Here is a 121,896-nt window from a genome sequence, read left to right as displayed (position 1 = left end):
GGAAACTCCTGTGGGTTGTATTAGAGGGTAGGAATAAATTACCTGTTGGGTCGTATGAGTTTTAAACATACCTCATGTAATGGTCTAAATCACTAAGGGTCACTTAAAAGAATCTTTTTCTTGATGTCACTTCTACACAAACAGTGTAGCAGTTTTTCACATCTCGTTCTTTGTCCAGGATAATTACTTAAAATTATATAAACCAAACCCATTCAATAATGTTTTAAGAACAAAAGGTTATTCTTAGTCTTACTGCAGAACAGGGGTCTTCAACGTTTTTTTAAGGCAAGGACCCCTTAGCTGAGAGAGAGAGAGAGAGAGACGCATCAGAATCCTTAGGATGAACTGTATCTGTGGATGGCTATTTTTGTGACTACCTTACATACAGTATAGGCCAATAAGCCTAATATTCAGCTGGGCTTTTTCACAAATACGCAGATTTTTTATTTGCTAATAATATGTTGGATTCATGTTAAAGGTCCCATGGCATGAAAATTTCACTTTATGAGGTTTTTTTTAACATTTTTTTGCATTCTGCCAGCCTGCCTATGGTCCCCCAGTGGCTAGAAATGGCGATAGGTGTAAACCGAGCCCTGGGTATCCTGCTCTGCCTTTGAGAAAATGAAAGCTCAGATGGGCCAATCTGGAATCTTCCCCTTATGAGGTCATAAGGGGAAAGGTTACCTCCCCTTTCTCTGCTTTGCCCGCCCAGAGAATTTGGTCCACCCATGAGAAAGAGAGACATCATGTTTTTCAAACGAGCAAAGTGGAAGTTGGTCAAGGCCACACCCCCACCCTCCCCCTTGCCCCCCCCCCCCCTCTCTCCTCCTCAATAGCTACAGACACAGAAATGGCACATCCTAAGGAAAGCTCATTGTGGGACTGGCTCTAGTGGCTGTAATTCTGCACCAATGCTGAATTTCGGGAAAGAGACTTCAGATACAGCATTAGGGGACCACTAAGGTCCATATAAAAGCATCCAAAGAGCACCATGTCATGGGACCTTTAAGACATTTTTAATTTTTGAAAAAAACTTTAAGGAAATGAACAATAATTTGGCAACAGTTGAAGATCTCCGCTGTAGAAGTCTTACTATAGTTTTGTAAAAGTTACCACTTCACCTTTGTAGACATGAGTGAAATGTCGGATAGGATGAACTATCATCCGCATGTTTGCCATATTTCCTTGGCAATATGTCTGATGACCTCTTTTTTTGCCATTTCTTAGGTTAGTTGAGGTTGAAAATCTGTGTTTCGTTTGAAATACAATGTAGAATTAGGTTGAAAGAATGAGCTAAAAGTGTTTGTTGTTGCTTAAGGAACAGCCATATTTATTCAAACAGAGTAGTTAGAGTGACATATTTGTTCCATATATAACTTTCAGAACAGGGCTGGACAACATCACCAAACTCTAGAGCACAATGCAAATGTAACTTTATAACTATAAATAAACAATACACATTATACATCTGTGCCTGATAATATTCATTTTCTTGTACTGGCTTTCTGATATTTTCCAGTTTAAGGTTTGTTTGTTTTTAGTTACTGAAAATTGCTATACAAGTGAATTTAGTTGGGTAGGAGATTGATGATCAGTAATTCAATAAATGAAGCATATTGTACAGCCCTGCTCTAGAGGTTATGGCCAAGGACAAGGGAACACAGAACTAAATGAAATGGCCTCAATGGAGAAAACAATAAATGGAACCAGTCCATGACCAAGTTTTTCATCATCCCAATGGGTGAACAAAGCAGTCAAGATGTTTAAGTAAAAGCTCCTACAGGTGATTCTGCATGCAATTCTCTCAGTACACACAACAGATAGTTCAAATCTGAATGAAAGCAGCTCAAATGTACGCAACTGAATGCACAATCACAATCAACAATCATTTTCTCAGCCTGAAGTGAACTGATGAAATGATTAACACGACTCCAAAGACTGAGTTCCTTCAGACTGAAATTCATATAATAAAGACTTAGAATAAAATTAAGTGATTGTGCTTTTATAACCAAAGTAGGACAAATAATACAAATACAAGATGTACATCACTTATAAAACATTAACACTGTTATATAAAATTTGGATTTGAAGCACTTCTGTGGCAGTAAACAATTTCAAGAATTTACAAGATGGCTGGTAATTACTGAATATCAATTACAGTAAAATAACAAGACGAATGACAAGCAAAGATCATGTATGGACCGCATCAAGCAGTCGTCATGGACAATATTTGTGTAGACACTCACAACCGCCATCAAATGTGCATTCATCTTACTTTACTGAGCAACCAGTGGTTCAGGCTCCTGGAAGCTGGTCACCCAAAAAGAAAACAATAAACAGTGCATCAAAATTGAAGTCCACAGACCTAAACATGAGGGCACTTTTTTTTTCTTTTTTCCAACACCTAATGAGAAATTTAAAATAGAAAACAAGAGCGTATTGTGCAGTATTTGTAGTCTTTTTCCCACATTGTAAAGGTCATAGTCCTTCGTCTGAAGCAACTGTAGGATATTCCTTTTGTGCTCGCATTGCTTCTTAGCTTTTCAGGAACTGTGAAAACAAAATAGTGTCATGTTTACCCCCTTGCACTTACTTAAGTTGTTGGTTAACTTGTGTCACAGATAATAAAAGACACGTGTATTTGGGCAAACAAACCCTAAATAGCTAACAGAGAATTGTATTTGTGGAGTTTTGCTCCTGATTTTGATTTACCTCTTCCACCTGTCCTGTAGGTGCCAGCTGTCCTCCCTGTTTGGTCCTTGAGTCTCCACATGACATAAAGCTGGATGAATTAGTATCATCAGGCTCCCTCTGAGCTTGACCTGATGGGAAAGAGGGACGACTGTACAGAAGGACATCCCCAATTTCTGAAAGAGATACAAGAAAGAAAACCATTAAGTTGGGTAGTAACTCAATCACTTATTAAAAAGTGTGCTGTATAATCCATCCAGTGCCTGAGTGCTGTCGGCTTTTGCTGCTTCCTTTCCCTCCTATCGGAGTCTTGTGCTTGTCCTGGCTCTCTCTCTGCTCAAATGAAGCCTCCCTGACCCTGTGAGTCCCGGCGCTACCTCGTCGACCCCGGGCCTCCCCGGAGCCCATCCGAGGCAGTGTTGCCCCCCTCACTTTATAGTCGCTGTGGGACATCTGGCTTGGAAAATTCAGAGGCATGCAAGAGTCTGGGGACACAGTAGAGCACAAATGTCCAAATGTTACAGTTTTTAGGAGATACGCAGGAGTGAATATTCTCACTCTTGGTTCAGTCTTTACCGTCATTGAAGCTATCTTTGGGTTGGTAGCCCTGTTGACCGGACTGGTTCTGTTTATGCCTTCTGGGTCTTTTATGTGTTATTGCAGGACTCATGTTGCTGTCTGTGGACATGGGGCTGCTGGGCCGCTGGTGCCGCCGGCCTGCAATCATCACACAAATTTAGCATAAAAAGTAAATGTTTAGATCACATAATGGTACATGTAACATCATTACTGTGAGCAATGTGGTCCTACATGAACACACCATTGTCTGTTGACAGTTGACTGTGTACTGACTTGTCTGTGCTTTTGTTTCTGGTTTGAAGTGGGCTGGACTTAGAATGAAAAAGGTAATGGCATGTACTGAGCACCAATCAGGTTTTAGCAACAGTCACAAAATGTGATGACTATTGAGTGATTTGCTACCAGGTCTCTGTCAATCAAATCTGATAAAACCACACCCAAACAGTCCTGATGATGCAGATTAGCTGAGTTTTAAGAGTTTAAGGATTTATTTTTGTCTTCACACTAACCAACTAAACCAACTATCCATATTGGATTGCTGCTAAATAGCTCGTATTGCTGCTATTTAGTCATAAACATTTAAGGGATATGTACGTTTATAGGGCTGGGGATCATTGATACAAGTACCCTTAAAGTACCCTTAAATTGATACCAATACTGAAAGAGTACTTCTTTTAATACCTTTTTTCTACTTCATTCGATACCAATCATGTGAATGTAAGCATCTCTTCACTTTGAACTGTGTCATATCAATCAACCAAATACACCATGCTCGACTTCACCACGCCACTAGTCTATATTGACGACGTTTCATTTACGGGATTGTTCCGGTGCTGCCAGAGGTTCTGCCGGATGTCCCTCATTTTTGGCTGGATTTCCCTCCCCTTCCACTTTCTTTGTGTTGGTTTTCTAAACTCCTGTTGATTTATGAGGACTATGGTTAACTGCTCCTCAGATCTCTGCAGGGTAAATCCAGACAGCTAGCTAGACTATCTGTCCAATCTGAGTTTGGGTTATTTTGCAGAGGCGCTGTTGCTCTGTCGGGCGCATAGCGCCGCCCAAGCCGATTGCGAGTGGTTTAAAGAAATGACAATAAACCAGAGCACGTTTTTCTCCGATACCGGAATGTTGTGTGGACTAGCCAGACCCTCCTTCGCAGCGCTGTGGAGAAAGGTCTGGCAATGCGAGACTACAACGCCACAGACTATATGGGTTGAAATGCTGCACTTCTCATGCATGCTTGTTTCTGTTCTGTTCATTAAACATTTTATGAAGTAATTTCTATTATGTAAAACCTGCTGTCATAGTAAACTGGCTGACAGTGACAATAATCTAAATTGTGTAATTAGTTTGGTTAAAAGTGTTTGTTCATGTTTTGACAGAAGGTGTTTACAGCATACCTCCAATTATGCTTGTGTGAGTGTGATAACTATCATAGTATTGGCTTTTTTCATTCAATTTATCCTGGTGGGCTATCTGAATGTTGCTTATTTAGTCGTGAACATTTAAGGGACATTTACGCTTAGTAGGGCTGGGTATCATTGAAACGATGACGATTATGGCCAGTACCATTACCAAAACACATACCCTTAAAGTGACACCGATACCAATGAAGTACTTCATTTGATAATTATTTTTTTTCTACTTCATTCGTTACCAATCATGTGAATGGAAGCATCTTGGCACTCTGCCAGCACTGTCAAATACACCACGCTTGACATAATAAATAGATAAATATTTAAGATCGATACCAAGTTGCCAAGGATTGTGGTGCTTTGAGCAAAATGCTAACATCAATGTGCTAACATGGTCACAGTGGCAATGACATCTTTACCTGTTGATGGTGCTAGTGTAAAGTCAGGGAATTACCAAAGTTAATACAATTAATCCTTTGGAAACATAAATGTGTAATGTGTCTACTACGTTTGAACACAAAATAAAACCTTTCCTCCACAGACGCTTTCTCACCTGACTCCTCTGGGTATCTACACATGCGCAGGCCTACAATATCCCGCGAAGAGGCCACTGCCTGGTTGAAATCGCCATCTGTAAAGAAGGATCCTTCCGAGGTGCTGACAACACTGGACCTGCCAGATGAGATGTTGTCCTCAGATGCTGAGCCCCAGCTGTTGACCATGGACCCTGTGACTGATCTGTCCAGATCCCCAGTGCTGGAGGCTGGGGTCTGCTCCAGCCCATGGAGAAGCAGATTGTGTGGAGAGGGGTGGTGCAGCTGGTGTTTGTGCTTCTGCCGTTTGTGGTGTTGGCTGTAGTAACTGTCAGCGAGCTCTGCGTCTGTCTCCTCTTCTGCCTCCTCCTCCTCTTCCTCCTCATCCTCCTCCTGTACATCGGTGTCCATGCAGAAGGGTATGGAGCTGTAGGTGTGTGTTGGGGAAAGAGGGCAAGGGTGGCCGCTGATGTGTTGGCTGGAAAGTGAATTTAAAAAATCTGTGCAGTCTTGTCACAAAAAGAAAATGTGTAGCATCAGTTAGAAATGCTTGAAAGCAGTGTCAGGAAGGTTTTATCTGGTTACCTGAGGTGCTCGGTTCCATCGTGCAGGCCATTGCTCAGGTCTCCCTGTGGTGTTGCGTTAGGTGGGTGACTATAAAACACTTCAGGAGGGGATGAGGCAGCCCCTCTAAGTGGTGGAGTAGGGCAGCCTTCCATTCTCTCCTCTGGATCAAAACTGATAAGAAAAGGACAACTGACATGAGGTAATGGCTAAAGGAATGAGGGGTGTTGGCAGTCCTGACACATTAGTCACAGACCATTAGACATCAGTGCAAATCCCTAGGTCGGCCATAAGAACACAAATTTCCATCATAGCAAAACGTACAAAGATGAACAATAAGCTTTCTGCACCATCTGGTTTTATTGCTCGTCTCTTGAATGCATTCTTGTTTCCCTTCTGTTCATTGAACATTTTATGAAGTAATTTTAATTATATAAAACCTGCTGTCATAGCAAACTGTCTGACAGTGACACAAATCTAAATTGTGTAATTAGTTTGGTTAAAAGTGTTGGTTGTGACAATAAGGCCATGTTTTAACAGAAGGTGTTCACAGCATACCTCCAATTATGCTTGTGTGAGTCTGATAAGTTTATCCTGTTTTTGTTTTATCCTGGAGGGCTACAGTTTGCTAAGGAGTAGCTATAATTTAACATGAAACAGTCAACCTAATCTTTTTTTTTTCAATTTAAATGTGTATCTAACTATATTCACTGCATAGTCACTCGAGAACAAATAAATTAATACATTCGGTGCAGACTTGTGCATATTGAATGTACACTTTGAAGTGCACTACTGCAGCTATCTCTTTTTGAGACCCCACCTTAACACAACCAACTGAGGAGCTATGCATGTCTGTGTATTAGTGTGTGCTGCATAGAAGGAAATGTATCTGTGTGTCTCTTTTTCCCCGTACCTCCTTTCCATGGGTAGGCTATACTCATCACAGTCCCATGCATTAGCATGAGGAGGAGACAGGGCTTCTCCCCAGCTTACTGCATTATGTTTTGGGACCTTTGGGGCCCGTGTTCCTTTCTTTTGATTTTGACTCCCTGAGAAATGAGAAGAAAACATCAAGGTAAACACAGACGTATGGCTTGCCTCATTACAATTCAGCACTGTACCGAGTAGTTATTGGCCTTACCTGAGGTGCTGTTGCTGCCTCTGTCTGAGCTGTGGTGTGAGCCTCCTGTGCTGTGATCACGGGTCTGGTTGTAGGGGATAGTTTTAGGATGGATCATTCCTTCACTTCCTTGCAGATGATCTGAAGACAAAGCAGCAAGACCATTTGCAGCAGCTTTTTTTCATATAAATGGTGTAAAGCAAATCAAATGTAACCCTACTTTACCTTTATTTAGCATGTTTTGTTCAATTATGTTGTATTGCATCTGTGCTGCCATCTCCTTTGGTATTGGAGGCAGGTTGGGGGGCTGTTTCCAGCAGGGCATGTCCAGAGGCTCTGCCATAGCGACACCAGTGGCTGCCTTATTTTTAATGCTGGCTTGAATGAGCTGTGTGGTGGCGTACGGGATGGGTTCATATGTGGCTGCTGAATCTCCTCCTGGACTCGCGTAGCACAAGTTGGAGTTGTTGAATGTTTTAATCTCATTAAGCTTGTTGGAGAGGTTCACATCGCTGTAAATGGCCGTCTCAGAACCAAGCTGTCCCCCCTGTTTGTTTTCTGTATGGTTTCCATAGTTAGCTATGCAGTCAGCTGAGGAGAACATAAAACAAAGCAGCACTCGAACACAGCTAAAACACAAGTCACAAAGCTTCAGCATTGCTGGAAGCACTGGTTTTTATAAGACACACAATACAGTGTATATCTCTGACAGTACCTGAACTTTGACATGGGCTCAGACTTGCACTAACCTGGTCGGCTGTATGTTGTCATGTTGCTGTCACTGGTGCCATTGCCATTATTGCAGCAGTTGATGCTACAGTCCTTGTGATTGGCACATGCATTTGGCCAATTGTCTGGCAGCCACAGCTGGTTTAGAGGTTCACCCATGCTGAGAAGGCCAGGTCTGCAACAAAGAGGACCGTGCTGTCAATCAAAACCCACTGTTCTCATGTATCGCTGATTAATTCTGAGTATGGGGTGGATGCATGAGGTTCATCGTTTGGAGCAGGAAGACACCTCCCCCTAGTGTTTTCACAAAGTAAGTGCATTTCTCCTGTTAGTCTTTTATATAACACAAAGGGACAAAAATATCACTCACCTGGCAGCACTGCACACCGATTCTCCTCTTTGATATGCCACTGGAAAGAGAAACAGAAAAACATTAAACCTTGATGAGCTGTCAAAAAGAGAAAGTGCCAAAGGCAGAGAAAGTGAAGCCATGCAAGGCGGATAGAGCTTATAAGCAAAAATCTAAAGTGAAAAGACTACACTTACTTTTTTTACACAAGTCTGACTCTATGGTTTGATGTGCATGAAACACAACACAAATAATTGCCTGTGCCTTTACCGACCTCCTGATAACTGATTCTGAGACATTTTCTCCTCCACCACCAGTAAAACATCAAACAAATAAAGATACTCTAGTAGAATACATAACACATTGTCCTTATTTAATCAAATAAACCTAACTTAGTGAGCTTGGCACACTACTATATACATATGCAGCTTCAACACACATATCTTTACATTCTAGTACTGCAATCATGTACTGTATAGGTAGCAACAGCAGATACTTTAGAGCAAGAACTATTTAATCACTTCATTGTGTTTTTGCTCGTTGTATTCTATGATGAGATTTTTGTAAAATCCTTACAGAATTTTGCAATTTTTCAGTTGTGCTTCCATACCTTTCTATTTCTATATGTAAATGACCATGAAAACTGACTTGCAAGAGACAGGAGGCAAATTCATCTTGGGATGTTTAAATAAAATACAATAACTCTAATAATTGACTTGCTAAATACATAAAATACCACAAGCATTAGCAGAATAATCATACTGTACATACCTGTTGGTGTAAAGGTGAATGAGGGGACTGTAGGGACAGACAAAGACAGGATAAGGGGAGTAAGATGAGCAAGCATTGCTTAAACATTTTTTATGTAAAAACTTGACTATTATAGTAGCTATGTGCTTAGTTACTCCCAGTATGAGGTTTGGACATGTCTATGCATATGCTATCTGCTGCTTTGATGGACATCTCTTCATGAGAAAAAGTGATGTGTACAAACATTTAAATAACCACATGCCATCTGCCTTGCTGCTGCCTCTGTCTTGACAAGTGTCCAGGTGAAGGTTAATGGTGGTGACAGGTGGTCCGAGAGAGAGTGGGAAAATAACAGTGATACTGCAGCAGACATGGCAATGGCAGGTTGACAGGCCTGTGCCTCTAAGAACTGTGCTGTGTTCAGGGAAAATGACATGCTACAAATGAGCATCTAAAGGACAGCCTTTAATTATCTACATAGTCGCAAATGCAAATTTGTACCTGGAGTCTCAAAGGAAGATTAGACAAGAGTATTTTTCACCCTTTAATGTGATCTGCTTATCAGCCTCTGAAATGATTTCTTAATATCACTGAGATGAAGACAGCTGTTTAATGGTGGCAATGTGTCATGGTTTGATCTTTTCTGCAAGCATAACGTCCTTCAAATATACCCACAAAAGTAAACACCTGTTTCGCAGACGCACACTTGGCCTATATGTTTAGCATCTTGATCTTGATTTAGCATCATACATTGATCTACCTTTCTGAAACATACACACAACAGAGAAACACACACCCTTGCGGATGCCGGTGTATGTGCTGCTGAGGCCACTTCTCTTCTTGCGGTGACGGTAGAGCCACACGCTGAAGATCATGAGGACCAACCAGCAGGTGGCGCCAATGCCAGCAATAAATGCTGGTTGCCTCACCACATCTGAGATCTGAGACAAGGTGTCTCTTTCCTCACTGATATCCATCATCTGGCCTGCAGAGTCTAACCAGTAAAAGAAGAACGAGAGAAGAGAGGCATAATGTGTGAAAACAAAAACAACTGTGATGATTTGCAGAAAGCATATCTGAAGAATACAGTGTGTACAAACATGCTGATGAAGCATGATGAAGAGCATCGTTAAAAAAGTATCTGAAGCTAAGTAACAGCAGGGTAAGCACAATATGGTGCTTTCTATTTTTTTGATGAACACTGTATAATATAAAGAAGGCTAAAACACTTTTCTTAATTATAGAAGTTTTCACCCTGGGATACTCTGACTGCTTTTAGGCCTAGTTTGAAGACACCTCAATAAACAAACACTTTTTTTGGTAGGACTCTCACCTAATTGAAAAAAAGTGACATCACTCCTGACCCCAGGTCCAGCACCATTGCTGGCAGCAACCTCTACGCTGTAGCGAATTCCCGGTGCCAGATTGGAGATGACCACAGAGAAGGTGGAGCCGTCGACCGTCTGGTTTACATGATAGCGACTCTCATTACCCAGGCACCAGATCTGTCAAGAGAAGGTACATTTTAACTGTAAAACACAGGATTCAGAGTACAGGAGATGGCTGGGGGCCTTCTTTTCTTACCTTGTACTCCTGAATGACTCCAGTTTCTTCCCGTTGCGGAGGCGGTTTCCAAGCAACAAGAATGGCGGTCCCATTGGTATCACTCTTTGTCACTGTAACACCCTGGGGTGCTCTGCTAGGGGCTAAGACAATTAAGGATATAGTTAACAATTCAGACATAAACACAGTCTCATTTGATGCTGTATGTATCCCAGGCGTGGTCTGCATCTCTTACAGCTTTGCATGTGAAAAAATATCTGTCAATACCTGGCTTTTGTATCATCATCCAAATATATAAGGGAATTAAAGAGTTGCACCAATGTTATTCTTTTCCTCTCAGCTATTTATAGATATATTTAATACTGCAGAACAAAAGTTCTCAGTCACCTTCTTCCAACGTCCTGACCACCTTCACATCACTGTCAGCTCCCTGGAACTCATCAAAGAAAGGGCGCACTTTGAACTCGTAGATGGAACCTCTCTTCAGCTGACCGATCACCACCCCGTCCTCCCGTGGGGTGTGTACTTCCAGGACACTCCACTGCCCCTCTGGCTGGCCGTGCTCAGCGGATGCCCTGTAAAGCACCTTGTAACCCTGGATGTATGTGGACTGCTGCTCAACCTAGTGGAGATGCAGAGATAAAACATGCAAAAAACATGCACGTAAAGTCTAAGGTTCACAATTATATCTGCGTGTGAGTTACAACAACATACATCTAAGTGGTTAACGCCTAATCCTGGAGTGAAACTCCCACAGGAAGGATCTGTTAAAACTCAGTTAATACCCTTTGCCTTTAGGTTGATACAGATTTCCATTTCCTCATATCTGTGAATTCTCACTGTAAACCACAAAATGGCTCTGGTTAAAATCAAGCCAGGAGAGGACGAAGCACTTTCCATTTAAACCACACAATTATGACAAATAATTGCCTTAAAATATTTCTGTGGAGGCATACACATATCTAAGCACTCGCATCCACATGCTGCAAATAAATCCCCATGTCTTGGGAACAAGGCACAACGTATCACAATAGAGATACATTCACATTTCACTTGACAGAGAAAACCACATGTAATTTCAGCATAAAATTAATATTCACACTAGGCAATTTTAGCTGAGAAGATCCTCTTGAACTGTTCAGATCACTATGTTGAAAGTGTATTTGCTCATTCATCATTGACAGCTCACTTCTTTTATTTGTGTTGCTTGGGAGAATAAGAGAAAACATATCAGAGTGTTAGTCTGCTCTATAATAATCCCTGATAAAGCACAGGCAGCACAGGCTACGTTTTCATTTTAAATTGTTGATATACAGCATGTGTTTACATGTATTGGTAAAATTGCACATTTGACCTTTTCCCATATTTAACACTGACATCGTTTAGTTTATTTCGATCACATAGATACACATCACATAGATAACAGAAAACATGTAGCAAACAAATGTTGACGTTGTGCAGTACAGTCGTCATGGTACGGCCCCCTTACCATCCACTGCATCCTGACAGCAGAAGATGAAAGAACAGTTGGTGGGTGCAGGTGGATAACCACATCTCCCAGCTCCCTCTGGATGTGTCGGTGATCCACTCCCTGCATGGTGGAAGTGCTGTCTGTTGGTACAAAAGGAAAGAAAGGAGTAAAATAGCAACAATGACACATTCAATGCATTGAGCTGAAATTGGAATGTAAAAGAAAAAAGAAAAGCGCACACTGACCCTGTGTTCTGACAGAGTCAGAGATTGGACTGGGGTCACTGAGGCCATAAGCATTCACCGCTCTGACCATAAAGAGGTAGACAGTTGCTGGCCTCAGGTTCCTCAGTACAAAGGTCTGTGTCTTTATATGCTCAGCTAGGGTCACCCATCTGCTGCCTAATGTATAACTGCAGGAAGAGATGAAGAAATGATAACATACAGAAGCAAGGGAAGTTTCATCAAGCTTAATAGATTGCTGGATACCACATAAGTCTAACCTGAATGCCTCGATCACGTAAGATGTAGGTGTTGCACCAGCATTGGGGTTTGTTTTCCACGACAGAGTGACAGAGGTATGGCTGATGTCAGTCACCTCAGGTTTAGACGGAGCACTGGGAATCAGGTTAGGGTCTATCGGCTGACTGGACTGAACAACAACTCCAAACTCTGCCACAGAAATACCAAGAAAATCATTACAGTACACTACACAGGGCTCTTCAGCATGTATTACCAACCTTTATAACTATGTCTCAATTTGTGTGACCTACCCTCCACCTGTAAGTATGCTGTCCAGGAAGCTTCTCCATTGGGACTAGAAGCTAAACAAGTGTAGAAGCCTGTATCTCCCAGCTGAGGAGAAGAAGTTCAGTGGCAGATATTAGTGGGTTGTCTGAGTGCAGTCGCTGTAACTGCAAAATACTAACCACTGTGTTAGTCCTCCTACCTTAGTGTAGCGAATCTCCAGTGATCCTGTGTCTGCTATGGACATGCGAGAGTCCATGGGAGAAATCAGCACACCGTCCTTCTTCCAGTGGACCGTAGGAGATGCAAAGTCAGCTGTTTGGCAACCCAGGACCACTGTGCTGTCCACAGGAATGGTCTGATTGAGTGGGCCCTGCCTAATCACAGGGGGAGGGTGGTTTGATCCAGCTAATAAAAAAAAGAAGTAGGGAAGTGAAAGACTAATAATGTTAACACTTGCCCCATGGCCTTATTGCATACTGTATACTTCGTACTTAAACCATGTGTGTGGTTCATACTGAAAACGTAAAAAAAAATGAAGTATATTAAAAAATGCAACCATTTTTGAGCATGATGGACACCATCGTCCCACAATGCAACACACAGTGGAATGAAGGAGCTGCTCAAAACTGAAACAAAACTGAAATCATTATCGCCTTACAGCAAAGTAAAAAAAAACTGCTTTAGAAGTGTTTTGGTAGCTATTCGAGAAGTTTTCAAATTTAAGAATGTACGAATACGTTTTCGAGAAAACTCTCGCCCTGTATTTTATTTTCAGTGATGTTAGTTTTCTACAGTATATTTAATGTATACTGCAAACACAAATTATTCATATTAAACATGTGTTTTATGTTTTGCCACTGCAGTTAAAACAGGTTTAAGATTTTTGGGGTCATGTTGAGGCAACTCAAAGCATCAGGTTGGAGAAACGTGTTGTCATTATAAGGACAGTATCGGTAAGGTAAGCTTACAAAAAGATCTCAGGTGACATGCACATGTGCTCTGCATGCTGAATACATGGGAAACAAGTTTCTTAACTGAAGTCCAGCACATGATGCTATCATTTCCTGTTGGTACAAAAGGTATGGTACTTTCTTGTACTGGGGTTTATACTGTATTAAACAATAAATACAGTCTGGTGTCCAAGGGACTAAAGCGGTTAAACTGCAAGGTCCCCAGTTCGATTCCTGTTGTTGCATGTCATCCCTCTCTATTCCTGCATTAATAACAATAAAAATAATAACAATAAAATAATTATCTTGTCTGTATCTCTTCTATCACTGTCAAATAAAGGCAAAAAGCCCAAAAAAACTCTACACTGTCAACAGTATATTATGAAATTGGGAATTGTTGTTGACAAAAGATCAAAGTCATGAAGAGAGAGAGAAATAAAAGTAAGAAATATGATAGTAGAGAAAATGAAAAATGAAATGCTGCCAAGAAATGAAAGACGCATAAGATGTGAGAGATATTAAGAGGAAAATTGGTAAAGAGAGAACAATAGGTTGAGGTGGCTGTGCAGGCATTGGAACAAAAAATAAATCAACTTTTCCCCTCCAGCGGAGAGCAACTAATCGTTATTTCGGCATTAGGTACTGCTGGAGACGGCTCCAATCACAACGGCAAAGCCCAACTAATAGCAATCCCACTTAGATAACAGAGCTCTCGCTTCTCTCTCGCTTCTCTCTCGCTCTTACATTAAAAAAAAAGAAACCTGTGGATGAGGGCAGGGGCTTTAGATAAATAAATAAATAAAAATACCAAAAAAAAGGTGGAAACACGCCTTGAAAACTGCCGGAGGTAATGCGGACCAGTTATTTCCATACAAATGCACCACTCCAAATGCGGATGAGAGGAGAGTGGTGGGATGGAGAGAATTTTGGGTAGGGGAGAGTAGAGAGGAATAGGTACAGGCGAGAGTGCAGTACTATAGACCACTGAAAAAATTACATAAAACATGACCCCATCTTTTTTTTTCATTTCCATTACCTGTAACAGAGAGTGTATGCCTCTCATTTCCCTGCATCATGCATTACCAATATGAGCAGCAGATTATCCTTTATAAATAATAGGGCTGTACTGAACAACTGAAAGATGCAGTAACTGTCTTTTTGAGCCTGAAGCAATTATCTTCATTAATTTAATACAAAGTACATAGTGCACAGTTACCCAGACACATGTATTCATGATCATACAGGCCCTTTAATTGGGAGCTTGTAGACTTTGCTGGTGGTGTGTACGTAATTACTGGTGTTGGCCTCCAAGCACATTTAAATTGCTTTTTTCCCCCGACAATTAACAGTTATTTCATCACCTAGGATTTGGACGAGAGTCCCTCAGACCACTTTCCATATAGAAATACCTTTTAATAAGTAGGGATGCACCGAATCCTACACCCATCCTCAGTCCATTAACACAGTAAACACATTAATGAAGTAAACAACGACCACAGTAGTGTATTTTTCGTTTTATTTTATTTCAACTGTAAAAAAAAAAAAAAAAATGAATAGGCAACATTATGTGTCTGGATAACATCAACATCAACGTCCTTTAGAGCTTAGATCAGTCCCAAAAAATCAAGCCCGACCCTACCCGAGCCTGTGCACTTTGTGTCCGAGCCCAACACTTGTTCTGTTCACGAGTTCCATTTTCACTTTCTCACAGCCTACTGCATTGAACGGTCCACCTACGTAAACACCTTCCCGTAATCAAAGGCGGCGTCATTACGTCGACCAGGATGTAGTGCAAGCATAGGGTTGGGTTCGGTTAAAAAAAAATTCTAAGGTTCGGCAGAAACCGAACCCCGTCAAAAAGCCCAATATTCGGCTGAATCCAAAGCCGAATCCTGGATTCGGTGCATCCCTATTAATAATATCATATGTCAATCCTGCAGTCTGAATTCACAAATATTTATAGTTTAATACAACACAATCTATGTTGTTACAATGGATAATAATAAAGTATTTCTCCTAATCCTGTTAATTTAGATTACATACTGTACAGTTGTTAGATGAGAAACTATATTTTAGGAAGTAAGTAAGTAAGGCCAGACACTCTTTACACACAATCTCCATGGAAACAGATTTTAAGCCTACATTTCCTGAAATCCCTCCCCTAACAGTTAGTAACCAAGGCCAACTACCACACCTTTAAGGGAGGTAGCTCTCACCAGGCTGCAGCCAAGACCAGTTTGTAGCCTTATAGACCTGCTCAACAATGCAAAACTGCAGCAGCAGAGTAGTCTGTTTAGCCAAAAGACAAATGTATTGCAGCTAGAATGGTGCTGAAAAAAAGTCCCCCCATCTGCCCGCCATCACACCTTCCCTTTACTCACAGTCTGTGACCTCCAGCAGTGCTTTGGTAATAACACTGCCAGCGATGTTGAGAGCCTGGCAACTGTAAAAGCCGCCATCAGAGCGCTGAACGTCGGTAATAGTCAAACTGCCCATCTGGGAGACAGACAGACGGCTAAAGGGCTGTGGTGGCTGGTACGAGAACAGCAAACTCTGGAGGGGAGACAGAGATCACAGAGTTAGAAAGCCATTAATTCACTATTTACACTGAGTAGTCATTTAGTATGATGACAGACTGAGGGTCAATCTCACCTCACTGCCCTCCCTCTGCCAGAAGATAGCGGGCTGTGGATTGCCAGTGGCCTCGCACTGGAAGGTGACCGTCCTGCCCACTGCCACCACCTGGTTCCTGGGGCGTATGGCAAATGCTGGGGGCACTGCAGAGGAAATGAGGCCCTAATTACCTGGCAGCCTGATACATTTCCATCATTTCCAGTTTTAGAACATCTCACTATGCATGAAAAGCTCAAGGAATAAAGGCTAAGTGTGTATGTAGCAAGAAACAGTCATTATTTACCTTTTTTAATGAAAGAAAACAGGACATATATATTAATTTACCCACACATAGCATGAATTACATACTGTATTGATGGATGGAATTAAAGTGAAGATAGGACAATGACAGTGCCTCAAGGTTTCTTGTTGCTGTCTGATGGTGGATGAAGGACGGATGACAACTTACCAGTATTGACTACAAGGGAAGAGACACAAAAAAAGAGCAGTGTAATGAGCAATGAAGGCACATACAGGTATATGGAACTGCAATGATGCACTCAACAGTATTGACACACACTTAAAAAAAAAGTGGGCACAATGGAATTGGTATGAAAGAACACTAGTCAGTCAGTAATACAGTATGGGGGTGCAAGTAAAAATTGATCTACAAGAAGACAGTTTGTTTACCAAATATATATTACCAAATGTTCATTTTAATGCATTATTATTTTTCTACAAGCAGATATAAAGAGGCAGAGGTAAAAAAAGAAGAAAGAAAACTGATAATGTATTGATAATGATGATGATGATAATGATGATGATGTCTTTTATATGATTCATTTAATTTAACCACATAAATAATGCAGGATCATTTTGGGTAACCGACTTTACATATGATCATACATTTTTGAGCATAGTTTGAAAATGATCTTCATAAAAGGAAATTATTCTTTTGGAATGAAAAGTAAAACATTTCTTTAGATGGCCAAAATATCCACAAAAAAAAAACAAATGGGAAAGGACAAGACATGCTGTTTAACCCCTATTAGACCCAGCAGACTAGTTGACTGCGAGGTGTGAAAAGTGTATGAAATTTTTGGTTTGAGTTACAGAGCCAGCCAGCCTTGAGGCGTATTTGGACAAAGATACAATCCCCTAACAAGGACATAAAGATGCAAGGGAATAACGGTGGAGCATTGGGTCTGCATGGAAAGTGGAAGAGGGAACTGCTGGTGCTATGCAGGGATTTGCTCTGCTAAATGTAGTACACAAACAAAGACACATTTTGGGAACTACTGTACACCGTGACATCTGTAAACTAGATTTATAGTGAAATGAATGGCTAGCTAACCAGCTGGTTTTGGAACTACTGTGAGAGGATGACTGCGGTTATTGCTCAGCATTTTTTTGTGTTCAGAGAATGTCTTGAATGTCTAGAATGAAAAAGTAAAACACATGGTTTTGCAGAAAAGCAGGGTTTAAGCACCCTGTCTGAAAAGACGTGTATCATTTATAAGCAATGTTATTTTAATTTATCTTCATTACAGTTTCTCCTTCTTATTGTCTGAAAAAAATACAGATGATTTGGCTGTCATTTCATCTCATACTTGGGACATGTGCAAACCTTACAAAGCAGTTTAAAGCATCTGTTTCAAATGGCAACTGTTTAATGTCAACCAAATGTTCTAGGTCAGTAAAAATTATTGTGGTTATGACTATAGCTACGATTGCGCTACGATCGCGCCTGCCAGAGTTTTTTTGATTTAATTATGAAACACACATTCACTTAGAATGCTCTCTGTTTCCTCCCATAATACAACTTCTACTCATCTGCCAGTTATTCCTGCCCTTCTCCATCCACTGCCTAAATTAGCTATGGTCCTGATGCTTGTTTTCTCAGGTTTTTGGAGGGAGAGGAAGACCATGTCGTTTCCCAGCATGCAACCAGCCCTGCCTTATCTTTAATTAAGTCCTACTGCCCTCACGTCCATGTCACCCACTGTGTCACTGCTGCCTGTGTTTTTATATATAAATATATGTGTCTCTGTGTGAGCAACTATGAGAGGTGTTTTGCTGTTCATTTCCTGCCGCTGATTTATGAACTAAAGGGTGTCATTGTGGGAGGACCACTCAGACCAAATGAATCCATTTGCTGCAGTCACGTAAACATTTACTTGCATGCTCTTCTCAGTTTATACAGGACATTACCATGAAACATACTATAAACAAACTGCGGAAATATCCTATACTGCTTGTTTTTTAAGAACTGCTGTTGACAATAAATGACCTACAGCAAGGAAGCAAAACGGAAAAAAACTGAGAGCAAACAGCAGCCTAAGACACAATAATGGAAACAAAAAGTCACTGCCTGCTAATTTGTGACACTACAAGACAAGATTAGTTAGACTGTTAGGCTTAAAAGCAGCTGTTTTGCAAATACTTCATCCATGAAAAGGAAATCTGAGTCTCTGAAAAAAAAAATGTGTGAACTGTTTATAGAAGTGAAGGTGGTGCTACGTTTAGAGGACATCACATGCGAGGGTCGGGTTGTACTGACCGTGTACAGTGAGCGTGGCAGATGATTCAGACTTTCCAACCATGTTCTCTACCACACATGTATAGGAGCCCTCATCTAAAGAGGTCACTTGGCGAACAATCAAGGTATGGTCCTCTAGGATTTCAAATCTGTTGCAGAACCGACACACACAATCAAGAGATGAAAGAAAGAGTGGAAACATCGTGTTTGCATGGTAAATTAATGTGTATATAGAAGGTATTTGTGCATTACCGGCCCTTAGGCAGGTCAGAATCATCTTTCCTCCAGCGGACAGTGGGAACAGGGTCTCCTTGAACCACACAGTGGAACTCCACGCTCTCCTCAGCCAACACCACCACACTGCTGGGCCGCTTCACAAAGGTTGGCCGCTCTGCAGGGCAGCAAAACAGCAACAAGCACAAATGTCAATGTGATCAGCAAGGGTGCCATCTACAGTATATCCTAACACTTCTTGTATGTTATCCTTGTATAGCTTACATAATTTACTTGTCTATTCTTAAGAATAAATGTAACTAGTGCAATTTTCTCAACCTCTTTCAAGCTGTGTAGTTACTGAAGCTTATCTAAACTTTATTTTACCAAGTGTAATAATGGATCGTATACTCTCTTTTGATTTCAGGGTAGCTCTTACTAGCAATACTGTCGGCTCCCATGACTTTAACCAATTGCTTAAAGAATTCTTCCTACAAAAAGGGAGAAAAAAAAGAAGTAATAAATACAGAATATTCATCAAAATATGCAAGGTAATTTACATATTGCAATTATCATAGAGTTTGAAAACATTTAATATTCTAGAGATAATCATCCGTTAGTCTCCAAAGTAATTTATTATGCACAACCTGTGGAACAACCTATTTGGACCTATTTCTGCATTCAACAGGGTTATTCTCACAGCCTTGAAATGCTCTATGAGGCACTATAGTGTATACTCCCAACCTCAACCAAGGTCATCTAACCATGTGATATGGATAAGAGCTCTATTCTGATGGGAAATGCTAATAAATGGAGAGGGGTGGAGAATAGAGGTGTTTGGGATAGGGGGTGTTGGAGGTAGCATGGGGAGCTCTTGTACTGAAAGGTTTGAGAGGTTTCAGCGTTGGATGAAGCAGAGGTAGATGTTTAGCATGTGTTTGGTTGGACACCTCTCCAAAGCTGGCAGACTGGATTGTAGTGCTGCATAATCAATGTAATTAATGTGTTATTATACTCCGTTGACAAAGACCTGGCATTGCAGACTGGCAAACTAAACCACTGTGAACTGAGAGGGTACTTAGACTAAGTGAAGCACTGCAACACTGGGAAATGCAATTACAAAGCCGCAAACGTTACCAAGCACAGTGAGTTCGGCGATCTCGCTCTCTCTCTCTCCCACCATGTTAGTCCCAACGCAGATGTATTTCCCTGCATCACTCTTCCTGGTGTTGGTGATCATCAGCTTGCCGCTGCGAATCTAAAAGAAAGCACAACAAATATGTTAACAGCTGTCATACGAGATCTTACCACCCTTATGTGCACTGTGTTTGTGAGGTACAAAGTGGGCAACTTGGCACTTTCATAATGCACATAATATTATGGCCACAATTTGTACATTTTGTGATGAAATTAATAAAGTGTTCTCTTAGATGCGCTAACTTCAATGCATGTTTCCACCCACATACAACACTTTTTAACACATTTTAAAATACACTGTTTTTATGCACTTGATGGCATAACAAAAAGTTGTGCTCATGTGCATCTGTATGCATCTCTTTATCTAAGGAATAGCATTTGCACTGCCTTTCAAGCTGCACAGAAGGTCACCCATTATGAATTACATAATTCATATCTAGTGCCACATTAGCACAGAACCCTGGGAACAAAGACACTTTGTACAGACCTTCCTCAGATGTTCAGTCAGCCTTCTTTGCCTTTCCCAAACTTTTTACCTCCTCTATACTGATATATGCACACACGCATGCACACACACACGCACACACACACACACACACACACACACACACACACACACACACACACACACACACACACACACACACGCTCTCCATACTGTTTTCATTCTTTTCATATCCTAGATGTCCAGTAGTGAGCAGGCATGATACTATCGCCAAGGCCATTCCCTGCACCCAGACATCAGAAACCTTCACCCAGCCATTCATTTAAACTTTCAGCCTACTCACACTAAACAATGGACTGGATCTATTCATATATGCCTGCTAGAGACACACAGCCTGTGATGGCACGGCTCTGTTATTTCTTAACAGAGGTCAGAGGTTAAGGCTGCCCACAGTGCTGCATCTACGAAGCGGGCAGGGGATTCAGCGGCATGCCAGACAGCACCTGGCTTGGTGAGCACTCTCCATAGAACACATCATTAAATTGCTGCTGCAGGGATGACACCAACAGCCTTTCATTTATGAGCCAGCCTCTTCCAGGCTAACCTTCCACCACAAACAGCTCATACTCTACATCAAATAAATCACAACTAAGAGTGGCCTAACTATGGCTGACATTCTAAATGTGTTGCAAATAATATGGTTTGAAGAGGAAGATTCAACAGACGGTTGTATGCCTTGTGGTTCTATTCCACATTATTCCACTATTCTACTTTTCATACACAATGTCAACCACTAGTAATCACAAGGAGCAAGTGGGGGAATTTAGGAACTGGTATTGCAGATTCAGCCATTCCTGTCAGTGTCCAATAGATTGGTTTGGATACTTGGACTCAAATTAGAGTAAATGCAAAATTGTCTATAGTATATTTGAAAAAAACAAACAATTGCACCATTGCATTCACTGTTTATACTGCCATTAATGACAAATTATATAATTGTTGGAATCCTAGAAAGTAAGACAGGCTGCATGTATTGGCAGACAGTAACAGTATTTTACAGTATGTTATTGGACCAACACTAAATATATGAATTTAGCCCTTTATTTATTTCGTAATATCATTTTTGTGTGCCTTATTTGCACATGATAGATAATTGCATGAATTCATAACAGTGAATTTACATTAATCATGGCTGTATGGTACAGCGGGCAAATATAAAATAGGGGAACCTATGACATGTAGACAATTAATAAAGGATTACTTGAATGTCAGTGGATAAATGTATTGGCTCATAATCTTTCCCATACTGCAGTGTTCCATTTCATTAAGTAAGCACAATTTTTTTTTTAATTAAATGCATAACCATATTACAATCAGGTGACTAAGGTTACCCAGTTGAACCCTGGATAAAGTGTCTTAGATTCATCAGACATCTGTGGGCACATGGACTGCTGAGTCAGTGTAATAACTGTCTCCTGATGAACCAACTTCAAATTTTGTGGCAACGTTATGATGCCAGTAAAGTATTCCTAAAGGACTGCAAAGATGATCTAGCTCAAACCAATGCCATTGACTAATGTTATAGTTGTGTAGTGCAACTGTTTGCTCTAAATACTGCTGCACTAGTAACTTTAGCAGCTGATTAAAGAGCAGACCAAGAGCTTTTTTATTTCCTGGACTGACCGCTCCTCGTTTTTAGCAGCAATTCCATTGCTAAGAAATCCAAATGTGGTTTGTCGCTCCTCCATCTCGGACACTGAAACCTCAGCTTTCATTTCTGCTCTGTTTCAATGTGTTCTCTTTCTTCTTCACATAGCCTTACATGCCCTGAAGGCACACACATTCTGAAGCTGCTTATAGTGTGATTTACATTTTTTTTTTTCTGTATAAAGGCGCTCTGCTTTTTTAAAATTAAAATCAATTTATCAACCTTTTCCCTGTGTGAGTCTTTCTAAAAATTGTTATCAAAAATTAACTCACAACTTTATCTACATATCAGTATTAATAAATGATGGTCCAGGCTACAAGGTGAAGACTCAAAAGGATGGAAAGTAGCCATGACTTGTGTTGGACTCCTTTGGTCTCTGTACAGTAAGTGATGTCTTTGAGTGAACTCTCACTGCAAAGACATATTTCCATATAGAGAAGATGATTAGGGGGGACAAAGACAGGCACGCAGAAAGTACAAAGCAAAAAGCAGCCTTTGTATTTCCCTCAGAGGAGCCTCCCCTTGGCTCTGATCCATGCCTCTCCCTAAATCAGAGATAGCTGCTCTGTCCATCACAGTCCCCCAGAGAGACTCTACCTGTCACTCCACACTAACATGAGCTTTGAATTCGCTCTTGTGTGTCCCCAGGAGCATGCAAAGACATTCAAATAAACAAATCAACACACACATACACACAGCTGCTGAAACCTGGTTCTATTCTTGAGTTAAAGGAAGGGGAAGCCTGTTCTTGCTGGCCTGACCAATCACACGCTTCTGGGTCTGAAATCAGCTCAGTGGATACACGAAACATGAAGAGAACATCACTGCTGTGTACTGTACACCACATGACAACTTAATATAGAAGATTAATGACAGCTGTAGCTCATATAATGACACTTACTAGTGCCCCTTTTTGCAGCATAATCCAAGTGTTGTGATTATGATTAATAGTATCTCACAGTAATGTTTTGTATCATATAGATGTATCAATTGGTTATCAACTGACTGACTCTAACATGAGGGTAAGTAATGACAACATTTACATTTTGTGTGAACTACTCCTTAAAGGTCAGAATGATGTGTAATGGTTAAGGTTAAAGTGGTATCTCTTACTGTGATGCGTTCATCTCTGTCATCTAAGTTGGTACCATCTCTCCTCCAGGAGATGGTGGGTTCAGGGTGCCCACGAGGTGGTTGGCACTCCAGCACAGCCGGCTCCCCCACTGCGACCATAACATCCACTGGGTTCTGTCTGAAGTCATCGCGTAAAACTGGAAAACACACAGAAAAGCCCAACAGTCAATATGGGCTTGTACTTATTGTGTCAATGAGTAGAGTTTATTTAATACTAATAACTGACTGATTATTATCTGAATGAGTTCAGAAGTTGTGACATACTCTATTGTATGCTGATGTTTTTTTAAAATGTCAGAGCCCAGGGAAATTGCTTTTCATTTATAACTTTTTTCAGTTGTCTACCCTTTTCTTGTTCCTAGCATGAAATGCACAAAACACAAAATTATCCCCACTTTTATAAGAAGAACAAGGCCATATTTTCAGTCACTTATCAACGTTCTTAAGACTTCTTGAACCATGTCAAAAATATGACCTTTCAAGTTCCATTTGAAGGAAGCATAATAAAAGGTTGTTTGCTATATATGTGTCAATCACACATTTTAAGAGCAGCACACCAACTCTTGCCCAAAATACTTTCATTGTGATGAGTTGTTATTATATCTATATGAGTTATACGATCCATGTAAATCACCACTATATATATATATATATATATATATATATATATATATATATATATATATATATAGTGGTGATTTACATGGATCGATATATATATATATATATAATATAATATAATATATAATATATAACAGACACAATCTGAAAGGATTCCTCATGGGATTACTCCCTTACTCAAACTGGGGATAAGGTCTATTGAGACAAGCTGCTGAGAAAGCTGCAAAGCAAACTCGCATCCACTGCAAGAAGCCTAACAGTAGAGTGTGATTTCTGTCAGCCACAGGCCGCTCATTCCTGTCCACCATAGACTGTATAGAAATGTCTCCACTGTAAAGCCCCAAGCTCTGTGAGCAGCAAGCAGTGGTGGAAGAATTATTCAGATCCTTTATTTAAGTAAAAGTACAAATACCAAAGTCTTAAAAAACCTTTACAAGTAAAAATCCTGCATTCAAAATGTTACTTTAGTAAAAGTATTATCAGCTAAATGTACTTGAACTATCAAAAAGAAAAGTAGCCATTATGCAGAATGGTGTCTTTATTATGGAATATTCTATTATACATAATGTATCACTAATGAATACTTATTATTATTATTATTATTATTATTATTATTATTATTATTAAAATAATAACAATTTTACATACTTTGTATACTACTGGGTGGATTAGTAGTGTAGCACTGCATCATATATTTGTACATCATGTTTTTATATGTAAAAAGTAACTATATGTGTCACATGAACGTAATGCAGCACAAAGTATATATTGATCTGAGATGTAGTGGAGTAGAAGTATAAATTTGCAGAAAATTGAATACTCAAGTAAAGTACAAGTACATCAAAATTGTACTTAAGTACAGTGCTTGAGTAAATGTACTTAGTTACATTCCACCACTGGTGGCAAGGGATTCTAAAAAACTTAAATGTGTTGAAACAAAATCAACCAGAATAATGTCAGAGCTTTAACTGTAGTATGGGACTATCATTTGCAAGATTACAGCTAAAAAAAAAAGTGGAATTGGGGTGTGTAAAAGAGAAAGGGGTTCATCATAAATGAAAACAACCCTTTGTTCTACACAACTGAGAAAAGTTCTGCTCCTGATGAGGTGAACAACATGTGCTAATGTAGACGCCTGTGCATGAGTGACTGCTGTTAAGCATTCCCAGTCTTAAATTACAGAGGGGGGCTTAGAACCTGAACAAGCCAAGGAAGCTGAGCCAACACGGAGAGAGCAGAACTCAGTCGAGCTGGGTTGGGGTGAAAAGACAGGAAACAATGAGGAAAAGGCATAATGACTCCCAGATGGCGGCAACTCGTTCACCTCTGGCTATGGATTTGTACATAACACTGGACAAGCAGGCTAGAGACGCCTGATGGGTACCGTGGATATGGGAGAACAAATTGGGATGACCTTCTAATTGGAGGCATTTTTGGCCCCCGCACTTCTCTGAGCTCCACTCTGCTCCTTCTGCCCCTCTGAGCAGGGTTGCAACTGGATGACTGCAGTTGACTGAGTGCTGATGGGAAACAGCTGTCTGACGACCCCTCCCCACCACCACCACCAACACCAGCCTGTCACATGATAAAAGGCATTCCTCGTGGGACACAAAAACACGGTTGAGGTTACGACAGACAGGAAGAAAGTGAGACCATCACAATTGTGTGTACAGTGTGTGTGTGTGTGTGTGTGTGTGTGTGTGTGTATGTTTGTGTACAGTGTGTGTGTTTGTGTGTGTGCATGTTGATTAATTGACTGATACTATCTATAAGTCCTATAGCAATCCGGTTACACATCTGTTTTTACTATCGTGTGAGGTCCAAATGTCTCTGTAGGATCTGTAAGCCTGGACTATTTCCTCAAACCCCTTTGTTAAAGATTTATTTTTGATGATAACGCCAGAGTTAGTGTAAGACATAAGGTGAGGAGCGATAAGGGTTAAAAGCAGAGGAAGCTTATGAAGGTTAGTGAAGAATTTTCTCATAAGTGTGCATGTTTTTGTGTGTACAGTTTGTGGGCAAGGAAAAATTGGCCCGTTTGTGCACGTTATACTATTGTGCTGGGTAAGCACACAAATAATCTGCAACATGTGCTTGTACAACTGACTGTTTATATTCTCAGGTGGGAAAATGTATCTGCTTATTAAGATATAATAAGAAATGATGCATGCCCAAGTAAAAACCATGCAAGCATACACAAATTTAAGCCCTCTGATTCTCAAAACCTAAGACTGTTGTCTTAGCTACAGTTTCTTGACATTCTGGAATTCCCTGTCTTGTCATCTATTAGTTCCAAATAAGTTCTTCTTATCAGTAAACATATCATGACATGGCTAATCTCTAGGAGTGATGTTACTGCGCTTGAGTAAGTGGCCTTTGCAAAACCAGGCTCCGTTGACGGTGAGAACGAGGAAAAACATGTGCTGGATGGGTATGTTAAATGTTGCAGGCTGATTAAGAAAATGTGTACATCTTGCAATGACTGCTCTGATTTTAGGGAGGTTGAAGAATTATGCAGAGGACAATCACCACAAATTAAACCCCTCTTTCTTACCTCTGCGATAAAAAACACAGACATAATTTTCTTCTCAGCATACTTTGATTGCCAAATGATTAATATTTCTCCTGTATCTCCCTGTCTGCTTCAAAAAGTCTGTATTTTAAGGCTTTGTATGCTATCATGTCTGTTGTTATTCTCAAATCATGCTGTTTTTTTACTTCACAAGTTGCACCACATGAATTTCACAGGTTTTTGAAGCCGTTCATAGCATGTCTGGCTTCGAACAGTGAAACCCACCTCTGAAGCCTACCCAGCTTGCCTGTTTAGCTGGAGCTTTGCACCTCTCACTGTCTTCTTTTCACCCTTCATCTGATCCCTCCTGATGAGAATCTCATAGCCCACTTCAAAGCATCTGCCCTTGGCCTCACTACCCTGGATCTGACAGTGTCTGACTTGTTGTTAGTCCTCTGGAGCCTGAGCCATAGCTTGAAAGGCCTACTGCAGCCAAGCTCCAATAATCCTCTTTGCAGAGTCCAACTGAACCAAAGAGGAACCCAATCTAACCCCACAGACGGGGTGGCATGGGGCACACACAGTAACCATATCACACTGCATCACTGCATGAGACAGCCAGAGCCACCTTTTGTTACCACAGTCAGAACTAAACCTCCTTTGTTACTTAATTTTGTATTCAACATGCTTTTATATACTGCACATCCAGCTGTACAACTATTTTGGTACAGCACTCATTTGCATGTCCCAAAGTCAACATCAACATTACTGCAAGGCACAGACTGTTTTATATCAGTTATAGCTTTGCCAAAAGCAGGACAGCAGCTGTGCATGCTTCTGCTTCCAACTCGTATTATAGTGCAGGAATACAATTAGCAATCAGCTTTATACAAATTACTTTTGAGAGACTACTGCCAGATTTGAGGTTTTTATGAAGAAGAAAGTACAACACTTTGGCAATTCCACATCATTAGTTTGATGTGTTTTTTTATGTTCTATAATTTTTCAGAATCTTCATATAACAAAAAACGGACGCAGAACACAAATGAAAGAAAGGAAACATGCCATTGCATGTAAGTCACTGCTGACTCCAGGAATTTAGAATTTAGGAATTTAGTAAAAAGAGTTTTTACAATCAGCAGGGTCTGAGCTTGATAAGCAGAATTAGCTGCCAACTGTATAATAAATAGTTTTCTTTGTGAGAGAATTAAATGGATGGAACCTTTCAATATTATTTAAACAGAAATAAAATTCCAGTAAAATGGAATAAAATGTCAAAAGTACTGTGATGACTACCACATGTTACCGGAGGCTTACATTTTTTTAGTTAAATAAAAAACAAACCCCAAATTTGAAAAGCTAAGTATCTGACTGTTTTAACTTAATACAAGACATAAACAGTAAAAAGGGAATGTCACTGATTGAATGTCATTTAACGGACACTCTATTTCACTTTTAAATTCATCTAACCCCATGAATTATTAATCAGTGACTTAGTACACACTGGCCTCCTCTAAATGGTTCAATGGTGAGGGGAGAAAAATGAAGGTTTAATAAATTGCTACCTAGAACATATATTCATGTATTATAAATATATGGGACTGCCCATATATACTCGTTATTCCTTACATATTGTAGGCACAGTGTGACTATTTTTCTTAGACGTCATCAGACCATGTCAGTGATATGTAAATACTAAAATGGAAAAAGGCAGAGGCAGAGGCTGGAATTATGGTTCCTTCTCTGTTCCATGGCACTCTGGACTGAGACCGCACTAAAAAACATTATTCCAAGAGTAAGTAATAATGAGTAAAAATAAGTACTGGCATCTATTACACTGTCCTGAAGTCTTAATGTGTCCCAGTGCTTAAAAACATTCATTTCAACCTAAATACAAACCAGCCTTCTTTGACTAAAATACCCCAGAGCAGTGACTTGAAAATATATAAATATAATAAATACCCAAAGCTAGCCTTAAAAATACAGCTATCGTCCAACCCCAGCAGATATGAAATCCTTGACTTTTCTACCTAAAGCTAGCCTTAAAAATACAACTATCATCCAAACCCAGCAGATATAAAATCCTTGACTTTTCTCACAAGCTATCTCATGACCTCTCCCTACCCCCTACCTCTCTAATTCTATCTATCTCCCCCCTTCTCCTCCTCCACCACCTCCTACTCTTCTTCTCCTCCTTGCTCTTACAGAGATGTAGTCTGGAGAGACAGAAAGCTGCAGGAGAAACAGCTGCTCCACAGAAAAAAAACAATATGTGCGGCTCATGAACTGTAGCTGGTCAGATAGATCGAAAAAAGAGAGAGATAGACACACATACACTCACACAGGAGGCCCAGTGGGCCCTGTATCCTTTTGCAAGCACATACCAAAGCCAGTATCATAATATGAACTGCAACCAAGCAAATCCAATAAAAAAAGACAGTGCTGCACATACAAATTAGAATACATGCATTAGCTCAGTCTCATACCTACGCCACACGAGATTTGTGGAATACACTTGCATCCAGAAGACACCGCACACTGCTTATGAAGCAAACTAAAAACCCTTGTCTGTCCTCCCCAAGCTCCCCTATTTGAATTTCATTTTCTGCACAGAAATCATTACACACAAAAGTCCCAGGGCAAACATGTCTTTTTTTGCATGCAAGGCCATAAATCTATCTTATGTTTGGCAAACCAATTAACTCAACATAGGGGCTCACTTACCGAGATAAAGCTCCTGGTAATATTTGTTGGGCCAAATATTACACTTTTACTCTTTTCTCTTGCTCACTTTCTCTCTTAGACTCAAATAGACTAGCCCCGTGTATAGCTCTGTAAAGGCCATGGCATTAGCGTCATACCCATCTTCCTGTCAGACATGTTAGGTTAATGCTGACCCAAAGTTGATTTGTAACAGAACTTTATTTACTTTTATTTTGCACATATCATCATATTTATCTCACGACATTTTGTCACTACCCATTTCTCCTCCTCTTATAACCCTTATACCCATTAGTATATAGAGACATATATATATATATATATATATATATATATATATATATACATATATATATATTATATACATATATACATATATATTGTTAAAGTTTTAATTCCAACCCACAGTCATGTTTCTGTTTTTCTTTACTAAGTCTGTTACGTTCTGCTGTTTTGCACTATGAAAAAACACAATGACAAAAGATAAAGGCAGAGGAAAGTGGGAAGAAATTGATGGTACATGTGCAATGGGCATACACACAACCTACTAATAGGCACTGCATTCTGATAGGGGGTTTATGGGTACAATGATGCCGTGTGAGTGTGTGTGTAAGGATGGATGCACCGGTTCATCAGTTCTCTCGGATGTTCTGACACTCTAATCCTGTTGATGTACGTGCAGAACATATCACTCGTGAGGGGCACACATTAAAACCAGCTAAAAGGATTGTGTAACCTCCATATTAATCTCCTCCACTCATCCTATGCCTCTGTAAGAAGGGAGACAGGAGAAAAAGAAAGAGGAAAAAGCGGTGCTGAGAATGAAGGAGAGGGCAGATACAGAGAGACAGACGGACATGAAGCAGCTTACGATAATTAGTGGCAGAAGAGCTGGGTGAAACAGCTCTAATGAGGTTAGGTAAATTGTCAATCAAAGAAAAGTAGAAAAGGTTGACTCACAGTTCCTGTTGTTGCCTAAAACATCTTGATTTCTCTCACTTGCCTTATGGCAAAAACAAAACAAAACAATACATACGTTCCCAGGGTGATGATCAAATTTCTATTATGACTACATTTAACACAGGTGCTGGTACAGCATTAAAACAAAACCAATATCAAATACTGAATCCTTTGAGAATCAAATGAGAAAGATAAATACAGGGGTACAGACAATTCCATTGTTTGGTTTTAAGATGAAATAGAAATGTGCTGTAGACGTCTTTAAGAGCTGTGGAAAATGGTATCAACGTCAGGCTTTGGTTGAAAGAGAATTAAGGGCTAATGAAATACAGGGCGACAAGTTGTTACATATGCTCAGCGAAACAAACACACATACACGCTTGCGCCTTTGTTTATGGGATACATAGTGTTTTTATTGAAAACATTCCCACACATAACTTACTCCACTACTATGGAGCAGACAACTTAAAGCAAGTCCGCTCTGCCTGTGAAGCTCTGACATTCAGACCAAATAGTACATTACACTGGACAAACCTGCTATACAGTAAACTGTCATTTTTTAAAGGTGCCCTGCCACACGTTATTTCATTACTTTGTGGTAATGTCTGAAGTTCTACCATGAACTCTGTAACATTGTGGAAAAAATGCCTTGGTTACCTTGTTTCAAGCCATTCTAGCGTGGTATAGAAAGCCTGCAGGAAGACTCAGCTCGATTTGTACCAGTTCTCATTAATATTCAACGAGCTAAGCTGCTTGACTCTGATTGGCTAACAGCTAGCCAATGAGAGCCTGGCTATCAGCATCCTTTACCCAGCGCAACTGGGCGAGCTCATGAATAGTAATGAGCTCAGGCAACACCACGTCAGACTGACCAGCTTTTGTAATTGGCCTGATTTCTCCGCTTATTTCTTTTCAGTGGCTGGAGCTGACAGAGGAGGTAGCAGTTCAATTTTCACATTTACGACATAACACAAACACATATGGACCTAACATATTTCAAAATTATTTTTGTGTGGCAGAGCACCTTTAAAGTTAGAAAATAGCAAAGACCACACTGATCCCAAAGTGTAATGTTATTTAATTGCTATGATTCAACATTGTTGTTGCCTTCTGTACAAAGCCCAGTGTCATGCCACTGTGGATAATGATAAGTCTGACTATGACTACAAATCCATTAAAAAACTGTCTGGATATCAGAAATAATCATTTATTATCATAATATTTTTTTTATAAATAACAATTAACCAATTGATCACGTCAGGATTACCAATCGGCTCTGATTAACTGAATGAAAGTTAACCTTATCATTATGCAACTTACAACATTAAAATATAATTTTAATACAAGCTATCCTGACATCATACCTATGTGTTTTTTGCCACTGGGCTGCAGGCGCAACCTCACTGGTTTGTAAAAGCCCACTATACCTGTGGGGGTTTATACAAGTGGACTACTAGTTGTTCCTACACTAATTTGCTTACAATGTAATGAATTGGGTTATTGTATCTCAACTATCGATTACTTCACATTTCTGCAACAATGACAATGTCTCGCTTTGCCAGACCCTCCTCCAAAGCGCGCTGGAGGAGAGTCTGGCTACTCCACATAGCATTCGAGGATGGAAGGAAAACGTGCTCTGGTTTATTGGCATTTCTTTAAACCAATCACAATCGTCTTGGGCGGTGCTAAGCACTGGATAAAAGCAGCAGTGCCGCTGCAAAATAGGCTCGGAAGGAACTTGTTTTGGTGGAACGTGTACGTTTAAAAGTTGTTTTAGTCGTGCAACCGAAAACTCAGATTGCACAGATAGTCTAGCTAGCTGTCTGGATTTACCCTGCAGAGATCTGAGAAAAGGTAAATCATAGTCCTCATAAATTGACCGGACTTTAAATGCCAACACAAAGAAAGCCAAGGCAACGGATATCCGACCTAAATGACTGAAATCCGGCAGATTTTCTGGCGGCAACGGAGCAATCCCAGAAGTGGAAAATCAAGGATATAGACTATGTTTTAACTGACCTGTATGTCACTGGAGTGTGGGAGTAAACCCACAGGGCACTTGCTAAATTGGCCTCTCCTTAAATGTGATTACTTTACAATAAAAGGAAAAATAAATTAAAAATAGTTGCTCTAAATAGTATTTGTCTTAGATTATTTCCTCTAGCATCAACTAAGTATACACAATCATTAAAATCCTCCAACATGCTAATCACTTTTCAGTAAATTTGGCTAAGGCTTTATTATTTCATTAAACAAAAGCTTCAATTAAGCAAAATAAATGAACAGAAAGTATATCAGACTCAGCCTGGTCCGTTCAATCAGTGCAAATGCCTTCGGGCAAGCGTCTCCTTCCTCAGGGCACGCAATGCATGTGGAAGAACACGGTTCTCTAAAACGCGAAGATATCCAGTTGCCAACCTTTGAATCTTTCTGAAGTCTAAATCAAATGTGTATATGTGTGTGTGGAGTCTACTCCTACCACATTATTATTGTAACTAGACACTTTGTAAACCATGAACCAATGGCCATACATTCATATGACCACCTATTGTTCCAAACCAAACAGGAATTCCGTCTGGTGTAATAATGGGAGGCGAAAGAGCAAACAACCGAGAATGCTAGGTGGATGGCCCTAATGAGCGGCAGGCAAGGAGACATGGAGAGGTGTGTGACAGGGTGTTGACAGTAGCCAGCTGAAATGACAATAGAGCAGAAGCAAAACCTGGGGATTGTTGAACTCAAAGCACAATGACCTACATACTGAGATCTGTACTAACAATACCTCCCCATAGGGACCTGACCTCCTGCAAGGAGATGGCTTACCGTCTGGTCCTGTGACTCACACGCCTTGCTTTATTACATTTAAGGCCTGTTCCAGGTGTGAGGCAATTCACTAACTGGTTTGTGATTCAAATCAAATAAAACCTCACAAAAAAACAAAACAGTGACAACTATAAACGACACCTGAATCCTTTAGAAGGCAGGAAGTGTAATGAAAATGGGAAATGGTACAAAACCAAATCAAGTCCTCTTCTTCTGAATAATAGAGAGAGCTGGAGGCAGTAGAAACGTGGCCCTTTCTCTTCGGGGCAAGAGTCCCTCACATAAAAGCAGAGAAAAGCCACACACACACACACACATGCACCACCCTTTAACCCTGTCATTAGTGTAATCCTGCATGAGAAGAGTAAATTGTCATGAATAAATCCACTTAGAAGCCAGTGAATGAAAGACTTTCACTTTGAGATGGTTGCATTACCATTTCAATAAGTGTGCCACACTGCAAAACGTTGGCAGTGTTTGACAGAGTAATTGGGAACATTAACGAGTAGATAAAATATGGTTAGCGGAGGGAAGCGTGTATGTAAGTGTGTGCATGTGTGCCAATTACTTTTTTTGCACAGACAAAAAAAACACATTGCAAGATTTTTCCACTAATAAGGCCAATGAATCCCCCTGAAGGAGTGAGACTGGTGAGGAAGATGTTGCTGGCTTTGTTCGACAAAACAAAAGAAGTGGAAAGCAGACAGCAGTCAGACCTTGAGACAAATGTATTCCAGTATACTGGCCCAGGCAAACCTCTGTTTGAGCAGTATGACCTTAGCGATGGTGTTTGGAAAATCTCCTAGGGCTAGGTTGAGTTCTAAATAAGCAACTTCTATGAACTGTACACAAAAAGCAAAGAGGGGCAAACTTTGGGGCATGTGCAATTACACACTGCAGAAAAAAGCATAAATCTGAAGCTTAGTGGGCTTCTCTTTGTTTAATTTGAATCTACCCTAATTCCTACCTGGCCTTTGTTTGTGAAAGAAGACAAAGTGGGTAGAGGTAGAAATAATAAAGAGCAAAACCCAGGAGAGATGCTCCAAGGGAGGAGTGCACCCGGGTCACAAAGAGAGGCGATGTTGAGGAGGAAGAGCTGGTGGTGGGGAGGGCGATGTATTGTAACAAAGAGAAAAGTGAGCAAGACAAAGACATTCAAGCATGGGTAGGAGTAGAGATACAGACACAAAGAAACAAAGAGCTACAGGGAATGTAACACTGAACGAGACGACTCAACAGTCACTGCGATGTAATGTTTGTATCTTCATGGCGAGGCTGGAGCCAAAATAGGCAAAGTTAGGTCCAAACAAACAAACACACATGCACACAAATCACACACAATATACTCACAGTTACACCCATGTTCTGCATTCTAATGTACCCTAAGGTACCCTAGTGCTCCCCCTGCCATCAATCTGAGAGACAATTCTGGGCCCAGGAGAGAAAGAGGCTATGTTAGGTATGTAATGCTCTCCTGTGCGACAGAAGAAAAAAAAGTGCCGGCACAATAAAAATCAGACAGAGATACCAAGAATGATGGGCGGTTTTCACACAAATATCTGGGACTATGGCATTATATTCCAAGCCATATTATGTGTATCTCAGGCATACAGTCTGCCGTGAGATACACAACATAACACGACAATGCCTTTATTCAACCAGGAAAAAATTATCGTGACGGGGAAAGATGCTGACAGTGCAGGTGCAGATAGTAAAATCACTTGGTCCCAAGGTGTGTATAGATGCTGCATTTGACACTGTCCTACACATTATTTCCTGATGGATATAGAGATAGAGATGGAGTATAGAGGTATAAAAAATATAATGGATGATTGGCCAATTTAGAGCCAAATAGTGCATCATGTAAGGTGTTTAATACTGATAATGATGTGGGCAGGCGGAGGCAAATAGATGTGGTAAGAACAGCACCACATTATCACTACTCCGGTATGGATGGTATGAAACAACCATGGTTTTCAAGCATTCTGTTGTATTCTCACCCTCCAAGACAGCTTATATATATATATATATATATATATATATATATATATATATATATATATATAGATGCACCATATCACCATAAACTTCAGAATGGTTTCAGAAATGAAACAACTGATCACATCCATCTACAAATTCATCATATGTGCTCTATTACTACTACTCTTTGGTACTTACAACCCCTTTAAGCCATGAAGACGCTAAAAACGGGTGATTTAGAGTGGGACCGGGAAGAGAAATGGAGAATAACGACAAGCTTGTTTGGTTTGGACCGAGCCGCATCAGGGAGGAATGAATGGAGAGAGAAATGAATGAGGGGTGAAAGATGAAACGTTAATGATCCCTCTGGGGAAATTGGGTCATTGCAGCAGCACAGAGAAGGGCATGGATAAGAACAGAACAAATGCAGGCTGTTGAAGATAATACAAGTAATTAAAACAAGATAAACACTTACAGATTATTCCACAGATAACTACATGCAGTGGAAGTGTTCTTTTACAAATATAGATGTTAAATGTGTGTCAGAATGTCATATAAATGAAAATGTCAGATGGGAGAACTTAGAAAGTAAAAACACGTGCAAAAATGTGCATTGTGAGATGTTTAAATGATGAAAGACTGCAGATGGAGCAAACATTGCAGAGGAAGGGAAGCAGAGAGTGAAGACAGAGAAGGGAGTGAGACCGGGAGGATTGTTCTGAAGCTGTCCCCAGCGCCTTTAATTGGTAGGAACAAGAGGTCTCTGAATAAACACCCGCCACACAAGAGAGCCTGGCTCATTTTTCCCCTCCTCTCGCTATCCTTCTTTTCTCATGGGTAGTATAACTGAAGGTAACGCTCAGTCATGCTCCCCTTTAGAGCTCTTCTTCCTCCTCCTTCTCTCTGCACTTCCCCGTCACTCGTCACCAGCCCCAGCTGTCTACCCTCCATCCTCTCCTGTGTATCGGTCTGTTGCTGGGACGACAAACTAAACACCATCTCAAGATTTCCAAATATAACAACAAACTGCTCTCAGAGTGGCTACGATCCCCCATGTCTGCACCTACCACTATCCATCTCTTTTTTTTTTTACTATCAGTGCAGGCCTGTAGGCTTACTTCTGCTTTTCAGTCTTCTGCCTAATTATCTCACGGAGGACGAGGTAGCCCCTACCATCCCCCACACCTCTACAGCCCGGCTACTGAGAGACCCTGATGAATAATTTCACGTTTCTCGAGCCTTCTCTTTCTCTCATCCTCAAATTGATTATTGTACAGAAAGCACAGCTAAAAAAGCAGCCCACTGGGTAATTTGTCTTTCTGACGAGGAGAGTTCATGGCTAGGTATGGGGGAGGGAGAAGCAGAGGGCTCGAAATGATATGCAAAGCAAGAGGGAAAAACGTGATTATACGAAAAAATTGATATTGGATGCTACGCCCGGTTTCGTCTCTGATAGCTCATTCCGTTTGATGTTGTGGTCAGAGGCACAATTCGGGAGAGTGGATATTTGCATGTGAAAATGTTCCTCGAAAAGTGAACAAAGTGAGAGAGCTACGTTCCTGAGAAGCATCTGTAATTACATGAAGCACATTTGGAAAATAAAGTTAATACAGCCCTCTGTTATCCTCTTTCTCCACCAAACCATCTCTGTTATTCTGCAAATCCCTATCGCAAACACTGCAGCAGCCCCGTGGCTACAAACACTCATCTCTCAATGTTTGATTCCACGTAAATATGGCCGACTGATGTGCTGTTGGATGATGCCAGCCTCCAGGTGTTTTCAATCTCCTTGACAATGACACTCCCGTTTAGTTGGCGTGCAAGGCTCCAGTGATGACAGGGACGGAGGCTATCATTTGGGCATCACAGGAGAGATCACTAAGTGTGTGTACAGACACCCTGCCTTATCATTAGTAAGGGGTATGCCATGGATACGCTCTGTTGAAATAAATGCACCTATCCTGAGTCAGTCCTGAGGTGACTCACCTGACTGGATGGGAGCAAATTAGCAGGCTAAGATGAGGTCAATAGTGTGTGTCATTGGCAATTTGGTTGAGGCAAGTGCACACCTGAATATTTTTTAAGTGATAGTGCTGGATTTGGCTCCACCATGCAGCTTTGATTCTCCACCAGTGCAAAGTAAGCTGAATCAGCTCCCCACCAGCTCTCTTCTCATCTCTTTTCCTTTCCCTGCATGTACACTCCTGTTCACCCTCATCACTTTTCCATTCTCCCTTGTGTTTTCCTGTCTTCCAACTTCAATCTCTGCTTATTCCCATCTCCTTTGTTTCCTCTAAGCTATCTCACCATCTCTCAAGGCTTTGCTCCTCCCCATCTACTTTTTCTTCTCTCCTGCTTCAAACCTGCTAATGTTTTTCAGCTATGCTAGATTTTCCTCACTGATTTTTTCCTCACTTCCCTCTTTTTTTTTCTCTCTCTCTCTTGCTTAGTCCTGTTGTGCATTCTCCACCCCCTACCCCTCCAAAACCTCCTAATGGATCCCATGTCAGCAGAATGCCAGAGGAAACCACACAACTGCACTGTGGCTTCATGTCTGTCTCTGCCTCAACGTCTCTCTCTCTTCTGCATGAAAAAAAAAAAAAAAATGGAAGAGAAAAATGAATAGAAAAAACTGCTGGCTGAACATTACAGTAAAACGACTCCAATGAGATTTTACATACCTCATGAAGCTGTGTCTTATATTTCAAATACATACTACAGGTGCAAATTCCTTTTAAGTGAGATTCTGCTTTAGTTTGTTCCTTTATTTGATGACTTTAACTCATATATAATGCTTTGATTGTGCTGCATTGTTTTTACATTTTATTAGGTTTCATATTGCTGAAGTTTCAGTTTCCTTTGTCTGTGTAGCCATGGAAGCTATCGCACAAAATGATAATTACCCACTTCTTCTAGGTTCCGAAGAAACTGCTGTTGCTTCTGGTCAACTCAGCACTTATACTGTGCATGAGAAGATTTTTCCCCATTTTGTGCCACATTTTGTGCTGAGGAAATTACAAGGGAAATGTGCTTAATAAACAATCCCGTCTGCTAGAAAAGACGGTTATATACTGCTAATTTGCAACAGCAAGTGTGTTTTGTTAGAAACATAACGCCACCTGGATTCTACATAACGAGGAAACGTTAATTAACGTAATATGGTCATCTGCAAAATGTTGGTAGTGAATTTATTTGCAAAATGTTCTCTGACAAAATAAAATATCCGCTCCTGAAATACAATCCCAGCTTGTGATTAAAATGTGATTAAACGTAATGGTTATGTTTAGGAACCTCAAAGCACTTGATCAAGGTTAGGGAACAACCGTGGTCTGAAATATTTCAAAAAAGTCAACGACTTGAAGCACTCCACAGGACATGTTTACTTGATTCACTTTTAACTGAAGCCATGATCATTTTCTAACATTAACCAAAGTGTAACCACATGCAGGGCTGATTTTTAAATTCCATAACAATGTGAGTATCACTTTGTATTTTGTGGCTTTAATGTGACGCAATAATTCAAGACTTTCTGAGACATAAAAGGCTACTGCATTTTCAAAAGATAAAGGATCCGCTCAGATAAGTGTTAGTCTCCCTTTATGTTTTGATAATGCCTGTTAGTATATGATTTTTAATAAACTGTGTACCTGACACATCTTATCCTTTTAGAGACCGAAATACATGCTGTGAATGAAAAACATTACACTTTGCCAAAAAAAATTTATTTTATCAACAATGTGCTGCAGACAACTGAACTAAGGTTAAGTTAAAAAAATAATCACACTGTTGAGTACTTATCAGTAATTAAAGACTGCAAATTATAATTTGTACATCAAGGCAAAATATGGGCATTGATTCTCTGTTTCTGTTTTTAATGTTCTTCTCTTTCAGGATGTGGTTTCCAAGCTTCATGTAGCTCTTCATTACAGCAACAAACTCAACCAGTGATGTGTTTTTTCAACAGGTCTGAGAACAAACAGCAGGAAATCAAACTGAAGTATAGCTCTTTGCCTTTGTATCTCCTTTGGAGGAGTAAGCCAGTAGTAGTGTGTGCAGGTGGGGTGGATCACAGGGACACATGTGATAGACGACACGATAATGTACTTACAGGGAAAAACTGTCACATCTCTGCTGGGCTCTGCACTCCACAGGTACGCCGAGCCCAGGCAAGGCCAGGCAGTGACAAATGGACCCAATTTCCATTTATTTATCTACCTGTTGTGTGGAACACAGAACACATTCTGGTCTGCTCCCCCTATAAATCGTTATCCTGTTAACACAACACCAATAAACCGACACATTAGCACTCCCATGCAGCAGACTAATCAAGCACATACCCGTCACACAAACCGTAAAGAACATCAGCACGTTGGCTGTGAAATTACTGGGAAAAACACATCAAGCGGACAATTATAAAATCCCTGCAGACAGGTGACCTCACTCATGCACACTCAAATAATAAACAATAAAAAATAAACATTTCCAGCTAAACAATTCTGGAGAGAAAAATGGAAAGGATTCACTCAGGAGAATACATCTGGGGCTAAAGCTGCCTAATTTAAAACACAATAATAAGTTTCTGCTGTGGAGACGGAAGGGGCTTGTAGAAAGCCATAGGGAGTGATGGGGTCAGGGGTGAGGGAAGGCACACATTTATACTGTTTAGATTTGATAAGGTCTGGAAATTGCTGAGAGAGGAACCCACGTCTGGAGAGACAAGCAGCCTGCCAGCCAGTCTGTCTCAGTGACTCCAGCAGGGTTGGCTCAGTTAGGAGGTCTCACATGACATGATGTCCCCTCTCCTATTAACCCTGCTGACAAAAGCTTGCCTCTTACACAGACATCTACATCATCAGCAGCCAATCTAACTGTCCCATCTACACTAGAAATAATATTTCCGTCTCTGCAGGCCAGCTCACTCCCTCTCACTATTGCACACAAACAACCAGCCCCAATCACACCCCTTCTCTCTAACTGACATTAACACACACACCTGATAACCGCCCCCCGCTGGTTTTGTCATATTACCTGGCAAAACACCAACAGATTTTTTCACTCAGTGCCAAACAGCCAGTGGTGTGAATGGTTGAGCCGCTGGATTTAATTAGTGCTGCGCCCATATGGATTAGCAAAGAGACAGGCACACACACATCCAGAAAGTATGTCACGTCCCCACCTGATCTGCTCTTAACATTGCCCTTAGTGGCATGCATACTCAGATGCACACATGAATACACACACCAGAGGGAAAAGGTGGGGTGGAGGGGGTGCTCTGCAGCTTTGTAATCAGGTGATTTCTTTGCTGTAAATTTAATTGGTTTTAGCAGCAGTGCAAAGAAAACGTCAAGGTTGGCTTGCTGCACCATTTGAATGGAGACAGCTGCTCTGATGGGCAGGAGGTAGGAGGGGGCAAAGTGAACACACTGCTAAAAAGATTATTTTAAAAACCAGCGAGGTTAATAAACAACATACTGTCATCCTGGCAACAGAGAGATGCAGATGGATGGAAAGACATGCAAACACTTACACCATGCTCTGGGAATATTCTCTTCGTCTTTCATTCACTAAAACCTATGCAAGTGACACATTTCTGTGTCTGTCAGTCTCCTGCTAATTAACAGGTCAGGGATTGTGACATTTTGACCCATGAATCTACATGTTTAGCCAATATTCTTTTTGTGTATCACCTACTGCCTGTCCCCTTATCCCTGTGTGTCCTGTGTGACACTACAATGTTGGTGTACAAAAAAATTTACAAAATTGTTTTGTTGTTGGATGCATGTTTTATTCCACAATGAGTGGGACTGCCGGGGGACTTCATTTGACACGCTGAGCTCCTCTCTTCCCTCTCTCTCTCCATCTGTGTGCATCCATGTCTCAGAAATGCGTGTTACTAACTTGGCTCTGGGGATCTTATTCCCTGGAGTCCTTATGTTTTTTCGCCCCGCAGTTTTCCTTGAATTAGGGTGGCACCTAAATCATGGTTGCAGCTGTCACCATGGTCCTGCTCCACGCCCTGCTACACCCTGCAGTGCCCTGCTACGTCCTGCTATGCCCTGCTACACCCTGCTATGCTCTGCAGTGCCCTGCTACGCCCTGCTACGTCCTGCTATGCCCTGTAGTGCCCTGCTACGTCCTGCTGTTCCCTGCAGTGCCCTGCTATGTCATTAACTACTACAACTACTATTTCTAGTCATAGTTCCATTATCTTTATCGTGACTATTAATGCCACTGTTCATCACACCCCCAACCGGCACCGTCAGACACCGCCTACCAAGAGCCTGGGTCTGTCCAAGGTTTCTGCCTAAAAGGGAGTTTTTCCTCGCCACTGTCACACTAAATGCTTGCTCTTGGGGGAATTACTGGAATTCTTGGGTCTTTGTAAATTGTAGAGTGTGGTCTAGACCTACTCTATCTGTAAAGTGTCTCGAGATAACTATTGTTATGATTTGATACTATAAATAATGAATTCAAATCTGACTAAAAACCTAAGAGCTGCCCTAAACATATCTTGTGAGATTGACCGTGCACTGTTCTACTAAAACCTGACTAAAGTAATGTTTCAGTGCCAACAGTTAATGAAGAAGAGAAAGCACATTTCCAAGATTGTGTTTTAAAATAGTTTCCTTATAACCACATGTTCACTTCTCTTATCTTTAAAAGGCGTGAGTGGGTGGAGAATAGGAGGGGAACTTCTTCACCAGGGCAAGACTCTGGTATTTGCTCAAATGAGCAAGTGTCTGTTTGTCATCTTAAGGCCAGCCCAGACGTCAAATCATGCACTCCTCCTGGAATTAGTTTCACTGATTGATCTGCTACCTGAATGGGCCGTGCCATTTCTTCATTTCTGTTCAACAATACCCTCAATGCACAAGCCTAATGGAGTCATCAATGATGCGTCACAGACTGAGAAAAGAGCTGAAATTGGGTAATAGGGTTTGGTTATTCTTTGCCCTTACCAAGGCTCCTGAAACTGAAATGTGGTATTTAGTTTCAGCTGTATAAATAGTGAATAATACATAGTGTGATATGCTACGTAATGTGATGGCGGTTAAGGCATTTTGTGCAGTTAAGCTCTGTATGAATAATAGCGTAATCCGCTGCAATTATGGATAGACATGTTATAATTAGCTCACTGTAATCCCTCCAGCTGTCTTCCTCTTAGTAGACTCAGTATTGTCTGGATCCAAATAGGAGGAAATGAGAAAGAGAGCAGTTAGGGATAGGATAACCTTTTTTCTGGATAGACATTTCGGGCACTGTGGACTCAAATGAAATGTTTTCCTTCACAGTCTGTGGCGAAAGTTTCTTACTGTCTAAAAGGCTCCATGAAGAAAAAAGAATGTAGAGGACAGAATCAGTCAAGGTCAGTGTTAATCATTTTCGCTTCAGTTCTGCAACATCTCCACCTCCCACAAAACAAACCACTGAGATCCACATTATACCATTTTTTCTGTCTAGCCATGGTTGACTTCCATTTTCTTAATTTCAATTCACTGTCTCACATGGCAGCATGTGTCCAAATTAATTGTTTTTGTTCGGTGCACTGTTTTATTCCGCTCTGCTTGATATACATATGCAGCTGCTTTGGGGTTTAAATAAAAAGCAGGAGGTCAACATACATTTGCAGTAGACTTACAATAATTTACAAGAAACAGTGAGATTTACTGGGACTGAAACCCTTTATTAGACCCAGTAGGTGTCTGTGCTAAAGGTAGCCCATGTTTAATAGCGTCAATTGAAGCATACTGACTAACATGCATGGACTGTTAAAGTCCCGGTGTTTGTGAGCTTGTTGTTCTGTTCAGAAACCAAATGGGAGTGACGGGGAGGGCTATTAAACATGGCAGACTGTGTATACTGTAAACAATGTACAGCACATTCCCCGCTGTGTGTTCACAGGAGTGTGAAGCTTTCTGCACTTCTACCTCCCAGAAGCAATTTGGTACTGGAGCCATCTAGATGTGCTGCTGCTCCCCACTACACATCCATGCTCAGGGAGGAAGCATTAATATCTATTACTGTTATGTGTCTATTCCCAATACATATAGTACCATTAAAGAGTAGTAAAAAGCAAATATCTCTGAATTACAAAAACATGTTCTCACTTAGCTGTCGTGGTATTTAGGCAGGCAGATGGTCTTGGTTTTATATGCCCAGGTTCTGAGATAACAGACTCTAGGATTTCTGCTGCTACACCAACAAAATGGAGGTTAAATGAAATGTTGCGTATGGTGCTCACAACATTGAAAAATGGCACAAAGCAACATTTCTTTCCAGTGGTCCTATTACTCTGGATAACCCACCAACATGACCTTGACCAGTTTTCAGTGAAACTACTTTCTAATAAAATAATCATCCCCATGGAAACCATTGAGAGCATGTTTTTTTTTCTATTATCCAGAGTAACAGAACACTGTTTCTGGAAATAGATGTTGCCAGTGAAACTGTCTTTATACTGTTACCCTCTAAAACGGTGCAGTTAAAAGGCTGGTTCACCAAAGTAACACAATACACACAAGATTTTGGTAACTCCATGAACAAAATTCCATTCACCACCATTGAATTGGAAAAAAAGACAGAAATCTCAAAGCATAGATGCATAAAACCAAAGGCTATAGCTATACCACAGTAAGCGAGGAAATGTCTCCACCATGTAAACTCTGGTTAAAAATGATAAACAAATGGTTGCAACCCTTCCAATGTCCTGGTCCAGCACAAGAAAAGTACATTCCTCATATCACCTGAAACTGAGAGGATTTCATTTATATCTTAACGTATAATCTTAAGTTAACGATGGATACTATCATCTTTTGCCCTCTACCCTATTTCTTCCTCTCTACCCCTCCCCACTAGCCAATACTATACCTCCATCCCCCATGGCAATGTGAGGCGGGCAACACTATCCGCTCTATTACAGAACCTCTAGAGATATCTGCCTTCTCAGCATGCAGCGGAGCTAGAGACGGTGAAACAGATACACACACATTTCGCAAACACAAACACACACACACACACACCAAATGGATACCTCGGGTCTGAGATAATCAATGCCAACAGAGCCGCAGCAGATAGAGAGGCTGGAGAGTCAGACCCAAGGCCAGGTTCTACTCAAACAAGCAAAGCCCAGAAAGAAAATACACAAAGTAGAAAACGAGAAATATGAGTACCTTGACCCAAAATATTTACAATTCTCTCGCCTTTGTACACTATATTTCATATGAATTCTTCAGACTTTATAGTTTATTTATGGAATCAGTGTATTAAAAAGATAACACATGCAGGAAGAGGCACACTGTGCATTTGAGATAAACAAAAACCAAGAAGCAAAGGAGAAATAAGATGACAAAACTGCAAGTGAATATAAAATGTGCTTCAAAAATACATGCATGAAAAGAATGTATGAAAACCTCAAAGTAAATCTTATATGATGTCTCAAGTGTCTGTCCATGATATATTTGTTGCTACAAATGCTATAAGAAATGCATGCCAACAACACCAACACATGGCTTTGGCATACTCTATTTATAAATGACACTTTGTGTGAGTGAGAGAGAAGAGGTGACAGCAAGAATATAAGACATCAGACTGACAGCGTTCCTACATCGCACTCGCTGCCTCTGCACATACTGTCAACAAACCTCAAGGAAAAACTGATGAGACGTGCAGGTGTCCGATGGCTATTAGTGTAAAAACTTCCTCATCTGTCAGTGAGGGGAACCAGTTAGTGAAGAAGCTGTCAATTAAACAAGCACTCATCTTGAGAGGCTCCTCCCTGTCAAAATGAAGAGTGGACGAAAAAGATGTGTCTCTGTGGTGGGTGGGTGGGTGGATGTTTTATTGCCTGTCGACATTTTGGTGCAAGACTTTTAGCAACACATTTTTCATGGCATATACTGTATGAAGGCCATGAGGAAGGTGTTTGATCCAAAAATGAAAGCAGGTAATTAAACAGACAGCAGAGGTAAATGTTGTGTGCAGAAATCCTGAATAAGCCTTTGGAAGCAATTTATTTAAAGCTTTGAAAAACCATGACCAACAAGCAGTGACATAACTGACACAAGGACATACATGCAGACTGAAAAACACAAGGTTGTTGCACTATTTTAAAGGTCCATAGTAACAACATTAGGAGAGAAAGGTTTGCTGGAATCCTAGTACCCAAACAATCCAAATATCAGTCAAGCTATGAATCCCAGTTCACTTCACTAACTATAAATTCATTCAGTGAGCCTATAATTAGCCAGCTCAGCTTGAAGGCCACTTGGATAACATATAGTACTGGAAAGGAATATACTTCTTATGTACAGTGTCTATGAATATTTCATGAGAAGATACAAAACTTGCCAGGTTACAGTCAATAAACTAGTCAGATGAACTCTAGATTCAGATCCAATGGTACCAATACTAGGGGTGGGAATTACAGGGTACCTCACGATACGATACATGGCTCACGATACCAATAATTTCACGATCCAGCAATTCTGTGATATATCAATATCAATATATTGCTTGACAATAATAATACATCACGATATCGGTCTAATTAATAATAACAAATACAAAATGCCTGTGAATAGGCTAAGTGTATGTTTTCTCTCTTTATTCACTGCAACTCCAAACTGTTAGAAAACAGCACAATTCTGCAGCACAGTTTTTTCAGTCTGTAAATTAAAATTACAGAACTATAGAGCAACTATAGGTCCAGACATTGGACATAAATGTGGCTGGGGCATCTGTTAGTTTCCTCAGACTGTTGTCCGCCATCCCGTTGAACACCTCATCCTCTTCAGCTAGTTAACTTATGTTCAATCCCTCACTCATGCGCTGGGAGGGAGGAAATCTATTTAGAGCGCCTTTATTAATTAAAATAGCCTATTTGGCTCCAGCGTATAATTTTTCCTATTGCACAAATAAGAATAACGATATATTGCTATATCGATTTTATTGTATTTTGTCCCACGTACCCCTAACCAATGCATGGCGAGATCTGACAGATGGTACAACTCAAAACATTACTAAAACTGTCAAACATATCCGACACTCAGAGATGATGCAATCAATTGATCTATATGGGACTATCTGTCTTTCCTCACTCTTTCATCAACTGAGGTAACTCAGTTGATGATGATGATAGGCAACTGATAATCTACTATAAAGCTGGAAGGAAAGGCTGGATGCAATGACATTGAGGTACTACTACAATCAATAAATAAACCACAAAGGGGAAAAGCATTCTTCAAACGTTTAGTTTTCTGGGTACGAATTGTCTTCCTGTAATATCTAAATATACTTTTGTGGTAAAAGCAAACTACATTAGCACTCTGCCGCTGGGGCAATTTGTGCATTAGGGTAGGAGAGCACACCATTGATCTGCCACACATAATGTGGCACTTGGAAATGGAGGTACCATCAAGCATAGAGCCAACAGAGACACTATTTGCACAGATACTGATGTTTTATGTCATTACCTCATGTTATTACAAAGACATGACTTCCTTAAAAAATGTTCTTACTCAGTTTAGTTGTATTTCATTTCAGTCTCCTTGTGCATTTATTATATATATATATATGTATATATATATATATATATATATATATATATATATATATATATATAAGAACTGCATTTGATGGATTTGATTGCTACACTTTCCTTACCCACCATAACACACACATTTAGTTAACATGGGTAACCTGACTATATATTAGTTACATTCCAATTGAAATCAATAGAATCAAAAGTCGACATGCTGTATTTCTTTATAGTGACCAGGTCTGGGTATCATTTACAAAATAGCAACACCAGTGGTGCCGATATCAATAGAGTACTTCATTTGAAATAACCCTTCCACATTTTATGCACTTATATTCATTGGACGCCAGAGGTGTGTAGTATAGCCATATTTTCATATGTTATGGTGCCATCTCGGCACTGTAAGGTTTGTAGCTGCTGCGGTAGTGGACCAATCACACGTCACATTAAATCGAAGAACACTTGTGGTGATTAGCTGCAACCAAAACCATACAAATAGTCATTTTTATTCTCATCCATGGCGACAAAAAGGATCGCATGCACGTATTGTTTGACTGGAGAAGTTTTGATACTACTATTTAGGTTGATACCTTAAAGGTATCGAGTACCAATACGCAGCCCTAGTTGTGACCTAATTGATCAATGAGAGGAAAGCAATTATAGATAGATGATCTTTATTGTCATTGCATATATTTAAATTCAGTTGGAGCGGAACATTTTGCAGCATTAAAATACGAGAAAAAAATATAAAATATACGCACACTTACACACACCTCACTCATGCCCATGAATACAAACACATTGTTACCCATCATATAAATATTTTGAACATAAACAACAAAATGTAGGGAGCAATTAACACAAATTTTATTAGTCATTAGTGCACAGAGACCGTTATTGCATTTAGCCCGCGTGTGTGAACGTGTGTGATGTGTCTGTGCATGTGCAGGCGTGTGTGGGTGTGTGTGTGTGTGTGTGTGTGTGTGTGTGTGTGTGTGTGTGTGTGGGGGGGGGGGGGGGGGGGGGGGGATTTGCTATGATTTCTGCAGCCTGTCCATAGCTCTAGGAAAAAAAAATACTGGTTATACAGTATGAGCACTTTGATTCTGTATTGCCACAGACTGTAAACATGTTAAGATTTGGGGTTTAACATCAAAACCCTTGTCATTGAAATAATTTAATCCTGTTTTGATTCAGATAAATTGTGATTTTTGCAAGTGTTTGCCCCACTACTGTACCCTCAAGCAAGCAGTAGAATATGAGTGGCCAGACAGACAGTTCCATTCACATAGTAACAGGTGGTATTTATCTCATCTTCTTTCACTGACACACATATTATTCTGGTGGTCGACCAGTTGCTGACAGGTTGTCAAACAGTCAATTCAGCTGTTCATCCCTCCGACCTCAGAGACCTGTGACGACACTGCCATGATTACAAGCCCCAGAAACACCACTTCATCAGTGCAGGGTGGCAGTGACATTCATTGTCCTAAAGGAAGTGATTTACTTCACTAGAAAGAAGCTGATCGATCACTATGCAACAGTATACATAATATCAGCTAAGCCCGATGACATTACTAACTACGAATACTATACATATTATAATCACATTAGTCTGATAGATGAGCTGTAAACTCACAACTTGCAGTGGTTGTGTGTGTGCATGTGTGAGTCTCTATAGATAGTGAAAGTGAAACATAAAACATTTTTGTTTTATTAGTATCACGCACATATTCCAAGTTGATATTTGAACCTACAAATGTTATTGCATTTTTCTCCTAGAAATATATTAAACCAAAAAAAAATAAAAAAAAAAATAATTTCAGCAGCCTAATAGCATATTTTTCATGCATGATTGTGATAAATTGGCAGAAGATTGCTGTTATGAAAATGAGTTGAATCCGGACTTGCTTTACATAACTCATATTAAAGATATGGGTGGGGAGAAGACACAGATTTATGTCCTAAATTTAGCATGACAAATTAGATAAATATAAAAAACAACACATCCTTGGTTATACGTGCAATAGCTGGTTATAATGTATGTGTGTGGAGAGGCATTTTTATGTGGGTAAATGAATGAGAATTCCCAGTGCTAAGGGCTATATCGCTCTGAAGATCCTTTTAATTATCTTCAGTCCCTCTTCAGTGTCTCTTGGTTTTCCTTTACCTCTCAGCTTTATCCACTCCTTCAACTCCCTCTGCCTCATCTCATGCCGTCTGTATCTCTGCTTCTTTGTTATATCTCCGCAATAGCCTTGGGAAGTCTGGGAGGAACAGTTAAGGGACTTTTCCACAGAGATTGAGAGAGTTGTGCAAACAGAAAGGATAGTTTTATTGGCAGAGGGAGTTTTGCATAATGCAATATTCCATCTTTTCATATTTCATGGCATTTGAAGATAATATACTCAACATATATTTGAGAGAATTAATGCTACGGGAAGTCTACTTGTACACATATGCTGTAATGGTGCTTGTAGATACTCTTACTAGATTGTTAGGTAGAAGTAGATTGAAGAGATCTCTTAGTCATCTCACTGTCTCTGTCTCACATAATAAAACTGAAAAATATTGGCTATGATAACACAGACAAAAGGAATTTACTTTCTGGGTGTGGAAGGAAGCTGCCAGCTGAGGAAACAGACAGATTGTGAATATTAATTATTAGGGGTGGAACGGTACACTGAAATCATGGTTCAGTTCATACCTCGGTTCAGACATCACGGTTCGGTTCGGTACAATGGAAGGAAAAGCATAACAAAAATGCAGAAGGCAATTTTTTTTATTGTGCATGTCTCAGGCTGTACCACCTAGTGTCATCCAGTCTCTCCCCTGAGCTAGCTGCAACAGCCTGAAGCGTATAAAGTAAGACGTAAACAGTAAACAATAAGTAGGCTACCCCACATCATCTCCAGACTCCATCTGGAACTTAACTTACAAAATAAGACAATCAGCTAGTAGTGTGATATGGGAGACAAGCGCTGCTCTCATATGTAAATGCACAGAGAAGGGGTGTTAAAAGAGCAGCTTCGGTTACACAGAGCAGTTGGTGAATTGTGGCGTTAGCTTCACACGCTAACAGCGGAGCTAGCAGCAAACAGCGAAGCTAACGGCGGAGCTAACAGCGGAGCAAACAGCGAAGCAAATGGACCTGGAAGCCATTTGTGGTCGAGGCAAGAAGGGATACAGCTACAGTACATCCGTGTTTGGTTGTATATGGAAGGGACTAGTTTGCTTCGTGTGGACTCACTGGACCAACTCAACATGTAGGCGGAGCTTGGGAGCTTCAGAGCTAAGGCGGGGCTACAGATGAGGTGTCCCTAAGAAACGCGTATGTAACAGTAGTTCCACATTACATTAATTCATTTGCACGCAAGTTTTATTTATTTATACCGTGTATTCTCCGTGTAAATTCATGTACCGAACCGAGACGCCCGTACCGTTTCGGTTCAATACGAATACATGTACCTTTCCACCCCTATTAATTATTACTACATCCACACCACATAGCAACACAATTAATTGAAAAAATATTGAAATCGCCTATTTGAATTTTGTAATGCCAACATCACAAAGGCTGTTGATGTACAAAAGATAGGGTAGAAAAAGCACAACCCCTTAAAATGGAAGTGTGGTGATACAAGTCAAGTTCAGACACAATGTTTGGCACTATTTTATTATTTTTCAGGTGCAGAAGAATGAATCTAATTTAAATAATATTAGTTTTTTTTTACATGTGAAACAATAATAACATTGAATATAAAAAATAGCGCCAGCGTCAACATGAAAATGTACAGACACACCCTTGTTTTGGTGTAGTGACAATAATGGGGAACACATCACTGGTCATCAAAGCTTTCAGTAAGCAGCATCAACAACGGCAGCTCCATCAGAAACCTGTCTGCACATTCCAAAGTATTCCCACAGGAGAGAGATGAAGCGATGATCCAAAAGGAGAAGGAGAGGGGGAGGAGGAGGGAAATGGCAGAAAATAGGGGATGCAGAACTGACAGCCATGCAGGCACAGGGATGGTTGTAGTGCCTCGAAACCTCATTATTCAGCTTCCATTGAGGAACCACCTCTCTCTCTCTCTCTCTCTCTTTGTCCCCCACTTCACTGCATGTTATAAATCACCACATCTGCAGCCTATTAGAGAAGATACCAGAATATTTGGTTGTGGCGGGTAAGCAGTAGGAGCAATACTGCATAAACAGTCTAATACTCTGCTGCTGCACTGGCAACTGCTCACATCTCGGATTCCAAGTGTCTGTGACTGCTTTTTTGTGCTGTAATTTCTGTAAAGTACTGTATTGAGATTCAGTGAAGTGCAGTATATCTCAGATTGCCCTGCAATGTTTCTAAAAGCTGTCCGGTTATTTTTCATCAGCGACATTATTTATGTATGCCGTGCTTTAATGCTCAAGTTTATCATGTAATGTGTAATCAAAATTAGGTTCTCGCCATATCAATTTTCATAATACCTTCTTAGTTCATAACTATGCAGATGATATTCAGCTTTACCTCTCAGGTAAACCAAACTCTTTCAGCTGGTTGGCTACATACCTGTTTAGCAAATTGTTGTTTAATGAATTTAGTAAACCTCAAAAGAATACATAATTGTTCAGTCAAAATAATGTCTGTATAATGTTTAATTTGTTGTCAATAGTTTTTTATTTTATTAAAGGAAAAAAAAGCATGAGGAAATATCAGAAATATTTATTTCTGTATTTGACTGACAGCAGCTGGCAGGCAGAGCCCCAGCAGGAGAATGAGTAAAAAAGTAAACTGTGTAGCATACAAGCAATGGGCAGAATGTGTGTTGTTACCAGTGGTGGTGAGGAGTAAGGGCAACACCAGCATCTAAATGAACCAAATTGATATTTGCAGGTAAGTTTACACTGTGTTTAATATGCTGCAGCTGACCAGCTAATTAGCTATCTGACATTAGCTGTACATTTTTCCCCGTTGAATGCTTGTTAAAGCTAAGGTGCAGGACAAGACGTGTGCTCATGTTTGTTATTAGATAAGGAGGCGACATTAGCAGGAAAGCTGTTGAGGGCTGTTCAAAATAATAGCAAAACATAACCTTTCATCCCTGATCGGTAAACTCTGTGAGAACAACTATCTCCCGCCAGTCTTCGTTTCGTGCATTATGCTAGTTTGTTAAGGAAAGAATGAATGTTGATAAAAAAAAAAGACGTTTGTCTATATTGCTTCAAAACATTGTAAAAACAAACACTGTATTGAATTACAGTGCAATTTGGCTGTCTGGTATTCATTCAGAATATTTGATTATGGTTGGCAGTAACAGAGCAAAGTGTCCACCTTCTAGATCACAGAAGAATGTTGATTAGCTTAATGATAGCCTAAAAAGTTGGCATTTTAATCATAAACACTAACAAACAATCATCAAACCACAATTACACAGTGCACATCTGGGTGAGTGTTCATTTTTCATTTTCACGCCCTGAAGGGACTGTCAGAGTTGTACTGAGCTTGATTTTTTTTTAAATAGAATTAGTTAACTTTTACTGGCTGGTATGATACCACACCAAGCAGATATTCTGAGAGAGCAGGCAAATTGCTTTGGCAAATGAAAACTGAGGTTGAAATGAAAAAGTGACACAACCTTTGACAGTTAGCATTAACCCCGAGCACAGATATGGCTGGTGGGTGCTGTTGACTGTGGCGTTATGGAGTGACAGATAAAGGATGGATAAGGCTAATATCTCAGCAAATGCACAACCATCCCTCTTCTCTCAGTGACAGCAGGATTACTCAACCATGCTGTAAGCCTCTAATACTTGCACACTGGCAAATTCACAAGTATAGGGCGCACTAGACATATCATAGTTTATGTCATGACAGGGTTTGTTGCAAGTTGTGACTTGATGATGGTTATTTTACTGTTAATTAATTTCAGTTGTTGGAAACACTTCGGCAGCTAAGCACACGAGTGCTGGTTGCTTGGCCCTCTGGGAGGTTTCTCTTGCCATGTTACAAATCAGCATGAGTGAATAAAAAACATATGACATCAGAGTAACATGACACAGCACGCACTGAGTTTTATCGGAAATGGATCAAATCTGGCTGCATTAATGCTCCGAGGCTGCAGGGAAATGCGACCGGCACTGAGGTTCAGTGCTGAGCGGGAAAAGATTTACTGTCGGGGGAAATGGGCCGAGCCAAACAGTGTCTCCCCAGCAACAACCAGAGCTGAATACATCACCCACAACAAAATTATATCCAACAGGATTTGGACGGGTGTGAAGGCGCATGCAGAAGAAATTGAGAGACACCCAAAGTGTATGCTTAATGTCACCCACGTATGGACACACAGGGGCATACTGTAGACAATCAGTAATAGACAGGATTGTTGATTTGACTCACACAGGCCGCCTTCTCTCTCCTGTGGCACGTCTGTCTCTGCTCGTCAGCAACTTATTCTCCAAAGATGAGCACAGAAGATAAAAGTGGAAGAAAAAAATATGCACATACGCACAACATGGCCAATAAAGAAGGCTGTATATCTGTAATGTAGAGGAACCTTCAACAGTGCGGATAATTCACAATGCCTGGCAGCTTATTATCACACATAAAGCTAGACATTTCTTTTCTTTTCTTGACAAGGCTAAGACGCATCCCTAATGCAAAATACAAGCTCCTTTTTGCCAGAGAAAGTGTAAAACAAAAACAAAGGGAGTTATAATTAATGGTTTAATTCAATAATCTGTCAAAGAATGTAAAGATGTAAAGGTCAGTCCTTTCTTTCCAGTCAAAGTAGCAACTGTTGTTTCAGTTGACACACGTACTGGATGTAGGCAGCACAGTCCTGACACAATGTACACAAAGACACACACAATAGGAACACCTTTACATTCTGATAATACACACACCCAGGAGCCATATGGTCTTTGTCAGAAGCTCTTGAGTACTTCCCATCTCTTTTTCCTTCACCGTGCCGCTGCAAGCCAAACAGACTCATTCCCTACGTCCTGACACTCTGGCACAAATCTGGCTCTTGGAAACGCTGAGCCTAGGGGAATATAGTGACCAAAATTGTTTAGACAATACTTGCAGTGCACTCGCCCCAGTCTCCAGACTGTAAACACAAACCAGCTGTCCCAGGAGTGTGATACTTATTCACTGACTGATCTAACCATAGGCCAACTGGGAGAGAATAAGGGAGCGGAAAACAGGATGAGGAACAAGAGGCTAGCGCAGCGTTCACAGACTGTCACAGGCAATTGGAAGTAAACACCGATATCTGTACAATGTGTCAGTGTTTGTCTGTCAAACAATATCACTCCTAGTCCATACGGAGAGAAAATGACAACTTCCCTTAGACATCCCACTATACTGCCACTTAGGATCTTTTATTGCTGTTATCCAGAGTGACTGCAGACAGGATGCAGTCAGGGACAGTGACAGCCATTTGAAGTGGGGAGCCATTAGTTAATGGATAGGGGCAGGCAGAGGGGGAAATGTGACCTCTGAGAATCCGCCTCTCTTTTCGCTGCCACATACGTCTCCGGCACCCGCTCGTTTCCAACATAACATAGCAATCAAAGAGGAGCGGATAGGGAGACAGACCAGGGGTCCCACCTTAAGCTGCCAATCTCACAGTATGACTGAGCTGCTCACATCCCATAATCCACTTCAGAGAGCATGGTGTTACATTGAACATGTCCGTCATGTTAATGCATTCATGTTATTACCACACACCATCGTACGTCTCCCACTGGCTTACCCTTTAAAAGATATGAATAGCAAACAAATCCGCATACATTAAGGATGATGAAATATTCATACAGTATAGAGATGTATGTTTTATATGAATTGTCTAAGAAGCAGAAGTGGATTTGTCCACTATTACATCTCACTGATATCAATTTTGTTCCTTTTTGATGATTTTGTCTATTGTCCTTTTTTTACTGGGAACCACACAATATTTTGTTAATCCAGATGGATGATGCACAAACACTGAGTTGGCTATTTACATATTAAACATTTAATTTACTTGGAAGAACCCTGAGACGAGAAAAAAAAAAGCCTTACAAATCTGGCTTGTTGTAATTTGGTTTCTTATGCTCTGTGGTGCACAATTGAACCAAATAAAGTTTTCTACATAAACTTGGCAGGGCATGCACCAGAGGTTGTTAGAAGTCTAATCAAGACTGCTTCATTTTCCGTGTTAAATTACTGACATTTATAATCCTCTTACATGTATCTATAAGTTTAGCTGCCAAAAACATGATATCATATTTTAACCATGTACCTAAATAAATCAAATAATAAGTATATCAAATAATGATTGTATTTGTACCCACTTTCAAAAAAAGAAAAAAGTAAGTCCAAACTGTTGCTATAAAAACTATAAAGCATTCTGTTCATATCTGTTCGGAGCGCATTATCCGAATAATAGAGTTGATTACATCATAGACAGTACATGATAGACAGTACAGTATACACTACAGTATACAATGTTATGAATTGTGTTTTGTTTCTTTTGGCTTTGGCAGCTGTGTCTTTTAATATCATGTGTGATGAGCCAAATGTATTTGTGTGACATGTAAATAAAAAACTAAACTATCTGAATAATCAGCGGGGAAGTTTCTGCCTTTCTCTATATACGCTCACATGCGTGAGCTGTCATGTGGCTGTATCATTGTCTTTCCCTGTGGCTCATTACTTCATCACTGCAGTGCAGTGGCCTAACCTTCAGCCCCGCCACACGCCTCGCTTTTCTTTAGCAAATGGCAGTGTCTAATTAGTTTAAGAATATAATTTATTCCTCTGCCTTACTGAACCTAAAAACAGGTCTACTAGCCAATAACCTTTAGAGTACACAGGCTGACTTTGCCTTCACCTCAATAAAGCGCTCCATGATTGAATCAAGTGGCTAAGGTCAATAGGACATATGTTCATTTCCCAGGGTCCTCAAGGGTCCCTGCAGGCAGAAAAAAAATGCTGAGTGTCTTCTGTGACATTTATTGGATAGGAACTAAGTTATATGTCTTTTTTCCCTTTTTTTCTCATTTCATCTATTTCCCTTTCAGAAAGGGCTCCACTAGACCATGTGTGTGTGCTTGTATGTGCGTCTGCGAGCATGTTGTGTGTGCTTACACAGTATTTCAACCCTGTGGTCACGCTTCAGGCACCAGCGCATACTACATCTGTCACTGTCTCTACCACGTCACCTCAATTTTCTCCAAACTAGTTTTACTTCTGTGCCTTGAAGGACAGACACTTCTTCCTCTCTCTCTTCTGTTCCCGTCTGTCTCTGTCACTCCTGTCCTGCTCCCATCACTTTCAGCCTGTCAGCCTGTCTTTTGTCAGCCATCTCCCCATTTTTCATCATCTCTCCCTTACTTCACTTAAATCAAAGCGGCATCGGGAAAACTATTAATACTGTAAATTCATTTGGAATTGAGTCAATGCTTTTATAAGTAATTAATTTTCCACTGTAGCGTTCACATTTACTTTGTCGATAAAAGATCAACTGACTAATGCTCAGTGGGACTTTTGTCAACGTGCTTCACTGCCTAGGTAGCCGAGTCCATGAACTCATCATATTATATAAAGTGACAAGATATTCAAGAGAGCCAATCATGCATATTAATTATGACTATCCAATGTTTATTTTTAGGGACAGGTGCAGAGCGTACATTATTCATTGTATTGACTTAGGGCATTATATCTTCAGCGCACTGGATGTATTGTCTGCATGCAAACATTGAATTAGGATTTTTCTAATAAACACAATAGATTCCATACAATCTCCGAACATCCTCCAGCCTGTTACACTGACAACCAGAACAAGAGCCAACCAGATGTGCTCACCAAGAGCAGCAACACACTGGTTTATATTCAACATATGCAGATGGGATGCTGTCTCTTAAACAGTGTGTGTTTACCTGTGTAGCAGTGTGAGTGATCAACTGTGCGCAGAGGATACAGAAATGCCTCGAGAGAACTCGAGAGATGTGCACACCGCTGTTATGTTCACTGTTGCTGGATGTAAACTAACATGAAGCAGGATGAGTTCAGTGTTTCAGTGTATTTTGGAGTCGGTTTAAAAGTGAATATTGAGTGGAGAAAATAGTAGCTTTTGGAGGCATTTGTTGGTCATTACAAATATGGGGGGTGGGGTGGGCTATTTCCTTTTTTATTTATTGGGGGGAGGTGCAGAAATGATAACATTTGATGATGCAGTTAAAATATAATAATGTGCTTATGATACACCTATTGTGGCTACTCTTCATACTGGAAAATGATGCTGCTCTATTATTGTGAGTGTCATCACACAGTATTTTCACCTGAGGGATTTTAGAGTGACAAATGTAATAAGTGAAACATGATGATACTTTGTGTGTGTGCACAGGCTGTTTGACAAAGTAAATTATTCAAAAACATCAGCTTATTGTGCATCACACAAAAAGAGTAACCAGAATATGTCAGCTCGAAACCCAGTCATTATTTTGAATACAGTTCCCTTTAGTCAAAGCAACCTTTAAGCAATTAGAACACTGCACAAAATTAACAACTTTTACATTAACAAGACCAGACGAATGATCTGACACGTTGGTGTATTGACAGAGTAAGGTCAGTCCTTCTTTTAACACTCCCCAGCTTCATAATCCTCTTATAAACTCCCTAACTCAGCAGCACTGGCCAAAGGGGGTTCGGTTTTACTATCCAGCCCTAGGGTGACCCAAGAATCTGTATGTGACCTCTAAAGGATGGAGCAGGGAGACATAACTCATTCAGGCAGCTTCAACAAGTCCTCTCTGTGTTCCCCCTCCCTCAACCTTAAAACCTGACAGTAAATTTAGTGAACTCCCGAGTAATAAACTCTCCCCCTAGAGGGCTGAGCTTCTCAGGGTTGGAGTGCTGATCTAGCATTACCATGATACGTTTGACCATCTCCTTCATTATAATTCAAAAGGTGAAAAGTATACTAGAGAGGTATTATATATTCTAAAACCTTTGCAAAATATCTGCCCAGGAGACAGAGCCTGGGTAGAGCCCTGTAAGCTGACACAGCGGAGCAGAGCAGGGGATCGACAGAAAAGGATGGGGAGCTATGCAGTGTGTGAGGGCATGGCTGTGGTTGTTAACCCTTGTCACCAACACTTCCTTCTTTTAGTGCAGTCTTTACTCTTGTTGTTTACCGGATTCCAGTGCTTTTGGTCTTGCAGAACCTGTGTCCCATATGAATTCACAAACCATCTGCACTATTACTCCAGCCTATTCTGATGGTCGTAAGCCCTGACCCTTGTCCTCTGCCCCCTTCCCTCTGTCTGCTTTTACACAAGCTCCATTCCATCACTCTAACCAAAGTGTATATATACATACACACACACACACACACACACACACACACACATACGTTTAGCTGCTGCATGCAACCTGACAAATTCCTGTCTGAGACATACTGCAGTGAAAGGCTGGCAACTTAACTGGCAACACCACAGACTTGACACTTACAGCTCTGCGATTTCACGAGTTGACAATGTCACCTGTTGGGAACACACTCAGCACTTGTTTAAACCTGGGGACTAACGCAGACACACAGCTGCCGCATCTGACAGGTGGGTCGCATAGTTAACTTCCACCTGTTCCTCAACCATACATGAGCCATATTGGAGGGAAAGTAACAAAATGAAACAGAAATTTGCATGTTCCGTGTGTAATTAGATCAATGCAATCGGTTAAGTTGAAAGTGAGAAGACGCTAGGTAAGTATGAGAGTAAATATGAGACTGTGATGCATTTTAGTGAGGATGAAAGTATTTCCACCTATGAATTTTTTTTTCTTTTGTTATCCTTGCTTCAGGACTTGCAGGAGAGTATCTAAAGGTCACACTGAGGAAATATTTTTCAGACTTTCTTTGAAGATGGATATTAAAATCCCCACTATCATCATGCAGAATGAGAGATTGGGAAATCAATTAAAATGCTTAAAAGAGCTGAGACAATTCTTATCTGCAAATCTGCGTCTTATGCCTGGGTATTAGAGATAGCTGCACATGTGTGTTGCATCATTTTTAACAGAATTATCAAAGCTCTCAGCACTGTAACATGTAAACAGAACTTACTGGCTACTTCCAGTGATGCATTGTGACTGATCGCCTGGCCCAAATAGTTTCGGGCCACACACACGTAGCTGCCATCATCAGGCTTGCTCCGTCGTCCGTGGACAATGCGTAGAAAGAAGAGGGACCCGCTGGGCAGCAGCATGCGGTGGGAGCGGGGGTTGTCGCGGTCCGTCTCAACGCGCTCCCCATCTTTGTACCATTCCACCGTGGGGGTTGGACGGCCCTCTGCCTTACAGTTGAGAGTGGCTGGTTCCCCTTTGGACACAATGAGGTCAGAGGGGTGCTCCACAATGCGGGGAGGGAAGTCTTCCTGGCGGAGACGAGACCCTAGAGAGGAAGTGGTGCAAAGGTGACAAAAGCAGAGAAGAGTATTAGTTCCAGGTACACACTTTACTGCCATATTAGGTATATGAGACTTGCTGTAAATGTAATGTATGGATTACAAAAAGCACACTACAAAGAGCCATAGTAAAATTCATTAAATTATCCTTCCATGCAATAAAGAGTTGTACTAATCAAAACAGCGGCAGCTCTAAAGGAATTAGACACAGCCTGTTATTATTGCTGTGCAAGTGCCTCCTATTACCAATAATCCAGTTTGACAATATCATTACCACACAATTGCATGGCGCTCATAAAATGTTTTGCTTTTGTTTCAGCAGTTGGAACCCTATGAGGCATTGTAAATTAAAAAAACAATGCTGACATGTGAAATCCTCGGGAAGTAATATCTTTCAAAACATGTCTAGCCTTAAAACATGTATTCGCAAAGAAATATTTATATAAAGTTTTTTAACTTCAAGGCTGAATTATAATGGGATTATGGTGTTATCTGTGGCTCCACCGACACAATACTATAGACAATGTCTGTGTTCATTTCACTGATTTAAATATCCAGTTTTAAACGTGCCTGAAACTTCTGCTACTGCAGGTAACAATACAGGAAAGGCACAAGTTTCCAAATGTATTATTATTTCTTTGCATAGTACACTTCAATAGGGCCCGGGGAAATGAATATGGTGGGAAATTAGATAAGATAATGTGTCTTCATGTAGCTATGTATTTTCAATAGATGCCTGATATTCTGAGCAAAAGACACAGGATACCCATCCTCAACAGGAGCCATCACTCTCTATCCTCCACCTATACATTTAGTTATGCTTTGTGTTCACCATTTGGAGCCAATATTACCACAGCCTCTGAAATCATTAAACCAGCCATAGAAATATGAATCAATACCTCCAACTATGCTCTCACTTACAACCACAAAATCACCTCTCTTCCCTGATACACTGTTGAGATGTCAATCATTCTGGTCTTCTCAAAGAAACTGTGTAACAATGAGTCCCTGTGAGGCAGAGGACATAGCAAACCTCCTTAATGAGATCCAGGTACACAACTCCAGTGCCTCTGCACATCTTACATTCCTTCCATCTCTGCCCAATGCAGAGTCAAGCCAGCCCACCTCCATCCCTGGCCACACACACACACACACACACACACACACACACACACACACACACACACACACACACACACACACACACTCACTCATTCCCTCTCCCCTTTCCCTCCATGCTGGAGAATCTGGTGTGGTTTCTTCACCTACAAGACTCATTACTTTTTGCAGAATCTAGGTAAAATTTAAAATCACCTTTAATCCTACAATACAATGCACAACCAACTGTGCTAAAAAAACTGCTAACAACTAGGCCTGTAAGTAATAAATAAATATTTTTTAAATTGAAATGAATGAGACAATTATATTGCTGTTTACAATTATTTCTGAGACAATTAATTGTACAGCAACATTTTGAATTGTTACAGGTCTACTAACAACCCAAAGAGAGAGAGAGAGAGAGAGAGAGAGAGAGAGAGAGAGAGAAGGATATGATGATTCATGTCAGTGGGGGAACACTTTTCTGTTTTTTAATGCTGCTGCAAACACTTGCTTACACAACCTTCACGCTTTTATGTGCCAATGGCGCTGTAAAGCAGATAATCACCACAGTGTAAGAGAGTGATGAGCTCCTGATCTCCTGCTGCAACCAATAAATCCCAAGCAGACAAGTGTTTACCCAGATAGATAACACCTCAGACATTGTGAAATGGGTGAGAATTGAATGATCCACTGGGTAGTGTGGTGGACGTTTTGTGTGTTTGAACATACAGTACTGTCTGTTTCCCAAATCATATTGAGGAAATTGTGATAGTATTTAAGAGGCCCTCACTTACACAAAAAGTCAAGAAAAATAGGCATTTGATTAGTGTGCAAACTTATCATTACGTACTGTAATGTATGCTGAATTGTGCATGTTTTCACATCCAAAAGCTCCATATTACCTGTATAGTAGCAGTCTGACTAAAAGCCCTCTCACTGCCTGACTATTAGATTCAGGTTATTGTTTCTTTCCTTCCATTTGCTTCCTTTGTCTGCTTTTCCTTTAATGCTGTCAAGTGGTCGACCTAGCTGAAAGGCTCCATGCTAATCAGAGATGCACCGATTAAAACTTTCTAGGCCGATTCCGATTCCGATTTCATTTTTTCTAACCACTTTACAGCACACACAAATATTTATTTTCTATCTTTTCTTTAACAGAAAATGTTACATTTTGCATAGAACATTTTTTAAATAGATAATTGATTGCTATAAAATACAACTATATAAATTACTCCTGGTGTGGGAAATTCACACACATCTAAAGTGCAATGTTATAGAAGAACCATTTCCTTCTTTTCACTTCCAATATCCAACTAACGAAATTTGATATATTTAGCAAACTAAACTTCTGTATGTATGAAAACAGGGGAAACAGGTAATGGCAATAAAATAATATATAAATAACAAATAAAAATAAAATAAATATAGCCTTAATGCAGTATAAAGATATTTATCAAAACACACACCATATAGGCCTGTTTGAACGTCAACAGTAACATTACCTGAAAACAGCGTGTTTTTTAGCAAGTTTGCTTTATTTGTCATTGTGCATAAATGTGAACACTACCATTGCTGTCAACGGGCTTATCTGCTAACGTTAGCTACCGACGGTTACCTCGGAACAATCCAGCAAATAGACGGTACCCTAGAGTGCCGTTACCTGAAACAGATGATTTAACGTCACCGCTCATTTAACACACAGTTTAACAACAAAACTAAACTCTTTAAAGATTACTACGTTTTTAATGTTGGTTTTGAGCGGTATGCACCCCCACTAACCTGGAAAGCATTTTAAACAGCAACGTTAATACAGCGTGTCGGAGGAATACAGCGTTTTTTTACAGCGTCTCCATCAGCGGCCAGCGGGGCGACAGAGGCAGAGGGACCACAGCGTTTGCTAACGTTAGCTTCTTGTCTCATCTGGGGTCTGATAAACAGTAAATTCATCAAAGTTGTCATATTTCACGGGACCCGCATGGCACTTTTTGTGTGCTCCAGCGAGACCTTTCTTTGCACTGGCACATTGCAAACGTAGCTTGAAGGTCTGTCATGATAAGACATGATGGGTAGTGACCAAATTTGGTGAACCAATTCTTCACCAGCACAACCTGGGAAGGTAACAGCACAAAGCCAGGTTCTCACCTGCAAGAGTAAGACCTGTTGCCTGAATGAAGGGATTATGAAAATGAGGAAAAAAAGGCTAAACTGGACAGCAACAAGGGGCGTAAACATTGCATTTAAGTAGAATTTTACAAATGGTCCAGACATTTAAACCTATAACAGAACAATATAAACAAGGTTGCCAATATGTCTTTCAGTCACACATGCTGCCTACGTTTTTTAATTGTGTTGGGCTGTTGCCTAAGGGTCCATGTAGCTCCCTAAGCTCCCTGGCATTACAGAAAGGTAATATCAGCCAGCTACAAGTGGGCCCCCAAAAGAGCAGGCTTTATCTGCAAAGGGCCAGCAGCCAGCATACAATCAGTATGCAAAACATGCACACAGATGCACAATGGAGTACATACATACACACCAAAGGTCATTTGTAGCACCTGTGCCACTACAAATGTGTTTTTTTTCTGTCTATCCTGAGTCAATTGTGTTGTCTTTTGAAGATCTAGAGAGAGAAGGGGAATGCAGAGCAACACAAATAAAAGAGAAAGAAGCATGTCTGTGTAGTTTTCTCTCAGCCAGTGAGAAAAGAGGTGGGTAGATGTTTTCCCCACAACTGTGCGTCTCTCTAGAGAATCAACTAAAATGTACAGAAATAAACTGCAAAGAAGCTTTGGTATGTTGGAATAACAAGCTAGGTATTTTGTATTTTATTCAAGTAAGTTCTGGTGAAATTTTGAGTTAGAAAAGAAGGCATGAGGGGATAAATTATAGGAGGAAAATGAGGAGGAAGAGAGGAGGTGATAAAGGGGGAAGGTAGGGGATAACAAAAACAACAAATTGTCCACTCTAAGATTCTAATAACACATGTGACAAATATGAGCGTAATTTACTACAACGTTGGTGGTCTTGGATGGACCTACCCCAGTGTCATTTATAGTACAATGCTATATGTATTTAGAGTGCATGAAAGGAAGCTACTATGACTGTTTGGAACCAAACCAAAGAAATATACAGAGAAAATATCAAATATCACAATCAAATTAGCTTGCTGCACTGAGAACACACTAGCTGTCAGCTCAGTATGAAAAAGTATCCTTTCCAAAGGTATAGCACTTCAGACAGGCTGACAGTCACATGGATACACAGTGTCGTGCATGGACGTGGTAAAAAGAGCACGTTCATTGAAAGTGCACTGTGTTTTGCGGCACCCGAAGACTGTTTCCATCTGTTGATATCTGTTTCCCTCTACCTAAATCTTAACCAAACCCTAACCACGGACGGGGTCGTACGGCATTTTAACAGGAGGGAAACACTATTCGACCGGGCAACAGACTTTGACACAACACCAAAAACAAGGCCGAACCAAACGTCAGCCACATTGGCAACAAATCTGAAACGACACATCGAGTTGAAGCATCCGACCACTCTCGGAAAAGATTATTTATAAAAATAGAAAATGGAAGAAATTAACGTGAACTGTGAACTTAGTTAAAAACTCAAATTTATAAACTATGAACTTAACAAGTTCATTTTAATCTGTATGAACTGAGCTAGCTCTTGTCAAGTGTAAACTTGCACAACACTGCTGATACACGTTTCTGAAGCAATCATGGAGAGTGAGAGTGGAGACTGGTGGAGAGTGGTTTTCAAATCAGATTTACACTTCAAATTCACTTATATGAAGAATGTGCATAATCGTCTCTTTGTGGTTTTCCCAAATAAGCAAGTAGTAGATAAGCAGTAGGTGACATGTATTCATGTAGAATGCGGTGGACTGTACCCCTTGGGTGCTGCTGACAGCTTCGTGACACAATCAGCTTGTTCAGTGACTCTGACACCAAGCCTACCAGAGCCACAGTGGTGGAAATGGTAAATCTCCACCTGAGGTACTGTGGGATTACCTGTGCTCAAGTGCCGCTCTGGAGGAGTAGCAGTCAGGCACAGCTAGTAACAGCAGGCAGATTTTGTTGGAGGCTTAAGAGTGTGCAGTAAATGGAACCACTATGTCTTGTTAAGGAAATCCTTTGTTTTCAGTCTGTAAAAGTCGTTTCGTTTTCTTTTTTTGTGACCCGTGGGCTGGATCAGCCTGCACTTTTAATGGCGAGACAGAGATTTCCAGACGCGTTGAGTTCAAAGCCATACTCTTGCAAGTCAAATGACAGCACATGTTTGAACAGACAGTTATCCAAGACCAGATGAACAAGGCAGATATCAAGAGAACACAACTCAGATTTGGAGGCTTACAGAGCATTTGAGAGACAGACATAACAAGTTACACAGAGAAACAAGAGACCACCACAGCAGCAAAGAGAACTGCAGTGAAAATCCCAACTGAACTAAGTAAACCACTGAAGTTGTTTCATGTTTAGTTCGTAGTCAGAAATGAATAATGTCATTTTGAAATAGGCCGGGCCAGCAAGTGTTAGACAGATGTTGGCACTTCTCCACTTTTGGCCTGACATACAGTGCCAGTACACAATTACACGAAAATAGTCAATTAAGAATGACTTTATATTGCAGAATGAATCCTGTGTCTGAATAAGAACTGAATGCTGTCAGCATTTCCATCCTAAATACACTTCACAGACCCAGACTAGACAGCCGTCTTACTTTGTGACACTTAACTTGCAGCAGCAAAGTATTAATATGCAACCCAGTCTCACGGCAGTTCGTGAAATGGTCACGTTATTTAATCTATTGATTCATGTACACGGGCACGTTTTCTCGTTGTTTTCGTGGTGGCCAGCACGAAAATGTAAACTAATGTATTTCAATGGGAAGCATATTTCATGATCACAGCACGACTACGGTAGCGAGTAGTATGAAATGCCGAAAGTCCGCGTAAGGAGGTTGGTTGGGGTGGTGGATGGGTCAAACAACACAGGACTTTCACCCCAGAGACCGGGGATCGTGGCCCGCGTGTGGCGTTTTGTTTCCCCGTTGTTGTGTTCCTAAACACAACCGTCACGTTATTGTCACGGGTCCGCCGGCCTTCTCCCGGTGTGTTAGACGTCCTTTCCGCAATCATCTTTTCCTAAACCCAACCACCGCCATCCCGTTATTGTCACGCGTCCCCCGCGGCCGTCTCCCGATGTGTGACGCGTCCTTTCCCCGTTGTTCTTTTCCTAAACCCAACCTCCGTATAGATGGTTCCCATTTTGTGCTGGCCACCACGAAAAAAACGTGTTCTTGTACACGAATCAATAGATTACAAATAACGTGACAATTTCACAAACTGCCGTGAGACCGTGCTGCAATATGACAAGAGGGTGATATTATGCTAGTGTGTGCTGTGCATCACTGCACCACTTCTGGTATTTTAAGCACATCTGATTATACATAAATGTCAGAAAAAGCATCCAACAAATCCTCTCTTCTAAGGCCAAGTTCTGACTAATGTGGACTCAGCACTACATCAAAGGGGCTATATAAGGGAGACCAGGGACCTGTTGTATAACACTGTGCATACTCTATAATAAAAGGTTACATGCACAAAGCACAAAAGACGAAAAGAAATACTTATTTTGAAAACATCTACATGCTAACCTTCAACTAACTTCTTCCTCATATTGAAGCATAATTAACGAGAAAAATGAGCATATAAACCTCATTTCTGCCCCGGCTAACTTTAACAGAAGAAGCATAGCGTTTGTTCAGGCAGAGCACTGACGGTGTGCTTGTATTGACTGATTGGGATCAGCTGTTTGCAATATGCTTCACTAGATAGGCTCATTCACAGCTCATATTCATGCAGGTGTACAGCACAGACATTATAACCTTATACTTATTACTGGTACTTCGATGATTACGCTCAAGTCAATGCATGTTTGCTGCAGAAGCTCCCTCCACCACCCCAACCTCCCCCTTATGTGGTAATTTGTGTTGTTGACTTAACTAAGATTTAATGTTCATGCATGTGTTTATTAAGAGGGATTAGCTGTCTCAGCAGATTCCTCGTCGCTGCTCGGATAAATGATCAGTATAAATGTTGATTGTACATATTCATACATTAAGCTTGCTATTCAATAGCTTGACAGGGAAACGGAATAATGCCAGTCCACAGATTAATAAAAACAAACAAACAAAGGCTTTTTTTTGGGGGGGGGGGGTCATAGTTATGACCATTAAAACAGTGGTTTTAATGATGGCGCTGACACACATATCGTTACTCAAAGGTTGAGTGAAAATCCTCATAACAGATTACCTTTTATATTCCTATTTCCCAAGGAAATGTTCAACAATTTGGGAAATGCACTTATTTTCTTTCTTGTGGCACATAGTCTATATCGACAACCGTTCATTTACGGGATAGTTCCGCCGGATGTCCCTCACTTTCCAGTTTCTTTGAGTTAACGTTAAACTCCAGTCGGTTCAAGCAACATTAACCAAAACCTCTGAGCAACATTACACAATTAAAAAGGCAAGTTTTAAGGAAAATTTGGATTGTGCAACAAGGCAGGCCTGCTTGGTTCGTTAGGGGAATGATTGTAAAGATTTACAAAGAATATGTTTACAGCATTTACTCTAACTGGGACTTTTGGGACCTATTGGCGGGGATTTGCTATGGACAAATACATACGGCGATACACTGGTAAGTGCAAAATATGTTAAACCATGTATCCAGCTACTTTATATAGCTCACGTTACTGTATTTTGGGAACAGTGAACTTTATTTAATATTGTATGCAGCATTTTCTTTTGCATGGTGCAAATGTTCCACCAAAGCAAGTTCCTTCCCGAGACCATTTTGAAGAGCCACTATCTCTGCGTCCGGAGCTTAGCGCCGCCCAAGACAATTGTGAATGGTTTAAAGAAATGCAAACAACCCCTGACCGATTTTTCTAATATCCAGGAGTGTATGCTCCTGTTGCCAGACCCTCCTCCACAGCTCTGTGTGAGATGTGTGACTATGTTGCACATAACCCTCATAAACCTATAACTTTTTACACTTCATTTTTTTAATGGATTAAACAAACAAGATAGAACTTAGTGAGCTTGAGAGATGCTGGTGAAAGATTTGTTTTACCTTTGGACAGCACCAGGCTAGCTAAGCTCCCCGTCGGCTGGCTTTAGCTTCATACATTGGCGATTTTAGACCCTAAATTTCATCTCAGCCCTCCTAAAAAAAAAGTAAATCTATTTTAGTGCTTCACATTAGAGTTTGCGAACTTGTCTGTTAGTGACAGAGGACAAACAATTACAGGTTCAAAGGGTTTGAAACAGGTTTAATATCCTGTGTCGCTGTCGCCAATGCTATGCACCTGTTACCCAGACAAGGAAAGGGTTAACAGAAACGTAGCTTTGGCCAATCAGAGGTGGTTGTGCCTGACTCCCGCCTTTGGCTCTGAGTCTCTATCTAATCTGTCAGAGGGAGAGCAGGAGTGCGGTTGTGAAGTTTAACGTTGGTAGTCCCCAAAGAAGAAGTTGGCCATTTCCTGGCACAGATTAGAACCCAAACTGAAACATAAGCAACCAAAATTTCTGAATGTTAGAACATTGTGTAAAATTGGTTGTTATTACTGTGTTATTATTGTGTCAGGTTTAGTTCCATCAGTGTCAAAAAACTTTAGCTGACGTTGTTGTTCAGTAGCTAGCTCAGAGATTATGAAATTACTGATTTAGAGCGGGAGTTAACACTTTTGCAAGGCACTGTATCCGTGTCACATTCTCATTAGAGGCTGAGCCCCCCTAAAGGTCTGATCCTGGCTTCATAAAAATGGTAAAGAAAGAGTGATATTGATCTTCTTAATTAACTCTTGAAATGAAAGTGACCTTTTTCTTTTTTGGAAAGAAAAGAAATCCAAACTTGATGGAAAAGAAACCATTTCTATTGCTCATCCCTTGGAGACACATATTCCAAACATACACACTCATTCATTTGAAAAGTAAAACACAGGCAACCAATAAATGCCAGACATTCTTTCTCAGACTGTATAAACTACAATTAAGTGGAACAGTTGAACACTGTCATTCACTCAAGTATGCGGGGGAAGGAATGTGAGTGTGTTTCTATGTCTGTGTGTGGCCAGGACAAGGTGTGTGCAACCACACTCTCTCTTACATTGTGCTGACGCATTTGATCTTCTTAAATTGCATTTTGTACATGTGATTTTAATCACACGGACGTTATGAAAAACGTTAATTACAATACTTAGTTTCGTTTTTTTCTGGCAGCCTTCTAACAACACAATGAAGCAGTCTGCAGAAAGGAGAGTCAAGGTCATGGACATGATAACACCTCCACAACTGCAGCACCCAGATGTTCAGGGCAAGATACCGTATGGGGAGGAATAGGCTTGCAAGCTTAACACACGAGCAGCTTAAGTAATTCATATTACAAGATGGAGAGGTAGATAGGAAATAATTAGAAAAACAACTGATGGCTTTCAATAGCAATGAATCTGTCAGTCAAAAATCTCAGGAAATAGTTAAAAATGGCCATTACAATTTTCCAGAGTCCAAGTTCATGTCTTCAAATAACTAGTTTTGTCCCACCGACACCAAAATATTTTCTTTTTTTAATTACATGAAACAGAGAAAAGCAGCAAATCCACATATTTTGAAAAGCTGGAAACAGTGAACGTTTTGCATTTTTTCCCCTAAACAAAAAAGACTCAAATGATAAATTGTTGACAATTATTTATGAATAATTGATTAACCGTTTACATTAAATTACTTTTTGAAGCTCCGTTATTGAGAATTGTGTGCAAATATTTACTTGTGTATTAATTTCATGAAGACAGGTTCTAAATTGATTATTTTGTTTGTTTTTTTACTCTGCAATAATACAATATTGTGAAAAGAAAATCTGGTTTGAGTTGTCAGCTGTTAAATGCTCAGTGGGAAGGTAACAAGCGATGAAGTCCCCAAAAGCAGAACATTGCTGGTACACGATAAACATCTGAGCTGGACACTTTAACTGGAGAACACAAGCTGTGGTCTTAGCTTGTTTTTTTTTCAAACCAAAAACAAACTGCATATTCAATCTCATATTCCTGCAGAAACCAATAACATGTGTTGCTTCAGTTCATTGAAATGTTTTGATTTGCTCACACATGACATTAAACTGATTTACTCGTCAAGTGTGCATGACATATCCTTAGCTTTGCTAATACCATTTTCTGGTAATCCCTAATTGTGTGATAACTGTCCGCATTCTCTTCACATTTTGCTTTTTCTATATGGTATATTGCTTTGACATAGGCTCAGTTAAGATGAGTTTAGCTCCTGTATTGGTGATGAGAAACACCTTAGAAGCACAAGTGCCTGGAAAGGCCAGCAGCAGCCCATCTGAGAGGCTTATCCTCACTCCATTAAATGTTCAGTGGAAAGTAAAGCGGCGGTATAGGCCATTGATTATCACTCAGGCAGAGCTTGAAAGTCAAACTTCCCATGAAAAGAGAGAGACACTGAAGTGGCAAAGATGAAGTAGGTTATTATTTAAGAAAAAAAAAATCCACTTTGGGTTAATCTTGCATTTACTGATTTAACGGATGCCTTATCTTCTCATCAGTTAAAAGTTGCAATGTAGTCTACAGTATTCCGTATACTCCGTTAAATAGACTGCATAATTTGTGTTTGACCATCTGTACTCTATCATGTTTCCTTCATGTCCTTTGGCTTGTAACTTATCAAACTGCCATTTAAAAAGCATGTTTGCTACACTAACTGAGTTAATACATTAATATTACATTAGCTTCATGCTGCGTCATTGCATGTCACAAGTGCATGTCTGCATGACCTACATTTATTTTCGGTCTTAATTGCGCCCCTGGTAGTGGCAGCCCAGATGTGAACTGACTGGCATATTGTGAAGGGAGAGAGACTTTGCCCTGAGCACCAAACCCATCTGAAAAAACTGAAGCCCTCTCACAGGACTTCTTCTACTCTGGAGTCCCACTGAATGAATGTGCGTGAAGACACAGACATATGCATGCACTGTATTAGACAATATCGCAATACCAACAAACACACAGACATTTTAACACAGAAACAAGTTCAGATTTGCCTCTAAACTGCTCTTCTGACTCTCAATTACTCATTACAATTTAATGAAGTGGCAGAATGAGTGCCCAGACCCCTGGATGTCTTTAGATTGCATTGATACTAAAACAATCATAGCATTAGCTTAATAGTCCAAGAAGACATTAATACGAGGGTGCACTCAGCCACAGGAGATTATAGGTTAGTGCTGTGTACATGGCAGCCATTCCATTTTGCTGGCATTGCTAATAACCTGTGTAGTAAAAGAGTTAGACGAATGGTATTAATACCCGTCTAGTTGATTTACATTTGTAAATTGATTTACATTTACACTTGGTAACATCTGCGCAAAAAAAAACTTTTACAAATGCATATACAAATGTCTCTCTGTCCACATCAGAGGTAGTCTGACTGACTTAGTCTTCTTTTGGTGTCTGTGTTTCCTTGCAATCAGACTCTGTGACTAATAAGCAAATAAAATGTAGGCCTATTAACCAGAAACAGGTTCATGAAAGTGTGCCATTTACTTGCTTTTTTTCACTATGGGGTCATTTAGAAATTTCCATTCCTCTCCATTACAGACAGAATACCAGCTGAGATCAGTCACATTGTTTTTTTTAATCAGGGCAGCAGTTTTCAGATTACATTATGTGCTTACATAATTGCAAAAGGGTTCTCGACTGTTGTAGAAAGAAGTGGCTGATCTTTAATGCAATATCTACATTGTACATTATCAGCAACCATTCATCTAATGTTCCAAAGGCACATTCTGTTTACTAATCTGATATCATTTTCAAAGGCTAACTGAGAAAACATTGGAGAACCCATGTGTAAGCACATAATGTAATCTGAAAACTGCTGCCCTGGTTAAAAAAAACAATGCAACTGATCTCAGCTGGTATGCTGTCTATAATGGAGTGGAATGGAAATTTCTAAGTGACCCCAAACTTTTGACCGGTAGAGTATATATATATATATATATATATATATATATATATATATATATATATATATATATATATATATATATATATATATATATATTTAAAGAATCAAATGTGTTTTTGTTGTTTCTCAAAACGGTTTCAAATCTTAAAGCATTTCACATCGGCAGCAGTCAAGCCAAGGAGCCAAATACAAATCTTATCAAAACACAGCTGCTGCATCTGATGGTGGTGCCACATTGCTGCCTTGGTGGACATACAGTCTTCATTTTAAATATTAGACCTTGCACTTCTGCACAAAATCTACCTCTTTGACGTCACCCATTCCAAAGATGAATGTCTTAAACTGATGATGGGAATATGAATCACTAAATAAATACATAAAGCTAGGATTTTTGTTTATAAACACAGTGTATGACATTATATAGTATGTGTATACTTTTTCAGACACTAGTCTATCAACAGTACCTGCGGGGAGCAGCAATACTACAAGTGTCAATAAAGCACCGCAGTGGGAGCAGCCAAGAAGTCAAAGTTCAGCATGGAAGAAAATCGGCTGTAAGAAATCCATAATATACTGACCTCTTTTTGTTCCACAGCAAACCTGCTTGTGTCAATCACTTCCACTGGGCAGATATCATTTTAAGTGTGTCTTGACAAATTGCTTTTCACTTCGTTTTTGCTATGAAGGATTGTGTTTATGAATAGACTTCAGTTCTATAAAGAGTTAAAAGCTTAACCTTTACTTTTTTTTAAAAAGGTGATTAAAACTGCTCATCTTGTAGTAATTCCAGAAGTTATCTGTATGAACAGCTTTTTATTTGGCTCCATTCGTGGCGGTGCTCTTGATCTCATGTTGGCACGGGGCTCTGGGTTCGGTTGTTGACGTGAGGAACACAGTTCAAGCCCAGCTTTCCAGCTTGGTTTGCTACATTGTGTGGATTGAGTTTGAGGGTATGAGGTGGTTCTGAGGTAAAGCGTTATTTTGGGTGTTTTAATAAATTGCTTTAAGAGTGCAAAACTTACAATCTGAAAATCTTGGCAAAAGTTATAATGATCTGCTGGTTGAAGAGAGGTTCCACTCGACCGTTTAATGTAATTGCAATGATTTGTGAAAAAAGAGCTGAACGCAACCATTTGTCATCCCTCTCACTGCCAAACCAGCACTGTTTGGAATAAAGTAGCTTTACAAATCTGGCTACATTCCACACTTGATACCAATCTTGCATGTCACAATAAAGCCACAGTTTGAAGTGAGCAAAGCGGTGCAGGTAATTTGGTTGATTGGAAGTAGTTCTTACTGCAGTGGAAAATCACAGGCTATGGGAACAAAATGTCTGTAAGATTCACGACTGTCTGGAGTTTCCTTTTATCTCTGTGTTCATACATACATATTCTGAACATAACTTAATTACTGACTGTATTTCATAACATAGAAACAAACGACTGCAGATGTGGCATCGCTTCCCTCTTCAACACTTTGACACTAGCCCTGTCCACAATTTTTTTCCTCCTTTCTTCCTCATTAACCTGAGGCATTTTTTTAAAAACATGATAAGATGTCATTTGCTATCATTCCACTCTGCAACTCCTAGTAATATGCACTTGGAAAAGAAGGCCACCGGCTACATTGTAACCCAGCACGGAAATGGGAGAAATGGAATGTAAGAAAGTACAGCCCAGATCCAAGGCACATATTTTTTCTTTTTTAACCATAAAAGTGTCTTATTTACACAAACTCTAGAGTTGAATTAGCAGATGGCAAAATGTATCTGTTCTTTTTTTTCTTGTGAACTGGTCAGTGAGACATCAAAAGTAGCAAGTAATAAAAGCACTGTGATACGGTAGGTGAAATACAATACAACAACGCTACAAAAAAAGCGTAGGATATTGCAAAGATTGCCATTATTACAAAGGAATAGATAACGGCATATCATAATCTTGTTACATACTGTATGATTAGTTCTTACAACATATTACTTGTTGGATATGGTTAATCCCTGTATCAAACAAACTAAACACAGAGTCTCTTCAACATAATTGAAATCTCTTCATGCTGAATGAAAGAAAGTCACTTTAGATACTAAGAATAAACCAGTTAACAAGTATCTGTCTTGGCCAATATATCCATTTAAATCTTCATTCACAGTGTGCAATACCATGCCATTCCTACATAATACAAACATCTCCCACTGGCTCTCCCACTAGCTAATGAGACTATGTCAAAATGCTAGAGATTCTTTGAGAGACATTCCAACGTCCACCTCTGATTAATGAAGGGAACTCATCTCCCTGTAATAACACGGCCAGTCCTGAGGGCATCATGCTCACACTGGCCTGCTGATTCCAGCCGCTCTCTTCATCATCACGGAAGGCTCACTGGGATCTAATGAACCAAGTGAAAGACTGGGTTTGGTTTAGATGTGTTCTGATCAAGGTTGTCAGAATAAACTATAATATTAGAATTTCAAATAAATGTCATAGAATCCAACCAACTGAATGTGTCAAAAAAATTATTCTTGATTCTTTTTATTATATTTTTTAATGGCCCACTTGAACTGAACACATCTGTAGCTCCCAGTTACATGCCTTACCAAACTGGGAGCATATTGATTCTATTGATTATTAGCCGCCTGACGGGAGAGGAGACACACACAGAGGCGACCTTAAGAAGCATCTCTGAGGTTATACTATTATAACCTTTAAAGCTGTCCTTTCAAAATATTCATGCTCCCAATTACTCTTGAACCCTAAATCCTTGAGGAATACCGCATCACTCTGAAAGCAACCAATGCAGCACTTCAATCATTGCTAGGATGGATGCACAAGTTGTAGGACCATATATAACCAACCATTTGTTTCAGAGATCGTGTAAGAAAGAAAAATGCCCATCTTGATCATCAAGAGTAAGAAACTACCGGCACACAGCCACACTGGACACTGACCTCAGAACAGGATAGGCCAAAGGAGTACAAACAGCCCAGAGAAAACCACAAAACGGCGGGAATTTCTGAGCTTAGAAGCTAGTCTGTCCAGATAAGCGTGGCTATTGGTTCACTATTTAGGACGGTTTCTTGTGAGGAACTAAGAGCATCACCTCTGGGTGACAAGCACAAGACACAAAAAATAATTTAGCAGATCCATATTAGGCTTATTTATTGCTCTTACTTATTCATTTTGTTTTCACAGTAGTATGATGTGATCTGTGACACAGTGGACACAATAACATTTTATCAGCTTAAAAAACACATACTTAAATGACTAAATAAATTGGTTAGTGCAATTTGTGTCTGCTTGATTTATTACATTACTGAAGTGCCAGTGACCCTGAAACTTCATGTTTAATATTTTATTTTATGCTCAGCTTCATGCTTTTATACTTGCATGGTTAATTTAAAGTAGTTTTTTATCATTTCATTGCTAAATTGTTTGTTTCAGCTCATGCATGAGTTGTGGTTGCACCTAACTAAGACACTGTTGTGCTTTAATAAGAGCTTGCCGATGAAAATGAATTGACAATTGAAATTGCTGACAGAACAAATGAACTGTGCTGTGATTCTATTTTTACACAGATGAATAGAAAAGGTTAAAGGAAATGGTATGGGTGTGAGGACCCTTCAGGCAAGGAACCTGCAACCGTTGTGGGGCAGGCAGATATAGTTATCGATCCTCAAAATGAGGAGTTGTGTGTGTATATGTGTGTGTGGGGGTGTGTACATATATGTGCTTCCCTTTGAGAAGGTGTGATGACCTGTGAACTCCAGGCCCGCAGGCGCTTGTTAACGCTCTCAGTAGCTTCCTTTCCCCAGCGTTGGCAACCACGCTCGGCCTCACTGCACCGCAGGACACCAGTGAGTAAACAAGGGAAGCAATCACAAATCACAGCTTTCAGCAACACAATCCGAAAACACACATTAAAACAAGCTTGCGCCAACACCATTACATATGCATGTATGCACATTCAGTCAGAAGCAAACAACTGCAGCAACGTCTGCAGGGGTTTGAGAGACAAGAGGGATACACTCTCAGTTTCAATGCCAGAATAGTTTCTGAGGGACAAAGTTCACATGAGCATGTATGTATAAGACAATGATGACCTCAAAAACACTTGTGTCAAGCAAGGCATCTTTACATAATCTGACTCTGTGGATGCTCTGTATAAGAATGAAAATATAATTTAAGGTGTAAAGGTGTTTGTCCGACTTAAGTCTTTCAAAATATAAACACAAAAACTGCTTAAGAAAGCAGGCCAGAAATAGCCCTAAAACCAGCTATAATGGATCCCAAGGATGGGTGAGAAAAATATAATGGCTTGAAAGCCTTAAAGCCATTCAAAGATAAAAAGCACGATGTGCCAGAGGCGTTGACAGCAGTGAAGAATGAAATAAATACGCTAAATTAGCAAGCAACCAGTGCACCTTTCTTAAAAAAACAGAGTAGTTTCTGCAAATTATTCTATCCTTCACATTGGCATCTTCCAAGAAATAAACAACAATAATGAAGATGCTTTCCAACCAACCATTTATATTTAGTGAAGCCTATTAGATGCATTATATATAAGGAATAAAACGAAGGAATTTGACAATTTCAACAAAGGAATTATCGCCTACGTGCAAAGATGTCCTATCAGCCCCATCATCCATAGAGAAGAAGTCTAGAGAGAAGTAGTGGTGGTACTCCGCTAATCATTGTCACCACCACAGAGACTACAGGGAGTCTTGTTAGCTGAGGGGACTAACACAGCAGGCCAGCTTCCCCCAATCAAGCTATCATTACTTAAAGTCCAGCGTTCTGTAACAAGTGCTGTGCAGTATTTTGGGTCACACCAGTCAACCTCCTTCAGCCATTGAGTGTCGGTCGCCAAAGCGGCATGAGTAGGTACATGTGAACTCTGACCTGTGTGCAACTAACTCCAGCAGGCCAGCCAGACGTCTCAATCAAACTGGTCCCTGTGGGGCTGCTGCAACACCAGTGATGGAATTAGGCTGTGTTCTGCTGGTCTCTGAGCACATCTTGTACTTACTTCTCCACTGATAACACATGGACAAAGGGGTCTATAAAAAGGTAAAACAAGCCTCAGAGGGCCTTGGTCACTTATTACTAAAGTAATTAGCCTAGTTATTAGCTGAGCTAGTACAGTTATTATGAAGATAATTATCCTATCAGTCTCAGCCAAAGAGATTGGGTTTCAAATCCTGTACTGTTGTTTGAAAGCACACTTGAGACAACCATCATAATAGGATGAGCCCTTATTTTATTTTCCCATGGTTCCTTTTTAGACAGTGTTTACAGACCATCAAACAAAGCAGGTAGAATGGTGATGCAAGTCACAGCATCACTCTGAGGATGCATAATTTAGATCTGGGGGATGAAAGGGACAAAGCCATCTCGACACGAGTGTATGCTTTTAATGGCCATCATTTAGATTATTATGTATCATCCAATTATCGTTGGCAGATTTATTATGCAAACTCTCAACGAAGGGGAGTTCCAGGTTTCCCTTAGTTCTGAGTGCGATGAAGTCACTTAACAGCCGAGCTTCAAAAGCTCAATGTTTTAATGATGGACCACTGTACGTGTTTATGCTACAGTCAAGATACCATAGAAAGGGATGAGTTGGTATACATTAAACAAAAGAAGGATGGATAAAAGACATGTAATCATTCTGATTGCAATTTGTTACGCATTGGATCATTTTCAAGGACAGGCATGTAAACCTGGCAGCTATCCCAGATATAATGTCTAAAAATCCCTGTAATTTATGGTGGGATAGGGATGTGGTAAACACACACTCACTCACAGGCTCAGCCTGGCCAGTGCCATGTAAATTTACTGTAAACCTTATTGCCTCTTTCAACGCACACATGTTGGCTAAAAACTGCAGTGCTGGGCCCATCAGTGACAGTTTGTCAGAAGTCTGGTCCCATTGCTCAGTGGTCAAGATCATTGAATAAATATCTTTGTATCTGGGTTTCAAATAATGGGGTTTGTTTCATGTCAGGTGTACATTTCAGATTGCAAATAAACATATTCAATTCATGTTGAAGGTTCAGAAAACTTCCATAAAAGTATAGAACAGCACAAATATCCTTGAGTACTCTTGAAACGCTCAGGATTGTGTGGTTACCAAGTTTGTCGGTTTGGAAATTTAGTGACAACAAACTGGAAAATTGGTGTCACACATTTTGTTTTTTTGCCTGTATGTACACAAGTATGTTTCCTTTTTTGAGTCACCACTGAAATGTAAGAAAATAGTTGGTATAAGGTTGTATTATATCCACATGTCGAAAGCTTCTGCAATGGTCACAGAAAGAACATTTGGTGCATTAGTTTTGGTTTGGAAAATGTTACATAAATAACAGTCATAATATGTTGAATTTAAAGAACGTTGTCACACCCAAGAATAAGATTTAACCCAAATGTATTCTGAAGTGGGCAAAATGATTTTCAGCTCTCGTAGAAGTAAAAACCTTGGGAAAAAAACTGCCTCTACAATGTCAAAGAAAAGAAGTCCATCGCCAAATAAAGCCATCACTCAGTGACAGACACTTATGAAAGCCCTAGTGCTGAAAATATATTGTTCTTTTTTCAGTCTGTGGCCATTGCTAATGTTACTGACAGCTGTCTTTATCTTACAGAGTGAACAAAACTGGCGCCAGTAGGGAATTTGAGGGACTCTTGAAATAAAAAACAATAAAAGAAATTCAGATTTCTCATGTGCCCTTTCCTGTGGTTTCAAGAAAATATGCATTGACGTTTTGTAAGATTACTGGCGAATGAACAAAAATTGCTACTTAACCACTGTTCTGCCTATTCTAGGCTGAAGCTTTAGCCTAAAATTCACTCCACAGCTTAAAATATGTAAAAGAAAATATATATTTTTTTATGTATACAGTGGAGAGATTGTATTTATTTATTTATTTCTCTATTTGGCGTGCTGTCCTCCAGGCTTAAACAGCTTGTGCCGCACAGCAGGTGCATACTGTAGGTAAAAGATTTTGTTCTAATCGAATATCTGGACTGAAGATACCTACAGTACCACAGTATTAGTCTGTGTGACTGTAGTTGCTACTATATTCTGCATAATATTAGTGTGCCTTTTCAGACCTAGTGGGTGGAGGAGGTGATGTCTGTGATGCTCCTTCAATCCTCAACCTTTGCTGCTTGACTGGGACACAGCGGCTAACGTCAGCTGGGATCGAGGCGAAAGAAAAATGTGTGAGCCAACAAGGTCTAGTGGAAAGTAAGTATGTTGTCGGCACTCCAACAAAAACGTTGTCTTTGCTGATGTGCACCACAACCTCCACCTGCAATATCAGTGTTAGATCAATGTTATGCTTGGCCATTTTCCCATAATGAACCTCGACTCTCCAACAAAAACACAGCATCCAGCTAGTACATGTGTATAATCCAAAGCTTTTTTTTCTTTGTCTCAGATGATGTCTGACAATGCCTAATTCCCCAACATAAATGTCACCCTGGATTGTATTCTGGAGTTGGCACATTCAAAACTGAAGATAAGTACTGTAAGCTAAACTACCAGAGTAGACTGGGAATCTAGATCTCTCTCTCTCTCTCTCACTCAAAAAATCCGAACATATTTAGCCTAAATATTTCTTCCAGAATACATGACATTGTCAGTGCATGGAACCTTGGTGCAAAGGTACCGTCCAAGTGTCTCTGGTCCTCATTAACCTTCAATTTATGTAATGTATGCACCCACTGAGGACTGAGGATGATAACCTAGTACCGATATGGCCTACTTTGACTCATTGCATGCATGCTGGAATGCCATTAACTTTAACATTATATATTAAGCAACATCCCCTCACATAAACCTGACTCTTTTCTCTCTTTTTTTCTTATGACACTAACTGTGGCAATTAATTTCCACCAGTGTGATAAGAGCTGCTCCTAAAAGGCTGTGTTTCACTGCACTGCAGCAGAGCATAGATAAATGGGTCACTTTCAGCACGCAGCATGGGTCAGGGGCCACATACAGATACTGCTGGCTACACAGAGAAAAGGTGACCGGAATACCCGCAGGGTGCCATGACTGATCAAATTTTTCTACACAGCACATTAGCTAGAAAATGCCCATAGTGAAAACATAAGGAAAGCTTGTATTGGCAATAAGCAACTCATACCTGAACAAATCTGTAGAAATGCCAGTAGACAGTAAATCCCCGTCAGACAGGCAGGCATCATTCAAGAGAAGCTGGAAACGGTGTAAATCCAGTTAGATTGCGCTTTGTGGTCTATTTCATCTAAATCACAACTTCTACTGCGAAGCCGATGATGGGGATCCGTGTGGAGGAGAGTTCCTGAACTCCGCAATAATAAAGATAATACTGTTCAGAACTGCTCCTCGGAGAGTGAAATTCTATTAGAATCAGAGTTGGGATCAGTCGGAGGCATCGTTGCGGGCTACTCGAGAAGTAATCCACTCAATGCCACTTGGATTTTCTCCACTCCTATCAAACTCCTCACTTCCAAATGCTGATAACTTCGCGGAATTCATCTGTGATCAGATACGCTATTAGTTCCACTTCGGGAGAAGCTTTCCGCGGCTGAATGGAGAGCAAGAATCCGAAGAGTAGAAGCGTCCAGTTGCAGCCACTTTAATGGTTTAAACGTGTAGTTTTAGCCCGGTTTCGTGGGACTGGTGCTGGTTGGATGAGGCGCCGCGCGTCTCTGCGCTCAGTGCTGGTTTGGTTTTCCTAACCAGTCAGAGGCTTTTCTGTTGTGCAGAGGAGATTCCTGCGAGTCAGGCACCATTTAACCACATAAGGATACATTCACAACACGAGGCTCCACTGGGCTTTGCATCAAGCACGTCCCTTGTGAAAAAGATCCAGTCTACAGCAACCTGATAAACTCCACAATTACTGCAAACTACGGAATGTGGATGTTATAGTTATAGTAGAGTTATAGTAATATCCAATAGAGTAATATCAAGTCCCATAGGCCTAAGTCAAGCTGTTTCGATTATGAATCCAATTGGCTGCAACAATCAAACGCTTTGTTTTAAGTCACATCACTTTCATAAGAGTCGTTTATGAACGGCAGAATTCCCTTAATAAATGTACTTAATATTTTAAAGTGTGTCTACTGTTGAAAGTGAAACAAAATTTGACCTTGCTGAATGATTTATACTATTTTTATCCTCCCATCAAGACGGAGGGATGCTCATCTTATACTATGTCCTCATTAAAACCTAAAGGGACCAGCTCAGGCAGCACATATGGGAAACATACTGTATTCCTAATGAGCCAGTGAAATGTCCCTTCATCCACACCTGGCAGCAGTGCAGCATTGTGCTTCTTCTTTCCATGACAAAAATCAATGAAGTGTTCACCCTCTGACCTCTCAACATACCACTGGGAAATTAAATGACATTTTGAGGGCATTAGAAACAAAATGACTATTGATATTAAACATGTGGAAGTAATAACCACATAGACTTAATTAACTAGTCTACCTCAACAAAATACATGTTGAACTGAGAAAGACTACTCCTTTAAAAGTTAATAGTTACAACATCTATATGAAACTCAGAAATGTCCTGTGTTGTCTAAACAGGTCAGCACTCCCTCTGCTGGCTGCAGGGCTGCAGCACAGTCTGGGCAGTGAGGCACTGAGATCCCAAAGCCCACAGTGGAATAGGCAGGCAGGTTGCATGACACTACAAAAATATGCCAAGTTAAATGCACGCATCATTCCTACAATCAAAAGGGTATACTTTAAAATCCCTTCACATGTCCAACCAAAATTAGTAACAGAAGAGAAGAGACATAATTATGCATTTAGACAAACTTCAATCGCTCTGTCTTACTAACACGGTACAGAAAAAAGCAGTGATGCTTCTGGTCTTTCAAGTCACATTTAGACTGAAAAAAGTTGACTTACCCGGCCCTCCCTGACCTCTCGCCTCAAATCCTTTAATTGCCCATTGTGAACCACTGGTGGCTCTGCTGAATGGAGCCTGCACTATATGCTGAGCCATCACGGTTGGAAAACAACCAGTAAAATATGGTAAATTATGGGTAGACACATTGCTATTGTGTTACTGTTCCCTACAGAAAATCAACAAGGGTCTCTGCCATTTCCTCCAGACTCTCTGGCTGCTCAGAGGGCTGAGACTGAATTACTGCATTAGTACCATAGTAGCCTACTGTAGAGGACAATATTGTCTTTGTCGTATAATGACTGTATAATTAGTTTCATGATAAACATGGACAGGTATAAACTAGCTGTCATCACAGTAGGGCTAAAGCACAAATAACAAGAAGATAGATGTTCAACAGTGGGGCTCTTGCTTTATGTGTGGGTGGCTTCAACATAACAACAGGATCAGTGCACACAGCTAATTGCAGGGTTTGTGAGTTCTGGGTTCTATCGTACATTTCACAATTGGTCACAATTCAAAGCATCTCCAATATTTCGAGGAACAGATGGTGAAAAATGGACACAAAGACATGCACGTCTTCATGGCAACACAGCACATAAAATGGCTAGGATTTTGAGGAGACAGTGCCAAGTACTGAAACCTATTTTTATTGATTTATTTCACTCCAAAGTAGCTCTCCAGTTGGTTCTGAGCCAGGGGAGAAAATATCTCCAAAAAGCACAAAGCCAAATCCAAAAAAATATTTATGAAGGAATAAATAATTTGGAACCTCCACAGACCAACAAACTTGGCCTTGGCTAGTCCTTTATTACAGTAGTCACTGTTGATTGGTTTGTCCATCAACAACCTGATATCAGGGGTGAAATGCAGATTTGAATGACACGAACAAGTGAATTGTATGAGCTGTTTAGATGTATGTATGGATTTTTGTGTATGAAACACATTGTTGCCATTAGCTGTGACTGTCACTACATTATTGTCCCCGTTCTTGCTTTTATGTCCAATGCTGAATCTCCGCTCCCCCTATTTCCTATTAACAGTGACAGCTCTTTGGCTTTTTCACTCCACTCGTTTATACCTTTGCATATTTGTCAGCCTCTCACTGCACATCACTATAGTTGCTCAGGGTTATACAAAGTGTTGAGGCAAAATATGAGACAGCCTTCACGTTGACGATCACGCAGTAAGAAAAGCTGATGCAATAGCCATGCCTCTGCTCTTCTCGATCTCCCTCCAAATTGGCAAACAGGCAGCTACCCGGATGGTCTTATTAGTCGTTAAGACTAGGCCATCCTTTCAACTTCTCACAATCTCACTGTCATCTTTTTTCCTGCTGGGCCACAAAGATTTTAGGTAAAAAAAAAAAAATGGGCTTCTTATCTTGAGAGAGAAATCAGACGGATAAAGAATCCCTCTCACAGCCATTAGCTCCACATAAACTACATCAGATGGAAGGCAGCAAGAGCTCCGATTGAGAGTCCACAAAAGAAAAAGAAAAAACATTGTTTTTGCTGCCCATTAAAGACAAAAAGGCCAATAACATCATTATTTTTGCATCTCATTTTCTTCTTCTTCTTAACTTAATTTTGCTCCAGGCGTCAGAAAGACTGCAGAAAGTCTTATTTTGTCATCTTCCAAAATCATAGAGGCTATAGGGAGAGAACTGCTAAACGTTTAGCTTTGTTCTATCTCAGTACATTCCAGTCAGAGCCCTCACCATAAAATGTCAAAGCAAAGGGAGAGGGGATTGAACTGGGTTGGCTATGGACACAGCGCTTGAGGTCTGCAGCTGCTGAACTGGCATTAAGTGGTATTAGAGTATTTGTCAGCAAAAGGAAACATAGTCCTCTTCCTGGGAATTGGGTTCAACATTTTATCTTTCAAAGGACAAATACAGAATCAGCACAACCTGGGGCACCACTTTACTGACTGCTGGCTTTGTCCAGGCTTATTTCAGACATTTCTTTAAAACATTTTCACAAGATAAGTCCAGGAAAAAAGCAGGCCGCTTAGAGGTAGAACAAAAATAATTGGATAACACAGATGTTATTTTGATTAATGACAAAATTAGAAGAAGAAAAAAACAAGAGACCTACCATGTTGCAACTGCTGTAAGTGACAATCAAAAGTACAACACACTCTTGATTGATAACACCTTCTGCTGAATTGACACTAGATTAGGCTGCAACAGCATGGTGTACGACAAGACACTGAAGAACGATGGGGATATGTTGTGTAGAAAGCTGGGCAGTAAGATCTAACTGTCCTCAACACATCAAAGCTCTCCATTGGTTGGTTAAAGGGAAGCATGATTATTGTGTCAAATGCATGCACAAATCACATTTAGCACTTAGGACTGTACCTTTGTATCCAAGGCTGTTGTCTCGTTCAGACGCTGGCTCAGATGCAGGTGTTTGGGTGATGACCTCATGGTTCCCTCTGTGTTTATCTGTATCTGTTAGCATGGGGACAATGACAAGGGGGTAATACAATTAAACAGAAAATTGACAAAATAGCTTAACTTATCCGTGTGCGACATGAACATCTTTTTTCCTAAGTGGCTTAAGTTTAACCATGAACAGGAATCTAAGTCAATAAATCTCACCGATAGAGTATTGTTGTGGGACTTGTAAAGGGGCAGCCATGCTGAAGAAAAGGGACATTTTAGTCTACAAAAGGCCTGCTTGTATGGTAACCTTACTATACTATATTATACTATACTAAAGAACATTTTCCAGGATTGTTCTTTTATTTATTTATTTATTTATTCATTCATCTTTAGTAAATGTATTCAGTATCGACAGAGTGGTGGAATAGAGTAATCAAACTTAAAATAAAACAAAAAAACAATGTACCCATTACCAGCAAGCAGATATTTGTAGTTCATTTCATATGGATGAAATACAGCATTCCTACAGATGCTGAAAACTGTTGCAAAATGGCAGCGGTCACAACAACTAATTAATTAAGTTGCCTGAATACATTATATTACTCTCCAGTGTATGATTACCCTTTGTGTCAGCAAAGCAGTTATGGACTTTTTTCGACATTGTAAAAACAAACCACTTCACTTCACTCAAATTGATTCAGACGATGACTCATGAAGTTAAAGTTAGTTTGGGATTGTTTTACCTTGCCACTAGATGAAAACATTTTGTTGCTCTGGAAGTACAGTTTAGGAGCGCCAACCCCGTGAGATGTGATCACATTTAATGATGCAGTCACAAAGAGGTGAAGTGTATGAACACATTAACGTCTTTTTCGCAAGAAGAGAATATGATCTCTTCTGTGTAGGCAGAAACAAAATGTAATGCGATTGAAATAACAGACATCTCATGGAAATGTAGCTGAGCAACTAATACATTTGTACAGTTTAGAACTAAAATTGTCACATCATTGATGAACACAATCTGAAAGATGTGAATTATGCACACTATCCACAAGTCAAATGCTTATATGCACCAACCGTAAAGGAAAGTTTCCTCTGATTTACCCATGCTCTATACACTGGCTGGGTACTTGGCTTTGGCTTATAGTCATGAATATTATCTAAACATGTACCACTAGAGGGCGCCACCACTTCATCACAGCATTGGCAGCAACAAAGGCAAGTTTCAAACTTTTTTGGAGTGCAGGTTTTTTAAAATGTGTCCAAATGGAAAAGCCATATACAACTATGACAAAATAACTGTACCATTTATCAATATGTTTTAACAAAGCTATGACACTGACCGTGTCTATATGGAAGCCAGTAATTTCACTTAAAACCTGCTAGATTTTCCTGTACATTTTGTAAACAGAATATTGAAACGACATCTTAACTTTTTTTTTTATTATTGTGAAATATCCAAAAGATTTTGGACAGATTTGGAGTCTTACTTTTTTTAACCCAACAACTTTGTCTACTCCTTTAACCTTAAAGATATCATCTGATTCTACGATAATTCATGAAATGGTGCTCTTGAGTATCTAATTCATTTCATTATTCTGTATGCCAAATTTTATATTCACAAGCAGACATTTTCTAACTCATGTCCTAATTGTATACCTTTTCTCAGAGAATTTAAATCTCTACTGAAGTCACTTAGAACGTTGGATAACAAAAAAGTATTACAATTGTGGAAACCGTAGAGCTTTTTTTCCCCTGAAACCTCTGATTAATTGTAAACTTATGTCTTCGTGTACCTTTCTTTCTTTTCTTTTTTTTTTGTCTATGTAATGATTCTGTTATTTCTTCGTTTGTATTGCCTTGTATGTTTATTTTTTAATTTTATCTTCATAAGTTTGTACACTTGATGTTCACGTGCTATTATTGTTTACCTGATTCTCTTCTGCATTTTGTCAATAAAAAAAATTAAAAAAAATTCACTTAAAACCAAACATGACACGGTATGTTGTTAATCATCTCATTAAATGAGACATTTATCTTCTCAAAAGATCATCCATGGAGATTTCGCCTGACCTTTATTTACCCTGTGTGTCTCATCACACACACACTACATTGTAACATTGAAATCAATTTGATCCAAAGCAAATAAAGCTATTGGGGGAAAAACAACTAAAGGCAGAATGCATGTTGGGGACACCTTGTTTTATGGACATTTCACACAAAAATAAATAAATACATATTCTGAGTTCTGTGTCTTTTTTCAGCCACAAGAGGACAGCATAACTGCACCTAGGAGCTGCTGAAGTCCTGCTATTAAAATTGTATTGGTAAATATATTTTCTCATTTTTCTCTCATCCACACAGACCCAAACATGACGTATACGTGGCACCTTGATCAGGTGTTCAGAATGGCTGCCATAAGGGAGATGGTATTCTGTTTAAAAATATCCTTTTCCACAGCATGGGAAAAAACTGTTTAGGTCCTTCCATCTTTGTATTACTGAAAATCTCTAAACCCTGACAGCCTTTTTAATAGCCAGCAGCAGCTTTTTGAGTTAATGCAATTCTTTTATAATATGTTATTACAACACATGTTTTAATGACAGATTAAGGCTCAGTCATCTAAACACTGTCTGATCTTAAAACAATTCATATGTATTATTAATAAACAATAAATGAATACAGCAACACATCAAGTCAGTCAGAGAAGAGAATAAATAATCTTGACATTGCTATGGCATGTGTGTCTGGTCATTGAAGAGATTCTCACCTGATGCGTGGCCCGGCTGCAGCTGGTTGACACAGAGCAGGCTGATGAGAAGGAATGTGACGGGTGATTGTACAGCCAGCATGATCCCCAATGGGCCTGGCTGGCCTTTCGGAAGGCCTTAATAAACCTGGAACCAAGAGACAGGTGCAGCTGTATAATTTATTGGGACATCACATACACTTCGGTCGAAATGTGAGCTGAGCTCGAGACATGCTGAATGAATGAAAAGATCAGTATACACTGTGCTCCAACGTTAGTCAGACAGCAACATCCTTTGCTTTTATTTTGGCTCCATGCTTCTATTAATTTGACTAGAAATTTAAGACCCATCAAGCCCTTTTTGTAAAAGGTTTTCTGTTTTACAATACAAGTAACTAATCCAAATTCTACAGTGAGTATTGCAATAAGGAAGGGAAATAACATTTAACTTTTATTACACTTTCATTAGCCTAATAAAGTCCTAGTATGTTCAAATCAGTTAAGACAATTCCTCTCACAAAGTGAAATCACACAAACTATATACAACCATGTTCCTGTGTGGAATTCCACTATAAAGAAAAGAGGAAGACAGATGGACTTTCCTCTGAAACCCACCCAGCATGCAGCCAAACGCAGAGTCTGTCTGTTTCAGTCTGATCCATCCACACATACCGAGGGAATGCAGATCACTAGGCTTCACTGTTGCTTTCCTATTATATTCCAACACACGAGTGAGCTTCTACAGTACTTCTTCAACATGCTCTCTGTGTGCTTTCTGCAAAACTGTGTGTACGCTTTGTGTTCCATCAAAATGTCATGCGCTCATACATAATCCCAGTCAAACAGCATACAAACATGCCCACAAATTTACCTGCTGCACATTCCAAACCAGAATCCCCCAAACAAATACACACCCTTACACACACACACACACACACACACACATAAAACACACCCTTGCTCTCAAGTGGGAATCGTAATGAAACATGGTGACAGCGCCAGGCGGGAGAAATAGGAAATCAGTTGTACTGATCAGCCATCTGTGGTACAAACCGCTTTGCAACTCATCCTAGCTGTCTGATGGACAGCCAGATTCTCTGGGATGCCTTGGCACCCTGTGCCCACCGACTCCATGCGCAACTTTAATTGCTCTGTGAAATGCACACCAACAGCCAACATTGTGAATATGCCAAAAACTTGTAATGGAGATCTACTAACTAGTGATATGTTGTCAGTTTAGGAGTTTACCTTTTCTGTATATGATGTAGAAAAAGGAGTTATTGTACATGTTTAATTTTTTGGCTTAGATTTTGGGTATCAATCTTTCATGAAATGGCTAAAAGGAGATACTAAAATAGTTTGTTCTATAGATGATAAAAGATTGGAATGGCTTTTTCATTGTGATATCTTTCAACATCTATATATATATTCTATTATAATCTATTATGTGGGCTTGGCTCATTTGTATGCATGACACAGCAATAAAAACTTGATTAAGTAAAATAACCTCTACTGAGATTCTACAGTGCTTGGCTAATATAGTAAAGATGCTGAGGTTTCAAAAGCTGTGACAGCCAGAAACAATAATCTAACGTTGTAATATAATATTCAATATGAATAATATTCATATTGAAATCTGCTGTACATCATCTACACAAGGATATATCACTGACATAATGAGGAAGGAAGATTGCATTTTTGTGGAGTGCTGAATATTAAATGTGGGTGGTAATAATAACATTGCATTGTTTAGTTTTATCTAACATATCGTATGGTGAATACAGAAAGGAGAATGGCAGAAAGTGGGAGTAGAAGAAAAAAAACATAATAAATCCAAGATGTAATTTAAAAACATGCCAGTGGGAGGAAAAAGATATGAGTCAACCAGAAAAAAGCCCGTAAGTGTATGTGTAATATGTTGATAACTGCAGAGGAAAAATGTTACTTTCACACCAGGATGTGTAAAGCTGATATGAAAAAAAAAAAAAAAAAGAATGGATCTAGTGAAAACAACAAAACCCAAGTCAGGGGTGCACTATGTAAAGATAAGCAGTCAACACATGACAGAAAATGTTCAGTGAATTGAACATTTCCAAATAACTTTGTGTTGGTCTTATTAGTATTAGTATAATGAAAGTAAGCACACACACCCTGTAAGTACTACATAATGTGTCATATACACCTGATGCTGTCCTCATAACTGAACAAACATGCACACGCACACATGCATGTACTGACACTCAACACATGCAAATGCCCGTACTCAAAGAAATGCCAAAATATCTGTCATCTGCTGTGAGCTAATAGGGAGAGTCTGCAGATCGAAGGAGACTGCACTGCTGATTTCTCCTTCCTTCTTCTGCCTACTGGGGAATAATCACAGCTTACCATCTAACATATTGTCAATAAGACAGAACAGGAGCTCCCCCTATACCACAGCAGACAGATTGCATACTGCAGAAAGCACTGGAGCGTGAACAGAATCAGTTTTTAGCATCCCCCTTCCCTTTCTCCCTCCTAAATGCAATCCCCTGTACTCATAGAGACAGGTACAGACAATGCAATATGTTATACCAGGGTTGCCATGTCAAAAGGTATAGACATATTTACATTGGACGCAAATCAAAAGGAAAAGCAGACATATTTCCCTGCACCTGTAGCATTTGCAGGAATATATGACTAAAACACCTAATGTAAATGTAATATTGTATTAGTTATTTTGATATAAGGCCAAACATATTTAAATATGTACACACATTGTAGACTCCGACGTGATGGGTTATCAACAGCTCTGTAGTACAACCACCAGGGTGCTGAGTGAAAGTGGGGGGCATAACCAGGAAGTATGGTTCACGGACTTTCTTCTGCACAATAATTGGAGTCTAAAGCAAGACCACATAGGGAGGTATATGTGGAGTAGAGGTTTGTGCTTTTGAGCCAGATTTCGGTTTTGATGTACACACAAACCACCTGCATATATTACTGTCAATCAAGTAAGGCCATGTATTACACACTTTAACATTGTACAAGGCTCACTGTCTCCTCATGTAAGACTGAAGAGTTCTTATCAACACCTGGCTGTTATCGCTGACTGTGTCTTTGGGGAAATGGATGGGGAGACACATACAGGCTTTCATCACTGCCACTACAATGCATTACGGGAGCTATCAGAGCAAAACAAAGGATATTAAAAGTATGAGAGGCAATGTCTGGGGCACCTGTCAGGGCTCATAGTGACAAGTCATAGTCGGCTGAGTCGGCATTGTGGAGGAGAAAAACTAGTCTAAGTAACATCCATGGCCTAACCACAAGAGACAGTGACCTTTGGCCCCAGAGGAGAAATGACCCTGATGTCATGTCAGATTAAAGAACTTAGACCACTAAACACGGCGTTAGCTGCATTTGCAAATAATGAAGAAAATAAACAGTATGTTTGGTGTGGTATAAACATGTAATAAAGAATTTAGGTGTTAAGAGGAAAGGAGGAAATATTGATGATGACCACCCAAATGAGATCAGCAAGTTGCCTACTGCAGATAACCATTGTTTTATCTCACCTTGATAAACCCCCGCAGACCCACTTGAAGACAGATTAGGGGTTTAATAGGGAATTATCTGACAACACTCAACTTTAATGCTATTCATACCTCCACACTGTTCCCATAAAAACTTCAAAAATAAATACCTTCCCTTTTTTGGCCAGGAAAGTCAGTTAAGGGCAACATAATTGATAAGTATAATAAGTTGATAGTACAGCCAAATAAACTAAATCCACCAGATTAAGTGATCCTTTAAGATATGAGTTTGGATTTGCTTGAATGTAATTTTAGCAATAGTTACTTGTACACAGCCGTAGCTTAATCCCTTTAGGGGTTTTCAAAACCACTAAAGGATTTTTAGAACCAGAAGCCAGAGAAAATAAAATAAAAAAACAGCGAACATAGAGAAAGCTGAAGACCTTGCAAATTGTGAAGCATTTTACCTATTTTCAAAGTAAATGTGTAATCCATTCTTCGTATATGTAATTCAGTATATGTATGCCATCCTATCCCATTCCACTACATTCTGATTAATCAGCAATATGGATGATTGAGCTTTTACTCTTTAAAGTTTTTTTTTTTTGGCTTGTTGGAACCTACGCAAGTACAGTAAAACAATTAGACAATAAACAATAGACTTGACTTTGAAATTTTCTTCTTTCAGTCAAAGTAAATATATGGAAGGAGAAATGCTAAAACATCAGAGATATACTCAGCAATTATTGTTCGTTTGGCAACATGCAACCATCTGAATACAAATAGCATTCACTACAAATTTGTATTAGCCACTAATAACTTTCAGCACCACAGCACATGGACAGCATCTGCTCCTGTATGAATCAATGGGCAGGGAAATAATTCAATTCCCTCTGAAGCCACCTATGTCAAAAACATGTGAACTCGCAATAGTGACATTACTAAAGATACTAACCAAGCCTCAATGAAAGAGTACAACTTTACAACTTACCCCTCCAGGTTATTCCTCCAGCATTATTGCTCCATTTTTCTCTGGTAAAGCCAAATCGCTGCCAGTGTGTGTTTTTGAGGCATGCAAGTGAACAGCAGAGACAGAAAGAAAAAAGAAGATACAATGCGGACCTGTAAAAGAATGAGAAAAAAATCAAACGAATGAGACTATGCCGAAGGAAAAGCCTAAATAATCCATCTGTGATCCAGGAGACGCTATCAGATGGGGTGCATACAAATCACAAAGCTACCTCTGCAGCAACCTAGGTCCAATATCCTCAGGGTCCTAAGGCTGCACTCAGACAATTTACTCTTACAGATTAAGCCAGACATCTCACACACTCAAGGACGTTAGAAAATGGTGAATTTCAACAATAAGATTAGCATTTAGATTTTATTTTCTCAGACTACTAAAAAACGAGAAAATGTTTTTCGTCATTTTCCAATATTCAGTCATTTTTCTGTCATTGGGGACATCATGGACTACATAATTAATATGTGGAAAGTTGAAGACTATTCTGAATGCTGTACTGGTAAACCAGTGTTCTGTAAATTCTGAGAAAATCTGGAATGTATTTTGAACATTTCTAGAGTGTCTGTCTTAAATATAGCAACACTTCTTCAACACTTTGTATTGCAAATTGAGCTGTTATGATTTGTCACAATTTGTAGTCCAGTACATATACATGGACTGAATATTTTTAATGGTTTTCCGGATGAAGCATCACAGCTCAAGCTAACTGCAGCAATAGGTAGAGAATCACAATGTGTGTTGTTGCAATACAGGGACACATCCCTGCGTCGTGGTTCACAATCTGCAGAAAAGCATCCCACAGAGTCTATGTTCACCTGCAGCAAAACCAGCCCCTGTCTCTTTCACTGAGTGAAATTTAAATGTTTTTTGCCCATTTCTTTTTGCTACCTGCTTATTCCTATTCAGGTATATACAGTGGGGGTGTTGGAGCTTTAGCATGCATAGGCACCAAGGCAGGAAAATACCCAACACCACTATGGAGATAGCCAAGACAAACGCATATAAACCAAAAGAAATTTTAGATTATTCAGTCCACCGGAACTCTGCCATTGTGTAAAGTCTCCCACTTTACACACCTCTGGGCATTTTTCATGACCAGATCACTTGTGCAAACGTCCGATGAAGAGTTGTTTACAAAAATTGATTTTCTTTTTTTAAATTATTTTATTATATTGGAAACAATGTCCACAATGACTGATGAATGCATCTTCTTCTGTGTAATGATGTGTGTAACAAAAGAAGAATTGATCCGCAACACTGTTCAGCAGCTATTTATTCAATTCAGTCTACCATCCAGCAGTGTGAGGGTCTCAGTGGATTGCACACATCAGCCAAATACGCAGGTGCTTTGGTTATAATGTTGTGTTGCATTCATGTCAGCCAAACAGCACAATTGTATGTTCATTGATGTTGTTATGAAAGAGCATTCAAAAGCCTGTCTGATAAATCCTCTTGTATTTATGGAAAGATTAGTTTATGTTCAGGTATATTCACCTCCACAGTCAAATGTTCATTCCTAATTGACAGTAAATCAGGGGACTCAATGCAACCCTCAGACCTGCACAGTATACCGTAGACCCAAACACATATCAGTGAGGTTAAGCTTTCACATTTAGCTGTTTACCTATAATTATTCTGTATAAAGTAAAGATGGGGAAATGTTTAGAGTCTAATGCTGCAATAGAGGGGCATCAGGGCATGTAACCCACAACGATTTTCTTTTCAACTGCACTCTTATCAACAGCGCTCTTATCCAGATCCTTCATCTAACCCAGAAGTGCGGTTTTGAATTAACCTCAAGTCAATATCATGGTCATCTATCACGATGACAGGAGCAGACTGGCGAGTGTGACATTGGAAAGATAATCATCTCAAGAGGAAATGTGGTCTACTCTAGCAAAAATGTTGCTCAGCAGATCAAGTCACTTGCGGTTTGAACCTGAGGTGAAATAGGCTACACAAAGACGGACAGTGTGTGACAGCCAATCATTAAAAAAAATATATATATATGTTTTGTCATTGGAGGATGCAGGATATCTCTAGAATGTTTTGTTGTGAAGCAAATTACGTCAATATCTTATCTCAATATCTTCAGTGTTTAAACAATAAAACATTATAGGTTGATAAAGCAAACTTAGAAGCAACATTATCTTTGTATCTGTATTTGTATATTTATCTATGCTCTTTGTCACCTTTGACATGTACTTTCTCAACCTCATCATCATCATGTAATTGTCATGATTACTGCTTGTAATCTAATAACTTGTTACACTATGCCCCGTGAATGATAGCTGTACATTAAAGCGTAATTCTCGCCAAAATGCAACCTAGGGTCTTTTTGTGAATATACCCGAGTCAAACTTTCGTTTAAAAGCATATTTAGGAAGGAAGTGTCACTTTTAAGATTTACCGTATCTTCGTTTTTCGGTCAAATGGCCTTTTGAATGGGAGTCCTAGGGGCACTTTTATGCTAGCCTCAAAATAGCTATTTTTAAAACACTAAGAAGGCTCGAACACAACATGAAACTTTGCTCGAAGTATCACCAGGGGCTCTACACATGAACTCCAGCATTGACAACATTGTGTACACAGAGTTTACTAAAAAGAAAGGTTTTGAGCAACTCACTGTAGCTGTTGTTCTTCCGGTCGCCGTCTATCGAGCCAGTCAAAAATAGTCGAGGGAGGAGAGTAAAGATGGAAAGCTCCTAAAGCTTAGTTCCATATAAATGCACGGATAATTTGTTGTTTTGTCGTTAGTGAAAAACAATATTGACCTTGTAGTTGAAAAAGGAGCCTCATATAAGAATGCCATTTCCTCCTATGGAGTCCGTTTATTCGCATTCTGAGATCGCCTATTTTTGACTGGGAAAACGGCGGATAGCGTAAACAACAACTGCTAATGTGAGTTGCTCAAAACCTTTCTTTTTAATAAACTCTGGGTACACAAACAATGTTGTCAATGCTCGAGTTCATGTGTAGAGCCCCTGGTCATACTTCAAGCAAAGTTTCATGTTGAGTCGAGCCTTCTTAGTGTTTTAAAAATAGCTATTTTGAGGCTAGCATAAAAGTCTTTAAAGTGACGCTTCCGTCCTAAATATGCTTTTAAACGAAAGTTTGACTCGGGTACATTCACAAAAAGACCCTAGGTTGCATTTTGGCGAGAGTTACGCTTTAACATCAAACTCTGGAAGTATAAAAAAAAAAGCATGTTGCTATCAATGTTATTCAGTGACTGTGTTTTCCCATTTCCCATCTAATTTATTAATTTAAAGCTAATAAATGAAGGAAAAACTCATTGCTGGTGCTAGTGAGTTTGCACAGAAAATGTTGGACAATCACAATGTAAGATGATTGCTATTTCAATCCTACAACATCTGTAAAGTCAGAGCATTTTACAGATGTTCAGTTTGGGCATTTTCAACAACTTAATTATACTATATACATAATATTATATACCTCTTTGCACTCATTCATCTGCAAAATCAACCCTTAATCATTTTTTTTTCCCACCATTCATCTCCTTTTAAGAACATAAATAGCATGATTAATAAAAGGCTCGATATATGCAGAGATCACCTTAACATATTACTTACATATTTATACAGATAAGAGATACAACTTTCAGGGTGAATTAGTTAATTGTATTGATTGTTTCCAGCTCGTTAATATGTGCTGAAATGTTTTAGTTAGTTGAGCAATCAACCTATAGAATCTCAAATCTATTTCAATTCTTACATGCAGTGAGATGACGAGTCTGCACTAACCTCCGTGAACGTGTTGGAAAAGGGCATTTCCCTGATGTATCTTCTCTCTGTTAGAAAAAGAAAAAAGAGAGAGATTTGGGTTGAAACCTGTTGACCCTTGGTTCTATTCTCTCTTTGCCCTTTTCCATGGTCTTGGTCTTCACATTTGTTTTGTTTTTAGCTGTATGATGAACCTGTCACATAGACTAATGGCCAGCCCGGAGGTCGACTGAGGTCCACATATGATATATTTACCTTGTTACATTACCAATTAATCATTACACTTTGACCATCCTATATGCTAATTAGGGAAACAAATGCCTTTCGATAAGACACACACACACACACACACACACACACACACACACACACACACACACACACACAGTTTAACTGTGATTTGCTCATATCAAAAAATGGTTAAATTACCATACATTTATATGGTAATATTTGAGTGTCATTACCTTTCTCCTCTTTGGTTGGGCTGACTGACACTTCAGCAGGCAGGGAGCCAAACAAAGCTATTTTTGTGGATGGACCATTATTCAGGAGCTGCATGGGGAATCTGTGAGAATGCAATCCAGGTGTCATTGCCCCTTGGTAATCTCTTTCGTCTTCAGGAATTCATTTTCTCAGCAGCTTCACTTGAAAATGACATTCGGACACCATTTACATGGAAATCACTTTGCCTCTTCATCTCTAATAGTGGCCTGTGTGCAGACAGGGCCTCTCAGAGGGCTAGACTATTAATGGACATCAACAGTAAAGAGAATGAAGAAAGGAAGGAAGAAGAAAAGAAGGAAAGAAAGAAAGAACGAACGAAAAACGAAGAGGGTGGATACTTAAACATGAGATTTTCAGGGTTAAAGTCAAGGACAGAGCTTTGGGTATTAAGGGATGGAGAAGGGATGAAGACACTGAGGGAAAGTATAATGTGGGAAATTCCTATTTCTCCCCTAAAGCAGATGTATCTTCTCTCTCCCTCTCTTACTCACTCTCTACCTCTCTCATACACAAGAGAGAGATGTAAAGATTTTCCCTGAAAGAAGAAGGGAAAACCACCACTAAAGCTCACAGCTGAGTAGGTCTTGAGAGGAATGCATATAGGTTTTGGGATTTTGTTAGGTTGCAATAAGAAAAACTTTAAGTATGTGTCCTTTTTTGGAAAGATATCTGATTATTGCCATGCATCTATTTTAGCTTGTAAATTTACATCAATCATTTATCTGTGGTAGTGGTCATCGCAATGCAAACCAAAGATTTGAAAAGGTCTGTGAACTTTATGTAATAAAAACAGCAATATTTCAGTGCAATCTCAACAACCACATCTCTCAAGTCCAAAAAGGCATGTCTGTAATGCATAACACACATACTGTGCATCTCCATACACACTGCACACACTTGTACTACTTGCACACTGTCACTTGTGACCTTAGGCATAAATGCATGCTTACACACACACATTAGCAGTACACATACATATACACATCGTCTGCCATAGGTGGGATTACCTTGTCAAATCATAAATAAATGTGTGTCGTATGATAATGAAAGTGAAAGTAGTTTTCATATGAAGGCAATGCATCAACATATGAGATCCCTTGTAGAATTCTACTTGTGATAAAATAGATACATGTGGTGTCATCATGCCCTTTGTGATAATTCCTTTTTTTAAACTATGTATGTCCAATTTCTGTGAAAAAGTGGGGGAAATGGTGGAGAATTCAGGTTATTTGATTGGATCGACACTGCCTCCACCAGGCATTACTCTACTACTTAATAAAGAGCTCATGCAAACACACACGCAGTAATACAACTTAAAATATGATTATTATTTTCTTATAGTGTGTTTTTTATTATATAAATCTGTTGTATTTTTAAACACTGCAACACTACAACATGATCCATGTCCTTTTCTTTTAAAAATTCCACTAGACGTAGCTTTCCATTCATTCAGCTTGCACAACGCAGGTACAGTGCATGGCATTGCTGGCATGCACAATTTGAATTGTATTTATAGAGCAGCAAGCATGGTGTTTAGTGAATGCTTTGTATGACATAGTCAAATTAAGTAGATTGATTTGGAGTGAATCTAAAATCATCAGGCTGAAACACTTATTGGCTTTGCAAATAATTTGGGGGGAGAATACATATCTCAAGTTGTCACCATAGGGTTCATTAGGTCAGACAGTAATGAGTTCCATGCACCTCCCCTGTGAGATGGGATGTTTTATCAAACATGTCACATGCACGCACGCAAACACCTACCACAAGTTCCCAAAAGACACAAACCCAACCCAGATCTAAGATGAATGCTGGACTAGAAGCTTGCATTAAAAGCATTTTCTGGAAACAGGGTGTAAAATGTTTCATGATACAAGCAAATTAAAAATACAGTTATAAGCCACATTCAATAAACTAATATAGAGTAAGAGTACGAGCAAAGCTGACATGCCGACACACCTCCACAGCTGGGATGTGGTGGAGATTGCTGTCCTGACGCTGACTGTGGAGCAGGATAGGCCTTTTCACAGCAGAGTTTGGACTTGGCATTGCAGAAAAAGAACAGGTGTTACTAATAGCCATGCTAATAACACTAACAATGGCCTCATTCTATTCCAGTGCTCCAGTAAGCTGTGACAGTGAGCCAGCATTCACAACAGGGACCCTGAAAACAAAGCAGCTAAATGGAATTCATTCATTAATTGAACCTGTTACACCTGTAGTGCTTTACCTGCTGTGACATGCCAACATGTCCTCCTGAATGCCTTTATCCTCACCTTCACCCAAGTTTAGGTGTTAAAACACTTGTGGTGTAAGTTAAGCCTGAGGCCACTCCAAGTCATGTGAAGTTCTTTGAGGCAAGTCTCCATAAACTGCAAATCAAAATGCAAGTCTTTTAAGTGTATATCTACGTATATTGACAATTAAAAGTACACGGCTTTTGGATATTTTCAAATAAGCCAAAATATTATAATTATAATTTTTAAAGATAACGTTAAGGCAATATAGGTTTGCTAAAGAAAGGAACACGTGTTGCACTGTGTCAGAGTAACTTGACTTTAGGTTTAACGTTAGCTTAGTTTTGAATTATTAGCTTAATTTACAGTTACGATTAATTTAATGGCCATTTCCCAAACATTTAACAGCTAACAAATATTAAATAATATATAAATATTGTAAATATTTGTGGAGGATAGACTCATTGCTGCCACAACCATAACTGTCTATGAGTACAACAGAAAAAAAAAAATGTAAATATTGTTTGCTTACTTTGGCTGTCATTCTGTCATACTTAGGGGGGGATTATGGGCAAAATTCCTCATTTTTTAAGCGTATTTTAGAAAGTTCTCTTGAGTTACCATACTGCGATAGCACAGCAGCTGGGATTCTTCTATGACAAGATGAGGACGATATCATCAAGTGAGTCATGAAAAGGGTCATATTCACAACAATTTGCAGTTGTTAGTGGTCTGTAATGTGATCGCTACATGTAATTCCAACTTCTTCGAGCGCCAGTAAAGGCAGCATAGTCATGCGTGTCATGCGTAGTTGCAGAGTCGATAGGTGGAAAAACAGGACGTCATTACGTACAGCGGGACGTCTCGGAGAAGATAAACAAAAAGGAAGGAAGCCTTCGGCCATACATTCGCGGCAAAATCGGTTCGAAAATTTAGCTTGCAAGCTACAGTTAACAACTACATGTGCCCTTATATTGCTTAGATAGTTACCATTTGGCGTTAACAATCATGGACGAGGGAATAATATTTCGTATGAGTGCATATTCCGTGCAAGGTGGGAGGAAATACATGGAGGATGTTGTCGATATAAGAATCGAGTACGAGCCGACGCAGTCGCCGTCGCCAGGCGAAGATGATCCAAAGTCGCAGGGACATGGAGGACAGGGGAAAGCGGAGAGTGAACCTACAAAACAGACTGAAAATGAGACACGTGATCAGAACGTTGCTGCCGAATCTGTCCCAGTTTCTGCAATGTGGGTAGAGAGTCTATCAAATGAGGACAGTGGCAATAACAGTGCACCGGTATCAGAGGAGAAAGTCGCAGGGCAAGCAGTCGACACTCGGAGGTCTGTGGCGTTTTTCGCTGTCTTTGATGGCCACGGGGGTCGAGAAGCAGCACATTTCGCAAGAGAGAATCTGTGGGAGTTATTGAAAAGACAGCGGGGGTTTTGGTCGAAGGATCACAGTGAAGTGTGTGCTGCTCTAAAGAAAGGGTTCATCGCCTGTCACCATGCAATGTGGAAAGAGCTACGTAAGTCGTCAAAGTTAACGTTACCCTACTTGTATGTTCCCCCTCATATTGATTGCTGCCTATTGTTCATAATTGTTGCGATCATCTTGCAGTGTCCTACTCAGCTGGTATGGTGATGTCCATTCCTCTGCCAAATGAGCCATCCTATTACAAATGAACACAATGAGCCGTCATCTGACCATAACACAGCTTTCAGAGTTGACATAACCCCTACTGGGATGTTTTCATCACAACACTAGCTACATAGGTATAAGTGGATCAAGGGTTGAAAGGGAAAAATAAACATTTTGCTAACTTGTAATCGTAAATAACTCAATTTAGCTGTGCAGTCCTAGTATACATGTGCATTATAAAATCCTATTATTTCAGTTATATCTTCTATTATATCTTTCTGCAGAAAGGGTTTGTAGAAAGTGGCACTGGATCAGGAAATGTGTCTATAAAGGAACCTAGAAGAAGTAAGACTGATTGTAAAAAGTATTTTTGAGTAACAACTGTAAAGCTAACCGGAGACATGATGTCCACATGCCACACAGCAGCACATCTATGATATTAACGATCCAATATTAAAGTGAAAATGGACAAAACCACAAAGCCAAAGAGAAGCTTTGGCAGCTTGTTGAAGATAACCAGTGACACTGATCCTGACACAAGTATAGATGAACTGTCTGCTGGACTGTTGGGTTGTAATTTGGGAGAAATTGGGGTGTTTCAGTCTGGTTAGTAGAATGTAATACTGGTTAAGCCTCAGCTGAAGACTTAAAACTAGCACAAGGCTACGATAAATCTCTATGGCAACATGGGTCAAACCTATTTAATCCTGCTTTATGAAACTGAGTTTCTCCAAAAAAAAGTCAGATGTACTCAAGTAAGCCTGGATTATGTGGTCGTCATGCTTTATGAAACCGCTCTCTGACTGGTGGCTATCAGAATCTATTTTCATCAGTAGTGTTATGTGATAGTGATAGATTTGCAGAGTTTTCATAAAATTAAGCACATTCTTTAAATTTCTTCTGTGTTTGAGTCTAAACCTCTTTGTGGGCAAATTGTTTTACATGTATTGAACTCCTGTTTATGCAGAAAGAAGCTTTACATGTGTGTGCTATCATATCTTGTGGTAGATGGTTTGTAAGACGAGGAAAGGCTTCCTGACCTAGACAATATTAACACCTTAATGCCAGATTGAAAGGCTTCTTAATTATCATATTCCTTATTCATAACCCTCTTATGCCTCCATTGGTGAATTGTGGAAATCAGACATAATTCCAGTAAGAGAGAGAAAGAGATTCCCTCTTTACTAGTTGCTGCCAGTGATACTTTTGTCTTAAATCTAACCATATGCCTTGTGTAAAAAAAAACAAAAAAAACTACTCCTGTAGTATTTAATAGCCTGTATGTTGCGGTTTCAGTATCATCAATGATGATGAAATATAGCTAGTTTTTCATAATGGACAATGTATCAACACTTTGGCATTGTGTTACTGCCCTTACTGATACTACCAACAGTGTTTCCCTTACAAACTTTTACCATAATGATCAGTAAGTAACCATCATTTTCCTTTTTATCGATCTTTTGCCCTTACAGCGGAATGGCCAAAGACTATTACTGGCCTGCCCAGTACATCAGGCACCACAGCCAGCGTGATTGTGATCCGTGGAGTTCACATGTACGTTGCCCATGTAGGGGATTCGGCAGTAGTGGTTGGCGTGCAAGAAAATGACTCTGATATCAGGCTCCAGGCACTTGAAATAACACAAGACCATAAACCTGAACTTCCTAAAGAAAAACAAAGGATTGAACGACTGGGTGGCAGGTGAGTTGGTGAACAGGACATTTTTCAAGATTGAGTTTTATTATAAGGTCAGGGGGCTATGTCAAACAGCCAAAGAACATCACATGGAGGGGCAGATAGTTTCTTGCACTTGTCCCTTTCATCATCGCTGTATGTCCTGTCAAGCTTGAAAACTTGCCTTTGTGTTGAAGTACGCTGTGTTATTCTTGTAACTGTAGTGTAATGAAGAAATCTGGGGTGAACCGTGTTGTGTGGAAGAGACCCAGGCTGACCCATAACGGCCCTGTGAGGAGGAGTACAGTCATTGACCAGATCCCCTTCCTTGCTGTGGCCCGGTCCCTCGGTAAAGATAACATTCTTGTTTGTCAGGATCAGTGTCCATACAGTTATACTGGGTGTTTTGTAATCAATCATTTTTGTTGAGTTATTGCTCCAAAAGTGATAATATTTCCCTATCTGTTGAAAGGTGATCTATGGAGCTACGATTTCTACAGCGGGGAGTTTGTGGTTTCTCCAGAGCCCGACACCACCGTGATGACGCTTGACCCCAAACGGCATCGCTACATCATCCTCGGCAGTGACGGACTGTGGAATATGATGCCACCCAATAATGCGGTCAATATGTGTTCTAGCCACGACAAAATGGTGGTACGTACTGTAATTGTACGAGAAATACAGCTTCTCATGAGAAGTGGTTCACAATCCCGTAGTATGGAATGTGATTTTTTTTATTTATTTACAGTAGTTATAATATCGACAGCTTGAAAATAGTAGCAGTAGGAGTATTTATCTTCACACTTGTTGAAGCCAGGAAGCTTAGAATTTACCGGATTTCATGAAATCATTAATTTTCTTTTTTCTTTTTTTTTTCTTTTTTTTAACGTTTTTGCTTCCAGGGACCAAAGGGAATGTCTTGCGCCTGCCGGCTGGGATGCACAGCCCTACTGTTTTGGAAACAACGCATGCTCCGTGCAGACAACACAACGGTTATTGTCCTGGCCCTACAGGTGCGCGGGGACCCACCCATCCCTATGCATCAAGATGAGGTCATTGTTGACATGTCTACAGGAATGGACCATGTTCCATTCCCAGGAACTACTTATAACACATGTCAGGTCCCACAGGTGAGTGCCAGAGCATTGTTGCATCCTCCATGTGAAAGGCTTCATTAAGAGGAACCATATAAATCATCCAGCAATTTGGATATTTTCCAAAATCGGAGTCAGTCGCTGCTGGAGAAAGTACCACAGGACCACTCTTACAGTGGAAAAATATGCTGAATTATATTTGTGTGTTGTTTGCTATTCACTGTATTGTGCTTTATATATTCCAGTCCATTTTTTATTGTCATTTTGTACTAATACTTTCACCTGTTAAAGGAGAATTCCGGTCGCTTTCAACGCGTAGCTCTGTTGTTTGTGGTCACGGAGTGCTGTCAGTAACGAGAAAACCGAAAATAATCGGTGTTGCCTACACCGAGTTATGCTCCTGCTACAGTTCGCACCCAGGCGGTTGAAACGGGGCAGGTTTTAAACGTGCTTTTAGCCTCTTAACATGTTCGAGATGTCATTACAAGTGCCTGGCCATGTGAAGTGATTCCTTCCGAGTGAAAATAGTGAATATGACTGCAGTAGATGTGAAAGAAATGTATAAAAGTTGTGCTAATTCAGCCAGTGCACATACCTCCGTTTAGTTCCGGCGAAGTCCACACAAGTCGATTGTCGAACTCATACAATCCAATATTCCAAAACTTATTTTTTCCACCAAAAAACAGGTGGTCACGAATTGCCGTGGTTATGTCCATAGTAATGACTATGTATCAACATAGTGGGCCGTCGCCTGACATCACAACTGAGCCTGCACAGCTCCAACAAGGCTTGAGTTCTTACGCGTGATCATGGGTAACTACGCAACAGTGGAGACTGTCAGCTGACAGACAAAGACGGAGCTTTGGGATAACGACGAGATTGGGTCAGTGACATAACCACAGCAATTCGTGACCAATTTTTTTTGGTGGAAAAAATAAGTTTGGGAATATTGGATTGTATGAGTTCGACAATCGACTTGTGTGGACTTCACCGGAACTAAACGGAGGTATGTGCACTGGCTGAATTAGCACAACTTGTATGCATTTCTTTCACATCTACTGCAGTCATATTCACTGTGTTCACTCGGAAGGAATCGGTTCACATGGCTAGGCACTTGTAATGACATCTTGAACATGTTAAGAGGCCAAAAGTTCTCTCACACTACACCGCTCCTCCGCTCTCTTCACTGGTTACCAATTGCTGCCCGCATCCGCTTCAAGACACTAGTACTTACATAGAGGGCCACGAACAGATCAGCCCCAGCATACATCCAGGACATGGTCAAACCCTATACCCTGTAAAAAGCATGTTTAAAACCTGCCCCGTTTCAGCCGCCTGGGTGCGAACTGTAGCAGGAGCATAACTCGGTGTAGGCAACACCGATTACAGCACTCCGTGACCACAAACAACAGAGCTACGTGTTGAAATCGACCAGAATTGTCCTTTAAAATATTAAAGTTTGTAGACGCTGATGGCTGTTGATGTAAGGTGATACCGGCATTTTCTATCATTGGACCATTGGTTTCAACAAATCACTTTTTGTTTTCGGGGCCAACAGGAGGAGCCTGATGATGACATGTTTTTTGAAGAAGATGGGATATATGGAGAAGAACCTGAGGGATGGCCATGCCTGGAGTGGTAGTGAGGTGACTGTTATAAAAATGTATCAACATGCCAATGAATTATATGATGTATTAGCAGAATAGCCAGGCTTGTCTTGTTGAACCTAGTGGCTAAAATTCAGCTATTTGGATATAAAAATGACAAACATCCCTCACAGCTGGTTCACCCTCTCTGCTGGGGAGAATTGATAAGCTACACCTGTATTGATATTGCACTGCTGTAAGAGAGCTGTAGATAATTTATTTCTTTGAATGTGCTGCCCAGTATTAACCAAGTCCATTCATGAAAGTGAGCTAACCAATTAAAAATCATGAAATTACATTGTTGATTAAAGATGGTTACCATCACCAGTGCCACCTTAAACCTTCTTCCCACTTTAGCCAGGAGAGGGAGACAGTGGAATTAAAGTGGCTTATTAAAATATTTTGTCAACATTTTGAAAAGACAATTCAAAGTGCCAACACTTATTACAGTATACTGGATATCAAACTCTTTATAGTTTCTTGTATTCCATTTCAATATGTACTAAGTGAGAAGACAGTAACATTGTTAATGGTTTGCTTTTTATCAATTACTATGGTATTTGATCAACAAATGTCATATTTATCTTTATTAATTCTGTCCCATCATCCAGTTTTGATAAAATACAGTATCTAAAGACCAGATCTGTACTTTACATAGCCATTAAAGATGAGAGGGACTTTCTTTGGGAGGAGAAGATGGCCATTTGATTGTTCTTATTTAGTCTTAATATTTTTGAACAGACCACTATACAGTGGGGAGAACAAGTATTTGATACACTGCTGATTTTGCAGGTTTTCCCACTTACGAAGCATGTAGAAGTCTGTAATTTATATCATAGGTACTCTTCAACTGTAAGTGACGGAATCTAAAACAAAAATCCAGAAAATCACATTGTATGCTTTTTAAGTAATTAATTTGCATTTTATTGCATGATATAAGTATTTGATACATCAGAAAAGCAGAACTTAATATTTGGTACAGAAACCTTTGTTTGCAATTACAGAGATCATACGTTTCATGTAGTTCTTGACCAGGTTTGCACACACTGCAGCAGGGATTTTGGCCCACTCCTCCATACAGACCTTCTCCAGATCCTTCAGGTTTCAGGGCTGTCGCTGGGCAATACGGACTTTCAGCTCCCTCCAAAGATTTGATTCAGGTTTGGAGACTGGCTAGGCCACTCCAGGACCTTGAGATGCTTCTTACGGAGCCACTCCTTAGTTGCCATGGCTGTGTGTTTCAGGTTGTTGTCATGCTGGAAGACCCAGCCACGACCCATCTTCAATGCTCTTACTGAGGGAAGGAGGTTGTTGGCCAAGATCTCGCGATACATGGCCCCATCCATCCTCCCCTCAATACGGTGCAGTCATCCTGTCCCTTTTGCAGAAAAGCATCCCCAAAGAATGATGTTTCCACCTCCATGCTTCACGGTTGGGATGGTGTTCTTGGGGTTGTACTCATCCTTCTTCTTCCTCCAAACACGGACGGTTGAGATTAGACCAAAAAGCTCTATTTTTGTCTCATCAGACCACATGACCTTTTCCCATTCCTCCTCTGGATCATCCAGATGGTCATTGGCAAACTTCAGACGGGCCTGGACATGCGCTGGCTTGAGCAGGGGGACCTTGCGTGCGCTGCAGGATTTTAATCCATGACGGCGTAGTGTGTTACTAATGGTTTTCTTTGAGACCGTGGTCCCAGCTCTCTTAAGGTCATTGACCAGGTCCTGCCGTGTAGTTCTGGGCTGATCCCTCACCTTCCTCATGATCATTGATGCCCCACGAGGTGAGATCTTGCATGGAGCCCCAGACCGAGGAAGATTGACCGTCATCTTGAACTTCTTCCATTTTCTAATAATTACGCCAACAGTTGTTGCCTTCTCACCAAGCTGCTTGCCTATTGTCCTGTAGCCCATCCCAGCCTTGTGCAGGTCTACAATTTTATCCCTTATGTCCTTACACAGCTCTCTGGTCTTGGCCATTGTGGAGAGGTTGGAGTCTGTTTGAGTGTGTGGACAGGTGTCTTTTATACAAGTAACAAGTTCAAACAGGTGCAGTTAATACAGGTAATGAGTGGAGAACAGGAGGGCTTCTTAAAGAAAAACTAACAGGTCTGTGAGAGCCGGAATTCTTACTGGTTGGTAGGTGATCAAATACTTATGTCATGCAATAAAATGCAAATTAATTATTTAAAAATCATAAAATGTGATTTTCTGGATTTTTGTTTTAGATTCCGTCTCTCACAGTTGAAGTGTACCTATGATAAAAATTACAGACCTCTACATGCTTTGTAAGTAGGAAAACCTGCAAAATCAGCAGTGTATCAAATACTACTCAGTTCTCCCCACTGTATATATATATTTTCAAAGTGAGTAGCTACAAGATGGAGAGCACTTGGAATGCTTCTACCTCCCAAATTACCCAGCTTCAGCGTTTTTAATTGAAAGTCATTGATCTTTTTTCACTGCCTAGATTCTTTACAATCTTAACTCAATATTGTTTGTCAAACTATTGTTTATTTCCATGATTTTAGTCTTTGTCCATTTGTAACAGCTTTCATCTGTGTCTCATTTATTCATTTTAGATTGATCAATAGCAAGTTGTGTTTCAGAGCTTTTGACCGACATCATTTGAATTAATTGAAATGTATAAATACATGTATATTATAATATATGATATAAAATTATAACATCTTATTTGCATTTTTTTTTTTTTTTTATGTCAGCGGATTGATGCAGCAAATGCTTCCACAGCTGCGGAGCAGGCATTTGGGCTGTATGAAGCAGCTTTCTGTGCCACGGCACAGCTCTTACCTGATGTTGACTCTGTGAGGGCCACACTGCCCCCCTCAGAGGGTTCCGTGAATGTTTTCGAAAAAGCATGACTCTACAACCCAAACGGACTGTGCAACTCCTCCGTTAAAAAGGTCTCGCCGTTCTCCGCACATCCCCCCTGAACTTAGAGGTCCTCCCCGTCTGCTTGGCCGGTCTTCCAACAAAAGTTTCCCCCAGAAGACGCCTCACAGCAATGTACAAATCGAAGAATCCCGTCAAACTCCTGCTCCAAAAAGAGAAGCTCCCCTGAGGAAGGCAGTATCCTACCACAGCACCACAACGCTGCCTTGTGCGTGTACTGAATCTTGTTTCATAGAAACAGTGTTTTTGCCCTGAGGATAGAAGGATAATCTGCATCATGTCAACTTTGCTCATGTATCAGGTGTGCCACAGGCCTAGTCCTAGGTGTATACTTTTTTATACAAAGTCTTTTGGTTTTTGTAAATATGAAAATTGAGATTGTAAATGTGTTGCTGTTTTAACCTTTTCTTCTTGCTCTCCTGCCCCCTCTTTAAATTTGAGTGTTCGTGGAAAATTTAGATCCATTCAATCTACACAATCTATTTTCATACTTATAAGTATGTTTAGTATATCCAAAAGACATATTTTAAAGAAGAGGGATCACTACAATATATGACAACATCAGCTCACCAAAATTGTGACACAAGCGATCTTCCAGTTCAGATTTGTATTTGTTTTTACTTGTTGGATGCTATAACATGCCAGTCTTTCCTTCATTGGGGTCAATACCTCAGACCAATTGTTTGGAATCTTTCCTTTTAGATCAAATGTGCTACTATGCCACTGTTAGGGGTTTCTTTTATTGTTTAATCGGGTGCAATCAAAGTACCTGGTAGTGGTAATACTGTAGCATGCAAAATAATGGAAAATTGTGCAAGCAATGGTCTGAGGTAATTATGTAGGTACTGATTTTTTTTAAGCCTATATTATTAGTTTTGTGTCTTTACCAGTGGCTAATTATGTACTGCCATGATCACAGTTGCTACTCAACTAATTGTTGTATCTTATGCATAGTGTGTGAGGAGCTGTTAAAGGGTCAGTTCATCCAAAGCAGGAAAAAAAAACAATATAAAATATATTCTCTCACTTTTCCTAGTGGTATCTACCGATGTACATGTGTGGTTTTAGTGAATTGACCCTTTTGCCCATTTCTTTGCTGGAGGGTTGATCCATTCCAAGCATTGTCATTGATGATGTGGCCAATGGTTATTTGTACTGTATTGGGTGCTGATGTAAAAGCCAAGATCAATACCTGTGCCTCTCTGGAAGGTGGTTAGGAGTGCTTTGCCCTTGACTTTTGTTTGGGTAACATCCAGTTCATTTTAAGTATCCGCTATAAGGCACTAACACCATTTCAGTAGGCCTTCCCATTTGTTTTCATATATGGTATCCTTGTGTGCGGTTTGCTCCAATAACTTGTGTTTTAATCTGCACATAAAACACCATATGGTATGAATGCAGGAAGGTCCCGTTTCATGGTGTATATAGTAAATTTAAAGTTCTAACTTGTGTTAACATGTCAGCTCACTTACTGTTTAAGCTGATTTGTTTGCCTTCGTTCTCCATAAAAGTGTCATGGTTGCCTTAGCACGAATGAGTCGGAGGTGCTTTTCACAGGTTTTCATATTTAGGACTCAAACAGGTGAGAATCTCTAGAATATGTCAATGTGAGTATGGCTGTGTATCATGCACTTTTCAGTTCCACACCACTGTCATATTACCATCTACATTACAGTATCCTAAACCTGGTTAATGTTTTTCAGTTATATTACAGGGCAGTTTTTTGGTTTTGTACAGTACGTCAATATGCAATAGAAGTTTGTACAGTACATTATTATGCAAAATTATTGTTTATTTCAGGAGTCTGGCATGCTCAGATCTACTGTGTATGTTGTGAAGTGTCCAGAGGTAATAGATGTTAATGGGCATGTGGTTTGTTTTTGACGATACTTGGGTCTGGCTTCATATTTACTGCAACCAGTTTTCAGGACTAACTGTGTAAGCTACATGTGTTAAAAGTGACTGGATATACAGTGTCTGTGTGTTGTAATAAAGTTCTCATTTTCCAATCGGTGCTGTAATGTTTGTTGCAGTGTCTGTGTTGTTCAAAGAACAGTATCTAGTCCAGTGTGGAACTGTTATCATGGCCATGATTAATGACTCAAACATGTTTCTGTTTTCTAGTCACTTGATCATCAGCTTTGTTAATAGAACCGTGTTTATATTGCCTTCCGCTACCGTGTAGCTTAAATAAAGAGGTAATATTTAGGCTCACATTTTTTACAGGGTGCATTGGTGTTATGTTCCAGTAGATGGTGGTAATGTAAAGGGATTACACAAGTGTGTCCCTACAGTAACTAGTCTCTCCAATATCTTTTTACACCCAGTGTGTTGTTAATCAGAGAACCTGAAGTCTACAATTTAAATTCCACAGGTCTGTCTCAGTAACACTGTACATAGCACATAACATCTTGGCTTTTTTATATAACGTGGTTTAAAATGACCGAATATTTAGGTGGGGACAACTTTAAAAAGTTTGAGTCAATATAGCTTATTTCATGAAAGAAATTTTGATTTCGGTTGTAATTAATTTTTTAACATGCTCAGAAAATGGAAAGTTTGACAACTGAGCAAACTCCATCTGCTGAAGTGATAAGGTCAAAAGCTCCAGAACAAGTGAGTAAGCAAACCTTGAGTTGAGTTTGCGTATGTTTTGCACTTCCTGTATTTCGTTTACCCTATTTAAAGAAGACATATAGCCAAATATTTAAAGATTGCTGGCATAAATGACAACTATTATTGGGTCAGTAGACTATTTAAATATAGCCACTTAAATGGGAAAAAAGACTACACATTATATTTGATTTATGCTGAATACCCAGTATCAATTGCAATTTTGGCAACACATATCGATCTTTATCAGTTTTCCACCTTCCTACAAGTGCATAAGGAGCTCCTGGGACACTTCAATGTCCGTTGTAATCATTTCAAGCTTTACTTTCTCAAAAGAGAAATGTTTTGTCATTGGTTATTATGCTGTAGGTAAGAAATGAGGCCAGTGCTAATAAGATTGTACCTCGGGCCTTTCCATCCCTACAGTAAGGTGGGCTTGAAAACGTGTCTCACATAAAAGGTAGATTAAAAACATCCCATGTCATTTTGTTCTTGTGATGTCATGTCCCTGTGACATATACTGTATTTTAGGAACTTATTTCTTGTTCTTACCCAGGGTCTGTTTCTGAGACATTACATACATCAGATCCATGATAGCAGTGTCTTGACTTGAATATTTCATTGACTGTCAGCCTAGCATCTGTTGACCTGCCTAACATGCAACATTCCCCTCTTACTGCAGACAGTCTGTCACTGTACATCAGCCAGTGAAGCGTATCACTGTCCACCACCTTTCCCTCTACTCCCCCTCCTCGTATTTCCTACAAATAAGCATCATCACAGCAAACTAGGAGGGACACAGAGCGCAAATACAATTCTGACACCCCATTCCTTACATTGTCAACAGTGAAACACTTGTCTTTACCCCATATTCAGAACAGTATTGTGCATTCAATGGCAAGATAGTTGAATGTGACAGACATCTGATCAGATTACAGGTTAGTGGGTCTAGCCTTTTTTTTCCCCCCACCACTGAATACCCAATGGTTTCAGCTCATTGAGGACCACATTTACTATAATATAAAGATAAAGATCCCTTTATTTGCAATAAGAGCAGCCCAGATTATTATAGCATGGATTCAAATGTAGATTTGTCAGCTTGTCCTTCTGTGAACACTACTCCAGTATAGTATAACAGAAAGAGTTTAATAATGCTGTTTAAGCCAAATTCCTACCCTATATGTTATGTAACTTAAAAATTGTTGCATCAGACAATTATTGCCTCTTCTTATGTCGAAGGAGTGACAATTAGTCATCCTTAACAAAATTTGTGTTATGGTTTCAGAATGATGAAGATAGTTCAAAAATCATCCTGCCTATTTTGTATCTAATTGTTCTCTACTTAGATGTAAAATATTATATATATTATTATTTCCCCTTTCTATTCTATTATCTCAAATGGCTTGAAAAATAGTGCATATGTACCTGTGGAAAATGGGGGGGGGATCAGATCTCATGCTGGAGCATGCCCCTGGACCCCCCTAGGTTTGGGCTAATCCTAAATGTTTACAATGTCTGGCTCTGCCCTTTACTTACTCACTTTATGTTGTCTTTCCCTTTGATTTGTAAATCACTCACTCACTCGCTTGCTCTGACTGCTACCCTCACACTTTCTTCTGTCTCTATAACCCAAACAACAGAAATGTATTATATAACTTCATACCTTGCGTCCCATGAAATGTTGATCATTAAATTACAGCTTAACACACAGTATAGACAGGAGCAGTGAGAGCTGTGAGTGTGAGAGTGTCCGGTGGAGCCTGCCTTTCCATGTCTCCTGTCTCTTTCTGACAGTATCAGTAGTGTTACGGCAGGCCTTTAATGGCTCGCCCTCTGCCACTCATGGGAGGCTCTAGAGTAAGTGCTAAGAGGAGAAAGACTTCTCCGGATGATGGGAGGTGACGTGCCCTCCTTTTCTTCCCTCGCTCTGACTCAAAGAAGGCAGGCAGGATCGGGATCAAATACTGTTATCATCATAAAAAATGATTCTATGTATTTGTACTCTTGTAAAACACTGGACTCTTCTTGGACTTTTCCAGACTGAAAATCAATAATGAAAGGAGTTTCATTATTATTTTATCAATGTGGCAAGTGTCCTGTTGTAATTGAACACAGCCTTTCTGGTCCTGTGTGGCACTGTGTGTGGTTTGCAGGCATCTTGTGATGTATCAGAATGTTTCTAGTTATGCTCATTAGCTGATTTTGATGACGGTGGCTGAATAGGGGGACTTGTTGCCACACAGAGGCTTCCCTTTGTGGTAGGTCATGAGGTCTGGCTCCACATTGACGCCTCCGAACTGGATGGTCTGTGTTGTTGACCAGGATCACATGGACCTTGCCGATAGCACTTTAGACAAGAGTCACTCATTTAGACAGATTGCACCTTCACCCCTAATACAGTCATCACCCTCCCTTTCCGCTTCATGGCTTGTTCACGGTCCAGCGTCTCCCTCCACAACCTCTTTCTCACCCTCGGATATCTCAGTCCACTCACTTATTCACTCTCTTCACTCTCATAGACAAAAACTCACATGGACACCCAATCGCCTGCAGCTCAAAGTCACTCTTTTCTGCCCATTGCAGTACATGTGCACAGAGCGAACGCAATCTGAGAAAGTGTCATGGACTGAACTTAATGTCCACCTTATGTCCAACAAAAAGGACCTCAACGGTTCTTTTCATGTTATTTCTTCATGTTACATGGTCATTTTTAATGTTTGTTGTATTTGTTGTATTTCAATTCCTCTGGCAAGTTAGACCTCGAGTCATGTTGAACTATACTGGGAATTAGTACAGAACGTCACCAAAAACCATGATTATGATGTAAATCGTTCCGCCCTAACAGGTAAAACAAGGCTAACAGGAGAGCTGTCAATCAAGCTCCCAGTGTTGACAAGAGGTCTAATTAAGCAACATGAATGCAAGCACCTGTGAAAGACTCCAAAACAAACACAACCCTGATATATGACAAGTTGTTCTGGCTAACAATGATAAGTTAATTGCACTGGTGCTCCGGAGGTGATTATTCCCACTGAGCTACTCCACTGGCTGTGAATCAATCTTGTTAAACATGCCAATGGGTCCTGCTGTACACTGTGGTGTAAAGTAGATGTATGTGCAATTTCTACTCAATTGGTTAAAACTCCAGTCACTATTAACCTACAGTAGACTCGTATTGCCAGACCATCCTTCACAGCACTGTGAAGGAGGGTCTGTTCTCTCTGTGCTCTGGTTTATTGGCATTTTTTTAAACAAATCACAATCGCCATGGGCGGAGCTATGCACCGGGCGGCGCCTCTGTGCCTCTGCAAAATAGCCTCGGGAAGGAACTTGTTTTGGTGAAACGTGTACGTTCAAAAGTTGTTTTAGTGGTGCAGGAGAAAACTCAGATTGGACAGAGCTAGGTAGCTGTCTGGATTTACCCTGCAGAGATCTGAGGAGCAGTTAACCAGAGTCCTCAGAAATCCACCGGAGTTTAAAATGCCAACACAATGAAAGTGGAAGGTAACGGACATCTGGGCATAAAGAGTGACATCCGGCGGAATTTCCGACGGCAACGGACCAATCCCGGAAGTGGAACATCGTGGATATAGACTAGTGTTAACCTAGTGAAAACCTTGTGAATACTTGTAATAAATGATTGTGTATGTGAAATAATTTCATTCACACAGTGTAGTGAGTATTGATTCCACTATTAAAATATTTTGCTAATTGCAACAATTGTTTTGTTTGTTTGTATAGTCAACACTGACTGTAATTTGAGGTCTTTTAGCTCATGGTTCAAAATATCTCCATGAACTACCCCATATTTGAAGAGGCACATGTATTCTCTACTGTGGTGATGATGATTCTAATTTTTACCCTATTGAGTTCTATTTGACAGGCAAAATGATCAGCTGTTGCAGGCAACTTTTAGCACCTTTTTATGACATGCAAATGTAGCCTACCTGAAATCATCGCAGACATTGTTAACAATTCCTGTATGTAAAATTGGGAATACTGATTCCTAACAGGAAGCTGATGTCAAAAGCTGATGTTTTGCTGTTCTCAAATGAGACACCCAAAAAATCAAAATACAGATTGCTTCAAGTACCTTATTCACGATCCTCAGGCTCTCTAGGCACACTTCAACTTCCCAGGAACGAGTCAACTCTTTGAGAAAAGGTTTGTCCACTGATTACTAAATCCATTTTGGCTCAGGGGCCACAGTAACACAACTAATGCCCCCCTCACATTATGGCCAGATGGGCTTTGGTTAGCAAAGGTTAGCATTTACTTTCTTTACTTGTTACAACAAAAGCCAAGAGCCTATGCATTTGAGGGAAAATGCATGTGAAAAACCCTGGCCTAAGCTTTGAGTAGGGCCCAGTTATTAATTTCAGATCGACAAAGGTCAGTTTAAAAGATTTTCGTCAGATTTTGAGAGGCTCATCCGCTCGCCATTTCCGGGTGAGTCCCGACTGCCCTGTCTCCGACTGAGCATGTCGGGTCGGCCAAAATAAAGGCCGACAGCTCCTCCGACGGATGACGGCACGGAACACACTGAACAGACTCGAGTCACCGACCTCGCCAGACTGTCCGATGGCCGATAATCGGCTGTGTGTGTCAGTGCCTTAAGGAGATTTCATGGGGAATAGCGTGACACAATAGCAATAGCTATCAAAGGTGACATCCTGAGACGTTAATGGTGTGTGAGGGGAGTACTCCTCTTTTTGTCACCATATGGCAAAAGACTGTTTAATCCTCCACTAAATCGTCCTTGCCATCATTGCTTTCAAACGTCCATCTGACCTCCCATAGCTTATGCTAATGCACTTACTCGGATCAAACCTCTGAAGCCTGGATTATAACGCCATACAGGGTCATTGCTGTGAACCAAAGGTGAAATGTGTTATCCTGCCTGACACCCAGTGCTTACATAAAACACAGTGCTCACTGGGTTATATGAGAAGGTCTAATAGTAATCCCACTGACCTGATTAAAAAGTGTGCAGACCTTAATCTCAAAAATCAGTGTCCCTAATATGTGTGTCAAGAGTAGATAATAAGATACAAGAAATTATAAATCAATTTTAGTGTGACCCTAATGTAGAATTCAATTAGACTCCCCGGCCCTACATGCTGTCCCTAAAGTGAAACTGTTAACATTGTTGTTGTCAGAGTCAATCAGTCTCCATACCTCATAATAAAGCCATTTTATAGCCAGGAATCAAGTTGACTTGGTTGACCATCAACAAATTAAAATATTTTGTTTTTAACCACGTCTTGTTTAGACTTATAGCATTATTTAAGATGTCACAGTTGGCATGTTAGATTAAGTCAGCTATGGTTCCTGTGTCGGAAGCATCTAAAATCATACCTCAAACAAGGATTATATGCAGTGGTACCATGCTTTTTGCAAACACAAAATAAATACACAGACTAAAATATAGTGGTGTGCAACAAAATTAAGTCTGCAACTTTTTCTAATTTTTCTGGCTGCACTCCGACCATTTGATATTGTCATGGCCTTGAAATTCCCTTTGACCCATCCGTGTGGTATTTTGGTGCCCGGTGAAGAGAAACTGGCGCACAGGTAGGAGGAGAGGCACAAACAGGTGGGAGGTTCAAGTCTTAAACAAACTGCTCAGAGCAAATGAGCAGCAATAACACAATAATACTTAAAACGTAAATAAACATGTTTTTTTTAAAAACACTCCCCAGCCAGTAGATGTGTATAAAAGCTGCTTTATACCGTATGAAAAGTTTCCCCTTCAGTTGATCAAATTCCTGCAGCCACCTGAAGGTAGCAGAACACATATGTCGATAACGCACGACTGCCACTGTCTTTTACTTTCATTAAATTGCTTAGCCAGAGCTTAAGGCAGCGGCGAAGGCCCTATTGAAACTGAAGGAATTATTATTACGGCAAATAAATCGCCTTTTTGAGAGGCTTAACATATTCAAAAACTCACCAAAATTGGCATTCGCATCAAGTCTGGTGAAAATGTACGTATTTTAAGGTTTTTGGGAATAGGCGCACAAAAATGGCTCGCTAGCGCCCCCTACTGCAGTACATTTAACGTACACTAACGAAACTTGGTACACATATGAAGCATGTCAAGACGTACAGAAAAACGTCATTGAGCCATACCCTAAACCCAACAGGAAGTCCGCCATTTTGAATTGAAAGTTCAAAATTAGTCTGATTTTGGCCATTTCCATGTCATACTTTAACAAACTCCTCCTAGAGATTACATCCGATCGACTTCAAATTTGGTCTGTGCCATTTTAAGACCTTAGAGATGAAAGTTATTAAAAGAAAAACTTTTCGTCATAGGGCGTGGCCGTGGCGGGGTGGGCATTTTGTGCGTTTCGCCATCGAAACAGGAAGTGGGTGTAACTTGAGTTCACATTGTCCAATTGGCTCGAAACTTTTCATGATTCATAAGAGTCCAACCCTGAAGACATGGAAAGGCTGATATTGGCTCAAAGTCATAGCGCCCCCTAGTGGCAACAGGAAGTAGGCCCAAAACTATAGGTGCTATACTTTAACGAACGACTCGGAGAGATTTCATCCGATCAACTTCAGATTCGGTCTGTACCATCTCAACACCTTAAAGATGAACAGTTATTAAAAGAAAAACTTTTTCGTCAAACGGTGTGGTGGCCATTTTGAGCATTTATCGATGAACGAAGAAGTTGTTGTAACTTTAGTGTACATTGTCATATCTGCCCAAAATTTCTCAGGTTTGACAAGGGCCCAGGCTTGAGGACATCTACAGGCCAAAATTGACTTTTGGTCATAGCGTCCCCCGCTGGCAACAGGAAATCCGCCTTATATGACGAACATCATCCGATTTAAATGAAACTTATAATGTGTGGTCTACATCTGATACTGAGACGCCCCCTATACTTTAACCACGCCCATGTACTTAGGCCATGCCCCCCTCTTATGGCTTTTGAAACGTTAAAGGTAGAGTCTTGTGTGAGGTATCATTGAACTCAGCAGAGAGTTCCCTATTCATTGGTGATGGTTTGGCCCGCCCCCCTATGCTTAAGCCACGCCCCTTTCATAACTGGTGACCCATTTAAGGTAGAGTCTTGTGTGAGGTATCAATGACCTCAGCAGAGACTTCCTTTTTTATTGGCAAAGGTTTGCCCCGACCTATATGCTTAAGCCACGCCCCCTTTAATAACTAATGACCCATTTCTTGTACACTATTGTGTGAGGTATCATTGAAGTCAGCAGGGACTTCCCTTTTCATTTGCGATGTCTGAGTGCCGCGCAAATGCACGGTCGCAAGGAGTGGTGTCCGCCAGTAACCCCGACGCGCACAGAGGAGCGAGGGCTCGTCCAACGCTGCCTGCAGCTTTAATTAACTTTGCATTTCTTGTTGCATAGTAAGCATAAGGCTTTAGTCATTCATGTCAATAACAGAGTCCCAAAAGTCCAACTAAATAACTGACGAAATAGCCTTAACATTTTGAAACTTAACTTTGAAGATGTCACAAGAAAACAACTATCATGATACCTTTTAAGTCAGTGTTTATCCCCTAAGTTTATCTATTGGACTTTAGAGGGGCTCAGTAATCTAATGTAATATCTTCAACTCTGTTGGGAGAAACTCAAAAAGCAAGTGCAAAACAACAGTGATATAATATTAATATTTTAATTTGTGTTTTTTTCCCCCTTGTATATATTAGAGACATTCATGTCACTTGAATACACAGGTCCTAACACACAAGCAGTAACAAATGTCCATGCAACAGTGGGAAACCTAATTGTCATAGGGAAGCATTTTTACATACACAATTCATTGTTCTTGTCATCTAGTGTTATCTACCGGTGTGCCAAGATCATGTGTGAAGGCATGGTGTACCGGACTGCAGTTCCCATTCAGTCACACCCTGTCACAAACTCTTGGGCTACTCTGCAAAAGGCTGTACCAATGTCAAACCTTGATAGTCTTTACAGGCTAGCTAGAGTTGTTTTATTTTTTGTATGTTGTATTTGTATGTGGATAACCAAATGATCCAGATTAGGATTTTGACAAATTGAGACAAAAAAATTAAAAGAAACCAAACCAAATTCAGTTTAAGAAGACTGTGTGTGAAATGTAAAAAAAAAAATCCAACTTAAAAAGACAAATGAAGCCAAGCTATTTAATTTGACAATGGGAATTTTTCATTTAAACACTAAAATGTATTAAACAGTGATGAAAAGTGTGGAAACAGTGGAAACATTGTGGAGCACAAATTTATGACACCAGTAACAACACAAGAACATAAAACAACTTTATGAATGAGTCTATTGCCCCAGTGCATGCTGGGATGGTTCTCAATACACCTATAATGGCACACGGGAGAAGTTAGCCTTCAGGGCTTTCTGCCATAAATCTCTTAGGTTTAATCAACAAAACTACTTAGTTAGGTTTAGGAAAATATGGTGGTTTAGGTTTAAAAAAAAACCTTTTGGGCAGAAAGCTTCTCCTGTGTGCTACCTCATGTAACTGCAATCACATGATCAGCACTCAGCCAATCATATGAATGCTGCTCATGGTTTCAACTCTCCACTAATTGTGCCTTTATTTCAAAATAAGAGGGCACTTTTACCCAAGATAACTCCATCCAGGATTTACAAATCAATCTTCCACCTGCCTTTAAAGAACCAAAATAGCTGGATGAGAATTGTTTAGCCTCATATTCATATTCATATCATATGCTTGTTAGCCTAAATTAGTTAAGCTACATTTAAAGAAAAAGGGCCCTGGCATCTGCTTTCCTTTACAGGCGGTTGGATATGTAAAAGTGTTGCGATTAAAAGTAGCAGAAACACTGGCAGTGACAGAGGAGGAGTGTTGGACAGCTCCCAGGCTCCAGCACGTCCTCCTGCCTTCACTCTCACCTTAATCCAAACTGAAAAGACAACACATTCTAGCAACAAATTCAGTGACTTGAGAGCTGCCTCCATCGCCAGCAGGGAATTAGGAATGAGATGAGTCAACTGTTTCTTTTCACTCTGTGTTTTTGCATCTGTGAGCATCTGTGTGTTTGTGCATGTACCCAGATTTGGCAGGAACACAATGACAAATACAGTAATACAAGGACAAACAGCAACAGTATGTAAAATTAGACACTCTTGTGTTATAAAATGAGTTCCTTTGTACAATCATTTACTTAACAAAGGCTTTTGAGAATTAAAATGGTATGTGCTATTTCACTTTCTTGCCAGATTTGCAGAAATAAATTCACTTTTGCTCACATTTCATTCATATTTAGCTTTTCATTTGGATATGTGCAATACTTCATTTTATATTTCTTGCCTTTTTTCTTTTCCTTTACGACTAAGGGCCCTAATTGCACAAGCACAATGACAAGAGAAAAGCGTTTTTTGGCGCGTAGACTGTTTGGGCGTCTCCAAGCGCACCAGCATCTGTATTTTTGGTGCATGTGGGTGCAGTAGCGCAAAGTTCAAAAGGGTTGGTAGAAGTTGAATATACACTCACCAGCCACTTGACATAACATGACATACATTCACCTGCATCTCAACAGGATTTACAGAACAGGAACACCCTAAGCCAGCAGCACTATAACTAGAAATAAATTCACCTGTATCTCAACAACACAGGATTTACAGTGCAGGTACATTCAATTAAAGCCAACAGCACATAAAATATAAAAATAATCAAATCAATCAATGTACAGTAAGTTATCTGGCATGCATACTATTTCAAAGACCATGCTTCAACAGGCAGCACTCTCTGCACCTCAAATATCTACACATAAAATCTACTGTATGGCCATGGAATTATAGATTGGTCTGAATCTACTGCATTTTAGCCCACCCTTGTGTGCTTTAAAATAAAACATTGTTTTTGTAAGCTATGTTTTGGTTGTACATTACATCTTCAAAAGCTGACTGAATAGAAATAGTTTCTTTGTGTATCTTAAGATAATCTTGTCGGGTGAATGCAGGGTGACCAATGGTCAATCCCCGGAGCACAGATGCTGACTGAATCATGGAGCAAAGTTAAAAAGGGTCATCATAGGACAGATATTCAGTTTGACAGGACACAAATCATCTGATGCAACAATTACAAGTCATTATATAACTGAAAAGCAGTTCAATTCCTTTAAGACCAAGGAAAATAAGCCATTCAAAACTCAAATCAGAGGTCCTCTCTGTTCACTGAGCTATTCATCCTGTAATAAACCAGGAGCTCAGGGAGTTTAACACATACATTGAACCGCCTATGTTTGTGATCTCATTGCATCCAAGTCTGAATGAAGTTGCCTTGGTCAGCTATTTCCATCCTGCAGCCCTAATCACGGGACCCATTGTGATAAGCTTCAATTAGTCTCGCATTGCCGGACCTTTAATTTAATTTAATTTCATTTATTTATTTATCTTGAACAATCAACAATGTTGCAAGACAAAAAAATTAAAAAGGGATTAGTTTGAGAAGGAGCAGGCAGAAGCAAATAGCTTATTTGGTCCTGCCCCTTATTTCACAAACTCATATTATTACAAAGTTAATAGATATGCAAATACAGCATACAATCTTTCGGTCTTACAATAACTTAAAACAATACAATAATATAGAACAATACCTTTAAATTACAAATTCTTTTCTGTATTGGTCAAGTAATGATGTATTTAATCTATGTTTGAACTGAATGATATTATAGCTCTGTTTGATGTCATTGTTCAGTTCATTCCATAAGGTCACCCCACAAACTGAAACGCACATGCTTTTAACAGTAGTTCGCACAAGAGGTTGCTTGAACATACAATGACCTCTTAGATGATATCCCCTGTCTCTTTCATTAAATATTGCGCGTATGTTACAAGGTAAATTATTTTCTTTAACTTTAAACATAAATTGTGCAGTTTTGAATGTAACAACGTCCATAAATTTCAGCAAATGTGAATTAAAAAAACAGATGATTGGTGTGCTCATAATACCCGATGTGATTTATTATCCTAATTGCTCTTTTTTGCAATGCGCACATTTTGTGTAAGTTGCTTTTGTAGGTATTTCCCCAAACTTCCACACAATATAACATATATGGTACAATAAGTGTGCAGTACAGACTATGTAATGTATTTTTGTTCAAGATGTGTCTAGTTTTGCTCAATATACCAATACTCCTGGCCATCTTCATGCACAGATATTTGATGTGTGGCTTCCAGCAGAGTTTATGGTCAAGAACAACACTCAGAAATTTATTTTCATAGACTCTTTCAATTGTTTCATTATCAATTACTATTTTAACATCTGTATTTATAGTGCGATTTCTGAATATCATGAATTTAGTTTTGTTCAAGTTCAAAGATAACTTATTTGAATCAAACCAGAGTTTTAATTTATTAATTTCATTAGTGACCATTTCCAGCGTCTGCTGCAAGTTATCCCCACAACCAAAAATATTTTGTCATCTGCAAAAATAGTACATTTTAGTACATATGATAATTTACAAATGTCATTTAAGTAAAGGATAAACAATTTCGGGCCTAAAACTGACCCCTGTGGAATGCCACAGGAAATATTAAGACTCCACCTTCCTCCACACCGCTGCGGAGGAGGGTCTGGCTAGTCCACACATTATTCCTGGATGGAAGAAAAATGTGCTCTGGTTTATTGGCATTTCTTTAAACCAATCACAATCGTCTTGGGCGGCGCTAAGCAACATTGCCGCTGCAAAATAGCCTCGGGAATGAACTTGTTTTGGCGGAACGTGTACGTTCAAAGGTTGTTTTAGTCGTGCAACAGAAAACTCAGATTGGACAGATAGTCTAGCTAGCTGTCTGGAGTTACCCTGCAGAGATCTGAGGAGCAGTTAACCATAGTCCTCATAAAAGCGGAAGGTAACAGACATCCGGCTGAAAAAAGTGAAATCCTGCGGAATTTCCGGCAGCACCAGAACAATCCTGGAAGTGGAACGTCAAGGATATAGACTACGCTTTGACTAGCCTCTGATAGGACTTGGCAAAGCTGTGAGATATACTTATAAAGTCATTAGCAATAATGAATGAATCATTTATTTATTTTGCTTAAAATACTGAACCCAAGACTACTTTGACACAATACAATGAGGTGACACTATACAAACACTACCTACATACAGTACTGTGCAAAGTCTGTTACTTTGAGTGGTAAAATACATCTAGGATTATTATGTGGGGAGTTGGTGATGATTTTCATGTTTTTCAGCTAAACCCATGGCATATTGCTGCAGTCCTTTAGCCTGCCATTATGTTGGCACTTCGCCAATCTCTCAGCAACATCTGCACTTCTATCATCATTACCCAGCCAACAGGTAATAATAAACACACATGCACTAACACACGCATGTATGTCGTCATCTGTTACGTGAGAGTGCTGGGATAAGATTAGTCCATGGCAGTGCCACAAAGCATCACCACTGCACCAGTGTGATCAAATATATGTTTAAGAAGAACAGCATTTTTGGCTGAGAGGGCCAAAAGTTGCCCCTGCAACTACAGAAAAGAAAAGCCTTTGTGTTCTCTCTGTCCGATATAGTTTTTAAGTAGTTTTTGTCTTCCTGTTTGTCTTGTTTTGTTTTAGATTATTTGATCTTTTGGCCACTTGGGGGAAGCAGAATAGACTGTAAACACTTTATTTCTGCATGGAAGTAGTTGGTTAGGTAACTATTTCAGTGGCATCCCAGTTGTAACTCAGCAACCATAATAAGTGCATTACTTAGACAGTTGTTGTATGTAAGACACCAGAAACTTTGATAGAATACAGAAGTTGCGTGTATTGTATATTACGTATGTTGCAAAAAATGTACGGCACAATCAGAGACAGAGACAGTTACATTGTAGCTTTGCTCTGTAAAGTGAGCTGCAGTGCCACGCAGCTACACTGACTGTCATGTAATATTGAATACTGTGGAGCCCTCTTGTCCTCTCAGGTCCCTCCACCACTGTCAGATGCCCTTAGGCATGAAGGCAGCCTTATTTGCCAATGAAAAGTCCCTTCTGCTCCAGAAAAAAAAGCATTCAGAAAGTGTTGAAAGTATTATGCACAGTAGACACTTAAGGCCCTGATACTGCTACTATGGGTTTCAAAAGAACTGAAAGATGATGCTCCAAAATAACTTTTAAGTGAGGCAGGCTAGAGATGAGTTAAAAGGCAGCTCTACAAAAGCCTTTTGCTTGCTTTCTCTGTCCCTCTGATGGGA

At 39.9% G+C, this 121,896-nt stretch overlaps 2 protein-coding genes and 1 long non-coding RNA gene across 3 annotated transcripts; 1 reads left to right on the top strand and 2 right to left on the bottom strand.

Moving 5' to 3' along the window:
* Window positions 1-1,316: 1,316 nt before the first annotated feature.
* Window positions 1,317-86,239, bottom strand: LOC144528005 (roundabout homolog 1-like). Its single transcript, XM_078266398.1, has 31 exons — window positions 86,119-86,239; window positions 83,322-83,414; window positions 58,567-58,893; window positions 23,292-23,449; window positions 19,966-20,086; window positions 18,868-19,006; window positions 18,637-18,764; window positions 16,546-16,554; window positions 16,116-16,240; window positions 15,845-16,016; window positions 12,713-12,918; window positions 12,537-12,618; window positions 12,267-12,435; window positions 12,010-12,176; window positions 11,783-11,904; window positions 10,681-10,915; window positions 10,315-10,436; window positions 10,064-10,235; window positions 9,527-9,724; window positions 8,752-8,778; window positions 8,002-8,041; window positions 7,652-7,806; window positions 7,128-7,493; window positions 6,924-7,043; window positions 6,696-6,831; window positions 5,804-5,956; window positions 5,239-5,696; window positions 3,268-3,408; window positions 2,955-3,176; window positions 2,713-2,867; window positions 1,317-2,550 (listed from the first exon to the last, which is right to left on the bottom strand). The coding sequence occupies exons 1-31, from the start codon at window positions 86,198-86,200 to the stop codon at window positions 2,536-2,538; spliced, it is 4,815 nt and encodes a 1,604-aa protein (XP_078122524.1). The 5' UTR covers window positions 86,201-86,239; the 3' UTR covers window positions 1,317-2,535.
* Window positions 86,240-90,611: 4,372 nt separating this feature from the next.
* Window positions 90,612-94,940, bottom strand: LOC144527521 (uncharacterized). The gene is made up of 3 exons (XR_013502827.1): window positions 94,844-94,940; window positions 94,401-94,447; window positions 90,612-90,734 (listed from the first exon to the last, which is right to left on the bottom strand). It is a non-coding gene; the product is annotated as an uncharacterized LOC144527521 (long non-coding RNA).
* Window positions 94,941-97,980: 3,040 nt separating this feature from the next.
* On the top strand, window positions 97,981-108,102 carry LOC144527849 (protein phosphatase 1D-like). The gene is made up of 7 exons (XM_078266136.1): window positions 97,981-98,651; window positions 100,237-100,465; window positions 100,663-100,787; window positions 100,911-101,092; window positions 101,341-101,568; window positions 103,091-103,178; window positions 105,904-108,102. Exons 1-6 carry the CDS (start codon window positions 98,129-98,131, stop codon window positions 103,172-103,174), a joined length of 1,371 nt encoding a protein of 456 aa, XP_078122262.1. The 5' UTR covers window positions 97,981-98,128; the 3' UTR covers window positions 103,175-103,178; window positions 105,904-108,102.
* The last annotated feature ends 13,794 nt before the right edge of the window (window positions 108,103-121,896 follow it).

The sequence above is a fragment of the Sander vitreus genome, chromosome 13 (assembly GCF_031162955.1).
Source record: "Sander vitreus isolate 19-12246 chromosome 13, sanVit1, whole genome shotgun sequence".
Lineage (NCBI taxonomy): Eukaryota > Metazoa > Chordata > Actinopteri > Perciformes > Percidae > Sander > Sander vitreus.
Note: the sequence above shows the minus strand (reverse complement) of the source record. Positions and strands in the feature narration are given on the sequence as shown.

Coding starts and splice junctions, on each gene's coding strand:
- LOC144528005 (XM_078266398.1), bottom strand. CDS start 86,200: ATGCTGGCTGTACAATCACCCGTCACATTCCTTCTCATCAGCCTGCTC. Junction 8,779..9,526: donor ATACACCGGCATCCGCAAGG/GTGTGTGTTTCT, acceptor CTGTCCCTACAG/TCCCCTCATTCACCTTTACA. Junction 5,957..6,695: donor AGCCTACCCATGGAAAGGAG/GTACGGGGAAAA, acceptor TTTTCTTATCAG/TTTTGATCCAGAGGAGAGAA.
- LOC144527849 (XM_078266136.1), top strand. CDS start 98,129: ATGGACGAGGGAATAATATTTCGTATGAGTGCATATTCCGTGCAAGGT. Junction 98,652..100,236: donor TGCAATGTGGAAAGAGCTAC/GTAAGTCGTCAA, acceptor TTGCCCTTACAG/CGGAATGGCCAAAGACTATT. Junction 101,569..103,090: donor ACACATGTCAGGTCCCACAG/GTGAGTGCCAGA, acceptor CGGGGCCAACAG/GAGGAGCCTGATGATGACAT.